Source organism: Alosa alosa, chromosome 12, assembly GCF_017589495.1.
Source record: "Alosa alosa isolate M-15738 ecotype Scorff River chromosome 12, AALO_Geno_1.1, whole genome shotgun sequence".
Taxonomy (NCBI): domain Eukaryota; kingdom Metazoa; phylum Chordata; class Actinopteri; order Clupeiformes; family Clupeidae; genus Alosa; species Alosa alosa.
The window spans coordinates 33,760,755-33,904,933 of NC_063200.1; the positions used below are offsets into that span (position 1 = coordinate 33,760,755).

The following is a 144,179-nucleotide window of genomic DNA, read 5'->3' on the forward strand; positions in this document are numbered from 1 at the left end:
GGGCAGTAGATCAAACAGATTGTGAGCTGGGTGACTTGCATCACTCACAATTTTGGTCGCCTTCTTGGGTGAGGTGGGTGGTGTAAATGTCCTTCAGGGGAGGGGAGTGAAGCACCAATAATCCCTTCCAGCTGTGTTCACTATGCTGCAGGGCTTTCCTGTTGTATTCAGTGCAGCTTCCGCCCCACACAGCGATACAGCTGGAGAGGATGCTCTCAATGGTGCCTCGGTAGAATGTGGTCATGATGGCTGGTGGAGCACTTGCTCGCCTGAGTTTTCAGAGAGGAAGTACAGGCGGCTGAGCTCAGTGCCAGTGATGCAGTGTTGGTGGTCCAGGAGAGGTCTTCACTGATGTGCACCCCAGGAATTTGGTGCTGCTCGCTCTCTCCACCACAGCACCGTCGATGGTCAGTGGCAGGTGTTGGGTGTGACCTCTCCGAAGTCAACAACAATCTCTTTGGTCTTGCTGACGTTCAGCAGGAGGTTGTTGTCCCTGCACCACGTGGTCAGATGGTCGACCTCCAACCTGTATTGAGTCACAAATAAGCCCTTGGTGATGAGACCCACCAGAGTTGTGTCGTCAGCAAATTTCACTATGTGATTGTTGCTGTAGGTTGCAGTGCAGTCATGCGTCAGCAGGGTGAAGAGCAGCGGACTGAGCACGCAGCCTTGGGGGGCCCCTGTGCTCAGTGTGATGCTGCTTGAGGTATTGTTGCCAACACGTACTACTTGGGGCCTCTGACAGAGGAAGTCCAGTAGCCAGTTGCAGAGGTAGGTACTGAGTCCCAGTTTGTCAAGTTTGCAGATGAGTTGTTGTGGTATTATGGTGTTGAATGCAGAACTGACGTCTATAAACAGCAATCTCACATATAGGGTGATTTGCTGAGTATATCATTCAGCAAAACACGAGAGCCTGAAGTTTAACGGGGTAGACCAGGGAAACGTCGGGTGGAAACATTGCTGAGAAAGGTGTCTTTATGATGAGGGTTCAGTTTCACTTGCGCAGACGCACATAGACATTGAATGAGCTCACATTTCAACCCCCAATTGTAGGCTATGCATCTTTATTTGATCACACACAATTAAGAAATATTTTCTAATCTGGAAAATGCTACTTTTTTTTTCCGCCAGCGGTTCTATAATAGTCCACCATTCATTTTGCCGCAAAATGATCAGGACGGTGACAGAAGCATGGGCATAGCCTGTAACCAGCTGATCCATGGAGAGCAATCTCATCGGAGAGGAGGCCCTAACGCTGCAGATAACAGACAGAGAAAGGCACAGAACACAGTTGCATGTCCAGTGTAGCCATGGGTCTGGTGAATATAGCCTACCGAATGCAGATGGCTACAAGCTCACGCTTTGCCTGGTCTAGACTAGAAGCTTATGTTTCAAAGATTTAGATGCGTAAGCTCCAGAATCAGTGGTAGCAACCCCCCCCCTGGTAAAACAAAGCGGTTTGTCAGAGAAAAAAAAATCTGATCATAAAATGTATCGTAAAAAAGGAACGATGGGTTGTTGTAAAATGTAGCGGGAGTAAAAGTACAGATAATTGCTGTAAAATGTAACGAAGTAAAAGTCAAAAGTATGCACTATAAATTCTACTTAAGTAAAGTACAAATACGTGGAATATTTACTTAAGTACAGTAACAAAGTATTTGTACTTCGTTACATTCCACCACTGATCAGGGATCAGTATTAGGGACCCTACTTTTCTCTATTTACACACTTCCTTGGGTGAGACCATTCGCTCCCATGAATTTGATTATCACTGCTATGCGGACGATACTCAACTTTACCTGTCTTAAGCTTTTGGTGTTTCCACCAGACTTGGCGCTGAACGCACTAGCAAGTGTCCTAAAAGTGCTAGTTCACTGACTAGCATGAGCCCTAATGTGTCAGGAGGGAGCTAAACTCATAAGGTATTACATATATAAATTAGCTTCATTGACAGGCATAATCATTTTATGGGATGCAAAATATTAAACTACAATAAAACAAAATAGACCTTTTCAAACAATCACTATAAGCCTTAAAAAAAACTTTAGCATATGCTAATTGGCCCCACCCACCTCAATTGAATTAGGCTAACAGGAGGATGTGTTGGACTCGGTTATGTACTAATTTATCTAACTATGACTGGGTGCATGTACTACTTTATCTAACTCTAGGATAGAAGACGAAATAGCTAATTTCCCAAAAGGCAGCATTTTTTTTTTTTTTTTTTTTTCAAAGGCAGTTTTTTTTAAGAGACTTGACAGACGCTAGCATCTAAGGGTTTTAGCCTCCTTGCTAGCATGCCAGCCTCTAGGGGGCAAATTAGAAGGATTGAGCCCAGGCAAGTGCAGGGTTTAATCACACAGTCAAAACTTCACACATAGCCCAAATGCACCCCAGTTTTTGACTCAGTGTCAGAATGTATGGCTACTTAAAATCTAACATGTCTGCCATTTTAATTATGCATGACTGTCTCATTATGTATTTCATAATGCTGAAAGATGGCTGTAGACATGTCATATTATGTGTTAAAAGCAGCATAGCATTATGAATGTAGAAAAAAAAGGGCATATTTTGGTGGCCATATTTGAAGTCAAGATAGGGGCCACCAGGGGGCGCTATGTGTTGGGGTCCATTTCAATTTTTGATCACTAGGGGTAGTACTATACCTGTACCAAGTTTTGTGCTTTCTGCAAAAACTGAACGATTCAGGTAAAAATCTGGCCTTAGCCGCTGTACTAAAAAGCCTATGAGTTTTGACTCTCCCTGTGCGCAAATTTTGTGTAAAATATGGACACGTTATAGACTTCTCCTGCCCATTGCTATGTGTGTTTCAATGCCTGTGTTTCATGAACTGAATTATTTAAAGAATAGGCTGGACAAAAGGATACAAAATTAGGCAACACATTTTTATTTGATTTATTTGCTGACGTTCATGTTCATGTGCCTCTACAGACACTTCAGGTAGGGGTGACCACAGCCTAACCTCAGTGAAACGTTTGTAAAACTTAACCATGATACTTTGAAGGCCTACTACAGTAAATGGCTTGGGCAACGGTAGCATGATAACATGGTAGCCAGATAACATGAACAGCTATGTTAACTTGTTACAATTATAATAACGTTAGCTGACTTCTTTTAATCATAGAACTGAAGTCAATTTCTGTGAGTGCCGTCAGCTGGTTCGTGGCGCAAGTGGATAGACGTCTGATTACCAAGCAAACAGGTCAATTTATTCGTGGATCGATACCCACGTGAAGTTTATTTATTTAGGTGTTTGTTTTTTGGGTGGCATATTCATGGTCCAGTGCATGTAGTACTACATACAATTTTGACTTTTAAACATGTCATGCATATTTGTGTGCGTCTCTAGTATATCAGAAAGTGACAAATCTGCAAGCGGCCACATCTGTCAAAGACTCGTCACTAATCATGAAACGTCATCAACGCAGCCAGTTACCTAGCGTTCATGGGCTTCGGAAAAACCTTTCTCCGAGTGAAAACACCATCATTCCGCGTCATTCACGTCACGTAATGTGCGAGTCAGAGGTCGGAAACTGGGGCTAGATTTTGCTAACAGAGTTGCCCAGTTAGGGGCTCGTCATCACTTTAGTTGTCATGTTGTAGTTCGTTTGTAGTCCATGTGGCCTTTCATGTCCAACCGTTTTAATGTGAACTTGGGAATTTGCCGTTTTTGTCACTTGAAAGCTGCATATCTTTTTCACGAGCGTCTTACACTATATTTTAAGTAAATACAGTTGTTTGTTTAGGATTAGTGAGTGTATGTTTTAACCTTTGTTGTGGCATCCGTGTTTGTCACACATTCCGACGGCAAAGCACATGAACACTTGCTGTCGGAAAAACAAAGTAGCCATGGGGGCGGTCCTTGTCATTCCGAAGTGCCCTGAATGCACCATTAACATGGGAGCCAGTTGCCATGTAACACCGGCAAGCCTGATGCTTTTTCTCTACGAAGCTCCCGCTACCGCCTGTACGTGTCGATACGTGTGCGAGCCCTCGCTCGGTCTGAAGCTCTTTTCCTTTTCTTTGCATCTTCCGTCAAGGGTTTTCGCTGCTTATTCGCCGGCTCTGCCATTATACACACGTACGTTTGCAACAATCGCTAGCGTTGCGTTAGCCTGCCTCTGTGCTCGGGATGCAGGATGTAAACTGATCCTGCTTCTTGCGATGTCTGAGACTTTGTGAGACTGAAGGTCGGCGGGTAGGATACACCGAACTTGCAAGTGGGATATTCTTCCTACTATGGCGCGGGAATCGTGCCTAAAACCTTCCGATCGTCCATCTGATCAACCAACCGATCGACCAACCGAACGTCATACCACCCGCCTTACTTACATGTATCAGAATAATTGCCTTTTTATAAGCAGCCTACATATACCTACATGAACCTACAACAGCAACATGTACTTATTCTGTTGGAACATGATGGTTGGCTTGTGACATGTAGGCTTGTGTTGGAACATGAATACATGTAGGAAAACTCTACATGTTGAAACTTCATTAAATGAACATTCATTAGTCTATTTGTGTCGTTATTAGTGACAAGCTATTGCTATTGTTGCTTAAACTGTTATGCGTAATAACCATCTGCAAAACAGGACTAGGGGCCTACCAATTATCTGCGAGATATGAGAAATGCCATAGGCTGGCCTTACCACATTTTCTCTTTCTTATATCAATATGTTATGGAAGCATATGAGCCCACTTCAAATCATCTCCAAATATGTGATTATGTAGGCCTATCCTAGCCTATAGGCTAAGTTTAACAACGTTTTATGGACAATATCCCTCGGACTGCAATTTGAATAGATTTTGCTGTGCTGTACTGTAAAGTAGGCCTACGGCCATTTCTTAGAGTGGGTTCAATTTGTTCCTGCTGCTCATTGTCAAAAGCATGACAGAGGAAGAGGGCACCAGGCTAGGCCTACTTCAGTTGTTAGCCTACATTCAGAACCAAGAAACTGACATCTGGAGTCTTTCTCAGGTGTGTGTGCTCCTTTCGTGAGACAGAAAGAAAAACTGAAACTAAAGTAGCTTGTATGGCCCGGAATGTAGCGGTAGGTGACTTTATTTTTTTGGTAAACAAAATTGCTGTCAGATTTGGCATTCTGGAGAAGGGGATGCGTTTCGTAATGAGTCATAGGTCTTCTTTGTTCAACCTTCAGGTTCCCCACCCCACCTTTCCCTATCCTCCTCTGTGTGTGTGCGTGTGTGGGTGTGAGTTTGTGTGTACGCCTATACAGCGGGGCTTGTTCTATGAAATCCCCTTTCAAATGTTTAGAACACATTGATTTTTGAGTGATGTTGAAGTAGATTTTATTCCTAGCTTTTCTTAAATAATAATACATTTTATATATGTATATAATTTTGATATACATTTCAATTCATTCATTATACTGATTTATATAAGGAAGTTGTGTCTGTTGAATCAAATGTATTTTATGTCTCTATTCCGAAATGATCTTAATCAATATACAGTATACTTACTTCCTGTATTACTGGTAAGGTACATGTTTTTTTTTTTATCATTCTTATTGACTGTAACATTTGCTTATATACAAGTAAATGGTTTATTCTTATGGACCAAATAAATCTAAAACATTGTGTCTGACATTATTAGTTGTTGGTGAGAAAGAGAATGTGAATTCTGTCAACAACATTCTAAATCCTGTTTCCTGCATTTTTTTACACTGATCACTAAATTTATCATAACTTTTGAAAGGTTAATGATACTCCAATTCTGTCTTTTTTTGTTAAATAGCCCACAACTTGTTGAACATGTCATACACTCTATATATTTCTCTATCTTGTAGAGAAATATGATGAAAATATTTTTTTTTGTGAATGAAATTTCGGTATACATTTGAAGTGGATTTTCAAAGACTGTTCATTACTATATCAACATTACCATATGTATTTTACATCATTTCATAGAACTGATCCTTCTGATTACAATGGTATGTATATCCCATTGATGGTATGTATTATACTCAAGAAATATTTTTTTTGTGTAAGGTCATCCAGCACCAAAAATGGAATGTTCGGCACGGGCACGAAAGGAGGTTGTATTTCGTGATTAGCGATTTCAGGCCCAAACATAAATGATCACATTCATGTAGTCTTTCCTAACGATCCGCTAGCTGCCTTCCCCATAAGCAGGCCGTCAAAAAACCGAGTCTCTGTAGGCAGCCTAGGCTCCGAGAAACCTCAAAGTGTTACCTTTCATTTGAGACCAGGATTATGCTTCTACACTGAGGTTGCCACACAGTAAGCATTTTGGGTAACAAAACGCATGAGCATACAAATAATGGTCTAAAGTACTCATATTTCATTCTATATTGATCTACTTTGAGATACAGAATCGCAAGCCCTGGTAGTGGGCCTCAGTTGTATTTCAAACAATTGCTGCCAACAAGTGTTGGCAACCACAGGCAAAATAAAGTGTTCCAACCAATAACCGAGAGATGTGCGTTTAGGAGAGTTTCAATTGCACAGGAGGGAGTAGCGAGCTAGCTCTCTGTTGAAGTGACATAAGCGATAGTTGCGCTTGTGTGGTGGGTCTCTTGTGTAGGTTCAACAGTGATTAACATCACTAGTTCAAACTAGTGCTAAAGTGAACATGCCTTATTTGCCCAGCCCAGTGTATGTCTTACAAACATAGAACTTTAAAATAGTCATGCTACCCTGCAGCAACTGTGCTAGTTCACATGGCAAACAGCAATGCCCACACTGGATATGGCAGGTAACCGCTCGTTCTTCCTCTGGCTGGAGCTGTAGAAACACCTCGTCCTTTCCAAACTTTGCTGTAACATGCCCCTTCCAATTTAGTCGTTCTCCCATCAGGCAGGGATCAAACAGAAAGATAAAAGCAAGCTGTCTTTGTTGCATGCACATGGGAGGGAATCAGGACAACTTAACCATAACCCATAACGTGCATTAACTTATGATACCCAAATGTCACGTTTGCCATTATGTTACTGACCTCACTCAAATACAAAAATTATGACACCATTTTGATGCAGCAATAAGGACATAGATACATCTTGCAAATTAAATTTAATGCAGCTGTTGTACAAATGTTTACGGGGAGAACGCCCTACACCACTGAAAGGCAAGGACAATTAACAACATGTCAATTTACACTTCAAGGAGACATTTTCTTCTATGCAATGGGGTAAAAATAAAATGTCTTACTTGTGAGATGAATAAAAAGTTACTTGCTATACTGAGGGTGCTTTGCATGTAATAATACCAATAAGAACAATAGAAAACGCAATGCATTATACTGTTACACACCCTAACTTTGCACATCAAATGGCAAACCACTAATATATAAACACAAAACAATGATGATATCTGACGAAGATAATGTATACAACTCTGGGTATTAGGGACCAAACACTCAATAGGCCCATTTCCTGTTTTTTCTATACATCACACAGATACTGAATGACAAAAATAAAATGACCCTTTTCCTTTACTCATCAAAAGAAAAGAGATTTTAAACTTCGAGAAAACAATGACAGACAACATCCTATATATTTTAAGAGAGATAGACAATTTGTAAAGTGTAAAGCTTTACATAATCTGGAGGCAAGTGTCGGCCATACAACATTTAACTTAACCTACTACCTCTCCCCAATTTTTCAACTGTAACAGGTGCATTATGTTAATGCTCTTCTGGGCCAGCTTAAAAGTACTGAGCATACTTTCCCCATTACATAAACACTCAATTTGATTTGTTGCATGTTGATTGTTCTCTTTGGTGGCATCTGTTCGATGATGTACAGACATTCCGGGTGATGAATTCTGGACTGTCAAATCTGTGTTCTTATCATTCGATCTGGTTATAGTATGTCTCAGATCTTCTGATTGGTAATAAGTTTCTGAATTCTTTTCATCTTGCGCTTGTTTTTGGGCAGTGGTTTGTCATACAGGCCACACTTTAGCAGGTGTTCTTTGCTATGGTGAACCTGAGCACCATGTTGCAGCTGGAATGAGCACAAGGCTCTTAAGGGCTTCAGTAGAACCTAGAGTACATAGACAAAAAGTGATTAATAATTTATAAGATTTTCAATTGAAATCTCTCAAATATTTTTGATTTACTGATTCATCCACAGACATGCACACCTTACACCCACAAATGTAATAACTTCCTGCAACTGCTGCCTCCTACAAACATAATAATCATTTTTTTCATAAACATAATAATGACTACATATGTGAGAAATTATTCAATTTGTGGGAATACCTTCATTAAACAAACGCAGTAAATACACAATGAATACACAAATGCACAACAAATGTGTTGTGTATACCATATTCATATTATAGTACGGCAGCAACGACAGCAGTCGCCTACATTCATTATCAGTTTTCAAATGTTCTGTCAAAATTGTAAAAGACTATGTGCACAACAGGCCCTTCCTGCACATTATATCCGCTGGAGCGTTAACTATGTTGTTACGACATCTTCTATTATATTCTGCTATTTACAACTTCACTCCGACACTGAATATTCTTGTTTGCTCAATAATAACACAAGCATAAACCCTTCTTTATCGTAATGTGCTGATTCCCTACTGCAACACTCAACCTGGTCCATGTAGGGGTAACCATTATAGCATTCATTATATTGTAGGTCAATTATTTTTTTTCGTCAGGGAGTCAGGGAAAAGTCATGGAATTTTACATTTGACTTAAGAGTGGGAACCCTGATATTCTCATGTGCTCATGTACAGCGTTTGACGGTAAGTTTAGGGTGATTTCCCAGAATCATACATGCTTCTGATGTTCAAATTGATTCTGGGAAGGATGTTTGGGAGGTTGTTGCTTGGTATGAAGTATACCAAAGGTAAATCTTCTGCCAAATGGAGTCAGTCAGTTGAGCTCTTTCTAAGAGTAATGTGGAATTTCTGCTGGATGGAATTTTTACCTTTACTTACAAAACTAACTATGTCTGTTAACATTATGTATGCACTAAACTTTTTTCACTTTGGATTTGTAAGATGTTACCAAAGGGCCTGATGTGGTCAAATTTTCTGTCCATAGTTTACTTTTGCTAATTTGAGTTGTAGAAGTGGTATTTTTCAAGAAATTGTATTTTTACCATTCATTTTTTTCAGTTGTCAAGGTGCTTCTAAGTCTAGCCATTAATAATGACATACAGTATAATGTTGAAATATCATGACATATTTTGGGGTTCACAGGTCTGTGTGTGAAAAATGTCAAGCGCACATCCTGATTGTGAAACTACCCCTAACTGATATTGGAAAATCCTTTTAAATAATCGCATTTTAATCATTTTGAATAATTGCATCTACAGTACCCTCCAGAATTATTGGCACCTCTAATAAAGTTGACTAAAAAGAGGAATATAAAATCATCTTTTGGAAATTGATCTTAATGCCTTAAGTAAAAAATGAGGAAATATCCAACCTTTAAGGACACCAATTTTCTTTGTGAATGAATAATGTAGCATAAATAAATAAATGTTAAAATAAAGGGGTCATAAGTATTGGCACCCCTATGTTAAATTCCAATAGAGGCAGGCAGATTTTTATTTTTAAAGGCCAGTTATTTCATGGATCCAGGATACTATGCATCTTGATAAAGTTCCCTTGGCCTTTGGAATTAAAATAGCCCCACATAATCACATACCCTTCACCATACCTAGAGAGTGGCATCGTGTGTATTTCAGTTAGCCTATTAGCTGGTTTGATTTGCATTGAGCTCAATGAGCATCAATAGTAGAGCTCCATAGACCTCCATTTATTCTGCACTTATTTGTGAGCGCCCTCACATGGAACCAGAACAGGAACTGCAACCAGTTCAGAAACCAGAAGGGTCTCCCCTTATTAGACATTCTGTGCCTAGATCCATAGGCAAATGTTTATTTCCGGGTGGGAGGGCACAGTTTGAGGTTTAAATCATTGGAGTTCCTTTGAACCAATCACTAACAACCGGCGTTTCGTCATAGAGAAGTTTCTCTGCATCACGCCCTTAACAAGCAAACTTGCATCTTGTCAGCAAACAGTGACACATTTCATCTGCGTAACTCTCGCCAAAATGCATCCTATGGTGTTTTGTGAATGTACCCAAGTCAAACTTTCGTTTAAAAGCATAAGTACGTCCGAAGCGCCACTTTTAAAGCTTGTACGCGTTGTCGATTTTTTTCTCTCCCTTCCCGTTTCCGTTAGTCTTAACTTTTTTGTTTTACTCAAGTAACGGATGGGATTTTTGATGTAGCGAAGTACAATACTTCACTCAAAATGTAATCAAGTAAAATTTAAAATACAGATTTTATAAACTACTTAAAAAATACAAAATACACAGAAAAACTACTCCATACAGTAACGTGAGTAAATGTATTTCGTTACTTTCCACCTCTGAAACATACTAATATGAAAATGTAGATGCAATTGTTGTAAAATGGTGCAGCTCCTTTAAGAAAGTCCCGTGGGCAGGGATGGAAAGAGAGAAAGCGAGAGGGGATGCGTGTTAGAACTTAGATGCGTGTGGAAAAAGTAGACATGCTGTTGAGACTGGAGCGAGTCATATTCAAAATAATGCAAAAAATAAATCCGCAGATAAAACCAATGATCCTCATTCATTGCAACCGCAGCATGCCTGTTGTTTCAAAACGCTCAAACGAAAAAAAAGATATCAAAGGACCTTTGCGCTTGAATGTAGCACGATTTTTTTAAACAGCTGGACAAATGATTTAGCTAATTGATTATAGCCTGCACACCAGCAATTGTTGAACATTTACCTGTACAAGACAGTAGCCCAGCCTATACAAGCATGTTGCATGTTGTAGGCCTACTGTAGAAAGTTCACTTAAATTGCAATTGCAACCGCAACATGCCTGCTTGCCGATGTTCAAACGACAACGAAAAAGATATCAAAGCAACAAGAGGGTTGAGTCTGAATGACACGGAGTTCAGACTCATATTGCTCCTCATAACCATCTATAAAAAAAAGTGTTTTTTCTTTTCTTTTTGAGCACGTCCGAATCCCAGGACATAACGCACTGGACCTTATAATAGGCTTGAGATATAATTCCAAAGGGGGCAGATGGGGGCCTACTGCACTTAAAACCTAAAAAGATTGAACGAAGCTTCCCGAAATTTGAAATTGTGATCAGTGACTGCCATCGGGTGAAGCTTTTCGAAGTTGAACTATTTGCGCACCTCAATGTCACAGGAGAGACTGGGCTCTCCCTTCTATGAATTGAAAAATACGTTATGCTACCTGCAAACTGGCCTATGATTTCATTGCTGAGTTTGAGTCAGGATATGGCGAGTCAGTGTAATTTATTTGTCCAATGTTAGCCTACAGAACAGTTTCCATAGTGCACATCTTATCAACAGTTTGAATGTCGTGTGTGTTTCTGCTCATTGACAAATACCATTCAGCACAATGATTCATGCCCAATTCATTTCCCCTGTTAAAGTGTTCGCCTTTGTTACACTATTTGGTTTCGTGATGTAGCCTATGATAAACACCATATGGCCAAATATGTGACTCAGCTAATGTTATAGGCTATACAATTTCCCCTCTTAAAGACAAGCTGGTGTAGCTTATTAGACTGTACTTTTCAAGGCATTCAAGGAAGGTGTCATAGCATGCAAGCTCCCAAATTGACCCAGTAGCCTACCGAAGGCATCAATAAATTGTTGGGACTGGGGAGGGTCATGCGTTTTTTCTCAATCACTTTGGAGGGTCATAGGAAAAAACTCTTGCTGGCGAGGGAGGGTCACGTCTTTTTTTGACTAACGCTCCCAAAACTCCTCCGGTAGCCCCTTAAATAAATAACGAACAGTCCCTAATTGATTATAGCCTGTAGGCCTACACCAGCAATTGTTGAACATTTACCTGTACAGGACATTGACAGTAGCCCAGCCTAACAAGCAGATGTTGCAAAAGACATCAAAAGACGCAATTAATCAGAAATAAATAATGTAATCTGCATCGCTTTATTTAACAAACCGCAAGAGGGTTGAGTTCGCTGTAAGGCCAAACTCAAGAGCAGAGCCTATCTGTTAAGGCACTCGATAGGCTATATGGTAACGAGCTGTGTGCGCCTGGAAAGACAATAGAAGATGTTTTCTGAATAGCACAGCGAAGACGGCTCTGGTCATCCCATACCCTCCCCCCACTTCCTGTAGCCTACCATTATGACTTGTTGCCGTTTTGGGACATTAAGCTTTTTCACGTTAAGCCCCCCTCCCCCACCCCCTTCTTTCACAAGCAGTGGGGAGCGGGGCACAAAGTAACACTTTTGGTAGACAAAGGAGGGTTCTCCCGCTTCTGTCGTTTGGCGACAAACCGGTGCAACCAGGCCAGGACAGATATTTTTAGAGGAGATACGGTGCAGCTCAGATGTCTTTTAATCTTCTTTATTCTTCAGTAAAAGGTGCAGAACATTATTAAACTTTGACTAACGTTTCGATGTGTCGATGTTTTTGACTAACGAACATCGAAACGTTAGTCAAAGTTTAATAATGTTCTGCACCTTTTACTAAAGAATAAAGAAAATTATGAAGACATCTGAGCTGCACCGGCGTCTCTCCTTCTCTCTAACACTTTTTGGCTTTGGCTAAATATTTCTAAAATCATTTGAGTTTCACTAGTCACATGTTTTAACAAGGAACACTTGTTATTGAACTAATAACAGACGTGTGTCGAAAATTTACTTTATTTTCCATATGTAGAAATAACATATGCAAAGTCTAACCAAGGTCAATCTAAACTAACACGTGCATATTTTTGTATTGCAATCATTGTAGCCTACAGTTGTAACAGCGCGTAACAGTCGTTTTAGGCCCGTTTAACATGTCCCAAAAACAGCTATCAACTAATCACCAAACGTCTTATAAACAAGTATTGCCAGGAGCAACACCTTGCAAAAAATGATAACAAGGCCTAGGCCTTTACATGGCTCTGCTCCTGCCTAGATTCGAACTCAGAACTGCCTCAAAGTTGCAGACGTGTTCTGGAAATACGCGCATTAACCCACTCGACCGTCAGCCAACGCTATCTGCTTCGAGTAGGCCTATTGGGTAGGACTGTAGCCTACACTGGTTGTTGTGGCACAGTCTTGAGTGACCGAATTCGTTTTCCTTTGTCATATGAATGCTGTCATTTTGTGAACATTACTGTTAAGGAGATGCTGTAGGCAAAGGCTATATTTAACCTCGTTAGTGTAGTAAAACAAATCAGAACTATTCACGAGGTTTCTGGGCAGCATATTTATGTTCTGTTAGCAAGCGAACTTCTCATGACTGCCGACTGCAGCCTACTGCCAGCTGACGAACCTCTCATTTTAAAACATTACTGAGAGACAGGCACTGTACAATCAAGACATCTTGCCACTGAATCCAAAACTATGTTTAACATTATGTATAAAGCTTATAGGCTACAGTGGACTAGCATGTTGCAGGGGCTGCTAAAAACACAGAGAAACAGCACTGAAAACTCGGCCAATCACAGCCCTTGCTGTCGAATGCTCCGTCCGGTTCGACCGTGGAACGCCACAGCGGACTATGCTGCCCCCAAGCGGCTGCAGTTGTACTTACATTTCACCCAGCTGCGTGAATCACCTTGATGGTGAATGAAGTGTCAATTCTTAACTGGGACCCCACTGTACATGGTATTTTGTCCGTTCGTTCGCTTGCTTTAAAACACATAGGGATAGTCTTCCTAACCCCGTCTTCATAACTGTTGCTACTTGCTAGGTTTGACAGTAGAAGTAAGCATTAAAACTCGTAATTCTGATTCTTCCCTAGTCAACATGTTTAGGCACAGGGGTAACATTTGGCAACAACAGGGGTAGCTTTGCCAATCATATTAGCTAACTATGCTAGTTTCTGAAAACTAGCATAGTTAGCTAATCGGTTCAGTTATGGGAACAGCACTGCAAGCCTAACCCCAGGCAGTATCAATAAGCATGTTAGCTTAGGCAAAGTCCTTTTAGGCAAGTCCCTCCACTCGGCGGCCATATAGCAATGCTTTTTGGGCACTCATCGGGCATCCTCTTCGGCAGAAATGCGCGTGAGGAAGGCTTCATGACACCTTGCTCCAGCGGCGAGTTCACAACACATGATTGGCACGATGTCTTCACAACACACCATATGATTGGCTCAATGTATTCACATGTCAACGTTTTGCCGAGGAAGGGTTGTGATATGTGTAGACAACGGCCATATTGGCATTACAAACTAACCCCATGCATTTCTAAGGAGGATTTTTTGAGTGCTGTGTCTCCTCATTAGAAAGTCTCTGGCTTAGGTTACATTCCGACCACAAGGGTCCTTACCCTATATTCCCCACTCCCTACCCACTGCACAGGGTGTAAAATTCACAGAGAACTCGATTGTTAAAACAGTTTTATTTTGAATGCACTGCTAGTCTTAGGTTATCATAAAAATTTTTGGATTCACAACGTGTCCATTCAAAACAGTGGAGTGTAGTTAGCTTGCTAATTGCCAACATCAAATAGCTTACACAACATTTGAGACGTGTTTTGGGAGTACAATTAATGTTTTTTTAGAATGTACCGTGTCTATTTCTCGCTTACATTAACAAAATCCAAGCATTAAAAAGCCAAACAAATTATGTTTATCTGCAAATCAGCTAGCCTACTGAAGTCCGGCGTCATTAAACTTCTGGTTAAGAAGCGTGAAGCTGGAAGTTTGCTGTTGTATGCAAATTTCCGGGGCGTTACAAAGGTACAGACCAGAGCCAAATAAGATACAGCCCCTGAGTTGAAGTCAACTATTAGCTTTGTTGAGATTGGCCCGTTTTACAGCGGAAGTTTCACGTTTTGAGATTTACACAGGAAAGAGGTGTCAATGGGACATAATTTTACCCACCGAACTGTCGTTATTTAACTATGACAAGGTAAACTTGGTTTTGCATTCTACAGCATCACCCCTTTAAAATAGTAATATGGACTAAATTCTAGTTTCTATGATCTCTGTTCCTTCTTGCTACGTTTCTAAAAACTCACCTCTTGGATGGCTGGGTCCTTCTCCATAATAGACAGAGTAATGGCTGCACATTCCAGTGTTGACAAGCACATGTTAGTGGGCTGAGTGCGAATAACATACTGACTTGAAGGTGTGCTGCTCAGCTGCACCTGATACAGAATTATACATACATTTTACACAAATACAGATAAATACATGGAGCATTTGTTTACAAAATTAAAACACAATAGGGTCTATGCACAACTCCATTTTGGTTTCAATTGGAGCTATCAACTTCCTATTTACGTTAGACAGTGGCAAATATTGCTTTTTTCTATAGTTATTGTCTTCAGGACCTCGTCTCATGGTAATGTATACTGACTGAAAATGTTGTTTGCCACTCCTTCCAGCAAACAGGAAAAGTGTTTTAAATGTTCTTAACCTTCATCAAGCAACTGATGTTACTGAACTGGTTAGATAACTTTAGCTATGTTGTTCAATAAGAAATAGCCTACTATATTAAAACTGACAGGCTAGTAATCTGTCATTTTCTGTCATAGCCTACTGTGTACAGTGTAAACAGGAAGTTGATTGCCCAGTAGGAAGGAAATCCAAAATGTCCTGCATAGAGTCCATGACCCTCATTAACAAAACAAACATGCAACATAAAACAGGCTTAGGATAGGTGCAGTCGTTTTCACACAAAGCTTTGGCAATCTGAATGTGAGTATTGGCTACACTCAAATCTCAACTTGTATAAGCAAGTTGGCATGGTCATTAAAAAGAAATAGTCTATCAGACCAGACTTTTGTTTTTTTCAGGAACAAATTTCAAGTACTGTATGATTTTTTATGAATGCATTTGGGTAGGCCCACATGATGCATCAAAGGAAGTTGGAAAAGTCTGGGGATTTAAGTGTAACAGACTATTTCGCAGACAGAACGCAAATTTTTTGACAAGCAAAACTAACTGGTTCAGCTGGACCATGTCTGTCTGGAGTTAAGAAAATGTAGAACATATTATGCACCTTAATGTAAATTCCTGGGGCGAGGCCTCTAAAATGAAAATATATAGGGGCAAAATATTTAAATCATGCTTGCCACCACATTTACCAACACCCATTCATTCTTACATTGGAATTTGAGTGACACACATGTTTCATAAATCACATGTCAGTCCTGTCTTATCATAAGATAATTCCTACGCTTAGAAATGTACTGGTTTACGTTTGATTGATAAATGAGGGTCACCAGGCTACAAGCATAGGTGCAATGCATGGTTGAAATGTCCAAATACAGCTGTGAAAGCAAAATTCATTGCCAAATACTGCAAATGTAGAAGTACAATTACTCCCTTCAAAAATTACTTGAGTAAGTAAATATTCCCATCTGATAAATCTACTCAAGTAAAAGTATAAAAAAGTACTTTGATAATAAATTACTCAAGTAACAAGTTATTTTTTTTATTTATTTTTTAAATTTTTATATTTTTTATGGACCTTTAAAGGGATAGGCCTACAAAAGAATCCTTTACGCCCGTTTACTTTTCTCCTCCTTCGTAGGCTAATCATATAGGCAAACATATTTTAACAGCCCAATTCAAATATATTTTATTTATACTTTAATATTATTTGACACACTTCTGTAGGCTGTCATAGCCAGAATAAGCATTAAATGGCTACGGATTGAAAAGCAGTCACTTCCAATTCATTGCCAGCTGATTGTTCTGCTTTGCATTGCTAGAAGTCTGGTTATAACTTTACCATACAGACCATGTAACCTAAAAACAATGGCTATATTATGGGTAGACCCAGAGCCATATTAAGGTAGAGTTGCGACAACTCCAATGACGTAACTCTACCTTTATGGCTCTGGGTAGACCTATATTTAGGCTACATACAGCCTAGGCATTTCCACTCGGACAGAGCTGTTTTCTCAGCCGACCATCTCTGTCAGAGGTGGACAGTAACTAAGTACATTTACTTGATTACTGTACTTAAGTATGATTTTTGAGTATCTGTGCTTTACTTGAGTATTAATATTTTTGGAAACTTGTGACTTTTACTCCACTACATTTGAAAGACAAATACTGTACTTTTGACTCCACTACATTTGAAATATGAGCATGAAGTCCTTGTTACTTTTAACCACATTTGATTCTTTTAATACATTAATGCAATAGACCATCATGAAGTTCATTTTTTCAGTTCAATTTGAACTTGGCTGAATTGGCTATGGTAATGATGGAGACAATAGATTCTTCATCAGAACATCCTCCATGTAGCCTGGGAGAACCCAGAAAAAAAAACATGTTAGCAATTGAGATTTGAGAAGTAGTCTGGTGTTAACCAGGCTATCCTCCATGATCATTGTAAAGTTGGAATGAAATTAGACAATCACCTGACATTCACCACATACTGTAGCTAGATCTTTACCCTACATTACTGAATGATAAATAATCTACTCTATATAAACTATAATTTAGTTTTCTGGTTTTGTATTTGGCAGTGAAATGTTTTAGATTTGTGAACAGAGAATGAATAATGATTTACATTATATTATTACATCCATTTGAACAGTTCCAAAGTTATGAAAATAGGTAAAATGTTTTTGTTGGATGTAAGGAACTAAAGGTCTCTCCAAGTCCTATGATTTTTTGAGGTTGCACTAGACGTTCATTGTCCATCGTTTTGACGGACAGGGTTGTAAAACATTCCGTCAATAATCTATTTTCACGTGTCTTTAATTTCAATGTCAGTTTGGTGTGATGTCATGGCCACAGATCTCAGTGAAAACAATAAGTAGCGTGGGAAATTACCACGAAGCTGTCAGATAGGCTACTCTCCTGCCACGCTCTCACCCTCTTGTGCACACTCAAATGCGTTCCCAATTAAATTAAGTAGCAAAACGTAGTTAGATCTGCTGCAACTATGTATCTCGATGTAACAAGCTGTTTTGACATTGTAAACGTTCTCTAAGAAGAGTGTAAAGCAGTTTGCAGTAGCCTAAAGTTAACCACAACGTCGTCTATTGCTGGAAAAAATAGCGAGCGGCCTGGATTAAAGTGCGTGGCGGGCTGGATCTATGATAAACTAATAAATGCTCGGCGGGTCGGATTAGTGCGTGGCGGGCCGCAGTTTGGACACCCCAAGCCTTAGAACTGCCACAGCGAAATGTCAAATGCTAACTTAAATAACTGTTTTCATTGTTATAGGCTACCTTGCAACACTATCTTTTTGTCAAATCGCAGTTGCGATAGGCCTAGGTTATTTAGCTCAGCATGATATTGGTGACGTTTGTCTGTCACTGACAGAAAACACGTAGCATTTTAGTCAGAGAGGACCGTCATCTCGTTTTTTTAGAACACCAGTGTAACCTTAGGCCTACGCTATCAGTCAAAAATGTTCACAATGTCATCAAAACAAATGCCATTTACCTGCCTGCTAGTTAGGTAAGTTAACCTCTATATCGGAAAGTGACCCATTAGGCCTACCCGCCCGTGCCCTATTTTCGGCCTATGAGTCACTTAATATTCATTTAACCAATACGGCGGATTCCTAAGGAAACGCAAGCACCCAGCCCATTTGGGTATCTTACTATTGTGATGAGAAATGGAAATGATGGACTGAACGATCAGCCTGATTGAGTGAATGATTGACTGATTACATTTGGATTTACGGAATTATGTTCACCTGTGCATGAGGGCATAAAGGGAGGTGCGAAGTGCTCGATCGAGAGATGGAGAGAGACAGGTTGCGGCTGGCACTCGGGGGGAGGGTGCTGTTCGCAACTTCTAGTGTTGCCGGCAGTGAAGACAGTTGAATAGGGGAGCAAACAATTACTGTATCAGGAGGGGGAGGCTGAATACTTCCTTGAGACAGAGAGGGCCTCAGGTTTAGCGAGTGCCAAAAAGACTGTTCGCGTTCGCAACTGATTCCGAGCACGCTGCACACCTTCATTGTCTCCTCTGCTTGGATTATTCCCTGGCTGACTCCGGCGGCAGATACCAAGTTAGCCCCGTCGGGGAGGTCTTGTCACGTGACGGGAAAGTCTGCTATTTTTATATTCTTGCTTAAATGTTTGTTTGTGTGTCTTGTCAATTGTCTGTCTTAGGTTAGGTCTATTTGTGTTTCATGTTTAATCTTAATATTGAAGCCTGTAGCCAGTGAGTTTCACCAGAGATGAATGCCCGCTTTTGACTTGTACAGTTGCACCCCTGTCTCCCTAGTTGGTTTGATCTTGAGTGCGAAGCGGTCCTTTTTGTGCAGTGCCATTATGGGTTGTAGTGTATAGCGTTAGATGCGTGTGTGTGAGTGCTGACGCCTTTATTCACCTGCACTGTTGTGTATTTGGGTCTGGAGGGGTGGTGACCTGTGCAAAAGATAGAGGGGGTATTCTGAACTGGGAATTATGTCTGGCTGGGAGGGTGGATTACTTTTAATGAATTGTATTTAAATAAAATCTGCTTTTGGTAACTTAATTGTGGTGATTGTCCTCTGACTCTTGACACCGGACCATACCGGATTAACAAAGGTGGTGGCAGCATTCTTTCTTTATTCATAACAATTTATTACACTATATTTGTACCAACAATAACATTGTAGCCTACAGTGATTTGAAGAGCAGTAGCCTAAACAGTGTTGTAAGGCTGTGTGTACAAAACCGCTTCTTTACAGATCATCAGCTGGCTAACGCTGCTTTTGCCAGCTGCCCGTCACGCCATGTCAAATTTTGTAGAATTTTATTCAGACGAGAAAGATACGTTTAGATTCCCATGTGAACAGTTTAGGGGAAAAGTACCTATTTTGAAATTTGCTTTGCCATTTTTTCTACTGTCCCAGAGTTGTCCCAGACATCATTCTATTATGTCCCGGAAGCATTTTTTTATGGTCCCCGGGAGGTCGGGACATCGTTAATTTCGAGCCCTGGGCTACATAAACGAATGCTAAGTTTTTTCTAACAAGTGTGCTCGGTTTCCAGTGCATTTGCTTGGCTTGTAAATTAAGTTGTAAGCCTACTTTCCTTGTCCAATGTGATTATTGAACAATGCTGGCCAGAAATGAATAAAGGTGAAAGTTTCCGCATCATGTCATAGGCCTGCCTCTCATCTCGTTGCTACTCTGGCGGTCTCACCAGAAGATGCAGCAGCTGGCAGGACGTCATTGCGTTAACTGAGCAGTTAGATATATAGAACATCTACTTACGTGTAGTAAGCTACAACATGGTCTGATTGGTTCTACATAGGCCAGTCATTACTTTTATAATCACGTGGCAATGTAACAATGCATTCTGCTTCTTTTCTCTCACGCCGTTGTGCACCGAGGGAGAGGTGCACTTTTCTCTCTCAAAATACTTTCTCCTTTGTTAATAAACTTGTACTCATAACGAAAGGCAATTGAAAATGAAGAGGAGTAGAGTAGATTACTGGCTCAAAATGTACTTGAGTAAGAGCAGTTTTGAAAAAGTAATATGGAAAGTTGCTGTTCCTCGAAAAAAATACTTTTTTTACTCATGTGTGTTACTTGTAACGGGTTACTACCCACCCCTGCTGCAGACATACCTGTTTAGGAAGATGAAAGAGGGAGTTCTTGAAAAACATGTCCTTGGCTTGGCTCCATGTTCCATCAATAATAATGACATTCTGCACATCTCCAGTAACAATTTCATTCATGTCTTGCAAGTTTTGAGCTTCTGCCCCTGGGTAAAGGAGGAGGGTTTTGCTGTGTTGGCAGACTGCAGCCAGCTCGGGATTCCTAATAAGTTATCCAAAGCACAAGGGTTTTTGTTATGTAATTATTGAATACTGAGCTACAAGAACACATCATAAAGAATGCTTAATCATGCTGAAGCAGTGAAATATAAAATACAATACAAACACATTACTGGGCTTGGTTACCACTGTGTCTATACTAATCTCTTATCCAGGATCTAACTCGTGTCAAAAAATGAACACACACACAAAGCCAACTAGGGATGGTACTATACCACTTTTTCATGTGTGATACTGCAACCTGACAATACTGATACACATTCAGTACAGTCTTTTCCTCCCTCTCCACAACTAAGAGGTCAATATTACATGTCTGGATGCATGTCAGAAAAGGCTGCAATAGGTTCAGTCCAGAATTCCCAAAAGATGTCTGTCACAGTAGCATGTTTATGCAAAGGTGCTTTATTATTCCGTGCACTACAGTGCCACAATCAAGATGAAAAAAGTCCAGACATGAGCAGTGAAAAAGAGTATTAGAAGAATGTAACTACATAACAAAACAGTGACAGTATTTGAAGAGTTTGGTTCCAAAACACTATATCCATTTTAATGAACTTTTTGAATCTTTTTTTTTTTTTTTTTTCCCCAAGTAATTTCAGTAGAACTGTAATTGGGGGCCAAGCAGCGAAGCTGTGAGGCAACCATTGTGTTTCTCTTTGTTCTTATTATTATTATTCCGCCATGGAAGTCTAAGGCAGCCCATAGAACCGTCTGGTCAAAAGTTGTGAAATTTGGCACACTGATTGGGGACAGTCCAATAATTAATTGAACCACGTTTCATGCCGGCACCTCGAGTGCTCTAGCGCCACCAACAGGCCAAAGTTGGACGTGCGTTCACGCACGTAACTTCTGACCCGTTGACTCGATTGTCAAAAATGAGGTATCGTTGGACTCCTTGGGCCAATCAGAGTTCAACACACCCTATGACGTCAATTTTTGACCTCTATGTTTAAATCACAGCAAGTGTGATCATATCTCAGTCAATCTTTTATTTTTTATGTGAAACTGATGACAGCAAGTTCCATCCAGTTCATTCTAAAGTGTGCGTGCAAGGGTGGGGCAGGGTGGGATGGGCAGGGGCGGTTGCAGTGGTAGGCTGGCTGGGGGAGGGGGCGGCGACACTCAGCCCTGGTTCAGCCCCACAAAATCAGTTATGTTTTGATGTGAAACTTGACCTTGTAACTCAGCCAATCTTGGGTTGTTTGACATGGAACTTGCTGTGACTGCTTAATGTTATAAATCTGATGCAACGGCATTGAGTTACATGGCAAATCTGGCCTGCTGAACTGGCTGCTTGGTATGGAAGAATATTAGACTAAAAAGTTTTGTACGTGTGTATCACGTTTTGAAACTGTAGAAATTATTTGTAACCAGGGTAGGAATTTCACGGTGGCCACGAGGGCCATGGCCGTCGTAGCCCCTTGCATTGGCCGTGAGGCCCCTTTGAAAATCAGAGGTTTACAGGCCACGGTGGCCTTGGTGCCCCCTTCTTTCAATATTCTGCTTTGCGTCCTACTAATAGCGATTTTTATTTAGCCTGTGGCCTGTCAAAATAATCTTAGCATTCACAGCGCAAATTAATTTAGTCTTTTACGCAGTGGAGAAAGTGACAGCACAAGAAAGAAAGTGCGTCCAAATTCACCCATTCTCAGTTGAACTATTCGCGAAGTAGCCTATTCATCACACACATCACAAGTATCAAACGAAAGAGCTTTTTCTCAGCTTTTAAACGATGTTAGCCGACAATTGCTGTGTTGAACGGTTCGCGAGAAAAGTAAATAATATAATTCAATTTAATCATACATTCTACTGAAGGTTTTGCGTCCCATGTTCTCCCTACCCATTCATCTCGGTGGAATACTTTCTGAACCCTTCTTTTTAACACATGACAAACCATATATCAGAATAAACAGGAGACCTTACGAACACAAAGGTGTAAAGCAGTCCCCTGTACAGTTAGCTGTTCCAGAGTAATCCAGTTTTGAATTTGCAGTAAAGTTCGACATACATGGATGTCTCCAAATTTGGGCTTTAAGTTTTACAATGTGTTTAAATTGTTCCACATGATTTCATAACGGGCCAAATACAAAATAAATATTACAAATATCGCCTAGATATAGGTAAATCAGAGGACAGCTGACTAAGAGTTTGTGAAAGTAGCCTTAATGATCACAAAATGCTAAGCATGCATCTAGGCTATTTGAGTTTCTTAAAGCTGAGCTGTGCTTAAATTGTTCAATACATGATTTCATAACAGGCCAAATATAAAATAAATGTTATATATAGCCTAGATATCTGTAAATATTAGATGATCAGATGATTTACAGTTCTATGTAATATGTCATGTTTCATGTTTTTGTAATGTTTCATACAGTGATGCAGGTCTACTGCAGTGAATAGGCTAAATACAACTTTGATCAACTTTGATCATTCACTACTGTATAGTTAACTTTGGCCTTGGTGCCCTGACATGTGGCCTTTGTGCCCCCCACCAAATATGCCCAACTGAAGGCCAAGTGGCCTTGCCCCCAGAATGGTGAAATTCCAAGCCTGTTTGTAACTGTAAAAAGGATCTGTACAAGTAATTGTCAATATCACAAATATGCCCTACACTTACAAATCTATTGTAAAATATTTTACAATTACAAATATATTCTACAATTACACATCAATATTCTATGCACAAAAAGCTGTTCTACAGTTACAAATCTTTTCTACAGGTGTACAGACTTTTGCACCACCTTAGGGATGAGAAGTGTCTCATGTGTATTGTATGTGTGTGTAACAGGATTTGTAACTGTAAAAATGATTTGTGATTTAACAAAAAAATAACACAAACAATTTTAAGTATTACTCATAAGTCGTTCACTTACAAATATATTCCACAGGTATTAAATATTCCACAGTTGCTGTCTTTCAATTACGAAACTATTCTGCCATTACAAATCTCTGCTGCTTGCACAAGTATTTTCTACAAGTATACGAATACTTTTGAGACTGTTCTGGCGCTTCCTGTTGAATAGCCAATGGCGATCCTCAGGTTTGGCTAGCCAACCATGAATCTCAGTTCACTAACCAATCACAGAGCAGGAGCAGCGCCGTCGTTGTGGCTAGTTGTGTGGGTGCAACCAAACTTGGAGTCTACGCTTGGAGCACGCTAGTTTCCTGTATTCCTTGAGGTATGTTGGTAGCCTACACCACACAGACATGTTCTATGTCCACTATTCAATACAGCCAGTGTACCTGATATACGGGGCAACGAGGTGAGATCAATCAATGGCAACTAATGTGGGCAACAGACGAATAACTATATTATGGACCCTTTCAAGAGAGTTCCATTATCAGCATCATGGTTGGCCCCACAAGACTTCCTTTTTAACATTCCATATGTTATCGTAATGCAGAGGAAGTAGATTGGGGCCCAAATAGAACGTTCAAGCATTGTTTTTGTTTTTATTGTTGAAAGGGTCTATATATAGCAAGCTACCGCTAGTTAGCCAAATCTCACTCAATCTCAATGTAGAATAGCAATGGTAGCTAAATTTTCAGTTTAAGCAGCAAACAAGTGCGAACGGAAATGTAGTGTGTGGATGGAAATAAATAACAACACTCAACATACTTTTGAAGACATTTTGTTTCAAGTTTGTAACAAATGCGGTCAATATTTTTAAGGGAGTTTGTCAGTCGGTCATAAGGTAGGCTCAGCAAAACGAGGCAGGCGGCTAGCATTATTATCAAGAGGTGTGCTAACTATTAGGCCTCGTATGCCAGGTCTAGCTTCTACCTCCGGATTGTGAGGTGCTACTTCGGACTTGACGAACTCTTCTAGTAGGCAACAGAAAGGTTTGATGCTCAACAGATTGGTCTGGAGTTAGTTAATAATAATTATACCATGGTCTAGGTTGAAAAGGGTGTCGTTTAAAAAGTGATATACTACACCTATAAAAATACGTTCCTGTTGCTTGACAACGCCGGAGTTAGTCCGCTCAGCGTCGTCCATTTATTTCTGATAATGGACACCTCGTCGGGCATCATCCCTTACGTAACCATTGATATGCGTGACAAAACATACCAACTGGTGTCAACATCAGCTAGGCTATGTTGGCATTTTCTGATGGTTCTTCATGACTGATCATAAGGTACAAAATAAATAATACAGAAATACAGTGCTGGGCATTGGTAGACAATCATATTCATCTGTCTATGTATCTATTTCTTGTGTAAGCAGTTTCTTATGGATCCCCAGTTGGTGCCTCCTTCTGAAGCACAGGTGGGTCATAAAATATATTTTACTGTCTATGAAAATAGGTCGCCGCTTGATGTGAGATTCAAAAAGCATACCTTTTGAACTTGTTGACGGCAGTATTCCTCCTTAAAACAACATCCTCGGATGTGTATGTTTTATATTTTGTTAAAGTTAAAGAGAAATCACTTTATGGTCTTTATGCCTCGACTAAGTTGATGTTGCCTATAAACAACAATTCATGTTCATAGAAACAACAAGGTCAATAAGACATAATATATTTCATACCTGTGTTGCAGCATGTAGCCTAGCTGTCTAGCTAGGTTTACAATGCAATCCAATGTCCTAAAATACTAGCATTTCGCCTGACAGCTAGCTAAAAAGATCGAGTGCTTAAACTAACATATAGGGTCTGTTTGAAACGGAAGACAGCTGCCTACTGCCTCCCTCTCTACATAGAGAGCTGTCTCACTAGACATGACTTTGGATTAAATGCATCTTTTAAAAATGAGCGTAGCACTCTAGAATCTTTGGTTAACACTAAGGTATGACGTTAGCAAAGGCCTGACATTAAACTAAATTAGAATTACGTAAGCTAGCAGGCTAAAGGTATAAATTAGTTTTACGGCCGGCAGATATATCAGACCAGACGCATTTAATGGTTACAACAATGGCATAATCAGATAGTAAATTGTTTATTTCTCATCTCAAATCTACAAATGTAAGCAAAATAAGGTCACACAAATGACATTTTAAACAGATTCAGCAGTCATTACCGATGTCATCCACCATGTTTGTTTACCTTTCACAGCTGTTTCAGACGTTGCCGCAAGGGATTATGGGTAGGAGGGAGCATGAAGTGTGCATCGATGCTGCCTCCAAAAATGACCGTTATTTGGGAATTCTAAGATATCTTAGAAGGTAGCAGAATTAGTTTTTTCGGCTTCGAACCGCACTTGCTGCCTTGCTCCCCAGCTAGATATCTTAAAAGGCAGCAACGTTTCGAACACACCCATATAGTGGTCTATTTAGTGGTGTATGTGCTCTGACTAAGTTTGTGTGGCATATAAACCACAAAGCGTGTTGATACAACTGCCAATGTTCGTGTAGAAACATTTTAATCACATACAAATTTTCATGTTACAGCTCAGGTAGTCTCCGCCATCTTGGTCAGACTTTTTTGTAACTCCCGCCTCCAAACACAAAGACGCGGACCTGATTGGCTCTCGAATGGTCCTTATTTAAATAAAGTTAAACTTTGGCCAACTTTGTTTCGCCTGCCTCAGCGATTCGCTTTCATTTCGCCCAACCAGGGCGAATTTCGTCTCCATTCAACCTCAATGAGAGCGACGCGAAATTTCGGTGTGTGGAAACACACCGTTAGAGTTGCTTGTCAGTGCCACGACAGACCTTTTCTGCATCTGCAGCCCACTTTTCTTCCTCTTAAAATATTCCACCAGCTTTTCCACGAGCATCGGGGGCTTTGTCTCTAAATGGCACTGTAGTTTTGAGGGCTTGAGGGCTTTGTTGGATAGCATTAGCCCACACTCACACACTGGGCTTTTGGGATTGCCTCTGTTCCTTCATTTACGAAACCGTATTTAATGAAGTCGAGATGGTATTTCCGTAAAAACGTTGTCTTTTGGGTTGGGATGTTCGTCTTAATTTTTTTCTTTTTAAAAACTTCTCCATTTTTGCCGCTTCTTCTCTGTGTATTGGCGTTTGTTAAACAACTGATTGATGCTTTTTGCGGCCCTCTGGGTGGCACTGGCGGCCCTATTGTTAAGAATCACTGTTCTAAGGGATGATGCCTCCAGGATAAGGCCAAGGATACATATTTTTGGGCATGCAGGGATTTCTTTCTGAATGATGCAAAAAATGATCTCAGTTATGCCATTCCAAAATTCTTGAATATGTTTACAGGTCCAGATACAATGAAACAAAGTTCCTTTCTCTGTCATACATGTTATACATATCAGTACATACATGATACATATCAGTGTCATACATGATATGCATACCCATATCAGACCACAAAGTTGTGCTATTTGACACCTATCTGTCCATCAGAAAATCCAAAGTATGTCATGTCATATCGTAACATAAAAAAGGTAGTGCCAGAGGAACTTACTTCACTAGTTACCTCCTATCCTTGCCCTTCTCCTAATGCTTCAGTAGTGGATCTGGTTGGCAATTACAACAACTGCATGTCTGCAGCACTCAACAGTCTTGCCCCCTTAAAGACACGGACCGTTTCGTTTGTGCACTCCGCACCTTGGTTCACTCCTGAACTACGCCAAATGAAGTCAATGGGTCGGCGCCTAGAGCGACTATCAAAAAAGACTGGTCTTGCTGTCCACCAAGGGATGTACTCGGAGCACATTCTTCAGTACAAAAAAGCACTCTCTGCTGCAAAGAGCGCATACTATGCAAGGATCATCAATGAGGGAGAAGGAAACACCAGGGCTCTCTTTTCCACTGTGAATGGCCTCCTCAAGCCACCTGATAGTACCATCTATCAGAATGCATCTGTTGAACGCTGCTCAGCCTTCTTGAACTTTTTTCACACAAAAATTGAGGCAATCCATCAACAATTGGAGTGTTCAATTACTAAGCTGAAACAACCATGCTCCTTGATTGAGTTGGGCTCACCTACTATAAATGCACTCAGTGAATTCAGTCTCCCTGCTGAAAGTTACATCTCTGGTCTCATCACCAAGTGCAACTCCTCCACCTGTCAGTTGGACCCTGTTCCGACAAGCCTGGTCAAGATGTGCCTACCATCCATCATCTCAATGATAACATCAATAATTAACACCTCGCCATCACTGGTCAAATCCCTCCTTCATTGAAGACTGCTATTGTCAAACCAACCCTGAAAAACCTGGGCTGAACCATGATGACCTCAACAACTACCGACCCATCTCCAATTTACCATTCATTTCAAAAATTATGGAGAGGGTGGTGGCATCTCAACTCCAGGATCATTTGAAGGACAATGATCTGTTTGAGCCATTTCAGTCTGGATTTCGACCAAAGCACAGCACAGAGACTGCCTTGGTGAAGGTAACAAATGACCTCCTCTGCACAGCTGATGCTGGACTCATTTCCATCCTAATCCTCCTTGACCTGAGTGCAGCTTTTGACACCATATCCCATCAGCTGCTTCTGGATCGTCTTACCAGCATTGGAGTGCAGGGCAGTGTTCGTCAATGGTTCACCTCCTATCTCTCTGGCAGGACACAGCTTGTCCAGATTTTGGACCACAAGTCGGAGAGTGCTGCTGTCACAAAGGGAGTGCCACAGGGGTCTGTTCTGGGGCCCCTTGTCTTCATCATCTACCTCCTCCCACTGGGAAATATCCTGAGGCAACATGGTGTTCAGTTTCACTGCTATGCTGATGACACCCAGCTTTATATGTCCACCAAACCGACTGCCTCCCTTCCTCCTGCTGCGATGACTGCCTGTCTGCATGATATAAATCTGTGGATGACTAACAACTACCTGAAACTGAACAGTAACAAGACTGAATTACTTGTTGTTGGCTCAAAAACAACGCTGGCAAAGATGGAAAACAGACTCTCCCTATCTATAGATGGCTCCAACATTGCCTGCTCCACCAAGGTGAAGAGTCTTGGTGTTATACTACACAGCACACTTTCATTCACTGCCCATATTAACAGTGTGTCTCGCAGCGCCTTTTTCCATCTGCGCAACATCGCAAGACTGCGCCCCTCCCTCAGTCAGCAGAGTGCAGAAGTACTTGTAAACGCCTATGTTACATCCCGCATTGATTACTGCAATTCCATCTTCTCTGGCATTCCACAGAAATCACTCCACCACCTACAAATAATCCAGAACTCTGCAGCCAGGATAGTAACAGGCACAAAGTCCACAGGCCACATAACACCTGTACTGTTGCAGCTACACTGGTTACCAGTTACCCAGAGAGTCCAGTTTAAGATCTTACTGTTGACATATAAGGCCCTGCATAACCTTGCTCCCAATTATATAACCGACCTATTAGAGAGCTACACCCCTTCCCGCTCACTGCGATCCTCATCAGCTGGTCTGCTCAAGGTGCCCAAGATGAACCTCAGCACCATGGGAGAGAGAGCGTTATCCCACACAGCCCCAAAACTCACTTCCAAACAACATCAGGCAGTGTGAATCCACTGCCCAGTTTAAAAAGGAACTGAAAACGTATCTCTTCAGACTAGCCTATGGACTGTGATATGGCTAAATGGACTATATATATATATTTTTCTCCTTTTTGATATATATATATATATATATATATATATTTTTTTTCTCTCTCTCTTCTATTTGTTGTATCTGTAAAGCGACCTTGTTAAACTTATGGAGTTTCAGGAGTTATACATGTTCTCATGAGGCAAAAATATTGAATTAACCTCAATCTACTATTAATAGTCATGCCTTTTCCCATTCTAGCTCTGTAATGACTGTCTGAAAATCGTCCATCCAGGCCATTCTCTTATAGTCTGAGGACTCTCTTGATGACTTATGCAATTTACTGTATATTTTTGAGATCGTCCCTTTAGCATGGTGATTGGGTGTTACCAGTTCTTCAATACCATTGAAAGCAGGAGATTGGTTCTTAGAATGAACAAATTATTTGAAAATATTTAAACAAATTATCTTTCAGATATTCAAAAGGCATAAAGGTGTTATCTTTAAAGAGATCTGAAATCTTCTGTAAACCAAGCTGTGCCCTAAATTTAAAACCTGGGTCTGATGTACCTGGTGTAAATCTTGCATTACCCCAGATAGGAAAAATGTGATATATCTCTTGGCTCTCCAACCATCTCTTGCAACTCATACCAAGCTGTAATTGTGGTCGTAACAAATGGGTTGCTTGTATTCTGCTTCAGCATTTTAAGAGAGTTGGAGTATAGGTATCTGTCCAAAGTTAACCCTTTTGCCTTTTGTTCCTCTATCTGGACCCATGGCAGCTTTGAAGTATTAGAGAACCAAAAAAGTGTGGCTCTAACTTGGACTGCTCTGAAGTAACATAGTTGGTTGGGTAACTGCAACCCTCCCATATCATAAGGTAGATATAATAAGGTTAAGTAAAAACTTGGTCGTCTTTTATTCCAGATGAAATTTGTGAATGTTTTCCTCATAGTAGAGAAAAAGGCTGGTGGGGGTGAAAGAGGAATTGACTGAAACAAATATAAAAATTTAAGGAGAATGTTTACATCTTAATGGCATTGATTCTGCCTATTAATGTGATTGGGAGAGACCATGTGAAACAATGGGGTCATAGTTATGTGGGATTATGTTTTTTTTTTTGAGGTGTGAGAATAATCCCCAAATATTTAAACTAAATTTTAGATACTGTGAAAGGGTGTTGGATTGGTGGACTATTTCTTTCTTTTTCATTGAGGAAGAGTATGGAAGATTTGGATTGATTGACCATATATCCTGAGAATGTTACAAAATGATTAATCATATTGATCACAGTAGGCATTGTGTTTTTTTTTAGATCTGCAAGGTATAATAATATATCATGTGCAAATAATGAAATTTGATGCTCTTGACCTGAAACATCAATTCCCTTTATTCCTGGATGACTATGTATGGCTATTGCCAGGGGTTCAATAGACATCACAAATAGTAGGGGGAACAGTGGGCAACCCTGTCGCGTACCACATGAAATATTGAAGGGTTCAGAAATTAAGTTGTTTTTAACAATCAGCTAATTTCAGCAATTTCAGGTTCGCAATACAATAATTTAATCCATTGACAAAGTTTAGGTCCACAGCCATGTCGGCTGAGCATATCAAATAAATAAGGCCATTCAACTCTGTTGAACGCCTTTTCGGCATCCAGAGACAGTATGCAGTTGTCTTTAGCATCTGTCTTTTCGTGGATGATATTCAATGCTCGTGTATATTATGAAAGGCCTGCCTGCTCTTCACAAATCCATTTGGGTCATTATGAATTATTGTTGGTAGATGAACTTCTAGTCTCAAAGCTAGTGCTTTGGCTAGTCTTTTAGCATCAGTGTTAATCAAAGACATCGGTCTATATAATTCACAACTGTGTTGTGGTTTATCTGGCTTTGGCAAGAGTGTAATTAAGGCCTTTCTTAGTGACGGGGGCAGAATTCCAGCTTCAGGGACTCCTCAAACATTTCAAATAGAGGGCAAATTAATTGATCTTTGAAAGCTTTATGTACTGTATATCTATGGGGAGACTATCTGGTCCAGCTGTTTTCCCATTTCTCATTGTATCTATAGCCTTCAGTAATTCCTCTACAGACAATGTAATACAGTGAATGTAATTTCTGTTTCACTTCATCTGAGAAGGCAGGTATTTAAAGACCATCTAGAAAGCTAGTTTGTTGGACGGTATTTCCAGGAGATTCTAATTTGTATGTAACGATTTGAAGAAATTGGTAAAAGCTTCATTGATCTCTTGTTGATCAGATGAGGGAGTCCCTGAGTTTGTTATAATGCTATTAATGGCTTTATTAGATTGCATTTTTAAAAATTTTCCAGGCCAGAAGTTTGCCAGATTTTTCTCCCTGCTCATAGAATGTTTGTTTCAGGCAAAATAGGCTGTTTTCAGTTTTAGATAGTGATAGTTTGTTGTATTGTGCTCTGAGGAGGGGTATTTTTGCTGTGGCATTGTATGTGTATCATCTTCATAGGTTTCTTTTTCTAACTTCTTGATTTCTTCATCAAGTGATCTCGATTTTAAATTAACTTAATTGGTTATAGAGCTTGTATAGTTAATCATCTGCCCTCTAATATAGGCTTTGAAAGCCTCCCATCGAACAGAAGCACTTTCATTTCACGTTTCATATGTATTTATTTTGAAAAATACATCAATGTATTAAGTACCCACAAATTCTAAGAAGTTTGGATATTCTAAGAAGTTTGGATATTGTCTTCTCCAACACAAGTCTAATTCCTGCATAAAGGTCTGTAATATTTTCCTACTTTGAGCATGAGTGTTATCTATACTCTTGAGTCTATCAAGGTCTGTTGACAGGGTTGTATTGAAATCTCCTCCAATCAGGAGTTGGCCAGACATAGGAGCTAAAAGTAAAAATAAGTCTTCAAAAAAATGTGGGCTATCTGAATTTGGTCCATATAGATTTACAAGATTTATCATCTTGTCAGTGAGTAGCCCTTGAAGAATTAAATACCTGCCTGCCTTGTCAGATATGACATTAGATGTGTATGATGATGCAAATACCTGTCCCGCCCTGTTCTTTGTCATTTCTGTAGTTCACTAGACAGTAAATGTGTTTCTTGTAAGAACACGATAGTTGCTTTGAGTTGTTTTAGTCTATGCATGACCTGTTTTACTTTAGATCATCTACCTAACCCCCTCACATTCCAGGATGTTACAGTATATTGATATGCAAGTCATTCCTCATGTAACCATTGTGTATTATATTTCCTTAAGCTAGAGACATTAACTGTTGTAAAAACAGACATTAACATAAGTTCAACTAGAAAAATTAAAATAAAACATTTTTCAAAATGAGGCTCTTGGACACAATTAACCCGAACATGGCGGTCTTGGCGAAGCACCTAATCAATCGCTATTAGGACTTCTCCTCCCCAGTGTTTGCGTGATACTCCCACTTTTCCCTCACCCTCCTATAAATGCATCAATGCATATGAAAATATGTTCCATGGCAGCATGTTCAAATGAATCATGGAAATTGTTTTTTTAGTTAAATATTGGATGTCAGAAGAAAAAAATTGGTGTTCCATAACACAGTGCATTTAGTGGTGTGTGAAATGAATGTCCCACACTGGGAAGCATTATAGTTTGATACTGCAACTAAAGTTAGACTTGAAGAAGAAACTGTCACCTGTTCCATTTTTTTTAACAGCCATTCCTTTATTAATAAATTCATTACATTTCTATGTTAACATGTTCTATTAAAGAAAAGATGGGAAATAACTCTGTGTGTGCTGTAAAGTGGTTAGAAGAAATTAAATCGGAATCGGCTAAAATCGTCTTTGTATACTGTATGTTTCTAGCCTGATGTAGTCATACTCAATTCTAGTCAGAATATGAGTCTGATACTGCTACATTGGGACATAATTATGGGGCGTGTTTCAACCGATACAGGGGGGGATTGCCTCTGCACTCAATTGGATAGACCTAACAACAACAACAACAGCAACAAAATAGCTTACCGTGAGGTGTAGGAAGAAAACACACGAACCATCCTTCTTCTCCTATATCCCTCCGTTTTTAATAAATTTAATTCGTTTTTAAAAAATAATTCTGTTGAACAGTGATATGCTACAAACATGTTAAACAGCTGGGAAAGGCTGTCGCAAATCCCTCGAACAGGTGGTCAATCAGAGATTTCAAACGAACGAGGGAACATATGCAACAGCGCTGTTTTCCCTTGATGAAAGTGAAACCACGAGTTTTCCCACATCTCAACTTTGGCCAAAGTTTTCAGAAATAATCGTTTTCAGTGATACAACCTCATTAAATAATATGAATTTTCTATATGGGGTCTTAAAAGCCATGTATCCTTCTAGCCACAGTGTTTTTGTTTCAAACATAAGCCTAATCAAAGCGTGCTCAGATGACGTGATAGACCAGGCGCTGTTGCTCACCTGTCCATCATCGTAAAGCCTGATTTGATTGGTCCGCCCGATATAGGATGAGCATACTTCCACCACAATGGAGCAATGCCAGACCGAACATCCCGACCTCAAATGATGTGGGCGGGACTAAGTTCGGAATGACATCCAGGCTAGTATGTTTCATGTCTGTTACACTTAGTTAGGTTTTGTAAGGTTTATGGGGTCTTGTTAATACTAAGCAAACACCTTTGGACAAACTTAATAATAAAAAAAAAAGAAATCTGACAGCATTGCTCCCATCTGTCTTTTCAGGGAGATTTACCAGGCGTAGGTTGCATCGTATATGTCTATTCTCCAAATCCTCTATTCTGCAGTTGAGCAGCTGGACTTGGTTCTCCATACTTTGCAACATTTTTTGCATGCCACTGATGCTATCTTCTGTACTGCTAATTCGATGTTCAGCTTCAGAAAGCCTACCTCCAAAGTCACAAATTTTAATCTTAATGTCTTGTATGGCGGACAGCACACCGTTAAATTTGGAAGCGAAAACATCTTTCAAATCAGAAATGGCTTTCATCACCTTGCTTTCCTCATTAGTCATAGCTTCTGTGCTAAGTTTCTTCGGGCATTTCTTCCTTTTTGTCAAGATTCTTTTTAGTTGTAAAAACAGGATTTGGGGCATTTGTATTGAGAGCTGCTTCTAACATGACCTACTCACCTTCGCGGCCATGTTGGATTGTAAAATACACAATTAAATAATGTTACTTTATGTTTTTAAAAATGGAGATATAGACTGTGTCTCAAATCTCGTACTTCTGCACTTACAATACCTAAACTGAGTCCCCAGATGGTGCACTCATAACGGTCAAAAAGCTAAGTGTGGAACGCTGGACACTTTTCGCCCTCAACGGACGCCATCTTGGCCAAATAGCGGAAGGGGAGGGAGTGTTTTCAAACTTGTGGTAATCGCGGCTGAGAAAGCTGAAGCAGCAGCAGTGGAAAACATACTTTACAGAGGTACAAGCAAGTTATAACATAAATGGTTCATGTTTTGACACAGTATATGACCATGTCACTGTCGAATTGACGACACCAATAGTTATATTTAATTGTTGCGATCGTCATTTCTGTAAAGTGCACGGAGTTAGTGTTTGATATGAGACGATACTATTCTGTTAAAATTTGCGCACTCCGCCAGTAAGCACACAGTGGACATAGGGTGCTACACGAAAGTGATAGCCCACAAAAGTACACCAATTGAGACAGACTCATAGTGTTTTGGAACCAAACTCTTCATTTGACACTCAATAAAAAAGACACTGGGATGAACAGTGGGTACAGTTGTGGACCGGAACAGAACAGAAGTGGAGCTGCCGGTAAAAACCGGTAATCCAGTAAGAAACAGTTTAAACACGTAGGTCTAGTTTTAAATAGAACTTGGGCAGGACAACAGTTTTTATTCTAAAACACTACTGATAAGATAATACTGATAAATGTATATCAAACTAAATTTGTAATTCTGAATAAATACCTTTCTTCACTGAACCTCCGTCCAACAAAAACTTTGCATTTCCCAGGCGGCAGGCAGGCAGCTAGCAGAGGCACCGTGCGAAGAACTCTGCTCTCCTGAAGAACATAACAGGCCAAATTATTGGAATGCAAAAACAAACTGCACAGCAACATGTAGGAGCAACAGTTCCAGCAGCTGTGTCATTTAAAGGAATACTCCAACAAATTAGGGTCTAATTTTGGATGATTACAAGTGTAAACTTTAGTTAGGGACCAAAATTATGTTAATTGGAGTAGTTTGAGTACGAGTGGAATATGCAATTGCAAAGAAATAGCATACAACAGCCTTGAGGGTAAGCTCACTATATCAAAGCCACTGACTAGGCTCAAAATATCACTGTACTTCTATGCTGTTGTGGGGAGGGTCCCTGCAGACAAAACTAAGTATTTCGACCTTTTTAGGTGTAAAAAAGGGTATAAAGGACTGTTTCTGAAGTCATTACAGTACACCTATTCGCTGCCATCTTGCTAGAACTCCTCACAAGATGGTGGCGACCAGAGGAATAACAGGGTCACTGACTATTATTCCAGTCAATCCAACCGCCATAAGAAAACATCCATACCGTCCCAGCCCTACCCGCGGGTACCCGACCCGTTGCAGGATTCTGCTCTGATTAAGGTCATTTTGATCCCCAAGGAAGGTTCACTCGTTTTTAAACTGGAGTTTTTCTTTAACAGCTATGGTCCCATTTTCTTTACCTGAGAAACTCACCTCTGCTGGATGTTGAACAATGTATAAACAAGTGGACACATCCAAAGGACACCCAGGGAGAAATGGGCAAAGGCATACTTTCTCTGGCCGGCTACAGAGAAATAGTGAAGAATAACATAAGATCAGTTCATGTAAGTTTGTTTGTTGGAAACTGTCGTCAAATCAGGTACTGTATGTGAGCTCTGGTTAATAAATTCATCACAAGTACCTGTGAGTCCACATCCCCATAGCAGAGTGCCTAGCTTCCATTATATTTGTCTCATTGTGACTATATATACTACCTCCAGGTGGTCTCTCTCTTGTGATTAAATGTTCCAAATGTCAAGTACTTAGAGCTGCATTCTGTGTATGAAAGGAGCTATACAAATAAAGCATTATTATTACAGAATGTGTGCAGGCAGAAAAGTGCTTTGTTGCACGCTGTTTTAACTGACGCACTCCCTTATACGCACATGGGAGAATTTGCACCTTAGAGCAGAGCAAATAATGGCAGTTATTAGCCTATTATCTTATTAGGCATGGGTAAGTTTGTTAACAGCACTGATTTATATTTTTTGGTATAGGCCTAGACCTACAGAACATTCAGTTTGTAGCCTTAGAAAGTCAAACGTTTGGCTGAAGAAGTAAACCTATATGACGGGATTAATTTACGGCTGTCAATTAGGCCTTAATTGCCAGCTGAGTTTGCCAATTTGGTGTGTAATAGGCTACTGGAAAATCCCAGACACTCGTGAAACAATGCAAAAACAAAACAAAACAAAAAATCACCAGGGCTCAATATTCCCTCAGTCAGCGTCAACAAAGTTAACCCTTAGAACCTGAAGCTGTTTTTAGGGCATTTTCACTACCTTTATTCATAAGCATTTATTCTGGTCATTGTAAGTGCCACACACACATATTATTTATTGTTTTTTTTTTCAGCAGAGTCTAGGCTATCCAGATCTGCCATCATTTTATGTATTAGTACTAGCATTGATTTTATTTAGATTTGTAAAGAATTAAAATATAAAATGCGTATTATAAAAATTCTTATATTTCGACATGCATCTCACCACAGCAAGCTCATAGCTCTACATGCATTTCATGTGTGTGTAGGGCAGACTGTCCTGAATCGGGCAATACAATTGCCATGTTGGAGGGATACTCTGGGGCTGAGCAATTTACAGAAATATGCAGGGCTCTACACTAAAAAAATTCCAGGAGCACTTGTGCAATTTAGGAGCACAGACACAAATTTGGGCGCACAGTCAGTTCTGTACTTAACTTACACATAATCTAACATTACACTGCAGCTAACAGTTAAACATGCCAGTGCACCAATTGCAAAGATTAAGAATGACTGACGACATTTAGACTACAGGAAACAGGATTTTAAAAATTAGTGCCTACTTTATTTTCAGTCTGTTCTATTTTCCTACATTTTGTTAATTTAGCTAATCCAAATATGCCTGTGACCTATCTGACTGCATACTGAATACTACTACTAAAACAGTCCATTTGCTCTTCCACAAAACCCAACATAGTCTAATCAATGATATATTTTTTATATATATACTTTTATTTTTTATTTGAAATATCTGCATTGATGGGGGCAGTTAGGCAAACATTAGGCCTACTTTAGTTTTGCACTTCAGCTTCAGTGTAAACAAACAAGAATGCGTGGAAGCCTGGAGTTCAGTAGCGTTCTACCTTTGAATAAAATGGGAGTATTACGGGGAGGCTACTTTTGTGCCTGTTAAGCTACAGCTATATTTTGCATATTGCAGCCAATCGTCAACTGGGCTAAAAGGCATGTTAGGTTACCTTTCCTTCTCTCACTGCATTCTCAGAATCTCATCCTGTTCCTCCTATAGCCCGATGAATTGATTGGATAGAAGAACTAATTTCTTCAATCTTTGCATCTTGGCTGGCTAGTCTAACTTTCCGCTTTTTCTGCGCTCTTGGATTTGATAGAGCGCGACTACTAGCGAGTCACAACCTTAAACTGCTAACGTTGATGGGAGGTGTAGTTTTTATGCTGCATTAGCGACATGATTCTATGGTTTTCGATGTTGCGGTGTATTTTGTAGACAAACATTGACATGGTTAGAAGTCATTCGCACCAGTGCGCCTAAATATTTTTTTTTTTGCACTTTCATACGCTAATCATTTTACTCGCATGTAATGCGAGTGAAATGGGCGCACTGTAGAGCCCTGATATGTGGTGTGTGATTTAAGTAAATAAATGCCATTTTTTATTTAGTGATGAAAAATGACCTTTCTGCGCTCCATATCTGTGACACGAACTGATCTGACCTGACTTGACCCGAGGTTGAGTGTTAGCCTGCGTGCATATGGTGTATGCACTCATGATTCTCAACTTTTTACTGCATTGCCATGAACAAAGTAAAGGCAAAAAAGGTGTTTCTTTGTTGAACAAATTAGGATGCAATGTGAGCCTTGAATTGGATGCCATGCAGGAATTTGCTAGGATCTCAAAACCGGATTATGAACATGCTTTGCCATAGAGAAACACACGATAGCGTTGGATTATAAACATGCTTTGCCACAAAAACAGAAAAAACGTGGGGTAAGTCCAGCTATATGAAGTTATTATTTTGCTGTCACTTATAACCCAGAAGGATGTACTTGGTATCAACTGATAGCTCCGAGTCTCCTCTTTCATCTGGCATATCTATCAGATCACGGGTTTGTGAGTAGGGCCTAATTCAAACGAGAGTAATGGTTGTGCAGCGTTGGTTTGTGTACATGACGTTATTATTTTGCAGTCTCTTCGTCTGTTTTTATAAGCCAGAAGGATCGATATACATGGTACCAATGGATAGCCCTGTGTCTCCTCTTTCATCTGATATGCTTGCCATATCTATGCGATCACGGGTTCGCAAGTAATTCAAACGAGAGTAATGGGTGCGCAGGTGAAAGCAGAGAAGTATAGACTGTAAATGGGATGCTATTTGATTTAATTTCATGATTTTTTTAAATTTTCATACTTGATCGTAGTGTGTAGTCTCGTTGGAAAGCCCCACTTCTGCTCTGTCACGCAATAAAGGTTTCATCTTGTTGCGATGAACAGTTCCGGAGCAATGTAACAAAGAAAGGGTGTGTTTTTTGACGCACTTTGCGTCAATCGGGTTCTAAGGGTTAAAGGGACACCAGGCAACGTTTGTGTTAATTACTCATCTTCGTAAGTCTGTATATGGTTAAAAGACTCGTTACAGGGCGAATGAAGACTCTCGCCCGCCCCTACTGCCTGTAGGAAGAATATCCCGCTTGCAAGTTCAGTGTATCCTACCCGCCGACCGAAGCAGGCAGGCTAACGAAACGCTAGAGATTGTTGCAAACGTGTGTATAATGGCAGAGCCGGCGAAGAAGCAGCGAAAACCCTTGACAGAGGACGCAAAGAAAAGGAAAAGAGCTTCAGACCGAGCGAGGGGGAGTTTCGTAGAGAAAAAGCATCAGGCTTGCCTGGTGTCCCTTTAATCAAGGGGAAGATCACGCGAATGTACATCAAGGGTAAAAAATAAAACTTTAAACATCTCTACAAAACACATCTGGTATGATTACCAATCACTTAAAGTTTACAAAACAAGTTAAAGTTTGTTTCTATGTGCCCTCGATCACAGGTTACAGCATTTTGAAGATGATGGCAAGGGGAGTATCAGGCAGTATAAATTTGTGCTCTTGAAAAGCTCATTTATCTGAAAGTAATTGTGAAAGATATTGCCTTTTTTCTTATTCTATTCTTGTTTTATGTTGCACACATTTCCCTTGATATGGTTTTGACATAAAAATGAAGAAAAATACATATCTAAAGGGGTTTTAGGAGACGTTTAAAATATGGTGTTCTGTAACCCGTAACTCAGTTACCATGAAATGCAGTTTTTTTCCCCCCTCCCTCAATGGCATTAAAGGATAATTCCGGTATTAAGCACTTTTGAGTCCCTTTTCTGGTTTGTTTTGGATGAACTAGAGTGGTGGACACCGAAATTTTGATGATGGGTCCCGTCTCGACTTTCTGACTCGTTTTGAATTGCCTTTGACTGTTTCAGAGTGGCTGGCTATGGGTGTGCACAAACATACAAGGATACAAGGAAGTTTATTGTCACATGCATATAGTTACTGGAAGTAAGAAATGCAGTGAAATTATGTCTGGTGTCAGCCTATTTGTGCATTAATGGGGGTAAAAGTGTAGTAGAAGAGGGGTTTAGTAGATTAAGTGGCAGGGCTGCATAAAAAAGGTGGGGGGAGGATTGGGATTGGGTGGGGGCACCAACAAGGAGCACCCAAGAGCAACAGGGCAAGGAAAAACTCCCTTACCAAGGAAGAAACCTTGGGCAGATCCACGGCTCAAGGGGCTAACCCAACTGCCAGGGGTCTTGGTGTGTGTGTTGGGGGATGACAGGGGGATGGGATAGTGTGCTGTGTATGTGGGGAGAGGGCAGTGTGCAATATGTGTGTTGGAGAAGCTTCCTCATGAGACAATGTGCTGTGTATTGGGGGCAGTGTGCTGTAAGTATGTTGGGGATGTGTGTTGGAGAAGCTTCCTGATGAAATAATGTGCTGTGTATGTAGGGGCAGGGACTTACTATTGCAAGCAGAGTACTGTATGTAATGTATGTGAGTGATGACAGTGAAGATGTGTGGGCGGGAGGGAGTGGAGCAGTGACTGTGTGTGTGTGTGTGTGTAGTGTGGGTAGGTGGGGGCAGTGTGCTGTAAGTATGTAGAGGATGTGTGTTGGAGAAGATCCTGAAGACAATGTGCTGTGTATGTGGGGGCAGTGTGCAGCAAGTATGTAGAGGAGGCTTACTGTAGCAAGCAGTGTGCTGTATATATGTGAAGTGATGACAGTGATGATGTAAGTGTGTGTGTTGGGGATGGGGGGGGGGGGCAGAAAGGCTAGGCAATCAAGGACATGGGTAGATGGAGGAGAAATCAAAAATAATAAATAAAAAGTGTGCAAAAGTTGGAGAAAGTCAGATATGTGTGTGTGTGTGTGTGTGTGTGTGTGTGTGTGTGTTTTGACGTGTGAGGAAATAAGAAAATAAATAAAAAGTCTGTAGCATAGGGAGAGGGATGTAAAAGTGCTAAAAGTCTTGTAGGTGTGTGTGTGTGTGTGTGTGTGTGTGTGTGTGTGTGTGTGTGTGTGGGGGGTCATGAGTGCTGAGGAGTGAATGAGTGCAAAGTCAGTATAGTGTGAGTTCAGAGTTGGGAAATGTTTGAGAGTGCTGAAGAGTGAATGTGTGCAAAGTCAGTATAGTGTGAGTTCAGAGTTCGGATGGCCTGGGGATAAAAACTTCTCCTGAGTCTCTCAGTTCTGGCTTTGTGACTACATAGGCGTCTTCTTGATTTCAGCGGTAGGAATAATCCATTGTTAGGATGAGAAGAGTCCTTCAGAATCTTTTGGGCTCTTAGGAGTACTCTTCTGGAGTAGATATCTTGTAGAGCAGGGAGTTGAGTTCTTATAGTGCGTTCAGCTGGGCACTACTCTCTGCAGAGTACTACAATCTCTAACTGTGGAGTTCCCATACCAGGTGATGATGCTACCAGTTAGAACACTCTCAACCGCTGAAGTGTAGAAGGCCTTCATGATGGATGTAGAAACTTTGAATTTCCTTAGCTGTGAAGGAAGTAGAGTCGTTGTCTGGACTTCTTCAGAACATATTGAGTGTTAACAGTCCATGTTAAGTCTTCAGTAATGTGGACACCAAGGTATTTAAAACTTGTGACTCTCTCTACAGGTTGCCCGCTGATCATTAGTGGGGTGTAACTGTAGTTCTGCTGCTGCCTTCTGTAATCCACTACCATTTCCTTGGTTTTATTGATATTCAGTGTCAAGCTGTTAGATTGACACCACTGTGCCACCTCATCAACCTGATCCAAGTAGAGCTGTTCATTGTTGTTACTAATCAGGCCCAAGATCACTGTGTCATCTGCAAACTTGATGATGGAGGTATGACTACTGTTGGCTTTGCAGTCATGTGTGTAGATGTTGTACAGCAGTGGACTCAAAACACAGCCTTGGGGAGCACCAGTGCTGATGGTTAATGAGTCAGATGTCAGACCCCCCACTCTAACCACTTGTGAACGGTTGGTGAGGAAGTCAAATATCCAGTGACACAGGGTGGTGTTCAGTCCTAAGGCCTTCATCTTTGTGACCAAGGTGAGAGGTACTATTGTGTTGAATGCTGAACTAAAGCCAATGAACAGCATCCTCACATAATTTCCATTCCCCTCCTCCAGGTGAGTTAAGGTGGTGTGCATGAGGTTTGAGATGGCATCCTCTGTAGACCTGTTGGCTCTGTAAGCAAATTGGAGGGGGTCGAAGGAGGCAGGGAGGGATGAGCAGATAATGTTTTTCACAAGCTTCTCAAAACACTTCATCACTGTAGGCGTCAGGGCTACTGGTAGTCATTCAGACATGATGGACTTCTGTTTTTTGGTACTGGAACAATAACAGACTGCTTGAGGCAAGTAGGAACTGTCTCTTGAGCCAATGATGTGTTAAAGATATAAGTGAACACAGGAGCTAACTGAGCAGCGCAGGATTTCAAAACCCTGTTAGAAATTCCATCCGGTCCAGTAGCTTTTCTACAATTTACCCTCCTAAAGGCATTGCTCACATCGACCTCAGAGACACAGAAAGGTGCATCCTCATTTGCTTCACATGCTGCAGCTAGTCCAATATAGTCTGTGTTTTTTCATGTCAAAGCGAGCATAAAAAGCATTAAGTTCATCAGGGAGGGCTTTACTCACATTCATCATAGGAGGGACTTTCTTTCAAAGCCAGTGATGGTTCGAGTCCTTTCCACACTCGTGCTGGATCACCCTCCAAGAAATCAGCTTCAACTCTGTCTCTATAGCGCCGCTTAGCATCTTTAATAGCTCTACGTAAACTATAAGATGCTGCTTTGTAATCCGATCATATCCCTGAAATAAGCCCAGCATTATAAGTCATGGTGCGTGTCTTTAATGCCGTTCTCACTTCTCTATCCACCCATGGCTTCTGGTTAGGGAAGCTTCGGATCTTTACAGTTGGGATGATGGAATCAGTTAGCATATTGATGTAACTCAATGATACTTCCGTAAACTCATTGATGTTAGCAGAGTTCGTCTTGAACATCTCCCAGTCAACGTTGCTAAGGGCGTCCTGTAGCCTGGCTTCCGATTGGTCAGTCCAGTGCTTGACCTCCTTCGTCACTGGGGGGTCCGTCCGACTTCTCTGTTTGTACATAGGCAGTAGGAAAACAGCGGCATGATCTGATTTTCCGAAAGCTGGTAGAGACTTCGCTTTGTAACTGTTCTTGAACTGTGTGTAGCAGTGATCCAGTGTGTTGTCACCACGTGTAGGGAAGTGAATGTGTTGAATAAATTCAGGCATGGACCGGTTCAGATGTACTTGATTGAAATCACCGGCCACAATAAAGCGCAGCTTCAGGGTGCGTGTGTTGTTGTCTATTTAACACTTCTTGCAATTCTGAAACCGCAGCATCTGTGTTGGCTTGTGGAGGAATGTAGACAGCGTTGAATATTACCGAAGTAAACTCACGGGGCAGGTAGAAGGGTCGACAGACGATCGCTAGATGTTCTAGATGAGGCGAGCAGGACTTTGAGAGAACGGTGACATTTCTAGGATCACACCACTTGCTGTTCGTCATGATGCAAACACCGCCACCTTTCGATTTTCCAGATTCCTCAGTCCTGTCAGAGCGAGCAGCAGAGAAAAAACTCCACGAGTGATGGCACTGTCGGTACAAGTTCAGTTAGCCATGTCTCAGTCAAGCATAGAATGTTACAGTCCCTGATGTCTCTTTGAAACTGTATCCTCGCTCTTAGTTCATCCATCTTGTTCACAAGAGACTGGACATTGGCTAGGAGAATGCTAGGCAGTGGAGGCATATGAGCTCTATTCCTCAATCTGTTACGGGCCCCGGCTCGTTTTCCTCGGTGTTTTTTCCTTCTGTGCCGAGATGCGTCTCCATGGTTCCCTGATGCATCTCGGAGAATCTCAGTCGGCCAGGTAGAATCGTCAATTAAAACATCCCGAAACAAAAAAATTCATTTCCGATGTTTCGGAGTGTAACGCTATCATCGTAATCAGTGCAGTGGAAAAGTGCAAAAAATTAGGGGTTAATAAAAGGTAAAAGAGTAAATATAAGCACAAGTTAGGCGGAGCAACCAAAAAGGCGTCCGAACGCGGCGGCGCCATGGCAACCCTTAACATTCGTTTTTAAAACTTTGCAACTCACCGAGTGGTTAGTGATGTTCATTGATGTTCCAAAACAAGTAGCGTAGTGAAATATAGTTTCTGTCGTGTTTTATCCCTGATATTACTGTGCTACCGGAAACGGAAAGGGGGTCTGTTTACGGTTGTAGTCTTTCCCCCACGAGACCTTCTTTTACTGTCTATGCTTCAGACTCAAATATTGAGCGGAAGTTTATACATGGTTGTGAGGTATCTGAAAAAATAGTTCCACAATAGCAAATAACACTAATTGAAATCATACATTGGGCCAATTTTTTTTTAATAATCAACGAACACTATTAACCACTTGGTGAGTTGCACAGATTTGAAAACGAACATTAAGGGTTGTTTTAAGGACATGTTTGTGCATGCCCATAGCCAGCCCCTCTGAAACAGTCAAAGGCTATTCAAAACGAGCCAGAAAGTCGAGACAGGACCCATCGTCAAAATGTCGGTGTCCACCATTTTTTTGATTCCATGTTTCTACCACATTGTCTTACAACCTTTTGGCATGTGGCAGTGTCATTTTCAGTCAGAAGAAACATATTGGTCAAGTGAAAATCAACATTACATCAATATTTGCCAGGGGAATACATAATTTTATTCTTAACTGAACATGTGATTTGTTTGCATAGCCTACTGTTTTGTTCATTTATACTGAGAAATGTTACCTTCCCTGCCTGTATTTCAGTCCAGATCGTCACGTTAGTCGGATCATTTATAATTATAGGCCCTATGCTCCAAGACCAAACTCAGCGCCCAATTCACTTCTACTGTATCCGAAGTCATGAGCAACAGGCAGATGCAAGACGTGTGAAAAATCACCATTTTAATTCAATGGCCAATAGTTTAGACAATGCATAAATCTCATTCACTAAATCTGTTTTAGCAGAAGCATCTTCTCTCTTTACCTCTCGCTAGGTGGCCGCTCGCTCTAAATTCTTAAAGGAGCCACACCAATTTTACAAAGGTCTCTAGAACTAACATGTTGCCCTGTCAGATTTTACTGAAAAAGACAGTGCAAAATAATCTAGTTAACAATGTCTTTAATTAAGATATGGAGACAGTGCCAGTATGGGAGTAAAGACCGACCGATTTGGGTTTTTCTCAAGCCGATGCCGATACCGATTTTTAGCGGTCGGAGTCAGCCGATGTGACCTCCCGATTTTTAGGGCCGATATGCTATCGTATTATCCTTAATTGGCATGCTAAAAATCATACTAGTAAGAGGAGGCACAACACTTGTAAACTTCACACGATTTATTGAAAATTGAACATTAAAAAATCAACATATAAATATTATATAAAAATGACTGTAGGGGCCTACTCATCGATTCATAACAACAAGAATTAACAAATGTATGACTTCTTGCAGTCTGTTAGTCTATTAATTATTCATTTTAATTAGGGATGCACGATATATATGAAAAAATGAAAATATTATTATCGGTCCGATAACAGAATTCTGGCCGATATTTTTTAAAGTCCTAATTTAGGCCTATGTAAGGTCCGTCTGGCTACACTGAGCTACTTGAGCTTGGTTGGCTATACTTTTTCCGTTGTGTTTTAGTATTATATTTGCATTACTTTAGCTTGGGTTTTGTATTATTACCTAGAAATATGCTAACCATTCCTGCTTCAGTTCCAGACAGGTTATCATAATAAGTTATTAAAACCTTCGGGGCTAACCCCTTTCATTTTATGCTGCAGCAGGTTGTGCGCAACAGAGTAGACGGACATAAGATACAGTCTGAGGAGTTGCAGCTTTATTCAGTTACCCGCAGTTGAAACTAAACCTAAGTTTCCCTCACAAACTCTGATTTGGTCGCTATACTGTAGCTGATTCCCAGCTGAGCCGTTTATGAGTGTTTTAGTCCTAAATGAAAACGATTCATACTCTCTAGCCACTCACTCGCAATTCACTGACGTCATGTTCACTTAAAGGAGCCACACATACTGTAGGGCTAGGCTACTGTTATGTTGACTGCTGTACTATTGAGGACTATTATGAGTTCTGTCCATCATTTGGTGGTAGGTAAAATTACTGCAATAAAATTATGCTTATTAAATGCTTTCCCCAAATCACTTTTCACAATTTTTTTCAAGAGTAATATTATCGGTTATCGTATCGGTCACAACAAACAAAATAAATATCGGTTATCGTTATCGGCCCTAAAATTCCATATCGGTGCATCTCTAATTTTAATATGTTTAACAGAGTGCAAGAAGACTTCCATGATGTGACAACTTCAGATAGTTACTTCAAAACGGCAAAATACATGTTCAGGTTATACAGTTTCACTGTGGAACTTCCATGCCTTACCACAGACCTAGGTTTCAACAATATAAATCTCCGTCTCCCAGCATGCTGTGCAGGAAACCGGAAATAGGAACTAGATAACATCCGTTTGATACTTCTCAAATTCGCAATCAAATCAAACATGTATACATCGCGAAAACAAATTGACACGGGATGACAATGTTTTAAAACGTTCACTTGTTATTTGTGCATCCTCTTTTTGTTTACATTTCACTTAAATTGCCCGTCACGTTTAGATCGTAACATAGCGTTGAGGGCGGGGGCTTGCATAGTCGACACATTCCCAACGCACTCGTAGCCACAACGCTAAGCAACTTTCATTTCTTCTTCAACTCCGATGCAGTTGAAAACGAATGGACATGGGATGACAGTGTTATAAAGCGTTCACATGTTAGATTTGCGTCCTCTTTTTGTTAAATTTTCACTTAGATTGTCCGTTACTATAGTTTACATCGAAACATCACGCTGGTCACCAGGGGTGTGTTTCTCGACAGTGTCGTTGCTAACTAAGTTAGCAACTTACTAACAACTTGATTAAAAAATAGCAAAAATCGGCCGATTAAATCGACTGGCCGATCGATCAGTCGGTCTCTAGTATGGAGGCTTGTTTTAGACAGAATTGTTTATTTTTTTGAAATAGCTTGCTATTATATATTTTATTTGATACTCATTATTATTTAGTTTAGGCCTATTGTAATAATCAGAGCAGAGAAGAAAATGTATTGCAATTTTATGGTACTTATTTTGTGGTAGAAATATCGGTATCGGTACTCGGTATCAGCAAGTACACAAATGTAAATACTCGTACTCGTATCGGTTTGGGGAAAAAATGGTATCGGGACATCCCTACAACGAAAGAAATGTTAGGTATCCGCGCGATGTAAGTATCCGTGCACAGGGGGTTTGGACAGCGGGTTAAGTGAAATGGATGAACCTATTCTGTTCTTGCTGTTTGTCTCATGATATAGCCCGTACTGAAACCTATAGAAAGCCCCAGATGAATAGGCAAGATGTTTTGTGGTGCGTCGGAAAATGAGACATTTTATTTTTTCCCGAAAAGTGGGGTAGCCACTGGCCTTGTGACCTCATGAGCTAAACCATTAACGAAAGCAAAACATACATAAACAAAACAGCCAGATGCCTCTTCATAAAATAACAAGGACACCTTCATAAACAATAACAAATTTTATTGTGAGACTGCGTGTCAGTGGCGTCGCCAGCCGATTTTACCAGGGCTTCAGCCTGGGGTAAATTTAGCTCAGCCCGGGTATTATTTAACTTTTTTATTTCGTTGAGCGTTCTATCCCTCGTAGCCTGTTAGAACAAGGAATCCCGAACGCTAAACTCTGACAAGGAGAAGCAGAACGGGCCGGGCGGGGCTGGGCTGGGGGTGGGGGGAGAGCGGCAAAGGGTCGCTTTGCGGTCTGGTCTGAGATCAGTGGATCTGTGCTCTCAACTAACGTTACTGCTGTCAATTAGTCACTGGGTGGTTCAGCGTCATAGGTTGCAGTACGTTGAGAAAGCAGACGTGATATGGCCAGCAAAAAACAATAGAAACTGTTTGGCTTTTTCAAACGAAAGGCAAAGGGTAAGAATTCATGTTTGCAAACTGAAATATAAGCTTAGTCCTGTCCGACCGACTCCATAAAGGCCAGCTATCCTATCGCTAGCTGGCTAGCTATCCTTAGTAAACACTAAGCAGGAGTCAAAATTAACTTGACTGGAAATGTGAATATTTACCTGTCACTGACAAATGAAGTGACGAAATTCACCAGCCATTCAATAGGTAATCCGTATTTTTGGTCTGAAATCTACTAGCCAACTTCAATATTTACCAGCATTTGTCTGCAATTTTGAGCCCTGCTAGTAGGCTAAGCAAGCATTAGGCAACTGCAAGGCACCTGGTCAGGTTAATTGGCATGACACATTTCAGTGCTTGTTTTGAGAGAGATTTATTACACTCCAGACTAACTTTTTGCACTGGTTGCACTGGTGCGCCTAACATTTTTTCTTAGGTGCACCTGCACAAAAGTTAGGTGCACCCAAATTTTCAACCACATCACATTTAACACCGCAGCAGGTTCACTTTTTTCCCTTAATTACTGTCCTATATTGGTTGTCCTATGTCCTATTGGTTGTCCTATGACTTTATGATTTACAATTCTACAAGAAAAGTAACTTAATGAAGTGTTGGTGCTTTAAGTGCTTCACTGAGCTGAAATTTAAACTAAAAACATCTCAAGATGAATTAAATAAAAATAACAGTGAGTAAATTAACAGTGCGCGTCTTTTAAGGGCTTCAAACTGCACATCTCATGGCTCAATGTCTTACATACTATCCTTCATGATTTTTAGGCCTTGGCTAAACCAGCTCGCCATGCTAGCATCTTCCATATAAATGTATTTGATCACAATTTAAAGAGATGTTCCAAGTAGTCTGGGGGATTTGTATGTGATTTTACAATGATGATCGCAATAATCATTTGACAGTCCCACAACGCAATTTACTTTTTAATTTTAGTATTTTTAAATTTTCAATAAGAACATCACTATGGTTAATGTAGTAACGAAATGGTAGGCCTATTATTATAGGCTATTGCAATGACTTGCCATGCTCAATCTAAATGTGTACATTCAATTCACCGTACACAATGACCGGGCTTATATTCGGGCTTTAAATGTTGCAGCGATATTCGGTTTGCGCCAAATACCGGATTAAATTGATTGATGCCATCAGAATGAGTTTACACAACTCGCGCGCAAAAAGAATATTGCTGTTGAAAACCGGGTTACTCCCTGCATGTAACTGCGGTCAATGACGCACTCCTTTTCGGCAATATCTGTATCTCTGTCGTTCGCGAAGGCCTTGTATGTATTGTTCGCAATTTTAAGACGTCTTTTCATCAGCAATGACTCCTATAAATTTGGCACAAGTGGCATTCCTGTACGTCGGGTTTACGTTCAAACTATTTTTCTGGTGAATAATTATTTCGGACTGAACTTGGTGAAGGGAAGTTTCACTAGGCCTATCGTAGGCAACGATGATCATCATCTCGGGCTCGTCTGATCGGTTTGCTGCTGCCAGCCTCCGAAAGGCTGTGGGGAGAGGGTACATTTATCTCGGCCTATGTGACCACACTGTAATGCAACTACATCCACTGTTTATCTGACGGGTCTCTGACCTCTCTCTCTCTCTCTCTCTGCAGCACACGCATTTTCAAATTTATACACAAGCACTGGGCCACGGCCAATCAGAGGAGTGGTCCTGCCCTTCATTATCTGTTATTTGTTTAAACCACGATATTGGCCAAATATGTGTCTGTTATTGAGTCTGTTATTGAGTTTCAATGTGGACACTTTTTCCTCTCACGAATAACTGGTCGAACCGTTTTTTTTTTAGTCGCACTTTTGAAAAATTAGGTCGCATATGCGACCAAATTGGTCGCACTCTGGAGCCCTGCACTCAGCTCTAAATAACTAAATTTAGCCAGAAGGGCTAAATGCTTTTCCCCCGTTGTTGAACATTCGTACTGATGTTCTCAGGAGCAGACGAGGATGTTACACTCTCTAACACAATAGCAAAAAAATTGCAGTTTTGATACACAGTAGGCCTGCAGTGTAGGATTTTTTTTGTAAGGGAGATGTTTTAACAGTGACAAACTATAAACCATTAAATATCTAGAGGAGGCTGAGACAGCTTTCATTCACCCTGTAATGAGCCATTTAACCATCAAAGTGATTACAAAGCTGGTGACAATCATAAAACAGCATAAAAAAAAACAAGTTTCATGGGAATGAACATGAAGGAACATGTTTCATGGGAATGTGTTTAAATGTCCACTGAAATGTATGCAAATGTCCTATGCATAAGCAAAGCATTTGTAATTAGAGCTGAAAATTGCAATCTCAAAAGTTTTTTGTATCCTGCAATGTAGTATTTGCAATGTAGTAGTTTTTGATGGTTTGCCACACAATGATCTGATTCCATGATTTTGTAGAGGGTAGCAGCAAAGATGGGCTACAAACAGAGCAGGAGGATCCAGCAGCAGGAGTAGATAGGCCTGTCAGGATCAGGCATGGACATTGGTAACCATTATTCAGAGTAACCAACTTTAATTTGTGCTTAAGAAAGATTTATTCATAAAATGATGAAATATACCTATAAAGGCAAATTTGCTTCTCTATATTAAGCCTCAATGAAAGGAATTTTCAGTATGTAAGGCTGTAATTTTCACCATGCTTAGATATGACCCTAGTAGTGATTTCTAGTTGACTTCTATCTGGTTTGATGAACAACATAGATTTATGGAATGGGCTACGTTTATATTTCAGTATTTTAGAAATATAAAACTGGAGTAGAGCTCAGAGATTTGGCATGATTGCACTTCTTGGGTAAAATCCATGACATGAAGGAGGGGAGGCCCGAGGTGAGTTGGCGCGGAATGACCCTATACACACTTTAATTTGATGTTGTGATCTTGTAGAGGGTAGGACAGATGAGCAACACACTGTTGCTCAGAGGCAGCAGCAGCAGCATCAGAACCTGACATTGGAACTGGTAAAATGTTTTTATTGTAACTGTGTAATAGGAAATTAAGCAGTGATGGACAATAATTAGGTACAATATTAGGTCTGTAACATAGTGCATCATTGGAAATAAGCATTATAATTTAAATAATTAGTGTTTTGCTTGATCTCAGAAACCCATAAACTAGAGATGCACGATATATCGGCGGGTGATATATTAGTGGCCGATAAGTGCAAAAAATAAAATATTATTATTATACCGATATCGTAATTTCGGCCGATAATTTAAGCCGATATTATTAAGGTGTAATTTCCCTCCCACTTTTCTTTCCGGCGTAACTTCATAGGCCCGTTGCCTGGCTACACTAAACTTTTTGAGCATGCTGCATTCGTTAATATAGATTAACCATGTCAGCGGTGTGGAACTACTTCACCATTTCAAAAGATGATAGTAGAGTTGCTGTGTGCAATAAATGTTCATCGGAGGTACAACGAGGAGGAAACAAGTCAAAGAGCTTCAACACCACTAATCTTATCAGCCATCTGTAAACTCGTCACAGCCAAGACGTGTTCAAAGAATATGAAGCTACCATGACGAAGAAAACTAAACCTGCAGGAGGTAATACTATAGTCACTCCAATATCTGAGGCTTTTGAGAAATTTAAAACATTTGTCAAAGATAGCCCCAAAGCGAAACAAATCGACGACAAAATAATTGCATTGATGGCGCTTGATGATCAGCCCTTCTCGGTGGTAGAAGATACAGGGTTCCGCGGCCTTGTGGAACATTTGGAACCCCGCTATACCATCCCAAGTCGGCGCTTCTTTTCAGATGTTTGTCTCCCGGCTCGGTATGAAGTCATTGCAAAATACATACACAACCCCATCAGTTTTAGCACGGATATATGGACCAGCGTTGTCAGTCCAACAAGTATGCTGAGTTTGACTGCACAGTGGCTGACTGACGAGTTTGAGCTGAAACGGGCCGTTCTACATGCAAAAGAATTCCCTGGCTCTCACACTGCAGCGGCAATCTCCAGTGCATTTGAAAACATGCTTGAACAGTGGCACTTGACCAAGGAGAATGTGCATGTTGTGATAAGGGACAATGCACGTAATATGGCAAAGGCTATGGGGGAGAGTGATGTTGCTAGCTTGGGTTGCGTGGTGCACACCTTGCAGCTTATTGTGAACCAGGGTTTGTTTAGCCAGCGAAACATCTCTGATTGTGTTGCTATCGGTAGAAAGATAGTTGGCCACTTTAAGCACTCAAATGTTGCCACCTGCCGATTTAATGAAGTGCAAACCCAATTAGGAATGAAAACAAATATGCTCAAACAAGATGTGTCAACCCACTGGTACAGCACATTTTATATGTTGCAGTCTTTGATAGAACAGAAACGGGCAATAGCGGCATATGGGGTTGATCACGAGCTGCCAGCATCTCTGACTCTCAATCAGTGGACTCTGATAGAGAACATGGTGACCCTGCTCGAACCATTTGAACAGTTGACAGACTTGTGCTCTGCTACAGCCACTACAGCCGATGTAATCCCTTCAGTAGAAGCTTTGAAACGACTGTTGAGGAAAGAGACATCATCAGACCACAGAGTAAAAACATCTAAGCAGACACTACTGGAGGCGGTAAACAAGCGATTCAATGACGTTAATTCAGAGCCTCTTTATTGCTTTTCAACAATCCTTGACGCACAAGGACCGCTACTTCGACCCTTGCGTTAAAGAGTCAGCTGTGGAAATGTTTCGGCAAAAAGTGGAACAGAACGTCCAATGCAGGGACATCTCAGATGATGGAAACTACGAAACGCCATAAAAGCGGCCCCGGAGAGAAAGAAGCTCATTGCTGGACATGTATGATGAGATTGTAAATGAGAACGACAGCATGACACAGGAGCAGGAGGGCAGTCCAGTCCAAACAGAGGTAGGCAGCCGTAGGCTACGTTTTTTCTTTAGGTAGGCCTAGCTGTGTTATTATTTTACTTAAGAATGCCTAGTTGTTTACGGTAGATGTGAATTTTGTAGATGTATTAAAAAGGACATGTTCTTTATCATTTCTTTTATAGCTGCAAGGTTACCTTGCAGAATGTCTGATTTCACGAGACCAGAGCCCGTTGGAATATTGGAAAATAAATAAGAGTCGCTTTCCAATACTGGCCCAAGCTGCGCGGAAATACCTGTCAGCCCCTCCTACCTTGTGTGGACAGCGAGCGTCTGTTTTCTGCTGCTGGCCATGTGATTGATGAAAAACGAAACAGGATTGCATGCGAGAAAGCAGAAATGCTTTTGTTTATTAAGATAAACCTGCCACTCATGTCTCCCAAGTAACAAACTACACCTCTCCCCTATCCTACTGTGACACACACACACACACACACACTGTGTGTTGGATGTTATTGAATGTTATTTGCTTAGACTTATAGCCGAATACAAAGTTCCACACGTTAAGAGTTGTGGTGCATTCTGTTAAGTGTTGAGAGCTCTAGTCGTCAAGTGTATTACTTTGAATTTGAATTCGCATAACAGTATGTGAAAGTTACTTTGAATTTGATTTTTGAGCTGATCTTCTGTCAGTGGGTCTATGTAGGCCAAAGCATTTGTTGACAATTTCAATGAGCTTTCCTGTGTTTACATTTGAGTAAATAAAAAGGTACATCTAAAACCTTTTGACCCTTTATTTTTATAAAAAAAACTCGTTCAACTATCCAAGACTCGATGGGCATGCCAAGTCCAGTCAGTTACTGCAGTTATTGCCAACTTGACTGCAGTGTTAAGGTGCTTAAGAGAAATAGTCAATCCCACAGCAGTTGGACTGCTCTCAAACCTTTCATGTGTTTACATGGTGGTAATGTTTAAGAGTCTGTTGTCCTGTTGTCCCAGAGGGGCGCCACAAGTACCTTCAGAAACACGACATAGACCTAGCCCAAGTTACCCTGTACAAAGACGCTGTCCTTGCAACTCTGCAATCAATGCGGACAGATGAAACAGCAGAGCAGGTATACAAACAAACCAAAGACACACTTGAGGCCAACCATACTTCAGAGTCAGACACCTCAACCTCAGGTTCTCGAAGACGTAAGCAAAGGTGGCTGGATGACTATGTGGTAGAGTGCACCACAGGCGGAAGAACTCAAGCAATCTCTGTGGATGAGCTGAGATGCCACATATTTTTCCCATGCCTTGACAGAACGGTGAGTGAACTGAAGAAGAGGTTTTGTGGAGAGGGGGAAGACCTGATGAAAGGCATCCGAGCTTGCCATCCAGAAGCAGATGACTTTCTGTGTGAAGACTCACTAGCACTTATTGCCTAACACTACAAGATCACATTAAGTAAAGAAGAGATTGAAGTTACTAAACAGTTCCTGATCAGAAGACATGAAGGGGCAATTTCAGATGTGGGACGTGTATGCTCCTTGATCCTGATATGTTCCCAAGCCTTAGATCAATCTTTCAAGTAGCACTGACAATTCCTGTAAGCAGCTGCGAAAGATCATTCAGTGCTTTCCGTCGCCTTCACACATGGTTGAGAAGGAATGGGCGAGCAGAGGCTCAATAGCCTTAGCCTGACGAGCCAGACCCACATTAAAATGTAGGGTCTGGGCACTCACCGTTCGCAGTGCTCAGTCCGAGGGGCAGGATAATCAGTTGTCTTTCAAATTCCCTCTGCACGCAATAGGACAAAGACAGCACTATGAGTCCCATCGTTTTCCCACCAGCCGAACTAGTTGGCTAGTTCAAACGTTTGCCAACTTAAAAAAGCTTAACTTCGTGTCACACTGTTCGCCAACAGCAACATCCATCTTATTTGTTTTCAAGTAGCAGGGAATTCAAGCCAAACCGTTGCAACTCTGCCATCAATCATTATGTTAAGCCCACCTAACGACTCTATACACGATTTCATTGGCCTGATTGAGTTACGATTTCTGGAGCCCACAAGCCAATGGAGAGTTGCTAGACTAGCCCTGGCAGCATTTGCTGCCGCTAGGGGCGCGTCTAGATTTCTAGGCTACAATAGCCTTGCTGTGATGGCCATTGAGAGAGGAGGAGCTGTGCGTGTCGCAGACCATAACAGTGTCATTGACCGATTTGCAATGCTCAATTCAAGAAGATACACATTATTCCATCCTCTTCTAAATGATGGAGAAACTGACCGTCTGACTGACTGACTGTTAGACAGAGAAACGTACTGAGAGTCAAAGAGAACGATAGACAGAAGAACAGACTGATAGAAAGATTGTAGCAATAATGGGACAAAAAACATGACTGAAACAGAGATAGCAGCAAATGATGGAAAGGATAACAGCAAATGATGAGAAGGAGAAGAGAAAAGTGAAAGTGATGAAGGACAACAGCAAGTGATTAAGGACAACAGCAAGTAATGAGAAGGAGAAGAGAGAAGTGTAAGTGAAGAAGGACAACAGCAAGTTATGAGAAGGAAAAAAGCAAGTGATGAATGACAACAGCAAGTGATGAGGAAGGAAGTGGAAGTGATAAGAACAGACAGAGAAACAGACTGAGATTGAACTGACAGATGGAGATACAGCAGTAAGTGATGGGGCAACCAACTCACATGATGACAGAGAAGTGATGAAAGAGAGAAAAAAAGAACAGTTGAACTGCTGATGAGAAAAAAACTGCAAGTGATGCCAAAGACTAGTGCAGGGAGATAGTGTGAGAAAGACAGAGAAACACCAATAATTGATGAACCATAAGCAGCTGATGAGACCACAGAGAGTGATGAAGAAGAGAACAGCTAGTGATAAGGACAACAGAAAACAAGAGCAAGAGGTGATCATGATCTGTTTTCTTTCTATCTCTCTCTCTCTCTCTCTCTCTCTCTCTCTCTCTCTCTCTGTGTGTGTGCAATCCCATTTTAAAATCAAACATATTACTGTCTTTTTGGTAGATCTCTGGCATAGATCAAACAACAAAAGAGCAGTCGGGTGATGGGAGAGAGAAGGGAGATCAACAGAAGGAGGTGCAGAACATTTGCTTAATGATACATTACATGCAACCTCACACTTAAACATGTATGTACCTAGTTATTCAATAATAAACTAGACTGCATTTCCGGCGGGAACTGCGAAAGTGTGCTTGCCCTGGTCCGGTCACCAACGTGAGCAGACAGTGACGCTATGCTGAACCTGGCTTGATCCAAGCATTCTAACAGTGCCTTTCAGTGTTGGAGCAGTGGCAATACCTCAAAAGCTCTATTCAACTATTGCCTTGCGGGGTGAATGCGGTTCGTTGGATTTTACCTGTGGCCTGCCTTTGAATTTAGCTTCTATGACTAAAATCAAATCAATAAAATAAAACAACAGCAGTGATTGGCTGCAAAAATAAATAATGTCACGCATCTTGCACCTCTAGAGAAAAATGTGAAATTATGAAATATGACTAAGGCATTAAAATGCTGCTTGTTTGTCAGGATACTTTTTCACTGATTTATTTAAAAAATATGAGCTATGAGTGTGAATGTTTTATATCCCCTAATTCTGTTTTACTGGTTTATTTGACAAATAATCTATATGGATTTGCTCTGTTTGGGATTGTTTTGAGAGCCTATTGATGTATCTCAGAATAAAGGAATGTCCACAACATTAGTGATGGTTTTTTTTGTGTGTGAATGTATTTTACTTAACTCATTGAATGTAGCTGGATACTCATGAACGCATGTCTCTAATAGCCACAATAGGAGTAATTTTAGCAACACCGTATTTTGTGTGGCCCATAACGACCCAGTGGATCATGAAAATGTGCCAAAATTCACATTCCTTGCTTGTTGTTGGTACATTAATCCCAGATTGCCACTTATCTGAGATGTAAGAGTTTAGTATAGGTTTAAGGTCTGGGGCAGGAATTTGACATTCTGTGACTTCTTCATTGAGGGCTTGCTTAGCAGCACTGTCAGCTTTCTCATTTCTCCTGCGCGCGCAGGACCACTTTGGGGGTGCCTCTCTTTTGTTGCTCTCTCTCTCTCTCTCAGCAGGATTTGTCACTGCTGAAGTAAAATTATAGCCTAGGTGCTTCAACATCAACCGCTATCGACAGGAAAGGAAAACAAATATTTAGCGATCAGGAACCGTCAGGAATTTTGCAAATACAGAAGCATGACCGCCTAGGCTATAACGTAGAGAACATGGATGACTTCTCTATTTGACGTTCGATTGCGGGGCGTGAACAGACAACTTCAGAACCACGGGCGCACATTAGGCCTACTTTCACTTTCTGTGCGCATTATTCATTCGTGAAAGATAATTAGTAGCAAAACAGCGATCAAATATTACATGGCAGTGCGTTTTGTTTTCAAATGTTTTCATGCATGTCTAGATAACAGGTGATGTTTAGGAGACTCGTAAATCCTCAAATTTAGGCTGCGCCAAAGCACAGCACCTTTATTTAAGCCATGGCTTGTATTGAGTCAGCTATATACCTTTATTTCTTGCGTTTTATTGTGAGACATAGGCCTACTTTTTCGTTTGGGCGGCATGGGTAGGCTATCAAAAGCAGATGTTTAATTTGAGATTTAATTTACGTTTGGACTGTTGATTATATTGCTAAATATCGGGACTGATGACCACTGAAATCTGTGGGGTATTTAATGGCTTACTATTAAGTTTCATAGTGTCGGGAATTTTGATTGCCATCCACTTATTGCGAGATAAGGTATCCGGCGCTTTCATTCATTAGGTGTGCTGTGCTGCAAGGGAAACCTTATTCCGTATAGCCAAAGATGTCTAAGATAGCCTAAATGTAGTTATTTTTTTAAATTATGCATGATTTACTTTTTTTATAAAATCCATAGGCTGATGCCTGGCAGCAACAATTGTGTTTAAATGTAGGCTTCAGCCTCTAGCTCAGAAAAGTCATGACATCGACTAACTTGAGAGCAATGAGAGCAGCGTGTTGGAGACTCATGGTGTCAATGACTTTTCATTGGCAACAATACCAACCAACAATATAAAATATTAAGAAGAGCTCTTTTATGAGTTAAATTGAAACAATATTATACTGGCTTTTATTTGTCCAAATCTGAGGCCCGGCTATAAATAGAATCCCTGCCATAATTTGACGATTATGGTATGCACGTGTGTTTCAGGCATAGTGCAAGCACTAATCTCTGACTGAAAGTGCACAGGACTTGTGCATTTGAGAGTCCCTAGGTTTACAGAAACACCTATTCATATTAATACGTAGCCTATGGAGTGCTGCCGACCACTGTTCATTACGGCCCAGAATGCCTTGCATGTCTTTACAACGAAAAACAACACAGTAAAACCTAAATGCCCGTAAACATATGCATTTGCATACTTGTAACATTTTTAATAATACTCTTCCATCATGATATTTAACAATAATTAAATTTAATTTGAATACCGTCAATGTGAAAATAACTGTACTAAGTCAGCAATAAATAGCTAATGTTCTCCTTACCATTTCAGTTCGTAAGTCCATACTATCCCATGGCAGAGCAAGGATTTCATGATTGGGCAAGGTTGCCCGGAGACATTGTGGCTGCCCAGAGACATTGTGCATACTTGGAAGGCATTGTGATAGCTGTACCAGTACAACTGCAAATGTGCAAGGTGATAGTTACCAAAAACGTGTGGGTGGTTTTCCAAATGCTGGAAACTTTTGGAATGTTTTCTTTTTGTTTAGCTTATGCACCCTCACATTGGAGTCCCGAGTTCAAATACAAAATTTGGTATTGATATGTGACAGTGTTCCTGAGATATGGACGACTTCCTGTTTCGGAGCTTCGCCGCCGATTTCATTTGGCAAACGCTTTAGAAAATCAAAAATCCTTCTAGTAACTTTTGTGAGGCTTGGTCCAATGATAATGTACGTCAAGTTTCGTGGCGTTCAGACCAAATTTGTGACCTGTGAAAATTTAGTTTCGCTTTCTATTCAATCAATATGGCCGGACGAGCGACCGCCCCCCTTGGCGTCATCTTCTCGAGCAAGTTACACGGTACTGCCGGACGTTTTAAAGTTGGGCGGTGTCTCTGTCTCAAAGGGCCTAGGCACAGGAGCTGGCAAAAATTAGGAGGCGGGGAATAATAATAATATTAATAATAAGAAAACTTAAGAAGAACAATAAGTGTGTTTGCACTTACACTTAATAATTTGGGCAGTCTAATGTAGTCTGTTGTCTACTATAACACCTTTTATGTACTGTATAAAAAAAATCCTAATCCTAAAGCTAATCTTTAAATTTACATCCGGTCCAGCCGGGCTAAGCCCAGGTTGTCCTTAAAGTCTAGAAACGCCCCTGCTGCATGTCGTTTGGAGCTGCGTATCAGTAGGCTATATTAAACCCAGAAGTTTTTCAGTTTGCTCCGGGATTTAATTCACTTGTTCTGATTATAGTGCTAAATGTTGGGAGTGTTGCAGGAGACGTACTGTAGGCCTATCAGCCATCGAAATGAAAGACCATCAGGGGGTAATATTGTGGAAACAACTGAAAAAACGTTGGGTAAATATGGGGTAGTGTTGCACGGTGTATCGATACTAAAAAGGTATCATGATGCCTTCACGCAAAAAACGATACAATTTCCGACGTTTTTAGAATCGATACTTTATTAAAATAATAACGTTCGGTGTCTGTGTGAACTGCTGCTCTCACTGCTCCTTGCACGCATCTAGGCAAGTGGGCATGTCAGCAGAGCAGCTCTGAGTGAGTGAGTCGCGCCCAGGAGCAGCGTCAACATAATTCTTTGCCGACAGTCCTCGGCCTTGTGGATAAAACAAAAGGTGAAATCTGGAACTATTTCAGATACATTGCGAATATTGAAGGCAAGCCATCAGGTACACAGAGGCCCGTTCCTAAAATATGTTTCAAAGTCATTTAAAAGCAATAGGCTACGCATGAACTTGGATAAACACCAAGACATATCCCAACATTTTTAAGGAGTTCAAAGAACGACAGGTTAACGAATATGCTATAGAAAACACGACTACATGGTTAGTGCCAAGTTCTTCTCTTCTGTTTTAGTCTAGCCTAAGTGAAACGAGTATGGTTCTCTGGGATAAAAGCGAACCTTCCTTCATCAATTAATTTTGGCCGAGACATAGCGAGCTGTAATCATTTTGTGAGAGACATAACGAGCTGTAATCATAGGGTGCTAACGTTATGTAATGCGCAATGTTCACGCCAGAATAACATTACCATAACTTGTAAATAATCTATTTCATGTTCGGTCAGTACTACTGGTAATATTTGTCATGGCATGTAGACTGCAATTTGTTCAATAATTATTGCCCAGATGTAGGATAGGCTACCCGAAATGCGCTAATTAAAGCCCACAGCATTTAATACCACCAAAGCGTGTTGAGTCCTAATAATAATAGCGGCTTATTGTTACGTTGTAGCAAATCATGTTATCAAAGAAATAGACGTCATGTAGGAATGCGCACAGATATCTTGCAACAGGTAATGGTGTAGGCCTATCTGACGAAGACCTGAGTGGTGGTAACGTCGTACTTGTACACTGAAGCAAAGAAGACTATCCTCACATTTTTCCCTTTGCAACTGTCAAAGAAATCCCATGAACACGGGAAGGCCTAGGGTAGCCTAGGCTATACTGTACATCAGATGGCCTAAAGATTAGGCCCCTCTGCATAGCATTCAGTACAGCATGCAGTAATTTCAAAACTGACCTTGATCTAGCCTAGTTTGGCCATTTAAAGCTACTTTATTGCCAAAACGCAACACAATGAACTTTAACAATCAATACAGGACTTAATCACACAAAGTAGGCCTACTATTTTACTGACTATAAAAACTAATAATTATGTAGGAAGTTTAGAACCCGGAATTGACCTGCACACTACAAAAGTGCACCGAATTCAACACAAATTACTCAATACACTTGGAGGAGGTATGAGTCCTTTCTTTTTCAGATATCTTAGGATTTCGCCGTAGTATCGCTTCAGTATCGAGCATCGTGATATTTATGGCAGGTATCGTATTGAAGTCATAATTTTGGTATCGTGACAACACTAATATGGGGCGCGCCACAACGAAATGAGTCTAGTTTGACACAATAAAAAAATGGGTTTTTTAGATAGTCATAATCCACAGACCTTAGGGTTTAAAACAAGAGGTCATTTGTTCAATTCCGTTTAGCCAACCCAGACATACTGACCAAAATGTGAAGGCCATCATCTCAGCAAAAAAACAAGTTTTGAGAAAATCAGCTTTAAAGTTCGAACTACACAGCACAGCTTCTAAATGCTCCATTCACGCTGGCAGTAAAACTTGAGGCATTCGTATAATTTGTGAGGTAGGCTAGCCTATAATGTTCGGTCAACTTCTGAAGACGACAAGGACAAAAATAGCCTAATGCTTAAACGTCAACTTTTTATCCAAACTTTAATGTGCAGCCTACACATTTGGCCTTCAAAATCATATTTCTAAGTCGTTTTGCAGTAGCCTAAGATACGTCTATGAGTGATAGATAAGAGGTAAAGGAATGTGTTAGTAGTGAAATTAAAATGCATAATTTTGTCATTTTCGACCCTCGCTGCATTCAAATCGCTATATCTGAAATGGATTTCCACATAAGACTCATTTTGTTGTGGCACGCCCCATATGGTCCATACTGTAGCATACTGGCGCGCATAGACTCAAAGCGGCAAAAGCCAACGTTCCTAACCCTGCTCACAAGTGCCACCTGGTGGTTGTTTGGGTCATTGCAGCTTCACTGGGGAAATATAAATAAAAGACGCCTGAGCCGGACAATTCGAAGTAGTACCCACTGTCGGTCTAGTGACATCACTGGTACAGATCAATATGGGGCTATTTTGACTGACAGATGTGACCAAAGAAGCTAGCAATACTTGTCCAAAAAAGTATTGCTACACCATGATACTCAATATGTTGTCCAACGGTGGGTAATTTTTCCCCATTGCACCGACACTGAATTTCAGGGTTCCCCCACCTGCCAAATCCCACTTTAACCACTGAGCGTATGTAACAATCGGCCAACAACAGCAGAAAAAACAACAGTTGCACACCTGATATAAGGTTGATTTTTCCAAACTGGAATGCTCAACGATGTTAAAAATTTACCTGAAATGGTCAGAAGTTTGAGGATCATGAAAACGTGCCCAAAATTCACATTCCTAACTCAACAGAACCAAGATCTTAGCATATGTGGTGACATTCTGAGCTATGGCCATAGACTTGAATGGAACTTGAATGTATGGCTACAATGGTTTACTAAACATCATAGTAATTTATTTAATCAGTCATCATGTTCATATTAATGAATAGAAAGGACATTTAAACCATAGCCATAAACCAAAATTCCGAGTGATATTTGCTGTGAGTCCCCTATGCATGAGTCACGTCTTTTCAAGCTCTTCCCAGCTGACTCTGGCAGATCACTTGGACAGTCAGTCGCAATATTGATTGTTATTTATTATTTAATAAATAAATGTGAATTACAAATAATAATAAAAAGCTTCTACCTAATGCAACTATTTTTTTTACCATCAACTGTAAAAGAAAACAAGTTTTTCCCGCTGTATCCTTCATAAAGAGTAAGGTAAATTATGTGCTTACTTCCGGAATTGACGTCACTTCTTGGACTCGTCTGACTGTCTTTAAATGACTTAACCCCTGTAACTCCCCGATGTGAGTTGCTACCGGATGTGTCGGGCATGCGTCACTTGCGACTTGCAACTACGAGTGTTGCTGTTAGCCACAGAATAATGACACAGGTACATTACATAGCAGTAATGTATTATTTAGCGTAAGGCATCACATTTCCACGGCATGCTCTCTGTTGTCAGTTCTAGATTAGAGGCTGAAGTGGCCTACAAGAACCTGCTAACGAGAGACTTTTGTAACGATACAATACAAATGAACCTGTATGGCGAAGTTTGTTCATTGCTGGCTAACGTTACAAGTTAGCTATAAAACACAACAAAGGCTGTCACCTAAATGGCGTTTTGAGCTAACGTTAGCAATCAAACCATCATAGATAGCTAAAACTTTGGCATTTATGCTGTACACCAGGGATGTCAAAGTCAAATACATTAGAGGGCCAAAAAAACAAATTTGCAACAAGCCGAGGGCCGGACTGGTTCAATGTTTATTAAAACATATTAAAATGACTGCACGTAACCTATTGAACCAAGACGTGTACTGTATTTTATTTAATGATTAAATGAATAATGACTGTGACTGAAGTGCGGGCAAATTTTGCACAGAAATGTACGATTTTTCCCATCCTCACCGACCTTGTCATAAAACTTGTTTAAATGATCATACGATGCCTCCTTGCTGCTTTGTCATCTACATCAACCTCTCTCAAACTTCTTTGACCTGAGGCCCAGTCAAGGCATACTTTGGGGTCATAGGGCCCACCTACATGAACCCACCCCCTCCTCCCACCCTTCATCAAATTATCATAATGATATCACAATTATTAAGTGTGCTTGCAAAGCAGCACTTATTGTTCTTCTTAAGTTTTATTATTATTTTTCCCATCTCCCTAATTTTTTGTCAGCCCTAGCGCCTAGGCCCTTTGAGACAGAGACACCGTTCCAACTTTAAAGCGTCCGGTCAGTACCGGTGTAAGTTGGTCGAAAGATGGCGTCAGGTGGGCGTGCGTTAGATCCGCCATATTGGATTGAACAGAAAGCGAAACTAAATTTTCACAGGTCACAAATTTGATCCGAGCACGCGAAACTTGGCGTACATTATCCTTGGACCAAGCCTCACAAAAGTTACTGGAAGGATTTTTGATTTCGAAAAGCGTTTTGCCGTCACAACCAAACAAAATCGGGCGAAGCTCGAAACAGGAAGTCGATCCATATCTCAGGAACACTGTCACATATCGATACCAAATTTTGTATATGAACTGGGGACTCCAGTGTGAGGGGCATAATAAAAAAAAAAAAAAAAAAATATATTCTAAAAGTTTCCATCATTTGGCAAACCACCCATCCATTTTTGGTAACTATCACCTTTCACATTTGCAGTTGTACTGCTATCACAATGCCTTCCAAGTATGCACAATCTCTCTGGGGAGCCACAATGTCTCTAGGCAGCCTTGCCCAATCATGAAATCCTTGCTCTGCCATGGGATAGTATGGATTTACGAACTGAAATAGCAAGGAGAACAGTAGCTATATATAGCTTACATAAGAGTTGTTTTCACATTGACGGTATTCAAATAAAAATTTTCCTTATTGTTAAATGTCATGATGGGAGAGTATTATTAAAAATGTTACAAGTATGCAAATTCATTTATTTACGGGAAATGAGGTTTTACTGGGTTGTTTTGTTGTAAAGACATGCAAGGCATACATGGGCCATGTAATAGACAAACAGTGGTCGGCAGCGTTAACTTGATTTCCTGTATTAATATGAATAGGTGTTTCTGTAAACCTAGAAACAATAAACAGCTATCTCTGTTACAAAAACGAGCTGGTAATCGCTCGTTGAAGAGGGAACTATGATAAAAAGATTGTTTTCCTAAAAGCATGGAGTTGTGAAAAGAATAAACAAGCAATGTCACGTTAATGTTAAATAGCCTACCTATCTGAACGCTAGGTGGTAACGTTGTATTACATTTCACTAGTGTAGCCTACTTGAAATACGGTGTGAGATTCACAAGTAAGGAAGGTGCAAATATTATGTAATTTATCATGGGAAATTATTGGAAATGTTATTTCTTGTTTATTCTTGCAAACCACACACATCAATTCGGAATCACAAGTACACATTTAATACTGAAAGACTATCATTTTGTTTATTTGATGTCGCCTAGCAACACAGCCTTCAGAGCAAAGATTCTAGAACAGAGCTTCAGAGAGACACGTTTTGAGTTTGTGGCCAAGAACCTAAAATATCGGTTTCCATGTGCTGGATGGTGTGCGTACTTTATGAAAGTAAGTGTTTTATACAGTTAACGTTACAGACATAATGAGTCATGTTGTAGTGGTCAACATAAATGTGCCCCTTCTGTTATTAGAATGCTAAGCGGAGAAGCATGCTAAGCAGAGATTTAGTATCATTCATTTCTTGTGTGGCTAGCTATAGGGAGGAGATGTATGTTGCTAATTGGGATTTATGTTGTTTAGCGTAATGCCATGGTCATTTGATATGAGATGCTTGCACTCGTAACTTCGTCACGTGTAACTTTAGGACTGCTATTTTTTTACTAACAGTAATTCACGAAGCACTTTAGCCCTAAAAAGTACAGTAGCACCTACGCCTGTGACAGCTTAAGGAACTTGCATTGTAGGCATAACTAAGGGATGCAATAACACCACCAACAACCAAAAGTAGCCTACTCATTGTCAACATGTATATGAAATGTAACGTTTCATGTGAATCAAATTAAAATGTTTTCTTTGCAAACGTAAGCATAGGCATATGGTGACGGATTAATTTAAGGCCATCCTTAAAAATATTTTTGTTTGCAGTAACAGCCAAAAAAAAATAAAAATGGGTCGGTAGGTAGGTCAATATTTTTTTTTTTCAAGATTCAAAGTAAAAAAAAAGTTCAATTTTGGTCATGGTGATTACGTAGGAATGAATTTACACAAATGTGCATATTGTGACGTAACTGACTGGGTCTTCAACCAGTGCCTTCAGGCGCACCATTGCAAACCTCATTCGGATGCAGGTTATATAGACCAGCCTTTCTCAAACTTCTTTGACCTGAGGCCCGGTCATGGCAGACTTTTGGGTCATAGGGCTCATCTACATGTACCCAGAAAGATTGAAATCGGTTGAAATTTGCTTCACCTGCCTCGATTGACGTCTACGTGATGACTCTGTCCATATCTTTTACGGTCTATGGTGACAACCCCTACTGGATCAGAGAATGTCTAATAAGGGGAGAACGGCCACTCTCGGAAAACTTCCGGTTTCTGAACTGGTTGCAGTTCCTTCTGTGGTTCCACATGAAATTTCGTCCACGAAAGTGCAGAATACATGGAGGTCTATGGAGCTGTACCCCTCAAAATCCACTTTTCTCGGGATATAATTTTTTTTCCAAGTAATTTGAGTATTGTATTCGAAAGGGGAGGCAAAGAAAATACACTTGGTTGAGTATTATATTTTTTAAAGTCACTTAATTGTTCTTTCAAATGTGTCAATGACGTCATTCATTAGCACAATGCTAGCGTGTAATGTGCAACAACGACCCAACCTGTAAGAAATCAAAAGGACATAAGTACTCGTTCATTCAATTTTGACCTATAACCCATGTTGAAGTTATACAAACTACAATCAAATCTGAGATTTGTCAACGACAATCAGGTGAAAGAGACAATTTTAGCCGTCTAGCTCCATTGACTCCCATTCATTCTGCACTCATAGCGATCGCCCCCAGTGGAACTCTGGTGGAACTGCATCCAAAATTCGGTGCAATGAGACTTAATACGGAGTGGCAAGGCTCTCCGTAGACGAGCTTGGCTGAGCTTAATAAAATGGCGTCCACTCTGGCTCAGAGGGTAGCCTACTTCATGCCAATAACAGAGCTATAAGATCTTTGGTTATAGCAATGCTTTTGGGAAACGCACCCCCGAAAGTGATCCCCAGCGGTATCGTTTTTCATGTCATCGTTATAGTTTATATGTAAACGTTGTCATTCATATTAACGAGAACGATATTTTTGTATAGTTATCGTTCTTGGTGTGAACGGCCCTTTAGGGTCTGGTGTCCCTTTGTTATGACGCACTTTCTGAGTCTGAAAAACTCCCTCAGGACGGCTCTTGGAGTGGAGGTCGCGTGTTTCAGTTTTAGAGTGCAGCTCCACTCTCCCTCTCTTGAAGTGCAGGCTCTGCTTCTAGTAAATCGATGAGTCGTCCCCTAACCATTTCAACTGGATCAGCTGGATTGGCCTTTCATTCACATATCTTGCTACTTCCTAATAATTCATGCCCATTTAAAGTGAACCGCTCTAAACTGACCACTGAATAAGGGCTGTGTATACGGAGCTTTTGCATGCATTGTCACACTTCATTGCTCATTGTCAACTGAAACTCGCTATTTCAGTATTTTGAGTTTGAATAGCCTGTCGCACGTTCTATCCGAGCCAACATATGTCATTTGTAAGCCATTACAAAATACTTCGCTAAAACGAATTGATCAAATCAATAAGCAATTAGCTCACCAGCACCGCAAACAAGTGGGTCGTCTCTCACAAATTTCAATAGGAAGCTCTAACAGATCTTTTAATATGAAATCTTCCTCTTCTAGCGATGTGGTATGGTGGTGGCTCTCAACACGAGACGAATCCGATGTAATGTTTAAATCCGCGACACCGCGAAATATTGTGTCCATTTCATGACATGCCAACATAGACAGTAGGCTAAAAGAAAGCATGCCACCGAGTAGTGTGAAACTAGCGACAGTAAAGAAAATTCCAATATGGCCGCCATTCGCGAATCATTCAAAATAAAAGTCAGAACATAGTCATTACTTTTTCAATGAAAAAGTAATGAATATGTTTAAAAATTATTAATTTAAAACTGTATTGTGTTACCAAAGGGAAAGTAAATTTAGAAAACAAATAATTAAATGAGACATTTAAATCGAAAATACACATTAGAATGCTATATTTTTTCAACGTCAATATAATTAAACTGTGTGGATGTGAAAACAATAAGTTGTGCATATGTAAAAGGGGGGTGAAATGGAATCCTTATAACATGTACTTTCAGAATATATATAGATATTTATACCAAGTTAAGCCTTTGTAGGTACCAGGCCATACTAACTCTGTACCCGAGTCATATACTTTAGGCCTGTCATTGACATACACTGTTTAACTTCAAATTGTGTGGCTGTGAAAACAATAAGTTGTGCATATGTAAAAAAGTGGGGTGAAATGGAATCCTTATAACATGTACTTTCAGAATATTTATAGATATGTATACCAAGTTAAGCCTTTGTAGGTACCAGGCCATACAAACTCTGTACCGAGTCATATACTATGTCTACCATTGACATACACTGTTGAACTTCAAATTGTGTGGCTGTGAAAACAATAAGTTGTGCATATGTAAAAGTGGGGTCAAATGAAATCATTATAACATGTACTTTCAGAATATATATAGATATTTATACCAAGTTCGCCTTTGTGAGTGCCAGCCCATACTAAGTGTGTACCGAGTCAAATACTATGTCTGCCATTGACAAACACTGTTGAACTTCAAATTGTGTGGCTGTGAAAACAATAAGTTGTGCATATGTAAAAGGGGGGTGAAATGAAATCCTTATAACATGTACTTTCAGAATATATATCGATATTTATACCAAGTTCGCCTTTGTAGGTACCAGGCCATACTAAGTGTGTACCGGGTCATATACTTTAGGCCTGTCATTGGCACACTGTTGAACTTCAAATTGTGTGGCTGTGAAAACAATAAGTTGTGCATATGTAAAAGTGGGGTGAAATGAAATCATTATAACATGTACTTTCAGAATATATATAGATATTTATACCAAATTCGCCTTTGTAGGTACCAGGCCATACTAAGTGTGTATCGAGTCATATACTATGTCTGCCATTGACATACACTGTTGAACTTCAAATTGTGTGGCTGTGAAAACAATAAGTTGTGCATATGTAAAAGGGGGGTGAAATGAAATCATTATAACATTTACTTTCAGAATATATATAGATGTTTATACCAAATTCGCCTTTGTAGGTACCAGGCCATACTAACTCTGTACCCGAGTCATATACTATAGGCCTGTCATCGGCACACTGTTGAACTTCAAATTGTGTGGCTGTGAAAACAATAAGTTGTGCATATCTATAAGTGGGGTGAAATGGAATCCTTATAACATGTACTTTCAGAATATATATAGATATGTATACCAAGTTCCCCTTTGTAGGTACCACGCCATACAAACTCTGTACCGAGTCATATACTATGTCTACCATTGACATACACTGTTGAACTTCAAATTGTGTGGCTGTGAAAACAATAAGTTGTGCATATGTAAAAGGGGGGTGAAATGGAATCCTTATAACATGTACTTTCAGAATATATATAGATATTTATACCAAGTTCGCCTTTGTAGGTACCAGGCCATACTAACTCTGTACCGAGTCATATACTTTAGGCCTGTCATTGACATACACTGTTGAACTTCAAATTGTGTGGCTGTGAAAACAATAAGTTGTGCATATGTAAAAGGGGGGTGAAATGGAATCCTTATAACATGTACTTTCAGAATATATATAGATATTTATACCAAGTTCGCCTTTGTAGGTACCAGGCCATACTAAGTGTGTACCGAGTCATATACTTTAGGCCTGTCATTGGCACACTGTTGAACTTCAAATTGTGTGGCTGTGAAAACAATAAGTTGTGCATATGTAAAAGTGGGGTCATATGAAATCATTATAACATGTACTTTCAGAATATATATAGATATTTATACCAAGTTCGCCTTTGTGAGTGCCAGGCCATACTAAGTGTGTACCGAGTCATATACTATAGGCCTGTCATTGGCCCACTGTTGAACTTCAAATTGTGTGGCTGTGAAAACAATAAGTTGTGCATATGTAAAAGTGGGGTGAAATGGAATCCTTATAACATGTACTTTCAGAATATTTATAGATATGTATACCAAGTTAGCCTTTGTAGGTACCAGGCCATACAAACTCTGTACCCATACAAACTCTGTGAACCAAAGTCATATACTATGTCTACCATTGACATACACTGTTGAACTTCAAATGTGTGTGGCTGTGAAAACAATAAGTTGTGCATATGTGCATAAAAGTGGGGTCAAATGAAATCATTATAACATGTACTTTCAGAATATATATAGATATTTATACCAAGTTTCGCTCTTTGTAGGTGCCAGCCCATACAAACTCTGTACCGAGTCAAATACTTATAGGCCTGTCATTGGCATACACTGTTGAACTTCAAATTGTGTGGCTGTGAAAACAATAAGTTGTGCATATGTAAAAGGGGGTTGAAATGGAATCGTTATAACATGTACTTTCAGAATATATATAGATATTTATACCAAGTTCGCCTTTGTAGGTACCAGGCCATACAAACTCTGTACCGAGTCATATACTTTAGGCCTGTCATTGACATACACTGTTGAACTTCAAATTGTGTGGCTGTGAAAACAATAAGTTGTGCATACGTAAAAGGGGGTTGAAATGAAATCATTATAACATGTACTTTCAGAATATATATAGATGTTTATACCAAATTCGCCTTTGTAGGTACCAGGCCATACTAAGTGTGTACCGAGTCATATACTATGTCTGCCATTGACATACACTGTTGAACTTCAAATTGTGTGGCTGTGAAAACAATAAGTTGTGCATATCTATAAGTGGGGTGAAATGGAATCCTTATAACATGTATTTTCAGAATATATATAGATATTTATACCAAGTTCGCCTTTGTGAGTGCCAGCCCATACTAAGTGTGTACCGAGTCAAATACTATGTCTGCTATTGACATACACTGTTGAACTTCAAATTGTGTGGCTGTGAAAACAATAAGTTGTGCATATGTAAAAGGGGGGTGAAATGGAATCCTTATAACATGTACTTTCAGAATATATATAGATATTTATACCAAGTTCGCCTTTGTAGGTACCAGGCCATACTAAGTGTGTACCGAGTCATATACTTTAGGCCTGTCATTGGCACACTGTTGAACTTGAAATTGTGTGGCTGTGAAAACAATAAGTTGTGCATATGTAAAAGTGGGGTGAAATGAAATCATTATAACATGTACTTTCAGAATATATATAGATATTTATACCAAATTAAGCCTTTGTAGGTACCAGGCCATACTAAGTGTGTACCGAGTCATATACTATGTCTGCCATTGACATACACTGTTGAACTTCAAATTGTGTGGCTGTGAAAACAATAAGTTGTGCATATGTAAAAGTGGGGTGAAATGAAATCATTATAACATGTACTTTCAGAATATATATAGATATTTATACCAAGTTGGCCTACTATGGAACATGTGCTTTCAGAATATATATAGATATTTCTATTGTATATGGCCTGTGAGTACCAGGCCATCCTCCTTGTACAGTCACAGGCTACAGGCTTGCCATTGACACACACTGTTGAACTTCAAATTGCTGTGCATGCATCTGTGAGTGTGTCCATCCACTGTAAGCGAGCCGTTGAAAGCGTCCGCAGGCGCCCCACGTCATGTGGGAAAGCTTCCCTCAACTGGCCAATGAAATGCGTGCGTTTCCCTAGCTGCCGGTTACTTAATTCCAGACTTCGTGAGAAATTAGTATTACTTCACACACCTTTGGTTTGTGACTGCAACTGTTCTTACAATCGTCGTTTACTTCTTCCATTAAAAATGAATGTGATTACTGCAGGGACAGGCTATCGCCATCGGGTGAATCAATGGCCAAGGTCACCTGTGACAGGGTACTGTCACAAAACAGTATTCAGATTTTGTGCCGGACACTAATAAGGTAGGCTAAGCAAATATTGAAAAGTTGCATCTATTCTTGTGCCATGACTCGGATTTTGATGCAGATCAATTAAATATGGTAGCTACCACTAATATGTAGCCTATTTCATTAACCTTCACACTGAAGAACTTGGCCTAACTCATGGCAATGTGTTAACCTATTGCAATTGAAACATGCACAAAATGTATATGAAGTGCAGACTACAATGTGCGTTGTCAATTGCAAATACCATGTAGCCTACCTATTATTAGCATTATCATTATCTTTTGTCTAGTTTGTCATGGTGTTTGGTGCCTCTCATCTGCGGAGCGTGGTGGATGGTTTTGTCGACATGCCAAAGGGCTGCTTGTCCTTTGGTTTCAGTAGCACTCCGGGGGCGAGTGCTACCGTTATCAGGCAAGAGATGCAGGTGGTTCAGTTGCCCCGGACACCTGATCTCGTTTGCTTGATCGCTCCTGGGAACAACCTGACTGGGAGCCGCACAGTCGAGGAAGCTGGCCGTGATTTCAAAGCCTTGGTCCAAAGCGCATTACACCGCTGGACTAGGGTGAGCAAATTGTTGTACTTTTAGGATATGGGTAACCTGTTGTCAATACGTTTACAATGTAAACAATGTATAGCCTTTCAGCATTTGTGTATGACCTGATTTTTTGTTAGATTAGATTACATTAGATTAGATTCAACTTTATTGTAATTTATAATTAATATCTGTACTCAGACGTGGTAGAGAAAAGTACAGCCAATTTAGAGGATAAAGTTAAGAGCTTAGGGTCTGAAGATTTTGAGGGAAAAGATGACAGCCTATCAGGGGACATTTTTGAGATAGTCACACATCAATCCCCATTTCTTACGTTATTTTAATCAAATATGCATGAACGGCTGCTGAAACAGCCGACCTCTATAAAAAGCACAGAAAAACCCTTACTTTGGCCCTATGTTTACTCGAGAAATTATTTAATAATTTTCTACGGTAATTCAATTTGGTCAGATATGGTTCAGGTTAATTTATCAAAGATGGAAAGGTTCCACAATAAAAATCTAGATAAAACCACTTGATTTCAGAAGTCACATTTAAAAATACTAAAACATTGTTTTTGAATAACAAAAACTTAGAACTGATGAATGCATCCAGGAACTATATAAATTATATAAAGCACGTGAGAGAGACTTCTGCGAGAAAATTAAACTGAAAAGGATGAAAAGATTAAGAGACATACAGGAACCCGAGGAATCATGGAACAAGAAAAAAAGCGTACCCAAGCACCTTCAGAATACATTTCAAAAACCCCCAAAAGAGAGCACAAAGTTATTCAGCATTAATAAAAATAGTAGGCAACCGGGGGGGTATGCCAGAAATAGCTAAAGGTAGTGGGAGCACACCAATACTGCAATTCTTTAAACAAACAAGAGCCGTGAAGCAGTGTCAAAAAAGACTTTCCTCCGCCTATAAAAAGAAACGTAGCCCTGACTTTCAAGTTTCACAGAAAGCAATTGAAGACATCTCTTTATGTGAACATTATGAACTTGAAAGCTAAATTTACTAAAAATGAAGCTGTAGTGTTAATTAAAACATTTGTAGATAAATACCTGCAGGCAAACTTTTTAGCCAATGATTTGCTGTATGCTCACTGCTTGTCATTATTTAATTGTATCAGGTGTGCAGAAAATGAGAGAAGAAACCGCACAAACAAAATTCTAATCTCATTACCTTTAGATATTTCAGAAGAGGCAATAAAACACTTTTTAACTAATCAAGCTTTAAATAAAAAAAATAGAAATGAAACAGACAATTGCAAATCATGTGGAGAGAATACTGTGTCAGAAACTTTGCTGATTCATTTGCCACAGTCACTTCTCATATTAGCAGATAACCCCAAAAGCCTCCCATTACATCTTACACTCGACACAGTTTTGGCATTTACAAGTATTCACTGGCATCCCTTTTTGGTATCTCTCTCAGAAAAACCTTTTATACAGTTGTTAAGTTTTGATTGTGTTTCAGACAAACAAACAGAAATTGACAACTTAATACAACAATCCCATATTCTTTTTAGTTGAATACTGTGTGGAGACCACTGAACAGATTAATATATGCGTTTATATGAGGAACAACACAAATGTAATAAACAGTGTGGTAATCATGAACCATTTGAAATTCAAGAATGGATTCCTCAAGGAGATGTCAACTTGCCTCCAAATATGACAGAGAAGGATATGAGCGTGATTAGAAGTAGTGAATGGCTAGATGATAAAATAATAGACATTTATATGAAAATGCTCCAAGCAAAACTGACAACAAATGACATTGTAATGGTCCCATCAACATTTATAAGTCAGTGTTTAAAAAGTGTATTTTGCCCTGACATCAATGTATTACCAAAAATATATAAGCCTGAAAATAATTGGTGGCGCTACCACACAGTAGTTATTCCAGTAAATTTTAACAACATGCATTGGGCTGTTATGATTTTGGAGCTGATGGAACAACACTCCCAAAATAATGAAATAACTGTAACAGCAAAAGTCTTTGACTCAATCAAAACATTTGATTATGAAATGATAAAAATAATACCAATGTATACCAATACCAAATAATACCAACAATGAGTGTATGTTTGTTTTTTTTGTTAAATCTTTCCTTTTTCAAACAAATTTAAACAAATTTTGCAGTAGCAATATGCGGAGGATTTTAGAGTATGAATTAAGTCACCAGGTGATACTGTAATATTTTTCTTGGATATATTGGGGTTTGTATTTATTTATTTATGTATTTATTTATTGATGAATATGTATTATTGTAATTATAATATATAACTTATACTTATGCGTAATATTTATTGGAGAAGTGTGCAATATTTGATGTCGGACAATGTGCAATATCCAAACTGTGGCAATTTGCAATATGTATGTGTGTGTGTGTGTGTGTGTGTGATAATTGTGTGTGTTGTGTTTAATTGTGACATTGTGTGAATATTGCAGTGTTTTGCTCTGGCTCCTGCTGAGGTCCTTGTGAAATGACACCCCTGCTGTCACTAAGGTAATGTATGTGCATGTGTATGTATGTGTATTTATTTATTTATTATTGTCCTTATTTATGTTATGTCCTTGTGAAGTTTGTCTGTCATTGTTTATCATTGTTTATTTGTCCAAGAAAAAGTTTGCATCCCCTTACTTTGAACAGTAGTAGAGGAGGTTATAAAGGGATACATTATAGAACATTTCATGAAGGGGCATGGAAACTTTAGCATGTATAATTGTCATTTATGTACTTTTTACTGTCTTTTCTTACTTTCTATTTATATATGTGTGTTTTACTAACCTTGTCCTCTGTCTTGTCCTGTCATACTAACATCCCACTTGTGGCCTGTACCTTGGCGTGGTGAGTGGGCTTTCAACTAAACAGGCCTGTCTTCCTGAACACTCATCTGTTTTTCTCTTTTTAATCTTTCAGTCCTATACAGTGCAACCAGAACGTTTTCAGACCCTTTCAAGTTTTACACATTTTCTTATGCTTCAGACTCATCTTCAATTTTTTTTCTCATAAATCTACACACAATAAAAAATCAGGTGTTTTAAGTGATGTGTATAAAATGTGTATAAAATGTATAATAAATAAAAGACTGAAATATATAATTTACATAAGTATTCAGACCCTTTGTTATGACGCTTGCAATTGAGCTCTGGTGCATCCTCATCTATCAATGGTCCTTGAGATGCTTCTACAACTTGTATGTCAAAGTGAAAACCAAGCCACAAGGTCAAGACAATTATTTGCATATGCAGGCCATTTATTTTTTATTCTATATTTGTACATATTTCTTTTTGTAAATATTTGAACATTACACATGTATTTCTGTATCTGTTTTAGTGCCTTCAATTTGGTTTTACATACACATCTATATGTATCTTATATTTGGTTTTACAAACAAATCATTATTTCCTGAAAGTACATGTTATAAGGATTCCATTTTACCCCCTTTTAAATATTCACAAGTGATTATTTTCACAGCCACACAATTTCAAGTTCAACAGTAGCCTTTGTGGCAATGATAGGCCTAGTATGTGACTTGGTACAGACTTAGCATGGCCTGGTACCTACAAAGGTGAACTTGGTATAAATATCTATATACTGTATATATATTCTGAAAGTACATGTTATAAGGATTTCATTTCACCCCCCTTTCAAATATGCAGAACTTGTTTTCACTCAATTTGAACAGTAGGCCTATGTGTCATAGGCTTATAGTATTTCAGTTGGTACAGAGTTACCATAGCCTGGTACTTACAAAGGTGAATTTGATATATGTATTTCCTTAAAGGGTGTTTCCTGACAGGCCTAGTATGGCCTAGTATGTGATTCGGTACAGACATAACATGAGCTTGTACCTGGGGTGAGGTGGGATGAGGTGGGGGATGATTATAACATAGCCTACTTTCAAACATTTACAGTATGTCATATTTATGCCTGTAAAAACTATATATATTCTGAAAGTACATGTTATAAGGATTTCATTTCACCCCCCTTTTACGTATGCACAACTTATTGTTTTCACAGCCACACAATTTGAAGTTCAGCAGTGTACCAATGACAGGCCTATAGTATATGACTCGGTACACACTTGGTATGGCCTGGTACTCACAAAGGCGAATTTGGTATAAACATCTATATATATTCTGAAAGTACATGTTATAAGGATTCCATTTCACCCCCCTTTTACATATGCACAACTTATTGTTTTCACAGCCACACAATTTGAAGTTCAACAGTGTATGTCAATGGTAGACATAGTATATGACTCGGTACAGAGTTTGTATGGCCTGGTACCTACAAAGGCGAACTTGGTATACATATCTATATATATATTCTGAAAGTACATGTTATAAGGATTCCATTTCACCCCACTTTTACATATGCACAACTTATTGTTTTCACAGCCACACAATTTGAAGTTCAACAGTGTGCCAATGACAGGCCTAAAGTATATGACTCGGTACAGAGTTAGTATGGTCTGGTACCTACAAAGGCGAACTTGGTATAAATATCTATATGTATTCTGAAAGTACATGTTATAATGATTTCATTTGACCCCACTTTTACATATGCACAACTTATTGTTTTCACAGCCACACAATTTGAAGTTCAACAGTGTATGTCAATGACAGGCCTAAAGTATATGACTTGGTACAGAGTTAGTATGGCCTGGTACCTACAAAGGCGAACTTGGTATAAATATCTATATATATTCTGAAAGTACATGTTATAAGGATTCCATTTCACCCCCCTTTTACATATGCACAACTTATTGTTTTCACAGCCACACAATTTGAATTCAACAGTGTATGTCAATGGTAGACATAGTATATGACTTGGTACAGAGGTAGTATGGTCTGGTACTCACAAAGGCGAATTTGGTATAAACATCTATATGTATTCTGAAAGTACATGTTATAATGATTTCATTTCACCCAACTTTTACATATGCACAACTTATTGTTTTCACAGCCACACAATTTGAAGTTCAACAGTGTATGTCAATGACAGGCCTAAAGTATATGACTTCGGTACAGAGTTAGTATGGTCTGGTACCTACAAAGGCCGAACTTGGTATAAATATCTATATGTATTCTGAAAGTACATGTTATAATGATTTCATTTCACCCCACTTTTACATATGCACAACTTATTGTTTTCACAGCCACACAATTTGAAGTTCAACAGTGTATGTCAATGGCAGACATAGTATATGACTTGATACAGAGTTAGTATGGCATTGTACCTACAAAGGCGAATTTGGTATAGATATCTTTATATATTCTGAAAGTACATGTTATAAGGATTTAATTTCACTCCCTTTTTACATATGCACAACTTATTGTTTTCACAGCCACACAATTTGAAGTTCAACAGTGTGTGTCAATAGAAGGCCTAGTGACTTGGTATTGCCTGGTACTACAAAGGCAAACTTGGTATAAATATCTATGTGTATTCTGAAAGTATATGTTATAAGGAGTCCATTTTACCCCCTTTTAAATATGCACAACTTATTGTTTCCATAGCCACACAATTTAAAGTTCAATAGTATTGTGTATAGTATGACAGGCCTAGGGTAGGCTATATGAGTCCATTATAGAGTTAGTATGGCATATACCTATAAAGGCAATTTGGCATAAATATCTATTCTGAAAGTACAAGGAGTCCATTTTAGCCTACCACCCTAAGTTTGAACTAAGTGTTATTTGATCATAGTGTTATTTTAGGTCTTGTTAATGAAAAAGGTAATCCTTCCACAATTATATTAATGCAAAGTATAATTGTATAAAAACATTAACTTTAAATCGATGTATAGTACATTATTATCCCCTTTTTCTATGTTTGTTTTTGTTCCCCTCTCTTTTAATAGTAGCCTACATCAGGAGATGGAGACGTTTGTCCAGAGAATGTCCTTAGACGGGCTCTGGTTTGTCTTGCCTTGCATTGAGAAAGGTGTTGCGTGAGATCACTTCCGTTCAATTTCAAGGATGTTAGCAAGACAATTCTGCTACAATTATTTGCACATGCATTTACATAGGCTAAGTTTCAGCAACATGTTTACATTTCGTGTAAACCTTTGAAAAATACTCTGAAAAACTACTTTAACCTACTTTATCTGATCGTTCGTCTGTACCTTTATTTTGACGCTTTTCGTCGCCATATTGCCCGCTATTGTCGCGTACTGTCGCTTACTGTCGCTAGCTCCACGGAACTATGCCACCGACTTCAGATCATCTTCTTCTTTTTAGTTTATTGGTAATTTGCCATCTTTGTGCAATTACCGCCATCTGATGGCCTGATGTGGGAATACTTAGCCCGTCTACGGAGAGACCAAAGATTGTTAAGGCGGAGCAAGATATTTCATCAGGAGCCACTTCCGGGAACCCGGATCGCACGAGGGGGGGTCAAAATCCCCCTTTATGCAGAGCAGAGGCAGCGCCTGCTCCATTGAAGTCTATGGACATAGCTCAGAATTTCACCACATATGCTAAGGTCTTGGTTCTATAGAGTTAGGAATGTGAATTTCGTGCACCTTTTCATGATCCTCAAACTCTTCTGAACATTTCAGGTACATTTTTAGCATTTTTGAACATTCCTGGAGAAAATCGACCTTATATCAGGTGTGCACTGAGTATTTATGCCGCTGCTGTTGGCCGGTTGCAACGAACGCTCATCAATACGTCATCGACACACCTCTTTATGCAGACAGGATTCAATCCCCATTTTGCGCCCATAGACATGAACTACGACGAAGTATCTTGCTCCGCCTTAAAGGAACACGCCACCCAAAATCAGTAGTAATATATGTTCTTACCTTAACTTTCACGAGTTGAGTCATACCTCTCCCACGTCTGTATGTGCACTCAAACGCTCTGGAGCGCGGCGCGGATGTGTTAGCATGTTGCTATGCTAGCGGGCTCTGCCATAGCAGTAGAGGGAGTAAGCATTAATCAAACACATCCACGTTTTCCCTACTTAAATACAGTTGCACAAGTAGTTGATTAAAAATGTGTAAGGTCACACAACATGAAACGTGACGATTTTCCAAGCGAATAAACAGGAGAACTACAATGTCTGGCACAATAGCACTTGGGAGTACTTCGACCTAGGTCAGGGGTGGGCAAACTGCGGCCCCGCCAAGCACTTTCATCCGGCCCGCCGAGCATTTCATTTAGTTATCAGGCTGCTCGCTATTTTTTTCCTGCGATAGAGACGACGTTGGTTAGCTTTACTGCAAACTGCTTTTCACTCTCCTTAGATAACGTTTACAATGTCAATGTCAAAACAGCATGTTAAATAGAGATAACATCATGTTAAACTAAGTTAACTCTTAGTTATCTCCTTTGCAGCAGATCTAACGTGAACATTATGCATTCCATTTAATTGGGAACGCGTCTGCACTCACGAGAGGAAGAGAGAGCCGCAGGTTCCAGCTGGCTTGTGATTGTTGATAATTGATATCTCCTTCTTATAAGAAAGTTTTAAAAGGAAATCATGAAGGCAACAGTAGTTCCACTCACTGACCATTTAAAACTGTGAGAGGGCCCAGCCGTGGGGTACAGCACTAGCCATAGCAGAGCAGGCAGAAGATCATTGAGAAATAAACGTGAATTAAAGCGACAGTGCACAATTTATACATTTGTTAAAAAGCATAAAATTAGCAGTATTTTTAAGCAATTCATATTTTAAAACAAATACTTTTCATACTAAATTATAGGCTATAAAAAATGTATTTTTTGTATCGCGTGTGCCGTTGGGGTTTGTGCGGTTTAGAATCCATGCTTGATCGACCCCTCAGCCTCCCCCTCCCCTCTGAGCGAGAGAGAGGCACACACACTATGCGCTGATGGGCTATTATTTCAACCATAACTGCATAGCAAAACTTAGTCCATCCATCAGCAAAGTTTTTTGACCAATTTTCAAAACCGCATCCGCCCGCTATCCGCTGTGTTTTAATGTATATGGGATGCGGCGCTGCTGACGTGAGGCTAGAAAGCTCTTGCCTGTTCTTTCTAGAAAGACTGATCCAATGCAGCAAATATATTAAAAGGCTAAAGTCCTACATTGGCTATGTTGTAGCCTATATCCCCAGAATATCAGCAGCAAACTCAGTCTCTGTCTCGCAAAACAGTCTCCAAATAAAACGCACATTGGCCTGTTGCCTAGCCTATTCTGTGTGCCAATATAGTCTATCGTCCAAAATGCTTGATTGCATTCTCCACATTCTCCAGTTACATAGTCTGTCTGTTCTTAGTCTTGGATTTTGTGAAATAAATGTCTAAATATCACCTGTTTGCTGCAGCTTCGGTCTGCACGTCCTTTTAAAACAGCATCTTTTTCTCTCTCGGGCATTTAATCTGCTGCCGGCTTGTCTCTCCACGTCGTCCAAAATGCTTGATTGCATTCTCCAATTTTTAGCTAAATTTTAATGTACCAAATTTTCATGTACCACAACTTGTCAGCAGCCTTCGGCTTGCCTCTTGCCACTATTCACTCCTTCTTCTTCCGATGTAATTTCTGAGTCATCTACAAGATGTTTACACACACACACACACACACACACACACACACACACACACATTCACCTCCGTAAATAGAACCAACGTTGACTTCAACCTGTGCTATATCCTAGATGAGACTGCCTGGGTTATTTTGTGTCAAACACATAGTAATTGTAGCCTTCAGGGAATAGGCATTTAAAAGAGAGACAGAGAGTGATAGGACTCGTATGACTTCTACAAGCTCAATAACATCCACAGCGGAAAAAAGATATAGGCCTGTAACGATTTGATAGCGACACACACAGTCCAATCAAAAGGTTTATTAACTGAGAACGAGAGCAGGGACACAGACACAGAACACAATGCACACAGGGCAGGTCAAGAAGACACATACACTACACCAACAGGGGAGGTCGCAGCCCCCCACACAAAAAGGATCACACATGAGGGAAAACTAAAAGGGAAACATGTTACACTAAAGACACTAACTTTACACTTATAACCCCCCAAATGTTCGCTCTCGTATCCCAGCATGCCTTTCGCAGGAGAACTCTAACACTGTCTTGTGCGCCGACGTTACAGGCCTAAGAAAAAAAGGCGGAAAACTTAGAAGGCAAGCAAGCAAGTTTGGCGGTTATAATGTGAACATGCACGTTGCACTGTTGTGCGGTGGACTCGAAATTAATGGAGTCGGCGTTTCTTTAATATCGAGGCACTAGTTTGTCCGATCATCATGAATTGCGCTGTCTGTCTGAAAAAGACGCGCTCTCTTCCCATGCAGTCAAAATGAATGGGAGTCTTCAGAACAGGCTTGTCATAGTGTCACCCTGACATGCCAGTGCGTAAAGTAAAATGTGAATGACTTGTTATTTTATCAAGGATTTCTTTCTTTTTGCAAAAAATAAAGTACAATAGGCATTAATTAGTAGGCCAGCAGGATGTTGAAATTATGTGCCAAATTGCGTTTTTATTACAATGATAAAATTGTAAAAGGACGCGGACCGAAGCTGAGGCAAGCCTGGCAATAGGCCTATAGGCCCGACGGTAATTGTAAAGCAATTTACAAAAGATTTACTGAACAAAAATGCTGATGTGGTACATGAAAATTTAGCTAAAAATGTGGAGAATGCAATACAATCAAGCATTTTGGACAATAGGCTATATTGGCACACAGAATAGGCTAGGCAACAGGCCGATGTGCGTTTTATTTGGAGACTGTTTTGCGAGACAGAGACTGAGTTTGCTGCTGATATTCTGGGGATAGGCTACAACACAGCCAATGTCGGACTTTAGCCTTTTAATATATTTGCTGCATTGGATCAGTCTTTCTAGAAAGAACAGGCAAGAGCTTTCTAGCCTCACGTCAGCAGCGCCGCATCCCATATAGGCTACATTAAAACACAGCGGATGGCGGGCGGGTGCGGTTTTGAAAATTGGTCAAAAAACTTTGCTGATGGATGGATTAAGTTTTACTATGCAGTTGGTTGAAATAATAGCCCATCAGCGCATCTCTAGTGTGTGTGCCTCTCTCTCGCTCAGAGGGGAGGGGGAGGCTGAGGGGTCGATCAAGCATGGATTCATGGAACAATCATTTAGATGTTATGTGCCTTACTGAAACCTGGCTTAAACCAGACGAATAACTTCCATTAAATGAGTCTACACCTCCCTCTCATCTTAATTATCATGTACCACGCCACACTGGCAGGGGAGGGGGAGTAGCTACAATTTATCAATCTAGTCTTCTCACATCTCCCAAGGTTACACACAAGTTTAAATCTTTTGAAGTTCTAGTCCTACATTTTTTACCCCCAGATTGGAATTATTGCAACGCTTTGTATGCTGGCTGCAATAACACCTGTCTAAAGAGCTTACAGCTTATACAAAATGCAGTTGCTCGCACACTCACTAGAACTAAAAAATATGAACATATTTCCCCTATCCTGGCATCTCTACATTGGCTGCCTGTTAAAAGTCGCATTGACTTCAAAGTATTACTTCTAACGTACAAAGCCATTAATGGCCAGGCACCAGAATATATTAAAGATCTCCTAGTCTCATATAACCCACCCTGCTGAGTCCTCGTGTGACTGGCACTCCAGTCGCGCGTGACATGGTGGTCACTGACCATACCTGCGCTGGTGTTGACTACCCCTCACCATGCCTTAGTTATGCTGCTATAGCATAGTGCTGTCATGGACTTTCATGTGCCATGCCGCATAACCCCTCCCCTCTCCTCTCTCTCCTACCCTCTTTCTCTCAACTCTCCCTCTCTTGCCCATTCTCACTATGATTTACTGTAACAATCTATAGCACTACTGATCACTTCTTGACATTAACCACATTGATTTCAAGTAATACTAACCCATTCTACATTTCTCTTTCTTCTCCCTTACTGTACCTCACTTGTGAGGTATATCATCACCAGTCATCAACCATCCGTGTGCCTGGCCCTCCTCTTACCCATCCCACCTGAAGTCCCATCCTTGACTGCTGTATTACTGTCCCCCTACCTGGATTCCTGGCCCGTACAGCCCCATCACCTGCCTATGACAACTCTGCCTGGATTCTGGCCTGTCTGCTGACCCACTACTGGCCCCATCACAACTTTCTTTCCTGGACAATTCCGACGCCGGACTATTGCACTTTCTCTCACTAAATCATGATTATGCTTTTATCATACCGGGACCGTAATCATCCCACCTTCTGTAACCTTCACCTCAGGTGCTTTAAACACCATGTCCCTTCTCTCCCACACCTGACTGTCATATGCATTTGTCATTGTTATAGACCTTACTATCCCATTATTGACCCTAGGCAGATGGGTCAGGCCCTTGAGTCGTGGATCTGCTTTCGAGGTTTCTTCCTATATGTATCTCCAATTCTAGGGAGTTTTTCCCAGCCCTGTTACCCATGGGCCTTCCTTCCTTCCTTCTTTCTTTCTTCTATTTTTCTTTTCTCCCTCTTTTTTTTTTCTCTGATTGCCTACATTCTGTAAAGCGCCATGATACATGTGTAATGTTTTGGCGCTATATAAGCACAATAAATTGAAATTTTAAACTCTGTGGTGGATAGGATCTACAATTAGGTGTTAATTAATATTACTACCTAGGTCGAAGTACTCCCAAGTGCTATTGCGCCAGACATTGTAGTTCTCCTGTTTATTCGCTTGGAAAATCATCACGTTTCATGTTGTGTGACCTTACACATTTTTAATCAACTACTTGTGCAACTGTATTTAAGTAGGGAAAACGTGGATGTGTTTGATTAATGCCATCTTACTCCCTCCCTCTCACGGCAGAGCCATCCGGCTAGCATAGCAACATGCTAACACATCAAGGCCCCAGAGGCTTTGAGTGCACATACCGACACGAGAGAGGTATGACTCAACTTGTGAAAGTTAAGGTAAGAACATATATTACTACTGATTTTGGGTGGCGTGTTCCTTTAACAATCTTTGGAGAGACTCCCCACTCTCTATTAATCCCATACATACCGAATTTGGCACCAGAGTTCACCTAGATGGCGATCGCGGACGAGTCCAAAATACATGGGGTCCTATGGATAGTGATGGGTAAATGAAGCCTCGAGCCAGAGAATAGGCGTGTTCGTCTTCATTGCAGATCTGTGCAGATCTGACAATGGAGCTCTCCATTGTGTTCAACCCAGCATGCATCACATCAAGTCAGATCTGCACAGATCTGCATGAAGACGAACACGCCTAATGCCTAATAAGGGGAGAACTGCCACTCCGAAAACTTCCGGTTTCTGAACTGGTTGCAGTTCCTTCTGTGGTTCCACATGAGGGCGCTCGTCCACGAGTGCAGAATGCATGGAGGTCTATGGAGCTGTACCCCTCAAAAGCCACTTTTCTCAGGATATAATTTTAAGTATTTAAATATTGTATTCGAAAGGGGAGGCAAAGAAAATACACTTGGTTGAGTATTATATTTTTTAAAGTGACTTAATTGTTCTAAAAAGCCTTTCAAACATGTCGATGACGTCATTAATTAGCACAATGCTAGTGTGTTATGAGCAACAACATGTCCGCCATATCCATTCATTTATTTCACTAACGTCAACACATGCAAAACCGGATGTACGCCATTCGACAGTCCGAAAGCCGGCTGTCGTAAAACTGTCAGACATAACATCCCCCTTTCCCCAGGGAAAGACCCAAACCACATCCCTGAGAAGTAGTTACCAAAATTTAAAGCTGTCCCACTTGAACAAGCACGACTATAAACGCTGTAAAGAAAACACCAGACTAAAACAGTTGGAACGGTGCAACCTGCAAACATTGTAAAACATGTGATAACATATTATCACTCTTATTACTGTAAAACATGAAAGCATCACTCTTATTACTCCACATAGTCCCCGAGATAGCCCGGTCTGACCCAGGCGCGAGTCGGTCGCCTGGTAGGGTCGTCAGGGCCGGTGGGACCTGCATTAGAGTCCTCCAGGTCCGCTGCGGTAGGTGGCGGCACCCCTCGGAGGCGGCGGGCATGCCACCTCGTACCGTCGGACAGGCGGAAAGTGGCAGGGCTAGGGCTGCACAATTAATCGAATTTTAATCACGATCACGATTTTGGCTTCCAACGATCAAATTTGCGTGATCGAGCGATATTAAAAATGCGTGCTCTACCCATACAACCAACCTGGCAACCCATAGAACGCTCCGCTACAAAACAAATCAAGCGCTCCTTAAACCTGTCTGACCATGTGCCTGCATGCAGCCTACCAATGACAGCTGTTCCCTGCACTACTCAGCCTGATGCACTGCTCAGTTTGGATGCACTGTGGACTAGTAGCATTATGTTAACTATTAGTAGGCTAGTTAAACTAAAAAACGACGATCAAAAATCAAATGTGTGGCACAGCAGAAGGCCAAGAGCTTGTCCCTCGAAACGGATCATCCGTTATTCGAAAATATTTCGGATTTCAGGCAAGTGAAGTTAACCAAAAACATAAGCAAAGCAGGGCTCTCAACTCATCCCGTGAAACACTATCCGTATTACATCACATGATGTAAACCACACATGCCTTTTTTATCACGTTAACTTTTAGTCCTTTGCTTCCTCCGATAGCCTATAATAAGAGTTGAGCTAACGACGGGATCCGTGAATTTTATTTAGCTATGTATTTTACTAGGAGTAGGCTGTTTGTTACCTTACTACTGAGAGGGAAACAGTGCACAACTGACTAGACGGACTAGCTAGTCTGATGTCAATCACACCACGAATTGATTCCAAAAAAATATGTTAGGCTATGGGCTACCAGTGGTGGAGGAAGTACTGAATCTCAGTACTTAAGTAAAAGTACAAATTGTAGGCTATGCATCTTTATTTGATCACACACAATTAAGAAATATTTTCTAATCTGGAAAATGCTACGTTTTTTCCGGCCAGCAGTTCTATAATAGTCCACCATTCATTTGTGCCGCAAATGATCAGACGTGTGACAGAAGCATGGGCATAGCCTGTAACTTCGCTGATCCGCAATCTCATCGGAGAGGAGGCCCTAACGCTGCAGATAACAGACAGAGAAAGGCACAGAACACAGTTGCATGTCCAGTGTAGCCATGGGTCTGGTGAATATAGCCTACCGAATGCAGATGGCTACAAGCTCACGCTTTGCCTGGTCTAGACTAGAAGCTTATGTTTCAAAGATTTAGATGCACGTAGCGCTCCAGAATCAGTGGTAGCAACCCCGCCCCCTGGTAAAAAACAAGCGTGTTTGTCAGAGAGAAAAAAATCTGATCATAAAATGTATCGTAAAAAAGGAACGATGGTGTTGTAAAAATGTAGCGGAGTAAAAGTACAGATAATTGCTGTAAAATGTAACGAAGTAAAAGTCAAAAGTATGCACTATAAATTCTACTTAAGTAAAGTACAAATACGTGGAATATTTACTTAAGTACAGTAACAAAGTATTTGTACTTCGTTACATTCCACCACTGTGGGCTACAAGCTAGGACTGCTACTGTGTTCAGTGTGAAGAAGAGCAACTAGTACCTATAATTAATTACAGAAGGAACGCAACTCGCAAGCGCACTTCAGTCAAAGCAGTTCAATGTTTTGCAAGTTGTGTGCGTGTCACCATTCAACAATAGGCTTGTTCGACTTTAGAATATCCAAACGTTTTCAGTAGGCTAGCCTACCATTGTTGCAGAAATCACGTATAAGAAGGTATCCCTTCGATTTCTGTTTATTTTCGCATATTCCAACATAAGGAAGCAGCATGAGCCTCCCGTCATAATCGTCATGAGGACATTCCTCCCAAATGGCCCTATCACGTCTTTAAACTGATGTCATGAGGGTGTGTTTCAGCTCGTGCAGCTCCATAGATATATATACTGACTAGATGTCGCCTTGACTACTGCTGTTCATTGGAACGAATGCGTCAATCGAGACGCCATCTTGCCGTGGTGATCCACTCCTCTACAATGCATTAACGTCAATCTGAGCAAAGATCTAACGAAAATAAAATCACCATAAATCGTCAAAATCTCCAGCAATTATCTAGTTTTTTGGGTTGCTCCAACTGACAGGCATGTATTTATGGTCGAGTCTAGAGAAAACTAAGCTTTTGACGATAAAAAAGATACATTTTACCCGTCTAGCCCCATAGACTCCCATTCATTCTGCACTAGCTAGCGGCGGCCCCTAGAGGAACAATGAGTGAACTGCAACCAGGTTCGATACAATGAAAGTAAACAGGCTCTCCGTAGACAGGCTCTGGTTGAGGCCACATACCTCTCGTCTCGTTTACTCGTATAAGTTGTAATCTTACCAGAAGTTGCTGTACCAGTCGTTACTTTTTTAATCACGGGCCAATGCTATGGGCAAACGAGATGTAGCTTAATTCACAAATGACAAAGCCATGAGAAAAGTGATTTTCTTACGTTTCAACAACAACGAAACCGAGTTTGCCATCATTGTGAGAAGTTCACAAATTTGTCGCTAATCGCTAAAAAGGTTTTCTGTCGCTGGGGATGGCCAAACGTCGCTAAATAGGTAACACTGACGATAAGGGAGAACTAGTTTAGAGCTTCAGAACTTCAGAACTCGCCTATTAAGTGACACATACACGCAAGACGGCGGAAATACGGGACGGACGGTAATAGGGGGAGTTCCGATAATCTGCATCGCTTTATTTAACAAACTGCAAGCAACAAGAGGGTTGAGTTCGCTGCGAGAGCAGAGCCTAAAATGTGTTTAGGCAGTCGATAGGCTATATGGTAACGAGCTGTGTGCGCCTGGAAAGACGATAGAAGATATGCTTTCTGAATAGCACAAATGTTCTTCCCAATCGTTTCCATAAAATAGGAATAAAGACAGTCAAAGACAGAAAACTAAGTCTTATAATAACATAATGGTATAGGATGCGCGGGTGAGGGATAAGGCTTTCATGGTGGACCACGCATTTTTTCTTGTGTCAGGAACTCTGCACATAGGCTTAGTCCGTCCATAGTCCAGCTCCAGCGAAGACGGCTCTGGTCGTCCCATCTTACCCTCCCCCCACGTTAAGCCCCCCCCCCCACCCCCTTCTTTCACAAGCAGTGGGGGAGTGTGGTAGCCTGGGTGCCATTCCGAAATTAGTCCCGCCCACAACATTTGAGGTCGGGAAGTTCGGTCTGGCATTGCTCGATTGTGGTGGAAGTATGCCCGCCCTATATCGGGCGGACCAATCAAATCAGGCTTTACGATGATGAACAGGTGAGCAACAGCGCCTGGTCTATCACGTCATCTGAGCACGCTTAGATTAAGCTTATGTTTGAAACAAAAATGCTGGCTAGAAGGATACATGGCTTTTAAGACCCCATATGGAAAATTCATATTATTTAATGAGGTTGTATCACTGAAAACGATTATTTCTGAAAACTTTGGCCAAAGTTGAGATGTGGGAAAACTTGTGGTTTCACTTTCATCAAGGGAAAACAGCGCTGTTGCATTGCCACATGTTCCCTCGTTCATTTGAAATCTCTGATGGACCACCTGTTCGAGGGATTTGTGACAGCCTTTCCCAGCTGTTTAACATGTTTGTAGCATATCACTGTTCAACAGAATTATTTTTAAAAAACAGAGGAGATATAGGAGAAGAAGGATGGAGCTACGTACAGACGCATTTGATAGACATTCGTAGCGCCCAATAAACGGCTCTGGGCATTCGTAAACCACGTTTCAAATACGAGAAAATGAATGCCTAGTTCCCAGACCCTGTCTCATTTGAGATGAGGGTATGACGTTAGCCAGTCTGCGCGCACATCTAGTTTTGTTGGTAAACGGTAAAAAATTGTTGGCAATACTAGTTTTCATACATGAGGTTACACTAAACAACATCACAAACTGCTGCTGCGCTTATCCTCAAAGTGTTTTTCCTGATGCATATGCTGTAGGCCTATTCTAGCCTATTGTCAGTGACTGATGCGAGAAGCGGGTTCTGTGTTGCATGCATTTTTCCGACACTTGGCTGCAAGCTCCCCTCCCCCAGCACCTTCTTTCACAAGCAGTGCGGTTACATGCTGCTATTCCGACATCTAGTCTAATTGTCGAAGTGGTGGCATTAACATTAATTTTCAAGCGTCCCACTACTGCAACATTTTTTTTTTCCATTGTCGGAGTAGCGACACTTGACCTTTTTTCAAACGTCCTGCCATTCCGACACAAGGTCATTAACAGTGGCGTAGCCAGGATTTTTCAACGGAGTGGACTTTTGTGAAGTAGGCTTTAGCCTAGGGTGGGCCTTTATTTTTTTATTCCAATATGGGTAGTATAGCCTAGGCCTACATTAATCGTCCCAACTTTAAACAACACACGATTTCATCACAGCTCAGACGATTCATGGCAAAAAAACAATAAAAGGCTACATTGATAAATAGCAGGGGCAACAGGATTGGATTCTATAATAGCCTATACGCACAAGAACTTCAACCGAAAGGTTAGCGTCCCAAGGAGTCCAAGAGTGTGCCACACACAAACCAGCTCCGTGTAACAGTGTATTTTTCGTGTTTAAGAGCTAAAAAAGTTGATTAGAGAGTCACATTTGAAATGTTGGGTAGCCTAAATTATATAGTCTATAACGCGTGCATCTCAGAGGAAGAGATTTTGGAGAGAGAGAGAGGATTTAACCTAGGTGATTATTTGTGTCTGGTGGTAATTAGACTTGAGTATGGATACCTACGAATTGTTTTGAATAAAAGAAAAAAGATAAGACGACAAATGAAATGTGACCCTGCAAGGCGGAACCATAAAATGCACAAAATTAAGTTATTGTACTCACACGAACGGCCATAAACTAAGCTTTCCAACAATATGTATATCGAGGGTATTGCAAATAGTATTGGGTGTTGGATATAGTATAAAGATTTTCACACAGGGGATATAACAGTACATTACTACAGGGTTGTCTTGAGCGTACGTAATACTTCTAGAGCACATAGAACGACTACAAGCACAAACACTCCAATCACTTTTGTGTCGACCTATGGAAACATATCTAATACATTGAAACACATTGTACAAGCGTCATTGGCATATGTTAAGTAGTGATCCAACAATTGGTCATGTTTTTCAAGATCCCCTCGCGATTCTGCTACAAAAGAGCATCAATCTAAGAGACCGCCTCGTACAGTCATATCTCCCTGCTCCAAGCCCGCCTCGTCTTTTCGTTTAAAATCCCAGGCGGCAACTTCAAGTGTTTTAATTGTGTAGCGATGCAACTTTATGCTGACTGAAAAATCGTTTACACATCCAAGCACCCACAGGACGTTCAAAATAAAAGGCAGAATTACCTGCTTAACCTCTTTTGTTGTGTAGGCCTACCTGTTGACGTGCCCTTGTGGGCTATTGTATGTGGGTAAAACAAAACGTCAATTAAAAACCAGAATCTGTGAGCATAAGTCGAACATCAGAAAGAATGACGAAAAATCGTCAGTTGCAAAACATTTTAATTCTGCAGGTCATGATGTTAACTCACTCAGGTTTATGGGCCTGGAGACTGTCAATCAGCCCAATAGAGGAGGGGACCGTGAGAACCGCCTTCTACAGAGGGAGGCGTGGTATATATTTAACTTGAATACATGCACACCTAATGGAATGAATGAAGACTTATCTTTGACTTGTTTCTTGTAAAAATGTCTTTTGTAAAAATGTTTTTTGTAAAAGTGCTATTGGTGTAAATGGCCTGTGCATGATGTGATTCTATTAACAGAAGAAGCAATGGACCATTTTAATTGAATTATTGTATGGGATGACACTGCATCACCATTGGTTGATTACGTGGGAGTGTATGTGGGTGTGAGTATAAATAAGTGAGGTTGTATATGTATCCACTTGAGCACACTGAGGAAGGCGCTAAGCCGAAACGCATCTGTGCAATAAAACACATATATGCAAAGTGCGGCCTTTTTTCTTTATGATGTTTTATAAACAAAGTTCGGGTGGAGCCTTTGGGATGATTGACAGCAATTAACTCACCCACTGCCGCCGCAGGGTAGGCCTATTTAAGCCGACCTCCTTTTCCATCGTCACACGCTCCGGCGTTGGCGAAATCATTCAGTCTGCGTATTGTTTGCATTGACAAGACAGCTCTCATGGAACTGGAAATCCACGCCTCTTCCAGCGATCTGGAGGACAACCGTCCCGCCAACACCCGACACCCAGGGCCCTCCGCCGGGGCGAAAATAATCTTATTCATTCCCCTCGCCGCCAGGGTAGGGAATCCAGGACACAGGGTCGCAGAAGGTGCTCCTCTCCTGCCCCGTCGCGCGGGCAGCATTCCCAGCTCAGCAGCCTCAACTTCGCGGCAGCACCAGGACCCAGTGCCAGCAAAGGCGTTGACCCTACCCACTGGACAGTGGCTCGCATCCGCAGCACTCTCCATTCCGGCGGCATCGCGTTCCGTGGAGGGTCGGATAGGAAGTTCCATCTCCTCCGCCTTCTAGCGCCAGTCGGATAACCCGGTCTTTTCGCCCTAAGCTCCCTCACTTTGTTTTCCTCCCCAGACCAGGAAGCAAGCTGCTCCTTCTGGCATCCCCAGCGGTTCCTTCCGCCCGGCCATTCAGCCGGATGAAGCACACACCACCAGCCACCTCCCGAACGGACGCATCGACAGCACTTTCCCTCCCACTCTCCCTTCCCATCTCTTCCCGGCTCAGCTAGACCAGCCCGCAGCAGCGAAGTCATCAGCACTCAGCGAGTGCTTTGGACCTGACGTCCGTTCGGCAGCAAAACTATTCTTTAGCCACAGCACAGGCCCTGCCACGCCTCCTCATGCTGCAGCATTGAACCACCACCTGTCTGGCGTCCACCAGGAACCTCATCTTGTCAGGTGCAGGCGTGAACCTTTCTACCATTCTTCCCTCCCTTCCTATTCCCTCTCATAACCGGGATCTAGTTTTGCGCCCGAACTGGTTTTTTCTCTAAAAATTCTGGCCCAGCATCAAAAACCCTGTCATTTCGAGTTCACCGTAGCTTTTACCAACTACGGAAGTCATCTGTTTTAGCGTTCCCCAGCCGACGCAAAGAGCTGAGCGACTACCTGGCCATCATCGCCCGGTCTAGCCGTATCCCTACGGGGAGCTCATTTCTACACATATCACCGGCTGTTTTCAGCTAAATCGCTGCCAGAGTCGGCCTCTGGAACCAAAACCCCTACTGGGGCTTTCGATATGGAGCTCCATAACAGCGTTTTTTCTAGGACTTAAGCCATCTTGTCCCCTCTGCAATAGCCCCAGTCACGGGCGCGGCCCCGAGTGTCCACTAGTCAACCCGACCATCAACTCCCCAGCTTTTAGGAGACCATCTTCCTATAAACCACCCCTCAGCTATCTTCAGCGGCCGACCTAGCCCTCAAGCCCTCGCACCCAGGACCATGCAGTCCTACTGGACTGCTTGGTCGTGCTTCAAACAGTTCCATGCAAAGCACTCACTACCATTTCCCAGTTTCGATGCAGTCACCATATCATCATTTATCACTTGCGCCCACACTTCACTTTCGGGATCAAAGTCTCTTCCATTAGAGTCTACCTAGCTGGCATTCATTTAGATCTACAAACTCCTCCACGGCTCGAATGCCCTTCCTTCTCTGACACCAGGATAGGCTTGTTAATCAAAGGTATCCGTAGGCAACAGCCAGTCCCCAAGACTCCGCCTTCCCATTACCTCAAGCATTCTCGCCACCTGCCTCGCTACCCTTCGCAAAGGGTTCATGTCACCCGCATTCCGATTCCACCATCTCCGTTATGTTTCTACTGCCCTTTTTGGGCTGCTGAGATGTAGCGAGTTTACATGCCCTTCGTCTCTCTCCATTCCCGATGTCCACCCGTGCATCACAGCTCTAGAGCAGCTAGACCAAGACACCATTCGATTTACCATCAAACAGAGTAAAACCGATCAGGTCGAAAAGGACCTCCATATCCATTTAACTCCGCCTCAGATCTTCAGCCTTTCCAATACCTATCTCACTACATCTCATATCGGTCAGCTCAAGCTTCGTCTACTAGCCCACTCTTCGTGTCAGACGAAGGGCTACCCATCACTCGCCACAGATTCCAGACACTCTTAAAAAACATTCTAGTCAAATCTGGTTTTCCCATGGATCGCTACTCCGCACACTCCTTCAGGATAGGAGCTGCCACAACAGCTGCGCTCAACGGCTTATCGGAGCAACAAATTAAAATACTGGGCCGTTGGTCCTCGGATGCCTACCAGTCTTACATCCGCTCAATCTAGCGGATTTCACGACTCGCTCAGCAAGCACTTATGTAGTTGGTAGCGGCCTTTCTCTGTGATCTTTTGGGGTGCAAGCGGTCATCGCTCTATCGCGATATCCGCTCCAGGCACTCCAGGACCACGGACAGCTACCTTGCCAAACACGCACTCCTCCCATACATTCTAGTCTAGCTGAAGCAATCATATAGAAGGGCGAACTAGTGAAATGATGTTTTATAAACAAAGTTCGGGTGGAGCCTTCGGGATGATTGACAGCAATTAACTCACCAACTGCCGCCGCAGGGTAGGCCTATTTAAGCCGACCTCCTTTTCCATCGTCCACACGCTCCGGCGTTCAGAAATCATCCCCCTCCTCCCCTACTCCTCCATTTCACCAATTGCCCTGTTACTCATCCTCCTTACACAGGGGGATGCAAGCGGTCATCGCTCTATCGCGATATCCGCTCCAGGCACTCCAGGACCACGGACAGCTACCTTGCCAAACACGCACTTCTCCCATACATTCTAGTCTAGCTGAAGCAATCATATAGAAGGGCGAACTAGTGAACTGTTGGATATAGTCGCCAGATGTGGATATTTGGAGGTAAGGATAGCCTTCAAGAAACAAGGTTATCGCAGTTGCTGTTAGACATACGGCCCTTCTCCAGTCTCTCTCAAAATCAAAACACTCCCAATTCACGCTTGGACTTTACGATTATGTTTCTAAATGTTGGGACTGATCAGGGGCGCAGGAGGCACGGGGGACGTGGGGGATATGTCCCCCAGTGCTGAAGAGACAGCCGTCGTCCCCATCACTTTTGATAAGGAAAAAAGCCTTATAGGTACGCTAAATAAATAATAACATATAGGATTTGCGCTAACTATGTAAAACTCTCCATTAACAGCATCACATCACTAACCACAGCCATCTACAGCTACTGTAAGACGGCACAATCTCATATTCACTCTGTTGGATATCTGAAGCCAGTTTGTCTACTAACAATCATAAAATAATCCAGGCTACTTGCTTAGCATAAATCAGGCTACTTGCTTAGCATAAATCATTCATCATCATCTTTATTTGAGTCAGGCTGGTATTCGAGGCAGGCTTTTTTAAATATTTCTAACCTGCATTTAGACATGCGTTTCGTTTGGAGCGGCATACCGGTATCAAAAGCATTTTCGGTTTGGTTTGGGATTTAATTTACTTTTGGACTGTTTGATTATATTGCTAAATGTTGGGACTGATGGGCACTGAAATCTGGGAGATATTTGATGGTTCACTGTTAAGTTTCATGCAGTTGAAAAAGTGTCGGGATTTCCACTACTGTTTAATGCGAGACAAGGCAGCCCTTCATTGAATAGGGGTTGTGCTGTAATGGAAACCGTTTTGCGTAGCCAAGTAGCCTAAATTGAGTTATTGTTTAATTATGCATGATTTAGTACTTTTTTTTATAAAATTTGTAGGCTGGAATGCCTTGAGTCGCAACAATTGTGTTTAAATGTAGTAGGCTTCAGCCTCTGGCAATTAGCTCGAAAGGGACGGCAAGAGAATGAGCTTGAGAACGTGTGTTGGAGACCCATGGTAGAAAAACGACTTTTCTTTGCCAACCGTAGGCTATTAATCCAACCAACATAATACAATACCATACATATAATAAAATGTTAAGAAGAGGTGTTATTTCATTGAGAAACAATGTCTTCTAGTGGACTGATGGCAATTGTTGGTATGGTAGGCAATTGTTACCCCAACTTGTATGGGAACCTGCCTTTATTTGTCCTGCTATAAATAGAATCAATCCCGGGCATAATTTGAGGATTTATGGTAGTGCTCAACTCCTCCTGCTCAGCATGACATCAGCTGTTATGTTTATTGATAACAAACTAAACTAGCCTATTTATCAACTCGTTTTCACTAGCCTAACTATAAAATACAAGTCTATCAACGTTTTTGTTCTAAGACATTTATTTCAAACATAATTTCAAGACACAAAATGGATACTTCAGTTACCTTGGTGCATAAATCCCAGAGAGTAGGCTACCACACCCCAGAGTGATGGCTTAGCGTTCTTATCCGTTCAGTGTGGGGTATAAACAAGCTGAGAATTTAGCGGTGTCACATCTGCCTGTCAGAGACGTGGGGAGCTCTTTGAAGCTTGGGATAATGTACTAGGCTACAGTAACAGTATTTTATTTTACTTCTTATGTATTTTTTTTTCCAATATTATAAATACTTTGTTTAAATGTTGTTGGAACAAATAGTTGATTATAAAGGCAACTTTCTGTTGCAATTTTCTGTGTGTTCTGGACTGGTAACTTGTTAAGCAAACACTTGTTAAGTTCTAACGTTGCATAAATATTAACTGCAAACAAACAGTGGAGAGTTGATTTGGTTTATACCAGACAATTTAAGTAGGCCTAACTAGGCTATTTGATCATGTAGTCTATGTTTGGATCATAGGCATGATGATTCATTCATGGCTTCATAAAATATCAACATCCCATGTTGCTTTTTTCTACCATTGGCCCAAGTAGTGACCAGTATTCTACCATTGGCCCAAGTAGTGTGAAATAAATCTAAAAAAATTAAATAAAAGTAGAATTGCACATAGCAAGAAGCTGGTCTGAGGGCAGATCTGGCATTGTGCTCATCTCACAGTTTTCACCATTTTTATCAAAAAATATTTTGAAAACAATCAATGGTATTATCTTAATATTCTGGCAAGTTTAAAATACGATGGTCGAAAGTGGGCCAGAGGTGGCGATCCGATATCTGGAAATCTGATCTCACTATGGGTTTGTGTTTACAATTTGGTCCCCCTCACTTTCAAATTATCTCCTGCGCCCCTGGGACTGATGGACACTGAACTCTGGGGGTTATTTGAACGTTCGTTGTGAAGTGGTTTACTGTAAAAGGAGCGTCGGATATCCCGCCTGTCTTTGCACAATTATAGGGCCATGATAATGCATGCGCTAGCCTGAAGTCGAGAGAAAGCCTAAATAAATATGCAGACATGTTATGTGCAATTCAACAACTGCACGCCTGACATATAAAAGATATAGGCCTAGCCTACATTATTGTGTAGTAAATTGAGTTTATCCAACCTGCTGGCAAGACAAAATGCGTTGCACATGGCTATTCCATTGTCCTCTAAAATGCAATATAAGCAACTATATCGCACATCCAGTTTGAACACCGGATGGGAACTCAGCGTTCACTGAAGTGGAACTGGAGCATAAGAATTGGGGTTATTTGACGGGCGTTCACTGAAGTGGTTTAGGCTACTGGAGCATAAGAATTCCGCCTGTCTTTGCGCATTAATTGGCCATTGATTGACGGGCATTAATTAATTAATATAGGTGGCCTGCACGCACAGAGCCTGCTGGCAAGACAAAATCGTTGCACATGGCTATTCCATTGTCCTCTAAAATGCAATATAAGCAACTATATCGCACATCCAGTTTGAACACCGGATGGACACTGAACTCTGGGGGTTATTTGGTTTCGCTAGAAGTGGTTTACTGTGTGCTGAGGCCGGATATCCCGCCTGTCTTTGCAATAAATTATAGGGCCATGATAATGCATGCTTTCTAGCCTGAAGTCGAGAAAGCCTAAATAAATATGCAGACATGTTATGTGCAATTCAACAACTGCACTTGGACATATAAAAAAGGATATAGGCCTAGCCTACATTATTGTGTAGTAAATTGAGTTTATCCAACCTGGTTGGCAAGATAAAATGGCGCTGTAATATGGCTATTCCATTATCCCTCTAAAATGCAATATAAGCAACTATATCGCACATCCAGTTTGAACACTGGATGGACACTGAACTCTGGGGTTATTTGAACGTTCACTGAAGGGTTTAGGCTACTGGAGCATAAGAATTAGTTTGTTTGATGCATGGAGTTTCCGACCGTTTTTCCCCTGAGAGCTTAGAGAATAAAATGAGGAGCGCTACCTGTGTTATACATAATGTGTAACATTTATTCACATGGCCAGTTCAAAATCACCTAAGGTTTTGACTGAAATGTGTGCCGATATAAATTATTGGGAAAAACATTGTTTAGTGGATGGCGGGTGGATTGTTGATGTAGCTGCAGGTACAGATGACATGACTACAGCTCATCCATGTATTTAGGATGTTGGAATTTGATAGGATATAGGAACTGCAGAGATAAATTGAAAATGAGGATTGGTAGCCTAATGTCGGAATAGCGGTACTAAAAAAAATCGGAGTAGGGGCATGTCTAAATAGAGGCATGTCGTAATAACGGTATGTCATAATAGAGGGTTGTTGTAATAACGGGATGTCGTAATAAAGAGTGAACCCCAAGCAGTGTAGCTTTCTGAAGCGGTGCTTTTTGAAGCTAATGTAAGATCAGCCCATTTGGTCCGCTCCTGCTGCGGCTGAGGTAAGCTTATGCAGGGATTAAAGTATTCCGGCTCTTAACAAATACCACCAATATTGTTGTGTGGCAATAAAAGTATCCAGGGTTTGTGCAAGTAGCCTAAATATATAAATACTTTAAGGACATAAAATCCTTAACGTGAAAAAGCTTAACGTAGCTTAATGTCCCAAAACGGCAACAAGTCGTTTTATCCGCTCATTATAAAGAAAGTTTAACGTGTCCCAAAAACAGCTATCAATTAATCACCAAACGTCTTATAAACAAGTCTTGCCAGGAGCAAAACCTTGCAAAACAAATTGATGAAAATAGACCTACAGTGGGGCAGTGCTTCGACTTGGCCAGCTTCCCTCGCGGTCAGCGCGCGGGATCACGCGACTTTAATTTGTATTTTTTTCAGTGGCGCTGCAACGGCATTGCAACAACCCAAACAACCGGCAGATGTCTCAAGTGAGCAGGGTGTCTCGTAAAAAGAAATGGAGCCTGGAAAACCCTACACAGACTTCACTACAGACTTTAGCAGACTGGTTTAAAAATAATTTAATAGCCAGAAATATGCCTGCCCTGCCCTAATAAAGAAATATTTGGTTAACTGCGAGTGAATCCCGTTTGCAGCCATAGAAGAAACGCAGGACAAATTAAACATTCTGGTTTTCTCCGAGTGCAACGATGATAGACAGACATCATTTGGACAAAATATAGAGCATATTAACCTCCGTTGCTCAGCCAAATGCCTTCCTGTTACGTCCTGTGATCACGGAGTTACAGGCGATAAATGATTTTTGATGGTCACAAGGTTACTTCATTAGCGTTTATTTTTTTGAATATTAAAGAGTGTTTTTCATTTAAAGGCTTGACTTTGCGCTTATTCAGTAGAGCATTTAGTGCTCTCCCCAATCCCAGACGTTCACATTGCATGTTTGTTTGTAATGGATTAGAGATGCACCGATTGCAATTTTCTGGGCCGATACCGATTTCCGATTTTTCATAGAGTTTGACCTGCCGATACCGATTTTAGCCGATTCCGATTTCATTTCTTCTAACCATTTTACAGCACACACACAAATAGTTATTTTCTATCTTTTCTTTGATAGAACATGTTAATATAGACATGTAATCAACTTATCAATAATGAAATGGCTCTTAAAAAAAATGGAACTGGTGAGCAGACAGATTCTTCTTCAAGTCTAACTTTAGTTGCAGTATCAAATTCTGGAATAAGTTAAGTTATGGAACACCCATTTTATTCTTCTCACATCCAATATCCAACTAAAGATATAAGAAAAATTGTCATGATACATTTGAACATGCTACCATGTAACATATTTTCATATGCATTGATGAATTTATGGGATGGCGAGTGAAAAGTGGTTGTAGCCTAGGCTATCACCAAACACAGGGGAGGAGAAGTGCTAATAGCGATTAGGTGCTCCACCATATATGAAAACAGTGCACGTCTGTTTTGCAGTGAAAAAATTAAATCCAAATTCCAGTTAAATGCATCAATTAGGCTATAGGCCTAGAAACTTTCAGAGACGGCTGATTCAGTATTCAGAGCATCAGTTTTCTTCATTGTAGGCTACTATGTCAAAAGCAACTTTAACGTTTGTTTGCCTTTCTAATAGGCTATCATTTGTTCACTTTCACGACATCCACTTCTCAATCTACTAGGGTATTTTAAGGCATAGCCCTAGTCTACATGCAGTAAATAGTAAATAGAGTATTTTTTTTAAAGTGGAGTAGAACTACTAGTGCTACTGTATGTTGCTACTTGTTGACATCTTATTATGTAGCATATGATCGCTAAACTTTGATTATTTTTAATGTCGCAATCGGTTATCTCCGTTCAGCAGCGCTTGTGGTTCAGCTGTGGGCACGCAATTAGCGGCAGTGACGGACGGTGATGAGCGATGTTTACGTAGCCTAATGAAGTGACAGCTTAGTAAATTCCACGCAGTAGGCCAATGGCAAAGCACAGCGTTTGCTGCATAGAAAAACTCCTATTAGCGCTTTCTTTATAGCCCTACATCCAGCCCTGAGTGTTGGCCTGGTTGCTAGCTTCTTCAAACTTTGCAAACTCAGCTGGGTGTTTACAATTTTGGCGCACAAGTGCATTTGACCGGGATAAAATCGGCATGTCTCAGACTGACCGGCCGGTCGCCAGTCATGGCCGATCACGTGAAAATCGGCCGATTCCGGTCACCAGCCGATCTATCAGTGCATCTCTATAATGGATGCAACTGCGAGATAGGCTATGCGTTTGACGGCAATGAGTTGTTAACAGACATGAACCAAGACATATAGCCCAGCAGCAATCTAGGGACTGTTCGTTATTTATTGAAGGGGCCACCGGAGGAATTTTGAGTGCTTCAGTTGGAAGTTGCATGACCCTCTCTTGCCTGCTAGAAATTGTTCAATGACCCTCCGACAGAATTGTTAAAAAAGACATGACCCTCCCCTGCCAATTGTCGCTGTCTTCCGCCCGCACAGCCACACACTGTGATAACGTTCTTAAATCAATCTTTTCCGTGAGCTTGCATGCCAGTCCTTCCTTTTCAAATGTGTTGCGCCTGTTTGCACAATTTCACAAATAATCATATGTGATTAATAATATGACAAATAATCCCTGTGCACGGGGACCGAAACAATGCATGCCAACTTTTTCCGTGTTTATCACGTATTTTAACTTTCCCCCGCTGTCTTGCCGTTTTAATGTTTTCCCGTAGAATATCCCATATTTTAATACTCTCATAACAGCCCTGCCATCAGGCCTGTCTCTGTGTTGCCCTGTGGCTACCCCTTGCCCTTCCAACGAAACAGATGTCTTCAAATCATCGTTTTCCTTGCTTGAAGGCGAACTTAGAGTAATGTTAACCTATTTAAGTTTAACGGCGTGATTGTCGTGAGAGCACGATTCATTGGCGCTTGCATGTTCGGCCTTGTGTCTACGTGCGCACCTGAGGCTACTCAGCTACAAGAGAAATAATTTCCCCTGTTTGTATGTTCACTGCAAGTTGGCATACCATAACTTACCAACTCTGCACTGTAGACCCTAACTGGCTATTTATATTTTTCTGTGAAATAAGCAAATGTATTTGTTCAACTTTATGAAGCAGAATTACGCATAGGCTACTTGGAACATAATACATTTGACAAATGACTGATGTATGTTGCTAGTGACAAAATATTAACTTTCAGTGTTTTACGATGTCTTTTTATCATCGGGAAGTGTTTTTCCCCATGCATTTATTCTAGGTTACAGTCAGTGACTGCCGTGAGAGAAGCGGGTTCTGTGTTTCGTTCATGTCAGTGACTGACGCGAGAGAAGCGGGGTCTGTGTTGTGTTGCGTTGCGTTAATTTATTTTCATTGGGCATACCTTGCCGTGCCGTCCACAGCTCTTCAGTTCTGACAAAGCCAAAATTACTGTTATATGTATGGTTATATTGCTTGACGGGGGGATCCCAAGCAGCTTTCAGCCATAAGGCTACTTTGAGAACATTTCAATTCACCCGACACTAATATTCAAAATGTTGAAAACTATTTCGGCGTAGCCTATAAAGCAGTTTAATTAAATGGAATGTTAGTTGTAAACAAACAAGCTACTTGGTGAGGCTTGGCCTCACAGATGCACTCGTGCCTTAGATGGCAGGAAAAATCTTCACGATAGGCCTATTAACTAACCACCCGATTCACGAGTGGTTGGGGGGAAGGGGGGCCATCAGACATTTGTGCCCAGTTAATCCGGCCCTGTCCCCAAAAAATCACACCTTCCCACCTCTGACAGCTTAAAAGAAGTCAAGAGGACTCCTTACTCACAGAACTATTCACAAACCTGCGGCATTTTGCCATGTTTTGAAATCCTATGCAGCTACAGGAGCTTCCAATCGCGAGGAAGCAATTTTGCATTGTAGGCATAACTAACATGCAATAACGCCGCCAACAACAACCAAAACTAGGCTAATCATTGTCAACATGTAAATTAAATGTAACATTATTGTGAATCAAATTAAAATGTTCTCTTTTGCAAACGTAGGCATAGTAACAGAATAATTTAATAATGTTACAAAGATACTACATCAATCCATATGTTTCATTAGGCTACTAGGCTATTTGTTTTGCATTGATTCATTTAGGCTAGGCCTTTTTATTCAGGGGCCGTATTCACAAAGAATTTTAAGGCTAAAAGTAGCTCCTAACTGGCGAATTTAGGAGCAACTCCTAAAAATAATGGGCGTGTCACTCCTAACTTTAGGACTCCTAATTTTTTCACAAAAAGTAATTCACGAAGCATTTTAGACCTAAAAGTAGCACCTAAGTCTAGGACAGCTTAAGTCCAGAGGATTCCTAACTCACTAAGACCTATTCATAAACAGCTTTTTTGTGGCATTTTACGTTGCAATGTTTTGAAATGCGTAGCCTATGCGCAACAGGAGCTTCCAATCGCGAGGGAACCATTTTGCATTCATAAAAGGGATGCAATAACGCCACCAACAACCAAAACTACTCATTATTAACATGTAAATGAAATGTAATGTTTCATTGTGAATCAAATTAAAATGTTCTCCTCTTTGCAAACGTAGCCTAGGCATATGGTGACAGATTAATTTAATAATGTTGCAAAGGTAGGCTACTGCATCAATCTATAGGTCTATGTTTCATTAGGCTACTAGGCTATTTGTTTTGCCTTACTCTTTATTCATTTATTCAGTTATTAATCATCTTCCGTCCTTCGCACTACTTGTGTAGCACGCATTCTCCGACCTGTCACCTGTCACTCATCATCGGAAGAGAGGTGTTTGGAATTCCTGCGTTACAATCGTCAGCCAATCAAGGTGGTCACTTCAGTCAAGCTCGTGCATGAGTAATGACGTCATCCATAGCCAGGAAGACTCACTCCTAGTTTAGGAGTTGTCTGAAAGGCTTTATGAATAACTTTTAAGAGAAAACTCCAAGCTAAAATCTTTAAGTGCGATTTAGGAGTAGCCTACTCCTAGTAGTATGATAAAAGCCTTTGTGAATAGCCTACGGCCCCAGTTATTCATCATCTTCCGTCCTTGTGTAGCGCACACATTCTGAGACCTGTCACCTGTCACTCATCATCGTAAGGGAGGTGTTTGGAATCATGCCCGTGTTACAATCATCAGCCAATCAGCCAATCAAGGTGGTCACGCTTGCCCATTTACCCAAATTAATGGTCGAATATTACTGATGATCATTGTTATTTAAGAACATGCAGTGTGCGTAGGGTACCAAAAACATCTTGCTCGTAAAAAAGCATCATAACGCACATTCTGGCAGGTCTGTTATTTACTGTAGGCTGCACAAACCACAGGCCTTTATTTTGGGCAAGCCTGCATTCATTCATTCATTCAACCTTTATTTATTCTTGGAGGGTCATTGAGGGAAGCCCTCATTTTCAATGAAGCCGAGATTACAGAAGTTTTAAGCAAAGCGGCTCCACAAACAAGACAACATTCGAGGCCTTCTGTTGAAGAATTTTATATAAAGCCTGCGCTAACAGTAATCCTTCTGCCCCTGATAGGCCTACCATTGCTGTGGATAGTGTGGAATGTTCAAGTAATAACACAATCCAATGTGTGTCTCAATTGTCCCCCGCTGACCACCTCACACATTTCTCTAGATTTTGCAACGAACTTACATGACACAATGCCATAAAATATGCCAGTTTTAGGACACAGAATAATGTTTGTAATGATGTAGGCCTACGTTTAACAGTAACAAGTGTAATGAGCTATTCATTGTCGAAGGTGCATGGTGAAATGAAATTCTTACTTTGGAAAACAAACATTTGCTGATATCATCGCCGATCATCAGAATATTGCAACAGATTCTGTGTTCTGGAGTGCAGGTAACTTGTTAAGCCAGTTGTTCTCAAACCTTTATTTCATTCCCCACTTTGATCAAGGGGCATGACTGATGATAGTGGAGATAACGTGTTATCCCGAGGCTTTTGCAAGTCAGCATCTTCGACGGTAGTCTATTAAAAATATAAGTTTTCGATGTCCCAAACGGAGAGCCATACTTTATTGTTTTTAACGATCTCTATGCTACTCACAAAAATGTAGGCATGGGGACACGATAAAGTAAGCTGTCAAACTGCCGTGTGTTAAATTATTGTGATTACGAGCCAGTGGTTTTCAAACATCATGCGTGACTCGGACATCTAACTAAATGCAACAGGCTCATATCGTCCTCGCATTCGCAAAATGAGGACCAGTGTTTTGTCAAATTGCAAATAGCTATTCGTTTTAACTATTTTTTTTATGATAGTATGAAGTGCTTTTTGTATAGGCTACTATCTTAATCTGGGGAAAGTGGCGCGTCTGCAGTCAGCCAAATATGAATGTAATTCTGCGGCATAAAATAGATGTATTTGTTTATTGTACAGAAAAATAAAAATGACATGTCAAGCAGTCAATTGACTACATTGCAGTCAAGAAGTAGGGCAAATTAAGACACTGTTTTGATTTGCGTAGTTGCGTTACCCCCAACACTGACAATAACATAGACAGCAAATGAAGATATTTTTTCGTTTTGTGGAGCGGCACTGGTAGGCTATTAAAAGCAGATTTCGATTTTCGCTACCACCGTGTAGTCAAGCCTTAAGCCATACCCAAGTAGCCTTAATCGAGGTAATGTTTAATTACGATTTATTTTGTTATTGAATTCGTAGGCTGGGATTCCTCTCGGTAACAATTAGCCTACGTTTAAAGGTAGCCTAGCCTCCTGCTTTTTCAGAAGGGGCGGCAGTCAGGCTACTGACAGATCGATGTACAGTGGCTGAAAGTGGTACTAAAGCTTCAAGCAGCTTCACGCCTCGTAATGCGCGACTGAAGTGGCCATTTGAAAGCGATGCCCACTGTAATTTGTAGTCAGTTATGGATTACATTTCAAAGTAATCTGACCCAACCCTGATAATACATATGGAAAACATAATTATGTTTGGACTATGGTTCTACTATATACATTCTGTATAGAATAGCTGTGAGTGCATAATACATATGGCTGGAAGTTTAGCCTATTTATCTTATCTAGCCACAAGTCTCTCCTTCACCGGCTCAACTCCTCAGTCTCCTTCCCTTCCTGTTTTCTGACAGTGGGTAACTCTAGGGCTCTTTGCTGCTGTTAGAACAGCTGTGTATTACACAACATAGGCCTACTATTGTGTTACATTTTGTAAAAATAAATAAATAAATACCCTACAACGATAATACCAGCGCTGTCGCACGTGTCAGTTGACAGCTGCATTAAATAGGCTTGGTTATGTCAACAATAAATGGTTATGTCAACAATATGGCTGCTGCGAACATTATTAAATGATTATTACGTAGATTGAATAAGCCCAATTGTTCCCGACGTCTGAACGAAACCAGGGACACTTAGATAAAAATGAGTGCCTGGCAAGCGTCTGGACCTGCGAATGGTTTGGGAAATACTTACATGGCCTGGAGGGGTTCAGGCTGATCACAGATCACAAACCATTAGTCCCGTTGATGAACACTGATGAACTCCAAAGACCAAACAGAACTATTTAGGTGTCTCTGACTACTACTCACAGCTTCTCCATACGCCCACCACCACTACCACCCAAATAGTCACAAAGCTGCAAGCTACTTGCATGCTATGGAGTAGCAGACAAAGTGGTCAGTGACAACGGCCCACAGTTTTCTAGAGAAGAGTTCAAAGAATTGCCCCGTGAACTAGACTTCACACACATAACATCAAGCCGCACCACCCTCAAGGCAACAGGCATGCCTAAAGGATGGTGTAAATAGCCAAAGGGATCCTGAAACTAAAAGACCCTCTCCTGGCGTTCATGTGCTCCAGATCTAGAGTAAGCCCAGCCGGAGCTCTTAATGGGCTGCAAAATTTGAACCACTGCCTACTCTTGACTGCAACCTGCTACCTAGGTGGCCAAACAAGCAAACTATCACAGCTAGGGATGTGTCTGAGAAAAGGAAACAAACCCACTATTATAACCAACATCACAGAGTGAGAAACCTTCCACCACTACGGTCAGGGGTTCACGTCCTCACCAGACTGGACAACCAAATGTCTTGGGTCACTACAGCTGTGGTGACTGGCGAAAGAATCACGCCAAGATCCTACCTTGTGTAGACAGACCGGTTAAGCGACTGGACTTGTGAAAGGTTGTGTCATCCTGGACATCCTTGGGTAATAGGAATAACAGAAGTATTGTTTTAATAAGGCTTATGTGATATGATTGCCAGGATGTTGATACGTCATCACATGATGCTTGCAAGGGTACGTGTGTACGATTACAAAGAAAGTTAAGTAAAAGTTACGTTGAGATAACATGGAACCAAAGTGTGGATATTCGCCTTTATTAAAAATGATTAAGATTAAGATTATTAAGATAGGGCCCATAGTGGCTTTTTAGCACCACACACACCATTCACACTGGCAAGTTTTGTTAAGCAAGTGGATGTTCATTTCAGGAAAAGTGCACAAATGTGGTCAAGTATAATTTGTCAAAATGTCAAGTTATCTTGATAAATTGTCATGTTTTAATTTGACAGACAATTTTGTGAGAATCAAACATATGGCATTATATTTTCTTAATAAAATAAAAAAATGAGAGGAACATTTTCCAGCTGGAATGGAAATTTTATTTCACTATCTGGACCCCTGATAATGTCCATATCACTTTATATGGACCAGGGGTGCTGATATTCTGACTCTGATTTTCAGCCTCTTCCACGCAATTCTTATGTAATTTTTACAGAAGTGGCCATCTAAATTTCTTACAGTATTAGGCTCATTTCAACCCTCTTTCCTTGAGTTTAACATAGCACCCTTCCTCTCCCTCAATTTAACTTGCGGCCACAGGGTCAGAAGAAAATTCGTTAGAGTCATTGGCTGGGGGCACATTTGTATCCTCTCCAGTCACAGACAGAGTCCTCAGATATCTTTCTTCTTCTGTGTAGAAGGCTGTTTCCACCTCCCTCCTGTCACCCTCTATCCACTCCTCTTTGACTCCCCCCTCTCTCACATCCTCCTCTGTCTCAGTAGGTTCCAGTGAACTTAGTCCTAGAACGCACCTTGGTGACAAGCTTGTGGCTTGCTGTTCAGCCAGTGTAAGTGGCATTTCAGGTGCCCTGCTAGTTTTGGGACTTTCAAGAGCATCTTTACCAGTGGATTCTTTTGTATTAGTTATATCATGCATGTCATCTTCAAGAGATATTTTGTCAATGATGAGTTTCTCCGTCATTTTAGTCCCTTCAAGAGCTTTTTCAAGGGAAGTTATTTTTTCTTGACTCTTGTGCTTGTTCAGATTTACTTGTGTTGATCCTGGTGCTTCTTCAGATTTACTCTCTTTTCGATGTCTCTGTACAATTTCATCCTCAAATATCACTTGACGACACTTAATGTCTACATTTTCTTCTAATGATAAATTTGGTTGTTCAACAACTTCACAAGGGGAGGAACTGGCGCTGTTCCGAAAGAAATCTGTAACATCATCTTCGGGGTCGTTCTCAGGTTCTTTTCCAATTTGGTTTAATTTAGCTAGCTCAAACATTTCTTCAGACCACATCCTGAACCCATCTGTTTTGGCAGCACCTGTTGTTGCCTCAGCCATTTCGACTAATGGAGTCTCATCTTTCAGAACAAATTTTTCAAGGTAACAGTTGGAATCTGATTCGGACTCTTTGCTATGGAAGGACTTCTCAGAGGTCATACTGACTGTGTCCTCTTCTTTCTTCTTAGTTCCAAGAGCTTCCTCGTAAAGATCTGTGTATAAGAATGCCATTGCTTTTGGCTCCTCTAGTAGGGAAGGGTCAATAATTTTTTGGTGGACCTTGGGAGAGAAAGATAGGAGTGAGAACTGTGTCTTCATCACTAAATAAGGCACAACCACTTTCCTTTTGTAGAAACTTGGAGAGGTCATCTTTGTCCCCTTGGCACCCCTCCCCTGACTGAAAATGGTTACATTTCTCTGTGCCACCATAAAACACTTCATCCAGAAGCTCACTGACAATTTCACCTGAGGATATAGTATCCTCTTGGTCCTGGGTTGTCACTTTGGTTTTCATGACTGGCTTGACCACAATAGACTTGAAACCTTTAATATCCATAGTGTGTGGTTGATGGTGCTTGTCTTTTTTCTTGTCAGAGCCCCCTGAAGAATTTTCATCCAACAGTGTAAACATGTCAAAGTAATCAGTATCATTAACTGTCCTTTTATGCGGTAAATTGAAAGGCAAAATGGGTGCCATATCTTGTAATTCCTTTTCCTGGGTTTGTGTATCAGTTTGTTGTGGTTCTGGCTCAGAAATGACCATGTCAGGACGGCTTGCACGTCCCTCTATATCTAGTGGTTGTACATGTGACTCTTCAATGTAGGTTAGGTTGTCCTTCAGCTTTTTGCTCTCCTCTTCATCAACAGTGGCCACTTTGGGTGGCACCACAATGTTGAGTATTTCTGATCCCTCACAGACAAGACGAAACAAGCGTTGCTGTTTCTCCTCTCTTGGATCTCTTGTTTTTACCTGTGTGTTCTGCACATCTTTCATATTGGGCATGGAAACCTCCACCATTGCTGGTCTATCAGTCAGCTCATGCAAGTTCTGAGAAGCTACTACATGCTCTCTTTCGCTCATCTGTTCTTTGTCCTTTTTCTTCCTAATTGTGTGAATCTCATCCATGATAAATATTATTTTCCCTGCATTTCTAGATTTGGGTATTTTACAACACTCTATTTTGCTAGAGAAAACGTCGCAACCTCTGCTGCTGGCCCTTGATGTCCAGGGGTTGATGCAGGGACTGAAAGCAGTTTCCCACATGATGCCACTGTCCTCTCTTTGAACAGTTACCATGGAGAAGGTGGGGTCCATCATCAAACACTGAAGTTTAGGCTGTACAGTCTGGTCTTGGATCACTTCCTTCAAACTGGTGAGAAAGGGTAAACACACTGTAAAATCTTCATAAAACCTAAAAGTGAATTCATTAATAATGGAATTTTCTTTGTAACTGCGAAACTTGTTTAATATTCAGCTGTGAATGTTTAAAAAATACAGCTGGAGAAGATCATGGGCATGTTATCACATCTGGTATGATTACCAATTAAAGTTCCAGTTACAAAACAGGTTAAAGTTTGTTTCTTTGTGCCCTAGATCAAAAGTTACAGCATTTTGAAGATAATGACAAGTGGAGTGTCAGACATTAGGATTTTGTGCTCTTGAAAAGCACTGACTTTTTTTCTCATTCTTTTGTTGTTTTATGTTATGTTCCTTTTCATGGGTTTGACATAAAAATGAAGGAAAATATATCTAAAGGGTTTTTAGGAAATATGCTGTTCTGTAAATGTGTTACTGTAACTCTGTTAGTATGAAATGCAGTATTTTCCCCCCTCCCTCAATGGCAAAAATGCAAAAATGAAAATAATTTCCAAAAGAAAGCATCTTGGTAGGACACTTGATTTAGTATATTTCATTTGAAAATGTTCATGACCATATAAGAAATATTCTCAGGTTAAGTAAAGTAAAGGTGTGTAAAGTAGCAAAGTAGCAGAATTCTTTCTATATCTTTGACTGAGATGTTCTGAACAGCACTACATTTGATGTGTATGGTCATGCTGAAAGTCTCTGGGTGCATGCCAAGTTTTGTAAAATTCTGTCCATGGGGGGCTATGAAATAAATTAATAACATGTACATAGTGGCTACACCCATCGGCTTGTGGCTGGTGGTGTTGAGTGAAGGGTTGCTGGTAGGGATGTAGACACACAGTGCTCACTCTCACACACACACACACACATATACCCCCAATTCACTTACATACGAATAGCATGAGATGTAAAAGCAGAGTATAGAGAAAAATTGACATTTAATATTTATGGAGAGAATGTGCTGGACTGAGTGCCGGTCATATTTTGTACTGCTATGCAGCACATTTACTTTGTGTTTTTTTTTTTTCATTCATTATGATAAAACATACTATTACTAATGAATACATGATTACAATTTTTGGAAACAATTTACATCTTGTTTTAACAATAGGAACATTTATAACTCCATTACCATGACTTATGAAATATAGTACGTCAAACTTTGCCAGTCACAAAATCTTTGTTCTTATTATAGGAAACAAGTATATAATCACTTCTTGAGTATTTTTAGGGCACAAGCACCGAAGGGCACAAGGCCCTATTGTTTTTGTAAGGTTTCTCATTATTGTTATTCTACTTTTTTGCTTTCCTTTTTTGAAGTGGCTAACATGGTTGAAAACTCTTGAAATTTGGCACACACGTCAGGTGTCATGCAACACAGATAGGTACAAGTGCTTGACCCCTGGGCGTGGCCCAGGGACTCGCTAGCGCCCCCTTAGGTGACTGATCCTGTGGTTGGCATATATTTTCAGGTTGTTAACATGGTCGAAAACTCTTGAAATTTGGCACACACGTCAGGTGTCACGCAACGCAACTAGCTACAAAAGCTTGGCCCCGGGAATGGCCCAGGGACTCACTAGCGCCCCCTTATGCCCCCTTAGGTGTCCGATCCCGTGGTGGGCATATACTTTCAGCTAGACACACAAAATTTGGTAGGTGTCTGTATCTCCCCAAGATGAACAACTTTCGTATGTACAATGCATTAGCCACACCCAACAGGAAGTGAGGTATTTGGGATTTTGTGCAGACTAATATTTGATGAAATATGTGATGAATTGTGATGCCAAAAGAGGGGCTTCCTATGGGTGAAAACGCATGGAATTTGGCACACCCATCAAGTGGTACAGTGAATAGACAGGGACAAAAGCTTGGCACCGGGCGTTGCCCAGGAACTCCATAGCTCCCCCTTATGTCACTGTGACTTGTGGTTGCCATATAGTTTTAGATACACACACCAAATTTGGTGGGTGAATGTGACTCCCAAAAACAAACAACTTTTGTATTAACATGCCATTAGCCACGCCCACAGGAAGTGAGGTAATTGAGATTTTGTGCGTTGTGGACATGATCAATTTTAATATACTCCTGCTAGACGGTTGATCCGATTCATGTCAAAGTTAGTATACATGACGCCAAGATGTTTCTGATTCTAAATTGTGAAGCTTTTTTTTATATGAATATTTTATTATTCATTTTAATCCCGTTCCACACAAACAATAAATGTGACATAATTCACCATGCATGGCTTGAAATGTTTTAAATTTCACAGGTCATTGAATACCATGTTAATGATAATATCCACATGCACATAATGCATGTTTGGCATAGTGCCACCAACTGGCAACAGAAAGAATGACAATTACATTGATGTCACATGATCAATTTTAACATACTGCTCTTAGACGGTTTGTCAGATTCATGTGAAACATTATGCCAAGATGTTGCTGATGTTAAATTGTGAAGGGATTTTTGATATGTTGTAATATATTATGGTTTTAATATCTCACCACATAAACAGGAAATGTGTCATAAAGTCACAGTGTATTGAATGAATGGTCTGAAACTTCTCAGGTTAATAGATATTATGATTATGATGATATCCAGACACCCAATGGGCCTGCCTGGCATAGCGCCACCACCTGGCCAAGCAGGAAATGTGCCAGAAATGGACGATGCCTTAACTGATTAATCTGAAACTTTATAAAATATTGGATATTATTGTGATGATATTCATATGTGTAATTCACATGCCTAACATAGCGCCACCATCTCATAGTGCTCCGTCTGGCATCATGTTTTTGTTTGTTTTTATGTAATGTTCGTAATTTTATGTAATGTCATGTTCATTTTTTGTATTGTTTTTGTCTAGTTAAATGTATTCTCTTCATTTATGTTATTTTCAATAGTTGACGTGTTATTCTTAGTCCCTTTTACTGCTTCCAAGTCGGCTGATGTCGTTGGTCCATTGGGAGCTTGCTATGGCTAGAACTAGCTTTTGCCCATTTGGACATCCTTCCATCCATTCATCCGTGAACGGTGCTGCACTTCACTGTCTGGCCGAGGAGCTTTATCAGGACAGCTGGACATGGGCCTACTCTGCGTGGGATCTGCCGTGGCCGCCGAGCTGCTGCTGACCTGCGAGCTGCCATCTGCCTTGCCTGGAGTCTGGATTGAGCAGACTAGCTTCTAGCTAGCAGCTACTAACGTTCTAAACTACCGTTGACGTTGAGGAGCTCTGCAGTCTCTCGGAGTCGGAGCATCAGGCTGTCGCTGTCGGGGGTCCACCGAGTTGCTGATCTGCGGGATCGCCAATGACTTCAGACGGTTAGCTTCTATGCTTCTGTGATCTCTAGACTGAAGTAGGCCTACTAACGTCACTTACAGAAGGCCTGTGTTAACGTTGGATCCTCCGGGTTGGTCTGAAGACGCAGCTGTGTGCCATGTCATTGCCATTGGACTGAGTTGGACTAAGTTAACACAGAATTTTCTTTATTTTAATTTCTTATTTATTTTATTACTTGTTCATTTTTGTTTGTTGTCTGTCTTGTATGTCTACCGTTAGGTGTCTCGGGTACGCTGGCGATTAGGCTACGCCGCTCCATCAGGCATCTTTTGTCTTGTGCGTCAATTGTTATGTTGTAAATTTGTTTGTTTGTCTTGATGTCGCGGGTACACTGGCGACTACACCGCTCCGCCCGACATCTTTTGTCTTTTAGTTATGTGTCTTGTTTGTGGAGCGCTTTGTGTTGCACTTTGTGCATGTTAAATGCGCTATAAAAATAAAATTGACTTGACTTGACTTGACCATCTGGCCAAGCAGGAAATGTGCCAAAAATGTTCAATGCTTTTACTGATTGATCTGAAATTTTACACAAAATTAGATATCATGATGATGATATTCATATGTCTTTTTAACATGCCTTGCATAGCGCCACCAATTGGCAAGAGAAGGAATGTGTTTTTTCCAAGTCTGTTGGATATTACTAACAGATGCATCAGATTAATCAGATTAGGTGTATATGACATCCAAACACCCAATATGCCGGTGTAGCATAGCGCCATCAACTGGCCAGTCAGAATAGTTTTTGGAATTTATTTACAAAATTTTAATTAAATATCATTATTTTGATGATATTCACATGTTTAATTTCCATGCCTAACATAGTGCCACCATCTGGCCAACCAAAAAGTGTATCAGAAATGTTCTTTGCTCAAAATGAATGGTCTGAAATTTCTCAGGTTAATATATATCATGATTATGATGAGACTCAATGGGCCTGCCTTGCATTGCGCCCCCACCTGGCCAAGCAAGTAAATGTGCCAGAAAATAAAATGCAAAAACAAACAGCACACGCATCAAATATGTACATGTCACAAACGCACCACGTCGGTGCTTTGTTGGATTCTGAAATGTCACGGGTTGCAGCCCGGAGGTGCTTGGGCCCGCCATTGCCGTGGTATCGGATTTTTAAAAAAGGCATTTAGAACATGTTTGATAATGGTGGAGGTTATTGTACAGTATTGGGAATATAGGATAGTATTGGACAATACAGTTTTGAATGTTAAAAGTGAATAAACTCATTTGAGAGGTGGATAAACTCTAATAAGAGGTGGGTAGGTGGGCCTAAACTCTATTTCTGAAATGTCAGAGGTGGATAAACTGTGTTTACTCGCATTTGGCCTCCACTACATCCTAATTTGCGCTCATAGGCCTATTCCCAGCTTCGTAACAGAAAGGTAATATTTGAATGTAAGCTATACAATGTAGGCTATAGATATTCTATATCATATATAGCCTACACAACCAAGGGATGAAAGTTATCTTCTGAAAGCAAGGCATCTTCATATTTAGTGTTAAGGCCGAGTTATGTAAAAGAGGTGCAGCGTGCACCTGTTTGCTTTTTTTGACTGGTAGTGCCCAAGATCAGATGACAGTACGTGAGTTTATTAATGTAGGCTAAAATATAAAGGTAGGCCCAAAGCAAACAATAAAGGACAATGTTTAAGCCATTGGACATTATTGAAAGAAAACGATAGCAAAGATATGCAGAATAAATGAATAATGACCGGCAAACTAGACTACTTTTTCAGCAAAAACATAGCCTATCCTAAAAGAAATGTTAAGCCTACATCACATATCACGCTTAATTTAGTCCTCTGTTTTGTAGACTAAATCAGCATATTACCCTGGGTCATATTGGAAACGTACAGTAGCCTAATGTACCATAACGTACAGGATTATGCTGTAGGCCTAGGCAGGGTTGCCAACTTTGGGTGTTTGGTCATAGTGCGTGTGCGCATTTTTCCCTAAACTTAATTTTAAAAATGTCTGTCCCCTGACTTTTTTGCTATGTACAGTATAAACCCTGATTTATGTTTTTTAAAAAACTAATAGAATGGAAAAGTTTCTTCAAAATGTACAATTAAATTATTGATTGCACTTGAAAACAAGACCAGTGTTTTAACCCCGTGGCATGGAAGAATTATGAGCCACTGGGCCCCTGGGCACAGACATGAAAAGGGCCCCCCTGCCCACCTGAAAAAGGTAGTAGCTCAGTAGAAAAAATTGAAAAATAACCCCCTAAATGATGACTTCTGGCGAGTTTTGTGGAAAGAAATGGACAGATTGAGACTTATGAATGTGTGTGAGTATGTATCAGGGATGGAAATAGCCTAAAATATTTTTTTCCACCTACCATTGTGGCTGGTGGATTCCAAAGTCTACCAGCCACTAGAGATACAGTATGAACATTTGATGAAAAATCATGACCAAAATGATCACGGTTATTGGTATTATTGCGATATGATTAAAATGTGCAGACTTTTTTTTTTAAACCTACCATCAATGTTGGACAGAACTCATAATTGGCCTGCCCTTCATGCCCAGTAGCAACAAATCTAAAGGTCAACAGAATAGCTATAGTGTCATAAAAGTGGTGTGGCTCCTTTAAGACCCAATCCACTGGTGTGAGTTCTGGAGCCATCCAACTTTATCTAACTCTATACTATCCTACATCATCTGATTTAAATATTATGTCTAGGCTATATTTAACATTTAACATTTATTTTCTATTTGGCCTGTTATGAAATTATGCATTGACCAATATAAGCACACTTTTTTAAGACACTTAAATACATGCATGCTTAGCATTTTGTGAAAACAAATCATTATGGCTACATCGACAAACTCTTAGCTATGAGCTGTATGTCCTCTGATTTTAATATTTACACATATGTAGGTATTTAAGCACAGCTCAAGACACTTAAAGCCCAAAATGGGAGACCATATAGAAATTTGCTACCATTTCAAAACTGGATTACTCTGGAACGGCTTATTGTACAGGGGATTGCATTACACCTTTGTGTTCGGTAAGGTCTGCTGTTTATTCTGGTGTACGGTTTGTCATGTGTGGAACGAAACGTTTGTGAGATATTCCACCTATATGAATTGAAATAAGCGCAGAGCTATAGTAGCCTAATATGATTATTTCTTGAAAGTTCATTTTCTCGCGAACCGTTTATCGCAGCAAATAGCGGCTATAGCACCTTATAAAAGATGAGAAAAAGTTATTTCATGTGATGTCTGAGGCTACTTCGCGAGTGGTTCCTAGAGAAGAATGGGCGGCCACACTTTGTGTCGGTCTGCCTCATGTCTAAATAGCAGCGTGTTCCGTAAAGGTGTCGCGGACCGGATTAAAATAGCCTAGTCAGCGAATTAACAATCAGAGAAAACTGCGCTGGGAACGTTGTAGGCGGATATTAGACCTACCTGCTGTTGGTCTAGACATATGCTTTAAACTCGTATCCTGTCACTTAGAAACAATGCTGTGGTCTAGTCTAGTCATCAACAAAAAATGAACAGATTGCAAAAAAAAAAAAGAATGGATTTGGCGTGACATTTCTTGCGTGTGCGTGAGAGCGTGAGATTGGTGCTGAAAGCGTGAGTGTCACGCCAGATGCGTGTGAGTTGGCAACCCTGATTGACCTTGACATTTTGACTTGGTGATCAAAAGGTTAGAACCAAAGATTCTAGAGCGTAGCGCTTTAGAATCTTTGGTTAGAACTATGGATTTGATGGCCGCGAGCATTATAAGCTATGTTAACGTTAGCCTATGTTGTGTCAGTGTAACGTAGCCTACGTAGGCTACTCTATATTAGCCTACAAATATTTGGCTAACAGACATCTGCTCTCTTTTGTCTTGTATGTGACAAAGTCTCCTGGTTCAATTGTTTCCAGTTTCATAGAAACGAGGGTGTTAATTTTGCAGTAACTACAAAGGCATCTTGTTGATGTTTATCCACTTTTTCTCTTCACGTATCTGACAGCTAATAATCCATGTAGCCTAGTGAAAAGGGATAGGCTACCCGTTCAAAAGGAGGCCTACAGTTTTATATAAATAGGATCGCTATGACCGTGATGTAGAGGGCAAGAATATAATAGCAGTCTCATGTATCAGGTCAAAATTGCACATGATGTGCAGGTAGCAACTTACAAATGAGGTAGCTATAGCTTGCCATAGCTTAATGGTAATGAAAAATATATTACTAGTAAAATATTCAAATATTTAGTGTTAACCTTACTCAGCACTGAAACCTGTCAAACTTCTTTCAAAGCCCTTCATAACATGAGTTAACATTAAAATAATTTAATTTCTTTTTATTTTTTTTATTTTTTGGGGGCTTTTATGCCTTTAATGCGACAGGATAGTGGAGAGTGACAGGAAGTAAGTGGGAGAGAGAGTCTGGGTGGGATCCGAAAAGGACCATGGGACGGGAATCGAACCCTTTGATACGACACTACACATCTATACAACATTTATACAGCAAAAATCACAGAATTTGGATCAAGTAATGTGGAGAAATCTTATGCAAAGTGTCAACCCCTAACAATGTGCCCATTGCCCAAATTTATGGTTGAATAATGTCGAATGTCAGAGTAATGACATTGAAAAAGGTACCTTAATGATACACTTCAATTTATAAAGGAACGAAGTTTAAAAAGAAAAACACAATTTATCAGATGGATTACCCAAATAATTTGTAACAAAATACAACATTTATTCGAGGGCACATCTATTCCCAGAACTATAATGGGTGTTAAATATTCCACAACCACTAGATGGCAGCATGACACAGCACATAAAGTACGCCTACGTGTCGTTGCGACCTGAAGGATGGCGTGGTTGAATATCCACTTCTCCTGCACTTCGGGTCTAATAGCAGGTGAATTGTATGACCACCAGATGACGCCATTTCAGTGCACATCGGGCCCAATAGATGCTGTAACTTCGTTAAAGTTGCCTAATAAGCCTCAAGGAGCCGACGGTTACACTGATTTTAGGGGCGTTGTTAGCCACGCTGCGCAAGTGAGCCTATAGAAGCCTATAGGCTACAGTCGCGTGTGTTTGTGGTGATTTATTCCATGTCTTTAGAATTAACAAAATAATAGCCTACATAGATTAAAAAAAAGCTTTATCATTGATATATAAGCTTACTGAAAATCAAATATAGGCCTAGCCTACAATTGTGTTCCACAGACAATATGTTCTACAGATAATAACAACAGTAAGAACATAGGCTAACCTAAGTCATGACGACACGGGGGCCTAAGTCTCTGACTATGACTACGTAGTCTAGGCTACTAAGCACGTCTGCGACAGTGAAATAGCTCCAATATTAATTGTGTCGCCAATGAATATGCTAACATGAATCTCATCAGTCACCTATAATAGATAAGGGTTAGGCTTTAGGCCTAACATATGTAGGCTATAATGTAAAAATAGGGTCATATCATATAGGCTAATGTTGACTTTTTAAGATGGGGGAGAGAGCTGAACATATTACACTGAACTAACTGTTCATTGTTAAAAATCAATCAAAAGTTTGTAGTTGATCCGGATGTCATTGGTCGCAAGGACTGTTAACGGGTGTATCCACAATTGCGACCTTGTTACAAGTTGGTCTTTCAGCTGCTAATGCAATCAGTAGCCGTGAGAAAACATGTTAGACAACTGAGGGATGATATGCCACACATAAAATGTAGGCTACAGTCAAACAGAACGCACAAACATCAGTGGGAATCCACCAAACACTGCAGGGAACCATATTATTGTCAATCACTCTGCCACGCTAAATCAGACCCTGCTTATATTTGAGACACTAGATGACATAGGCTATCCGCAGAACGGATATTTGTAGATATGATGCAGGACAAGAGAGATTGGCAGCTCAGTCTCCCTCATACCTAGTCCCTATGGTGAACGATGTAATAGCATAGTGCTGCTGCTTCTGATGTGCAAGACAAGACAGGGCAGATATGCATAATGTGACAGCATGTATTTATCATTATGTTACAACCTCTGCACAACTACTATTGATGTTAAAAGAACAAAACAATACATCTTCAAACGTTCATTGCTTAATACATGTGTTATAAAAACAGAATCCTTGTCTGCTTTCTGTGTTTTTGCATGCACCTGTCAACAGGGGTGTAAAGACATATTTGTTCACTATGCACTTAGGCTGTTCTGAGTCATTGTTTGTATGTTATACCATTTGCTGATTTCCATTTATTGCCCATTGATATTGCATTCACATTATTGTTTATTATTGCTATTCTCCTTATGAATGTAGTGTCACCAACATTTAAAATAATATCAACTGACATTGTTATTCATAGCCATATTCATTCTGCTCTTATAAGGTAACTACTAATACAATGCACATATTTATATTTCATTTATACTACTCTAAACCACCTTCTGAAAATCAACTGTATAGTACTGTCTCACTGCACCATATTTCTTGACCTGTCTCATCACCTATAGGCTACTTACACCACCTTACTTACAACACTTTGAAGAGCAAAAACAAAGCTCAGCACACTGTTCAGTGCATCAGCAAAGTTGGAGGGTCAGTTTATGAACCATCACTTCTAGCTGAAACATCACTTCTAGTAGGCTACATGTGACGTGTAGGCTAGAATAGAAGTCTTTATTGTCCACTACTGTGGAAATTCGTCTTTGGCCCCACAAACATGTAACACACACAAGCAAGAATACACAACAGGTACAACATAAAGCAGACACAAACAAAGACTACACAGCAGGTACAACATCAACAACATAATGCAAACACACACAGACTATACAGCAGGTACAACATATAGCAAGCACAAACAAGACTTCAAAGCAGGTACAACATATAGCATACACAAGCAAGTCTACACAGCAGGTACAACATATGGAGACATAGAAATGTGCAAAAGAGGTTGATGTTAATAAAAAGCCGTAAATAATATAAGTTAATCAGTTAATCAACTAAACTAAAAATCTTTGAATTTCCCCTAGGGATCAATAAAGTATCTATCTAACTATCTAATCATAAAACTTATAGATTATACTGATTTAGCAAAATAATAGATGATGGTATAAAAGATTTCTTAAACATGTTTCTGCTTGATGTAGGCACTCAATATCTTCTTCCTCTTCCGGCTACGTCTATATGTAAAAAAAAAACACTATTAACTAGTGTTAATTTCGTCAGACGAGACGAGAGGAAATATGTTCGTCAATGACCTTATTTTTCATGACTAAGACGAGACGATGACGAGACGGCAGTAATGTCCTGAAACACTGACTAAGACTATCTTAAGATGCATTATTGTTGACGAAAAAAGACGAGACTAAAATGTTTCGCATGAAATAAAAACTAAGATAAAATCTCTCTTCATTTTCGTCTACAAAATGAGAAGACAGAATATCTAGCTGTTATGTTTTCAAAATATTCCGAATGAGTTCATACGCAACAGCTTTCCTGTAGGCTAGTCTACATGCTGTTGCTGCAACCCTGTGGCTGCAACACGAAACTACATGGAACAAGAACACTGGATTTCTGCCAGAGTTAGCAAGCTAACTACCTAAGCTTTATGCCACAATGCTACATACCCAGAAGTTGAAGCTTCTCTCACAGAAAATTAACATCCCCCAGAATGTCCATACGAAAATGTTCATCATGTAATGTCAACTATTTAACTAGTTATACTGATGATGCAAAGTTTGCTAGCAAGTAAGCTAATATGTTCGCTAGCAAGTTAGCTATGGCTAAGATGGAGAGTCTGTTTGGGGAATGTGTTGTGTTTGGGCGCTTATCGCCATCTAGCGAGGCGGAGTAAAACATTAATACTTTGGCCTATGAAAGTGTTTCTTAAACTTTTTCAGTTTCAGGACCACTTAACTAACCCTAGCAAAAAAAAAAAAAAAAGATTAGACCTACTTCAACAGTAGCCTATAATTAGTCTACACAATAGGCCTACTCACTGAACCACCTTGCTTATTGTCTTTGCACTTTGCTTATTGTGTGGATTCATACTGTATGATTTAAACTGGCATATCTTACATAGACAGTGTTTGCAGAACACAGTTCACTAATACTTTTATGCTCTCTCTTTCACCTGCTGTCTTAGATTCTCTTTCCACCTGCACCGACACTGAGGATCTACTTACTCTTTTTAATACATCTTGCCTTGCCACTCTTGATTCTGTAGCTCCTTTAAAACAAAAGCGGTGAAAATCCAATAGGTCAACTACTCCTTGGCTAAATTCCACTACCTGTTCGCTCAGAAAGGCTTGTAGGAAAGCAGAGCGAAAATGGAAAAAAGATAAACTACAGGTCTCCTATGATATATTTAGAGATTCTCTTAAGGCTAATCAAATCACTGTCAAAGCAGCAAAGGCAGCTTTCTATGCTGAGCTTATTGACAAAAATGCTCACAGACCAAAAGTGTTGTTTAACACAATTAATTCTATCATAAATCCTCCTACTACAAGTCTCTTCCTATTTAAACACCTCTAATATCCTTGACAAGTTTCAATCTGGTTTTAGACCACTTCATAGTACAGAGTCTGCCTTACTTAAGGTCCATAATGATCTATTGCTCTCTGTTGACTCTGGCTCTTGTGCCCTATTGGTCCTGTTAGATCTTAGTGCTGCTTTTGACACCATTGACCACAAGATCCTTTTAAAACGCCTGGACGTTCAAGTTGGTCTGCAAGGCACTGTATTAAATTGGTTCAGATCTTACTTAACTGATAGATCTTTTTCAGTGCATTTAGGCAATTATTCATCGTCATCTGCTCCTATTAAGTGTGGTGTCCCCCAGGGTTCTATTTTAGGGCCTCTATTATTTTATTTATACATGCTTCCCCTGGGCTCTATTTTCAATCAGTTCAATATTCGTTACCACTGCTACGCAGATGACACCCAATTTTATATACCGGTGGCCCCTGAAAATTCCTGCTCATTGACAAACCTTTTTCTTTGTCTTAATGGCATTAAGAATTGGATGGCTACAAAACAACTTTTTACAGCTAAATGACAGCAAAACAGAAGTAATCATTTTTGGACCACCAAATTCTGTCAACAATGTAAGCAAGTCTCTTGGCCCTCTGTCTGTGGTCAAGAACCTAGGTGTTTTCCTAGACTCTTCTCTGACTTTTAATAAGCAAGTCAACAGCGTTGTCAAGGGAAGTTTTTACCAACTTAGGACAATAGCAAAGCTCAAGTCTTCTCTCTCCTACAGTGATTTAGAAATCCTTATACATGCCTTTATTTCCTCTAGGCTTGATTATTGCAACTCACTGTATGTAGGTGTAACTAAATCTACTCTAAACAGACTCCAGCTAGTCCAAAATGCTGCAGCCAGATTACTGACTGGATCTAAGAAACGTGACCACATTTCACCTGTGTTGGCTAAACTGCACTGGCTTCCTGTGGAACAAAGAATTAATTTCAAAATTCTTCTGTTTGTTTTCAAAGCTTTACATGGTTTGGCACCTCAGTATTTATGTGATCTTTTAATTCCTTACTGCCCTCCTAGACCTCTTCATCTTCCCAGTGTCTTCTTTGTGTTCCTTCTGCCTCTCTTAAATCCAAAGGTGACAGAGCTTTCTCTGTCTATGCTCCCCAGCTTTGGAATAGCTTCCTGATGTTGTGAAATCCTGCCCCACTATTAGTAGTTTTAAATCCAACCTAAAGACCTACCTCTTCTCCCTAGCTTTTAACACTCCCTGACTGATTATTATTATTATTATTATTATTATTTTTATTATTATTATTATTTTATGTAAAGCACTTTGGTGCAATGCTATTGCTTTAAAATGTGCTATATAAATAAATTTGACTTGACTTGACTTGACTTGACATACACATATAAATGTAGCATGACAAGTGTGTTTACATACAGCAATAACTTCAGTTCAGTAAAACTCTCTCGCTCACTCATATACTCAACTCTATCTCTCTCTCTCTCTCTCTCATACATACAGCAATAACTTCAGTTCAGTAAAACTGACGACCTGTTCTGTATCTCTCTCTCTCTCTCTCTCTCACTCATATATATATATATATATATATATTACATACGCACACATATACATACAGTATACATATGTATTGTATGTAGTATTGCATTACTAGCCTATTCTAATTTAGTTCGTTCTATTGACATGGAATGAATGAACAGGCACACGCGACTATGGAGTAGGTCTACTTCGGAATTCAGATTGTGTGCTGTGGCTGACAACGGCCCTAAAATCTCGAGTATCGAGGTTTATTGCTGGTTCCTGGTTGCTGCAGTGCAGTGATGTCATCTGCTGTCCGTGCCGCGCAATAGCGCCACAACATATGTAATTTCACAGGACATTACGGTAAAAATCTTGTTTTTCCTTATTAATATTCGTGTCGTCCAGCTAACATATTGCGTTTTTCTTTTGAAATTCCGTTCCTTTATAAATTGTATTGTAATATGAAGGTACGTTTTTGAATGTCATTACTCTGACATGTGAGGGATAACGGCCACCAACGTGACCTGTTATACGTGACTCATGGACAAGGGAAAATGCCATTAACTCCGCGTCACGCAGCGGCAACTTTCTTAATATCGATATTTCTCCACATTACTTGATCCAAATTCTGTCATTTTTGCTGTATAAATGTTGTACAAAAATGTAGTTTCGTATCAAAGTGGAATGGTTGTTGGCATAAGTCAGCGGCGTTAGTTTGAGCACATAATTGACGTTTTGTTTACATGTGTTCAATGTAAGTCAATGGGAGCCGGTAATCGGTCAATGGCGGCGTCCAAAGAATATTTCGCCGGATAGCGAGACAGCGGTCCCTGCTTGGGTTAATTCCCCTCTTAGTGTTTTGTTGTGCCTACAGTGTTGGGAGTAACGCGTTACAAAAGTGGCATAATATAGGCCTAATTTGCTGTAACGTGGTAGGCTAATGTAAGGCATTACAAAAAAATTGTGCACCGACCGCTGCCGTTAAGCCACGGGACAGTTGATAAACTATGGGATACCCAGACATTTGTCCAGGCTATATATTGTAGCGTCGGTGGATGTACATGTTTAACGTTGAATGAGTGTCTCCCAGAATGCAGTGCGAGTGAATGCTAGAATGTGTAATGTCGGTTATAATAGTTGTAGTTACGTTTACCATGTTGTGTATTTGTTAGCGTGTTGGTCTCTTTGGTTGTACCTCATGTGCTTATCCTCATGTTGATGTGTGTGGTAAACCCTTATTGTGTGTTACATGTGCGGCTGAGACTACCCCTGTGTTGCCCTGTGTAGTTATCCGTATGAGTCCTAGTATGTCTGATTGTGTTTGAGTCTTCCTGTTCCAATAAATGGCCGTCCTGGCCAAAAGTGAATCTTGTCTGAGGGTGGGATCGCTACATTGGTGTCAGAAGTGGGATGGGCCCCTCCCGGGGTGCGAAGATCTATGCCAGATCAAGATGGAGAAGAAGGCCGAAGACCAGACCAGCAAGATGGCGGCGAACCTCAGCAGATGTTCCAATGGTCCTTTTAAGGACTAGCCAGCTCGCTGAGCTCGCCACTTTGGAGGATGGAGGACCTTCCGGCCCGGCGCGGGACCTGTGCAGGCGACCAGCGGGACCAGCCCTGCACAGCCGACGTGAGCTGCCAGCGCTGGAGGAAGCGGCCCTGGCTGAGGAGTTCCCGGCTCGACACCGATGTCGATGCTGCCGTCATCCGAGGATCTCATCCATAGAGAGCACGAACTCTCTGACGACCTTGGAACAGGACCACAGCGGCCGGGTTTACACCGCCAGCTACTGAAGAACTTTCAGAGCGTCAGCTGCCGGTCGAGAGTGTGATGGAGTCATAGCTGCTAGTTAGGGAGCTTGCGGTGCTCCAGCTATTGATCAAGAGGGTAACGTCGACCTGTAGAGCCTTGGGAGCTATCGTTTTGTGGACTGTTTGAAATTTGAAGTGCGCACGTTCCGTTTGACACAAGTCTGCGCAATGTTTTTCACGTTAGAAAAATGTCGACATAGGCCGTGACAGAACATTTCTAGGGGGTGGGGTATTACACGTTTCCACTGTTTCCACCAATGATATGTATCGCTGCATCATCAACAACGTTGTTGGAGCTACGGTGAGGTAAGGTAAGATGCTTTCTGGAAACAGGTGTAACAGTGTCGTTGTTTGGTCGCAAGTTGCATCGTACCATGGTGGTTGAGCAACGTCGTTGCTAACTTTTCTAGAAACGACCCACTGGACGGTGGAAGAATAACGATTTTTTCTAACTCTCAATTAACTGTGTGTCACCCTGGCGTTCGTTAGGACCGTACCACTGGAGGAGGGACCGCTCATAAACTCCCTTTAATTGTTGCAAATATAGAGTAGATATAGTTGCGACTTCCGAACAGTTTTTGTGAGTGCTACTTTGTTAATATTTGGGGAAACTGCGAGTAAGGGGCTGCAACTGTTCTACATGTAGGCTGCTGAAGTGCCGCGAGGGCGCAGCAAATGAACTTCAGAAACAATATATTTAAGCTCACGACATTCAGACTGGCACAAAAAGTTAACGGCCCACCGGGAATCCTCCCGAAGCTCCTGATAGCCACTCCATAAATAACTTAATTTAACAGATATTGCAACTGCATGGTTAACTATACCATGAGGTTAATAAAGCTGGTTCCGAATTAGTCATTGAATTAATAGCTTTATTTTGTTATATAGAAGTATCTAAATAACCTGTTAAAATGTACCAGAATTCAGGAAATTGCGTCTAGTCCAAAAAAAAAATTCTGGGGAGGACCCCCAGAATGCCTCAGACGCCCATGAAGACAACCGTTTATCCCGCCCCTTGGATTGAGCACTGCCAATGTTGAGTTCCCAGACCCAACATCTTGATGTGGGTCTGGTTTGTCAGGCTATCATTTTGACACATTGGGTCAGAAATTGAATTTTTGATAGTCTGCAAGCATGACTATTTATATAATCTCACACAGTTCTCAACTCTGAGCTGGACCATAGCTCAATGGTAAGTTATCCGCCTGCAGCCCAGGAAACCCAGGATTGAAACTCGCCTAAATCATAGGACATCTTGCCTCTAACTTGGCCAGATAGCCAAATTCAGTTGTTATGCAATTCTCTACAAACTGCTTATAAAAAATCTAACCAAGTGTTATTAATGTTATATCAAGATCAACCAATCTAGAGTTACCTGCAGGGGGTAAAACACCCTGCTCACTCACCTCCACAATCAACTGCTGGTGTACCCCTCTCCCATGCTGCTAACACAGACACAGTGTGGCTCCATGCACTTCAGCCTTCAGCCACCATTCACAGATGCAACACTCCCCCAATACACATCAAAAGGATCCCTCTTCAAGGGACATGCAAGAAGGTGCATTTTCCCCTTGGAAATAAGTTGACTAATATCTGTTGTAGCGATGGATAACTTTAATCCCTGAAAATAATAAATATTATATTTTGGAAGGGGCATCTCAGTCCTCCCATCATCACAGCAAATCAGGTCAGTGGAGAGCTGAGGAGACTTCTCCCCAGGAAAGCAGCCGGCCTAGACTGAGTGTGTCCTAGGCTGCTCAAAACCTGTGCTGTGGAACTGGGGGATCCTCTCCAGCATGTCTTTAACCTGAACCTCCGACTGGGGAAGGTACCAGGAGGACATCATATCTCATCCCAGTTCCAAAGAAGCCACATCCCAGTGACTCAATGACTTTAGGCCAGTCACTCTAACATCACACATGATGAAGACCATGGAGCCACTGCTACTTCACATCCTCAGACCCCAGACCGCCACTCACTCAACCTGCTCCAGTTTGCATCCCAGGAGAAGGTGGGAGTGGAGGATGCCGTCATATCCCTACTGCGCAATCTCATCTGGACAATGGGGAAAAGTGCTGTAAGAATCATATTCTTTGATTTCTCCAACACCTTTACACCATTCTCCAACACCTTTTACACCATCTGCCTGTCAGATTGAGAGACAGGCTTGTGCAAATGGGGGTTGATGCTCACCTGGTATTACAGACTACCTGATGGAGAGAACACAGTTTGTCAGGCTGAAGGACTACTTATCAGAGACTGTGATCAGCAGCACTGGACCGCCTCAGGTTACTGTGCTTTCACTGTTCCTGTTCACCCTGTACACGTCTGACTTCAGCTACAACTCTTGAGTCATGCCATATGCAGAAGTTTTTGGATGACACTGCAATTGTGGGGTGTATCAGGAATGGACAAGAGGACTGTGGATGACTTTGTGTAATGGTGCAGGCTCAACCATCTGCAGTTGAACCCAACAAAGACTAAGGAGATGGTGGTGGGTTTCAGGAGATCTAAAGCCACCTATGCTGCCAGTCTCCATTGAAGGGGTCAATGTGGAGGTGATCAGCACATATAAGTACCTGGGGATACACATGGACAATAAACTAGAGTTGTCAGCCAATTCAGATGCACTGTATTGGAAAGGGCATAATCGGCTTTACTTCCTGAGGAGGCTGCGTCCAATGCAAGGCTCTCAAGTGTCACACATTGAGCATGATAGTCACTCATTTCAGTCTTTTGTCACGCTCTCCCGCCACACATTGTATTTCTCACGCAGAAAAACTATTTATATATTTAGTATGCTGCCGCAGCGCCCAAAATGTCTCTAGCCGCGCCGCTCTCACTATGGAACCGGCAGGAATCAAGCGCGTCTCCCCTGGAGTTGAGCCTGCCACTTATCAGCCAATCAAAAATAACGAGAGGGGCTACACAATAGCCAATCAAAAATAGCTCTGCTGTATCTGGTAAGATTTAACGCAACAACCAATGAAAAACGTGTATCCTGGAATTGTTGAACGTGAATTATTGAACGTGAACCTGTTACTTACTTCATCCAAGTTTCGTTCACCTTGGCGCTTCGAGCATCAGTTCATGGTTTCAGCACAGAGTAAGTCATCTTTTAATGTTACAACAAATCCACAACTTGTTTGACACAAACAATGACAACGTGACTGCTGCTATAGAGAATGTTTCCCAGATAATTAGCATCAGTTGTTCATGACTGTCTGTAACTTAGCCAACAGTTTCACAGCCTGTTCATTGACAACACTTGCTCAGAAAAAGTAGCCTATGCCTAGTCATACTTTCGTTCACACGATGACTGACATATTGTCACATTCTAAACATCTCTCTCTCCAAATAGGCTTAATCATTTGATTAGCACTAAACAAATTAAAGTGTATTGCATAGCCTATTGCAGTGTTTCTCAAAGTGTGGTCCAGGGACCACTGGTGGTCCGCAAGCTAGCCCAAGTGGTCCGTGAGCAGACGTGGTAAAATATAATTGTTTGCAATATTGAACCAACTTGTATGTAAATCCAAACATTTCTGCAACACTGCCTATGTAAGGCATGCCAGTTTAAATCATATACATTCTCTGACACAATAACCAAGGTGCAAAGACAATCAGTGAGTAGGCCTATTGTGTAATTTACTGTTGAAGTAGGTCTACTTTTTTTTTTTTAGCTAGGTGGTCCGTGAGGCTATTTTTATTGATTAAGTGGTCCTTGGTCTGGAAAAGTTTGAGAAACACTGGCCTATTGTTATAGGTCACTTATGCTTAAGTAATTAAGCATCCTCTCATTCACCCTGAGAGGAAAGCCCCCTAAAAGGTCCAGGTTAGTGGATGCTCAGAGGTGGTGAAAAGAACCATTATTGAATTGTTAGTGCCATGTGTCAAATCTTTTTTTTTGCAAATCTGAGCAATTATAAATTATACTTTTGCCCCATTTTGACTGAGGAGGGCATTGCTCCTACATACTTTAGCCAATAATCAAATGCCTGCTCTCTTTTGGAAAGCTGAGGCACTGTTGGAAAACAATTAGAATAACTGTGTGATGTACTGACACAAAGTTACAAAGGCTAGATTATTCTTTTCTTTTTCTACCGGATAACAAGCATCTTTGAACTGACCACATTTCAGCCCTCTAGGTCTTGACTTGATATGACTTGAGTCCTAGCATTAGGTCTTGTCGTGCTGTGTGCAAAAGTAGATCAATATAGAATGACAACATGAGTACTTTAGACCATTATTTGCCAAGGTATGCTCATGCATTTTGTAAAATGCCCTATGAAAACTCCCATAGGACTTTGGGTTATCCAAAATGCATACTGGCAATCAAATGCTTGCTGCATATGAACCCCTTATAAGAATAATCTTGGCCTCAAATGAAAGGTAATACTCTGAAGTTTCATGCTTGCATTTGGATTGTAGGCTACTTCAGGTTCTGATATGACGACACTAAATATGGAATAATAAAAAAAAATAGAAATCTATTATTCTATTATATATTATCTATTATATCTACACATTTCTATTTTAATTCAATTGGTCTGTATAAGATGGGCTATATTTCTGCACAACTAATATTGGATCAACTGGTAACCAACCTGGGGCTGGTGTATGCTAGCTGGTGGTGCTAGTTGCACGTGTAAATCCTCACACCCCTAACCTTAAGAACGGCTCTAACCGCTGAGTTGGAAGCTTGGGCATCTGAACATCTGAAGGCATATTATTAACAGCAACAAAAAGTTGTAGTATTACTAATTACACCCCCATTCTCGCAACCCGTCTGACCAGCCACCACTTTAACCCTCGGACGGGATGTCACTCTTGCCTGTCCTCAAAACTTGAGAGCCCTGCCAATGTTTGCAGTAAGTTCCTCTGGATGTCATTGCCAGCGTCCTCTTTTATGCTGTGGTGTGCTATGGAGGCAGCATTAAGAAGACGGATGCTGGGTGAATGAACAGGCTGGTAAGGAAAGCTGGCTCTGTTGTTGACATTGAGCTGGAGTCACTCACAACAACTGCAGAGAAACGGACCATGAGCAGGATGCTGGCGATCATGGACAATGACCGCCACCCACTACACAGCACGTTCAATAAACAGAGGAGCATGTTCAGTGGCAGACTTATGTCACGGTCATGCTCAACAGACAGGTTAAGGAGGTCCTTTGTACATTTAACTTTTCAATGTCACACAAAAGGGGAGGGGAGAAATGGACTTTTCAGCCTGTCTCTCTCAGCCCCTACCATCATATGTTTTTGTCTGCTGTCCACCTGACTGTTTTACAGGCTATATTAACCCTTCTACACATGGACTGTGGTCATAACATCTACACCTTATAACTTATTCCCTGTTACATATTGTTCTTAACCCTTAGAACCCTTAGATGCACCCTTAGGAAAAGACTAACTTAAACAGACTTACACTCATTGTCCGGTGGTGCCACAGGTTTATTGAAAGGGGAGGGTTCAGGGGTCACGCTAAGCTAAGTAGTTTTCGGATCCATGAAGTAGAACCAATGTTATTGTTGTTTTAAAAACATGTACATTTTTACGGCAGGCAGAATGTGTCAAACACGTTGCGAAAATATAATAGTGCGAGAAAACTCACATTATATGATTTATTTTTTGACCATCAACAAACCAGGAAGTAAACTGAAATGACCATGGGACGTTTGAATGGAAGTCATTTCCTGTCCAGGGATGGGTAGATTAACTAGATCAACAACAGCGCCATCTATCCATAGACCGTAATCCACCCATTGACTTGCATTATAGAAAGTAGTGTCAACATGACTTTGAGGAGGGATATCAGAGACTTTCTAATGAGGAGACACAGCACTCAAAAAATCCTCCATAGAAATGCATGGGGTTAGTTTGTAACGCCAATATGGCCGTTGTCTACACATATCCCACCCCTTCCTCGGCAAAACGTCGACATGTGAATACATTGAGCCAATCATGTGGTGTGATGTGAATACATTGAGCCAATCATATGTTGTGTTGTGATTGAAACATCTTCCCAATCATGTGTTGTGAACTCGCCGCTGGAGCAAGATTGGTGTCGTGAAGCCTTGCGCACGTGCATTTCTGCTGAATAGGATGCCCGATAAGTGTCCAAAAAGCGATGCTATATGGCCGCCGAGTGGAGGGACTTGCCTAAAAGGACTTTGGGGATATCTCTCTACTATGATAGTTGTAGTAAAATTTTCAATGCTATTTATTTCAGAATAAATGTGTGTATGATTTCAATTAGTAAACAAAATTTAATCTATGTATTTGTATTTAAAAAATAATTAATAAATAAATATTTATTTGTTTGAAATAAATATATATTAAACATGTTTTTGCATGTTTGTGTACTGTACATAGTTGGTTAAAATGAAATGACAAGACTTATCATGTTGCTTATTGCTGAAAAAGGGATATAAGATAAGTCAGTACTGCACTTTCCTGGGAGCTTTACGCATTTGCAGAACGGATCGGGCAGGCGGCACAAATCGGGTACTGAATATTGGCACACAATAGGCTTTTTAGGTATCCGCAGTCGGAGAGTAGAACTCGTTGGGGGAAAACGGTGTCATGCCACAGCCGAGCAGTCTGCATGAACGCAGCCGGATTGAGCCTGCTGGGATCTGCCAGTGACAATATGAGTCTGCTGGGTTAAATCTGCTTCTACACTGAATCAGATAGTAGAGAGGTGAAAACGTTCACCTCTGGCAGAGTTTAAGTTGCCTATCCCTTCTGCTGTGTATGCCTGCTGTCAGAACTTTGAAACTATATATTAAAAACTATTCCCTCGACACTGAAACAGCTACAGTGCCTATAAAAAGTATTCATCCTTCTTGGATATGTCCCCTTTTATTGCTTTAATAAATGGAATCTTAATCCATTTAATTTGGCCTTTTTTACAATCATTTAATTAATTAAAAATATATAATCCAAATAAGTAATTGCATAAATACTCACCCCACTTAAAGTGACTGACCTAAATCAACAGCGGCCCTGCCAATTGGTGCTATTGATGCTAATAGTCTCACAGTGAAATGGGGATCAGTGTGGTGATTGCAGTGAATATGTATATTATAGAAATATAAAGACAGCACACGCCAGTCTTATGTGCCAGCCTTTCTACTAAGCACCACAGCGCTACCGAGTCTGACTTATGTCCAGTGGACGAGTGTTCTCCTGTGGCTACTAGGGTGCACACAAAAGCTGACGTGGTTCTCTCCTCCATCCCTGTTCTCTCCTGGGTCTCTCTCTTGTATGGCAGGCAAGGCCAAGATCACAGCAACCACGTGTTATATGGAAGAATATTAGACTCAAATGTTTTGTATGTGTGTATCACATTTTGAAACTGTAGAAATTATTTGTAAATGTAAAAATGATCTGTACAAGTAATTATCAATATTACAAATATGCCCTACACTTACAAATCTATTCTACGGGTACGGATCAGTTTTACAAATCATAGTTAAAAATATTTTACCATTACAATATATTCTACAATTACAAATCAATATTATACGCACAAAATGCTGTCCTACAGTTACAAATCTTTTCTGCAGGTGCACAGACTTCTCCTGCTCAAACAAAAGTTGTGCGTGCATTAAGTTGATGATAACATGTTTACAAACTCTACTTTACAGAAGATATTGTAAATAGCCTACTGTCATGCAGTTAATGGGATACTGTGCAGAGTTAGAAAGTTATGTCAACTTGGTGTGAATACACACAGAGGAAATTGTTTCTCGTTGTTGAGTTGCCTGATGGTAAGGTACGGCCGTAGTAGCCTACACCTGGACGCAGTTCCCATTTCTGCAAACCATAGATAGATAGATAGATAGATACTTTTTTGATCCCCAAGGGGAAATTCAAGAAAAATATTACCACACAAGGAAAATCATTGTGGTGTCCATTAAGATGTAAAAAAATAGGCATAAATCTAGCGTACACATTTCCACAAATCACGGATGTGTTGATGACATAAATTAGGACATATTAGAGGGCTTGATGTTGAGACTTGATGTTGAACTGCATGCCGATGCCATTTAACCCAAATGCCCAATTCTTGTGATTTTCTATGATCTTTGTGTAATAATGTATATCACTGTACACTGGGTTTGACTGAGTAAAGCCCCATTCTCCTCAATTTTTCACGCTCCTTGTCATTTAGGTGGGTTTCTTGTTAATATACCACATGTGCCCCCTCTTTCTTCATTTTAGTTAGAATGTTGGTTTGATTGGATTTAACATCCCATTAACATTGTAAGAAATTATTTTAACCTTGTCACTAGCCATAGATTATGTCTGTATTTTTATGCCTAGACAGGTTTCAAATTATTTACTCCCTAAAAAAAACAAAAAACAATAATGAACATTTTTCCACAATAAAACAAAAAACACATTAACAGCGATTCCAAAGCTGAGGTCCTGAAATGACCCTTAACTCATTGAGTACCTTTTCCTTTTTTTTTTTTTAATTACGAACCTAGACACTCTAACACTCCTTATATGTGATTTTGGCAACTCTGTGATGAATGGAAATGAAATATATGACGATCGAAAACTCGAAAACGCACAATCTGGACATTTTATCTGGACATTTTATCATAACTCGGTTGCTGCTTTGGGTCGAATCAGTGACGCATGCATGTCAGGTCAAAACCAGGCCATTTTCGTGGGTCTATCACTAGGTGACCAGGTCGCCAGGTCTCGCTGATCACTTCCCGGAAAGTTTACAGGCACACACATTTCATGAAAGACGTTTTATCTCCATTTCTAGAAAAAAAAACAGCGATTTTGATGAAAACTAGCCACTGTTTAGCTTGGGATTTCTCAGGAACAGAGGCGTGTAGAAATACACGGTTTGCACCCACTGAGAGCTTAAAGTCTCACCTTTTAAACAAGCCATTGTATGTGTTCATAGCTATAACACAGAATGGTGCCGCCGCGTTCAGACGCCTTTTTGGTTGCTAATGCTTTTTAATGCTCGCTTTGACATGAAAAACACAGACTATCTTGCACTAGCTGCAGCATGTGAAGCAAATGAGAATGCACCTTTCTGTGTCTCTGAGGTCGATGTGAGCAATGCCTTTAGGAGGGTTAATTGTAGAAAAGCTGCTGGACTGGATGGAATTTCTAACAGGGTTTTGAAATCCTGCGCTGCTCAGTTAGCTCCTGTGTTCACTTATATCTTTAACACATCATTGGCTCAAGAGACAGTTCCTACTTGCCTCAAGCAGTCTGTTATTGTTCCAGTACCGAAAACAAAAGTCCATCATGTCTGAATGACTACCGCCCAGTAGCCCTGGCGTCTACAGTGATGAAGTGTTTTGAGAAGCTTGTGAAAAACATTATCTGCTCATCCCTCCCTGCCTCCTTCGACCCCCTCCAATTTGCTTACAGAGCCAACAGGTCTACAGAGGATGCCATCTCAAACCTCATGCACACCACCTTAACTCACCTGGAGGAGGGGACTGGGAATTATGTGAGGATGCTGTTCATTGACTTTAGTTCAGCATTCAACACAATAGTACCTCTCACCTTGGTCACAAAGATGAAGGCCTTAGGACTGAACACCACCCTGTGTCACTGGATATTTGACTTCCTTACCAACCGTTCACAAGTGGTTAGAGTGGGGGGTCTGACATCTGACTCATTAACCATCAGCACTGGTGCTCCCCAAGGCTGTGTTTTGAGTCCACTGCTGTACAACATCTACACACATGACTGCAAAGCCAACAGTAGTCATACCTCCATCATCAAGTTTGCAGATGACACAGTGATCTTGGACCTGATTAATAACAACAATGAACAGCTCTACTTGGATCAGGTTGATGTGGTGGCACAGTGGTGTCAATCTAACAGCTTGACACTGAATATCAATAAAACCAAGGAAATGGTAGTGGATTACAGAAGGCAGCAGCAGAACTACAGTTACACCCCACTAATGATCAGCGGGCAACCTGTAGAGAGAGTCACAAGTTTTAAATACCTTGGTGTCCACATTACTGAAGACTTAACATGGACTGTTAACACTCAATATGTTCTGAAGAAGTCCAGACAACGACTCTACTTCCTTCGTCAGCTAAGGAAATTCAAAGTTTCTACATCCATCATGAAGGCCTTCTACACTTCAGCGGTTGAGAGTGTTCTAACTGGTAGCATTATCACCTGGTATGGGAACTCCACAGTTAGAGATTGTAGTACTCTTGCAGAGAGTAGTGCGCTCAGCTGAACGTACTATAAGAACTCAACTCCCTGCTCTACAAGATATCTATTTCAGAAGAGTACTCCTACGAGCCCAAAAGATTCTGAAGGACTCTTCTCATCCTAACAATACATACATACATCACATACATACAGCACACTGCTTGCTACAGTAAGCCTCCTCTACATACTTGCTGCACACTGCCCCCACCTACCCACACACACAACACACACACACACACAGTCACTGCTCCACTCCCCTCCCGCCCACACACACATCTTCACTGTCATCACTCACATACATCATACATACAGTACTCTGCTTGCAATAGTAAGTCCCTTTACCATACTTGCACCCCCCCCCCTTCTCCCCTACATACACAGCACATTATTTCATCAGGAAGCTTCTCCAACACACATCCCCAACATACTTACAGCACACTGCCCCCCCCCCCCCCCAATTGCCAATACACAGCACATTGTCTCATGAGGAAGCTTCTCCAACACACATATTGCACACTGCCCCTCCCCACATACACAGCACACTATCCCATCTCCTGTCATCCCCCAAACACACACACCAAGACCCCTGGCAGTTGGGTTAGCCCCCTTTGGATCTGCCCAAGGTTTCTTCCTTGGTAAGGGAGTTTTTCCTTGCCCCTGTTGCTCTTGGGTGCTCCTTGTTGGTACCCCCACCCCCATCCTAATCCTCCCCCACCTTTCTTATGCAGCCCCTTGCCACTTAATCTACTAAACCCCACTTCTACTGCACTTTTTACCCCCCCCCCCCCCACCATAAATGCACAAATAGGCTGACACCAGACATAATTTCACTGCATTTCTTACTTCCAGTAACTATATGCATGTGATAATAAACTTCCTTGTATCCTTGTATCCTTGATGTGGCTGTACAAAAATCATCAACAATGGTCTAGATTGCTGGCAGTCTAGGACAAAGCTTCCGAAAACAGCTTGGCATTCAATGAGTTAACTAAGCTAGAAAGAATGTCAAGCTTGGGAGGAAAGCCTCTCCTTTTCATAGGTTGAGGGCCTCCGCTGAAATTTCCCAAATGGGAGAAAAAAAGAGTCTTTGTCCATCAGTGAAAATTTAAGTTAAGGTCTAATCCCTCCATTGTACATTATATTTTTACATTTGTCAGGGAAGAGAATATATTGTTTTTTAGGTTTATTTTTGAATAATTTTTTTCTTTCTTTTTTAGAATTGGGGCAGTTACCACCGTTTCACATCTTCCGTCCATTCACCGGTCCTCTGACTCTTGCTGTGTGGTCACCCGTCTCCGCCCTCGGGCTTCCACTCTCTCCCATGCAGTGCGAGACTGCTGAGCGGCTAAATCCTCATTCGGTTCAGGCCTGAACACGTTGACGGGGAGCTCTCTGTTCTTCATATCTGTCGTTGCTTCCTCTGCTGATTGGTAGAGCCGTGCCTCATTCTTGTAGTACACCCGCAGTTTGGCTGGAAATGGAGTCTGGAAGCGAATATTGTTATCTTTCAGAACTCGTTTTGCCTCGGAGTATTCCTTGCGCTTCTGTACCACTGCTGGGGCATAATCCTGGTCAAAATATATCTGCATCTCATCGTTCATAAGCACATTTCCCCCCCGCATGCTTTCCGTAGGATTTCATCTTTAGTCTTGAGGAATCGGAGGAATCGAATCACTATTGATCATGGCTTGCCTTCCCCAGTAGGTTTAGGAACAAGTGCCCTGTGTGCTCTCTCGATGTCTATATCTGTTGTTTCGGGTATTTCAAGTTTATCACGCAGCAGCTTTTCCACGAACACCACCATCGATGTTCCCTCTGCGCCTTCTGGTACATTGAATATTCATATATTTTTCCATCTGGACCTACCCTCCAGGTCGAGCACTTTATCATTGACCCGGGCAATTTCTTTTATCAGTTTTGTTACCACTTGTTTCATATTTTGGGTACAGTCTTCTACAGTGGGCATCGCTTTCAAATGGCCACTTCAGTCGCGCATTACGAGGCGTGAAGCTGCGTGAAGCTTTAGTACCACTTTCAGCCACTGTGCGTCGCTCTGCCACTGTACATCGCTCTGCATGCCGCCCCTTCTGAAAAAGCTCGATTTACCTCGATTTAGGCTACTTGGGTATGGCTTACGGCTTGACTACACGGTGGTAACGAAAATTGAAATTTGCTGTCTACATTATTGTCAGTGTTGGGGTAACGCAACTACGCAAATCAAAATAGTGGTGTGATAACTGAGCCAGTAGAGAAATAACTGTTCAGAATTAATCTGTAGCCTTGGGTATGCTTCTGCGACATTTTTAACAGGCTACGCTATAGAGGCTTAGACAACTACAGTATGACCCACGTTTTGGTTTCGTAAATTAATTAGCCCTACTTCTTGACTGCAATGTAGTCAATTGACTGTTTGACATGTCATTTTTAATTTTTCTGTACAATAAACAAATACATCTGCTTTATGCTGCAGAATTACATTCATATTTGGAACTTACATAGTCCAATGCATCGTTACACTACGTTAGTGTTTCCCAAAACCATAGTAGCAACGAACGTTCGCAACCACTATCGTAAAGTTGTGTAGTTACAACTACACCTCTCGACCTGTGGTAGAATGCTAGTAGAAGCATAGTTCCAGGGATCTTCATGTCAAAGACGTCACTGACGCCAGTTATTTGTTTGCAAATTAATAATTATAAATATATTTAGGTTTCTAATTGATATTTACACTTCTAACCACCATACATCCAGAAAATACATGAATTAAAAGTCAATTTGCAGCCATGTGCACGTAAGTAAAAGTCACACACCTGCAGATAATAATAAGGTGATGCGCACTTTTTGACGAGTCAGCTGAGAATATGTGGCCTTTGATTTTCATGGGGGGGAAACTATCATGGTCCAAACTTACAGTACTATGTAAGTACGACAGTTTTGGGAAACAGTCGTAACTTACATGTTGGTTAGTTGAACGATGCATCCTGTTAGTAAAAAGCTAACCTCCGTAGTTGTACGGGAAAAGCACCCCAGATCAGCTTGTAGGCCATTAGCAATCTGTTTATTTTATTTTATGAAACCTACACAGTAGATCACATGCCACATTTTCACTTTCAATAGACAGATGCAATAGCCATTGGTCAAGTATTGAGTATAAAGCAATTAAGATAGTACCCTATACAAAAAGTACTTCATACTATCATAAAAATTTGTTAAAACGAATAGCATTTTGCAACTTGACAAAACACTGGATTAAATATCGTAGACACAGGGGAAAACTTGTACATCCACGTCATTTTAGTGTGGTGTGCGGGTGATAGCGAGAAGTTTTAGAAAAGTCCTGGGCAGCCACAAATTCCAATGTTCCGCGACAGCACTGCGCCCACCCTAACCCCACAGAAGCGCACTTGACATTGTTAGCCTATTTCAGTATAGCTAAGGAAAATTACTTTTCTGATCGTCAAAACCACACCAGAGATGTTAGGCTTTAAATATAGGCTAATAATCAGGCTGCAATGATCTCGCAAATAATTTCTGAATAGCCTAGAGTGTGTCGTCTCCACAGCAAGTATGTGTCCTAATAATTTCTATCTTAGCGACTAGGATAGTGAAATGATTTCACTAGCTATGCATTTATTATTTTTGCAAAACTGTAAAACACAATTAAAGTTTCTTTCAGCTTATCCATGGTTTTTTTGAATGTGTAAATCGCATAGAATATGTAGGCATATATCAACCGTAGGCCTACACACTTGATCGCTATCACATAGATGAAACCACGCTACGGTTCTTACAGTAACTGACTCACGTTCACGTTGATCTCTATAACTGTTAATTTTTAGTAGCCTATATTCGAACCTATCAATAACCCTTTTTTGCTATTTGACTCATCATTTCACATACAAAAATATAAATAATGTCAGACAGCGAATTAGTAATTATTTAAAAAATATATATAATGTTTTTAAAAAATCTATCTCCTGCCAGCAGGGGGTGCTGCAGCACCCTCAGCACCCCCCTTCCCGCGCCTTTGGCTATGTCTCGTTCGGCTGTGAGCTTGTTTCGCCAAAAAAACTCTTTTGCAGATATCAATGCGTCTTTGTTCATGGGTTTGGCCTCACAGCAGAGGCTTAGACAACTATGACCAACGTTTTGGTTTCGTAATTTGCCCTACTTATTGACTGCAATGTAGTCAATTGACTGCTTGACAGGTTCTTTTTATTTTTCTGTACAATAAACAAATACATCTGCTTTATGCCGCAGAATTACGCACTTGGCCAGCCTATAGAGCGGGCACATTTTGGAGAGAATAGAGAATATGCATACGCCAAGAATCTGTAGGCTATTTGTGGCTGGTTACCAGCAAACAATGTTTAATGCATTAACTCAAGACGTCAAACATTTTCTAAACAATACAAACAGAAAGGATGCAGCAGGCAGCAAATGTAGTCATTTCCAGTGGAAGAACAAAATGCTGAATGAAGCCCAAAGATATGAAGGCATATCTGGCAAGTTGTTATTTTTTTAAGACGTAAATGGTTGGGCTATAGGCCTAGTTTGCAAGAAGGAGACATAAAGCGTGAGCATGCCACACTATCCACAGCTGTGGTAGCGGGGTAGGAGGATTACTGTTAAGCTTGGGATTTATATAAAATTCTTCAACAGAAGGCCTTCCTCGAATGGAGGCTTGCCCAAAAAAAAGGCCTGTGGTTTGCGCAGCCTACAGTAAGTAGGTCTTAGTGAGTTAGGAGTCCTCTAGACTTCTTTTAAACTGTCTCAGAGGTGGAAAGTTGCATTCGTTGGGGGCAGGGCTGGATTAACAATTCATAGACCCTTGGGAACAAATGTCTGATGCCCCCCCCCTGCCCCCCAGGCAATGTGAATCGGGCGGTTAGTTAATAGGCCCATTTAAGGCACAAGCGCATCTGTGAGGCCAAGCCTCACCAAATAGCCCGTTTGTTTACAACTAACATTACATTTAATGTAAAAATGCTTTACATTTAATGTTTAAACTGCTTATAGCCTATGCCGAAATAGTTTCAACATTTTGAATATCAGTGTCGGGTGAATTAGGAAATGCCTTATGGCTGAAAGCTGCTTGGGATCCCCCCTGTCAAGCAATAACCATACAAAAAGTTAAAAACAGATGACATGATGCGCGTCACTGACATAATGCGCAAATAATATAGCCTGGATATTCCAATATATTTGAATATATGTGTTTATTTTAGAGGGGATATTCGAACGTCATTTTTGAGCAATTTTGACAGCCCTAGTCCACTGTAGGCTACGCCAATCGTCTATTAACACCTTCCACCTAACCCTGGTGAGTGGGGGTCGCTATAATGCGTGTGAAATAACAGCACCATTGAGTATCCTATGCGAAATAGCCTTAAAATCGTTCCGGTGTTGTGTGCCTTCCGGTTTCTCCACCTACTGGTTTCCTTGCATGCGCTGCAGCAGTTGTCAGACATTCACAAACAAGTTGTTTTAGGCGGTTTGAAGTCGCTTTTCATATGCCATGAGCGCTCGGCTACATTACAGCCACTAAAGACATGTAAAACTACTTCCATTAAAGACATGTAAAAAAATATATGTTTTGAAAAATAGCATTAAACTGGATTCGATCCCGCAAAAGCAACACACGCGTGACTCTCTCCATCCTGATTCCCTACTCTTTGAGCCAACTAATATGTTAATATGTTATGTTGTAGGCTACCATTAATTAATAACGTAGGCAACACCCAGGTAACATGTTGTCCAGGCTATCTGAAACAAGGGGTTGCCTCTCATCAACAACAACTGGTTACCTTGGGCTGCTACAGTCGTCAGTGCACTGTGCACAGTAGGCCTATGCTACTCTTTGTGGTTGATCAACTAAAAATAAAAGATGTACTGTATTTGGTGATGACGTTATTGTAGGCGTAGTAGACCTAAATTCTGAGAAATTAAATGGTACGAGAAGCGATCTACATACCGCACCAGACCGCGATGTCTTCAAGGGTTGAATAAAGGGAGTTTGCAAAAATTAGTGTATTTTTCAAGTCAATAAACATTCTTAATTTTCGAATGTCTTTGTCAGGGAACATCTGACTTAAAAACCATAGGCCTGGTAGTCGCTCAGACAAGGAGTTATAAGATAAAGGCAATACCATTTGTGTCACCTAATGCAGTTCAGTGAATTAGCAAGATACCGTCAGAAGCCAACAATCATAAAGCACCTGTGCACGCGCGCTCTCTCCCCTGCGCGTTCTTTCTATCTGCTTTACTTTTGTGAATTGCGACCACCTAGGCTATGTTATAGACGTTCTATGAGGTACCAGTGTTTAGCTGTGTCACAAAACGATAAGCTTAGTCAGACAACTTTTAAAATGATATTCAGGGCTATATACATTTTAAACATTCGGGGCTGAAGACCCGACAAAGCCTTGCGTTAATTCTTCAGGTGGGAAGTGTCAGGAATTTTCATACGAAAGACGATCTCATTGGTGGTTAGTATATGGAGTAGGGAATTGACAGCAACATATCCAATCACATTATGAGAGATGCTGAATTTAACATAAACTGCGATGTTTGATTTTAAATTAATGTAAATTTAGCCGAGACTGTAAGCTAGCACACTTGGGTGCTCGAGAGACGGAGCACCCACGGTATCGGTGCCTATGACAAGCGTATCTCGCGGTTGCATCCATTACAAACAAACATGCAATGTGAACGTCTGGGATTGGGGAGAGCACTAAATGCTCTTCTGAATAAGCACGAAGTCAAGCCTTTAAATGAAAAACACTCTTTAATAATCAAAAAAATAAACGCTAATGAAGTAAACTTGTGACCATCAAAAATCGTTTATCGCCTGTAACTCCGTGATAACAGGACATAACAGGAAGGCATTTAGCTGAGCAACGGAGGTTATGCTCTATATTTTGTCCAAATGATGTCTGTCTATCATCGTTGCACTCGGAGAAAACCAGAATGTTTAATTTGTCCTGCGTTTCTTCTACGGCTGCAAACGGGATTCACTCGCCGTTAACCAAATATTTCTTTATTAGGGCAGGGCAGGCATATTTCTGGCTATTAAATTATTTCTAAACCAGTCTGCTAAAGTCTGTAGTGAAGTCTGTGTAGGGTTTTCCAGCTCCATTTCTTTTTACGAGACACCCTGCTCACTTGAGACCTCTGCCGGTTGTTGCAGCGCCATTGTAGCGTCAGTGGAAAAATACAGATTAAAGTCGCGTGATCCCGCGCGCGGACCGCGAGGGAAGCAGGCCAAGTCGAAGCACTGCCCACTGTACCTCACCAACACGATTCTTCACTTCCTCAACTTTTTGGTCAACTTTAGTGAGTTCAGACTTGATGTCGTTCAACTGTTTATTCATATCTTGACGAAAATCCAGTATCTCCTGCAGAACTTTATCTAGGCTAGTACTAACCACTGTGGTTTGGTTTGAACTAGCATCCCCATGAGGCGAGTTAGAATTACCTCGGCCAACTTTGGTTTGTTGTTCAGTACCTTTTTTTCCGGTTGTTTCCCTTGTTCTCGTTTTCGCTCCTGACATTTTTACAGTGTATAAATAAAAATTAATATTACTTGAATACTTTTTGGGGCGAAATATATATTGATTCTTGGAGGAGCTGACAGCTGAGAGCTGTGCTCTCAAGCTGCCATTCGCTGTGCTGACGTCACCGGACGTCACCCCCTCCTCTCTCCTCTTCCCTCTCTCTCTCAACTCTCCCTCTCTTATATTCTCACTATGGTATAACAAAATATAGTACCATTGATATGCTTATTGATATTAACCATTTTTGATTTATAGTAATACTAACCCACTCTATATCTCTCTCTCTTCCCGCTTACCTCACTTGTGAGGTATGCCATTACCAGTCATCAGCCATTCTTGTGTTTGGCCCTCATCTCACCTGAAGTCCCATCCCTACGACTGCCCTATCATCGCCTATTGCTGTTCGCCTAGGGAGTTTTTCCTCGCCCCTGTTACTCATGTGCCTTCTCTGATGCAATGCAGTAAAAAGTTGTTGTAGAGAATCATCATGACTGCACACACACAGGCAAACACGCAAACTCGGGTCAAGTCAGGTCAGATCAGTTCGTGTCACAGATATGGAGTGCAGAAAGGTAATTTTTCATCACTTAAAAAAAAAAGATATTTATTTCTGTAAGGCCACATTATGTATGTAAATTGCACAGCACATTATGTAAATGTAAATTGCTCAGCCCCAAAGTCCCCCTCCACCATGGTTCTTATATTGCCAGATTCAGGACAGTCTGGCCTACATACAAGTCATGACCAGCTGGCAGCTTGCTGTGGTGAGATACAGTGGGCATTACTTCAATTTGGCCAGCTTTCCTCGCGGTCCGCGCGCGGGATCACACGACTTTAATTTGTAATTTTGACGTTGCAACGACGCTGCAACAACCCAAACAACCGGCAGATGTCTCTTGTGAGCAGGGTGTCTTGTAAAAAAAATGGAGCCTGGAAAACCCTACACAGACTTCACTACAGACTTTAGCAGACTGGTTTAGAAATAATTTAATAGCCAGAAATATGCCTGCCCTGCCCTAATAAAGAAATATTTGGTTAACTGCGAGTGAATCCTGTTTGCAGCCGTAGAAGAAATGCAGGACAAATGAAACATTCCGGTTTTCTCTGAGTGCAACGATGATAGACCGACATCATTTGGACAAAATATAGAGCATATTAACCTCCGTTGCTCAGCCAAATGCCTTCCTGTTACGTCCTGTTATCACAGAGTTACAGGCGATAAACGATTTTTGATGGTCACAAGTTAGCGTCATTAGCGTTTTTGATTATTAAAGAGTGTTTTTCATTTAAAGGTTTGAGTTTGTGCTTATTCAGTAGAGTATTTAGTGCCCTCCCCAATCCCAGACGTTCACATTGCATGTTTGTAATGCAACCGCGAGATACGCACTTGACGGCAATGAGTTGTTAACAGACATGAACCAAGACATATAGCCCAGCAGCAATCTATCTAAAATAACACATACTTGAAGTACCATTCATGATATTTTGTCAAATATTGAAGTCGTGGGAAGTTTACATAATTTAAGCTGTAGGATGTTTCGTTATAGGTACTCTATGGTGCTATTTCACCCGCATTACGCATTTCACACCCTATAGCGACCCCCACTCACCGGGGCTAAGTGAAGCCTACAAATGGAATGTTCAAGTAATAACACAATCCAATGTGTGTCTCAATTGTCCCCCGCTGACCACCTCACACATTTCTCTAGATTTTGCAACGACCTTACATGACACAATGCCATAAAATATGCCAGTTTTTAGGACACCGAATAATGTTTGTAATGATACCAGTTACGTTTAACAGTAACATAAGTGTAACGAGCTATTCATTGTCGAAGGTGAAGTGAAATTCTTACTTTGGAAAACAAACATTTGCCGATATCATTGGATGGGGGATACTTGTTTATTTTTACGTAGTTTATACCCCACAGTGATGGGCCTAGCGGTCTTACGCGTTCAGTGTGGGGTATAAGCAAGCTGAGAATTTAGCGGTGTCACGTCTGCCTGTCACAGACGTGGGGAGCTCTTTGAAGCTTGGGATAATGTGGTACAGTTATTACAGTAACAGTATTTTATTTTACTTCTTATGAATTTTTTTCACTTTTATAAAGGCTTTGTTTGAATGCTGTTGGAACAAATAGAAGTTGATTATAAAGGCAACTTTCTGTTGCAATATTCTGTGTGTTCTGGACTGCAGGTAACTTGTTAAGCCAGTGGTTCTCAAACTTTTTCTTTCATTCCCCACTTTGATCAAGGGGGCATTGACTGATGATAGTGGAGATAACGTGTTATCCCGAGGCCTTTGCAAGTCAGCATCTCCGACAGTAGTCTACCCTATGAAAAATATAAGTTTTCGATGTCCCAAATGGAGATCCATACTTTATTGTTTTAACGATCTCTATGCTACTCACCAAAATGTAGGCATGGGAACATGATGAGGTATCCAACTGTCGTGTGTTAAAATATTGTGATTACGACGAGCCAGTGGTTTTCAAACATTATGCGTGACATTTAACGAAATGCAACAGGCTCATATCGTCCTCGCATTCTCAAAATGAGGACATACATGAGACTGCTCAGATAATAACAGGTGTACCTTCAGTTTTGAATTGGTGTAGTCAAGTTATAGGCCTGTTTACCTTTAAAGGTTCTGCATTCTGCATTTTGCAATGAGCAGTGCTTTCCCTTTTGAATTGGAAATGCTCTGTGTCATGGTGTGTGTGTG

The 144,179-nt window shown here is 40.7% G+C and overlaps 1 protein-coding gene across 2 annotated transcripts; it reads right to left on the reverse strand.

The window, feature by feature from the left end:
• Positions 1-7,057: 7,057 nt before the first annotated feature.
• Positions 7,058-67,344, reverse strand: dtwd2 (DTW domain containing 2). 2 transcript variants are annotated; one of them, XM_048258544.1, is made up of 7 exons: positions 67,119-67,344; positions 36,083-36,232; positions 35,875-35,965; positions 35,125-35,219; positions 20,550-20,742; positions 15,032-15,160; positions 7,058-8,048 (listed from the first exon to the last, which is right to left on the reverse strand). In XM_048258544.1, the coding sequence occupies exons 2-7, from the start codon at positions 36,121-36,123 to the stop codon at positions 7,878-7,880; spliced, it is 720 nt and encodes a 239-aa protein (XP_048114501.1). In that variant the 5' UTR covers positions 36,124-36,232; positions 67,119-67,344; the 3' UTR covers positions 7,058-7,877. The 2 variants fall into 2 exon arrangements, with proteins under 2 accessions (XP_048114501.1, XP_048114500.1); XM_048258543.1 differs by lacking the exon at positions 36,083-36,232.
• Positions 67,345-144,179: the final 76,835 nt, after the last annotated feature.

Coding starts and splice junctions, on each gene's coding strand:
- dtwd2 (XM_048258543.1), bottom strand. CDS start 67,330: ATGCTTTCTTTTAGCCTACTGTCTATGTTGGCATGTCATGAAATGGAC. Junction 35,966..67,118: donor CCCACTTGTTTGCGGTGCTG/GTGAGCTAATTG, acceptor ATTTCTCTGTAG/CCGGCCAGAGAAAGTATGCC. Junction 15,161..20,549: donor TCTTTCATCTTCCTAAACAG/GTATGTCTGCAG, acceptor ATTCTGTATCAG/GTGCAGCTGAGCAGCACACC.